Below are 132,996 nucleotides of genomic sequence, written 5' to 3'. Positions count from 1 at the left end.
GAAGTTTTGGGAGGGTTGAAACCTTAAATTGTGTTCATTGTTTCGAAAACGATGGCAGGAGGAGCTAAGTGTAGTTCATCATCTGAAGTATACACTGATATCTTCTATTTTCGGTTGGGGGTCCTTCCCTAATTATCGTATTTACAGTGGGGTGTTATCTCAACTGTTATGTGCAATTTTCGTTTTCAGGAAGTCATGTGTCAAATTTGTGAGATGAAGGCTCATGTAGCTCTAAATTGCCCTTTTCTTTACTCCGCATGTACGAAGAGAAATTGTGATGGCATTCGAAAAGTGATGGTGTCGAGTACTTCAAGAAACCCCGGAAGAAAGTATTTGAGATGCCAATACCTCAAATGTGAATCTTTTCAGTGGCTAGATGAAGCCATGCTTGAATATCAAACTCAACGTGTGAAACAACATCGAGTAGTGGGTTGCTATGGTTGTGGAGATCCAAGTCACTGGAAGAAAGATTGCCCGATGAATAAGAACCAAGGACAGAAGCAAAGTAACCATTCTCAAGCTCAAATAGTGATAACAACTACTCTTGAAGAGTTTTGTAACAAGTTTAACAATGTGAAACTTTGAAGTATGTAGGGTACCCAAGTATGTATGTATGAAGATGATATTGAATAAGTTAGAAGTTAAAGATTAGACATTTGTAGCAACTCACATTCAAAAGGTTTGAACTTTACAAAAAAATTAAGATTCAAAACATACCCAACTTTTATAGCTCCAAAAGTACATGTTACATAAACCTAACAAGACTTAACATAGTTCATGTTAGATACCTAACACATCTTCCTTAGTTTTCAAACCTACTGCTCTTCACAAAATGATCAACTATCTAAACATAACCATATTTCCACAAAAAAAGAGCAAAATCTATAAGTATGTTCTTCACAAAATGATCAAAATGATAAACCCAACCTAATTACTTCTTCCCTGCTTTTCTTGGTTGTAACTTAGAAGGCCTAAATACTTGGTTCATTGGTATTGTTGGTGACCTGCCAAAGAATGTCCTGCATCCTGGATTTGCTGTGGATGTTGATGGTTGGGTTGTGGATGTTGATGGTTGAGTGGTGGTGGACTGTTGTGTAGATGGTGTAGCACCATTCATTCCCCTAGGCAGAGTTGGTGGGGGTCTTTGTGGTTGTGATTGACCACCCTTGCAGGTCCTACTGTTGTGACCCACACCACCACATCTCTTGCACTTCTTTGGCTTCTTCTGGCTGGAAGGTCCTTCATCTACACCTCTCCTCCTTTGCTTCTTTGGCCTCCCAGCTGGCCTAACTATGATGGGTGGAAGCACTTCATACATTGACTACAAACACCACCAACACATCACATAAACAATCATTAGGACAAGATTAACCAAATAACAAAGTAATATTCATCAAAGAAAAAAGCAATCATTAGCAACACTTACTTCACCCCAGTCTTTGCTTTGCTTCATTGGAGTTATAAATCCACCATATGCAATTAGGTAAGTACTTACCTTGTGATAATCACTACAATATCTATCAATGAAGTTATAAGAAATGTTAAAAAGGTTTACACATGTTGTAATGTAATCTTAAACTACAAATGGTTAAAGAATTGTCAAAAAAGTTATCTCATGTTGTAATGTAATCCTCAGATGGTTAAAGAATTGTCGAAAATTGCACATAACAGTTGAGATAACACCCCACTGTAAATACGATAATTAGGGAAGGACCCCCAACCGAAAATAGAAGATATCAGTGTATACCTCAGATGATGAACTACACTTAGCTCCTCCTGCCATCGTTTTCGAAACAATGAACACAATTTAAGGTTTCAACCCTCCCAAAACTTCATCATCCATCGATTGAATCTCTTGCTTTTTATAAGCTTTTACGGTTGTTACCGTTGGGAGCTTATGGGGGTAGTTTTGGGAAACATAATTCAACAGCTATATTGAAATATTCAATGTGGACCGTTGATCGGGAGATGAGATGGTGACCGTTAGATTAGATGGAGGATGGTACGAGGGGCAGTTTGGTCACGACTCACGCGTGTGACTCACACACTGACCAGTTAACGTGTAAATGACGGAAAAAGAGCAATTGGGGGTTAACGCCTAAACAGTTTTGATTTTGGGGGTAAAGTCCTAATATCACATTATAAATGGGGGTCAATGTCAAATTAACCCAAAGAAATATATCAACTTGAATAAAAAGTTGCTTCAGCTAAACTTAGCTATTTGATTCCGAGTCTGTTTGGGTTTACCTACAAATCCTTTCCATTTCACTCTGAAAGCCATTTTCAGTGACAGAAATAAACAATAGATAGATAAATTTAATTTACAGACAGTACTCATTTATCGTACTATTCGAAACAAGCGTGCTGCTAGTGGTATTTTCGTTCAAGATCATCGGCATAAAAGCCACAGAAAAACAAGAACAAGAAAATTTCCATGGTCTTCAGTCTCTTGAATCCAATGCCAAAAGTATTTTCTTCCTTGGTCCCTGAAACAGACGCAAATAGGAAGATTTAAGATCTATCTTACCTGATTTTGATCTCCATAATATACATGTTATATATGGAAAGATTTCCAGTTACAGCAACTACTAAACAGATATTGTACACCAAACCTACCCTAGTTATAGATGCTACAAAATCCCTAAAAGATGCCCCACTTTACGGGGTTGGTAGTTGGCCTCATGGGTAGTTAGCCAGAGTCGAGCTTGAGTAAGAAAGATGTAGTCGAGATATGATTTTACTTGATTAAAGTAGACTAACTTTGAAGCTTCTGAGTTATGAGAACGGGTTTACATCAGTATATGGTTAGCAGACTCTTTGGTCTGACTCACTCGCCTGGGCCAGCTAATGAGCATTTATTCTACCTAAACACATATTGATTGGCCGGGTTAAACTTGTAAAAAAAATTAAGAGATTGAGTGTACCATGGGCACCCCTAGAGCCTTGAGATCATCGTCAGTCATGTGCAAAAGAGCAGTCATGTCTATCTGCACAAACAGTAGGAATGTTAAATCGGGCAAATTTGCTGGAGTAATTTAACCAAAAGAAATCAAAGATTTCATACTTCTTCTGCTCGAAATGTAATCTGATACTTTTCTAGACCCAAAGACTGAAGAAATCCATCCACGGTAGCACCCTGCATGTAAAACAGTAAAACTCTGACTTAGAACGATTATTAAGTTGAAATCCCAGAACTCCATAACCTGAAAATCAAACAGAGAGTTATAACAAGAGTCGTTTCAGAAGCTTCAAAATTTGTCACCCCCTAATATGCCACTAATAAACATAGAAGAAAGGTGGGCAACTTATTCAAGGGTTTGAATGAAATACACTAGCTCCATATAGGCCCGACAGATAGTATTAGTACAAGTAAGAACAGGAAAGAAGCATGAGCTAACTTGAAAGTACTAGTCTGCTAAACTAGAAATCAGCAAATGGTCATCAGAGTACTAGATTTTGGACCCTCAGCTTGGGGTTCATCTGTTTGTGCACCAACAAGCTCATTAAGAGAACTAAGAATATTGAAAAATAGTTCTTGTCTTCTCCTACTGCAGCAAACCGAGTTAAACTGGTGTACTGAGAACCCAACTAACTGATCTTCCTACTTCGCGCCTTTACACTGATAACCAATAAAATTGAGACAAAAGAAGACTAAAAATGTAAGAACTTTCTCCTACCTTTTTCTGCAATTTCTTCCTTGAAGGAGCTATACTGAAATCTGTTTTGGTCTCTGGTGGAACCACTTCACCTTGAACACTTCTTCTAGTAACATTAGACACCTCCTTAACCGGCTTTGCCTTCGGAAGATCAGAGTTAGCTGGCTGTGGATGCATGATGCCAGATAGTTTATCGCGTAGATCTTGGCTTCCACCTCCAAGTGAGCGCTTTCCATTTCGAATAGTTTGCTGCCGACCCTTTTTCTGGAGCTTTAGTCGAAGATCTCCACTACCAACTCTGGGTTCCCGTTCTTCACATGTGATCGATAGAGAAAATTAGATCATGATATGGAACATAAAAATTAAACTAAGATTGTCATTATCAATCTAATGAATGGCCTTGAAACTATTCCATACTTGAAATTTGAGGTTTTTCATCATCCTCATAAAGATCATGTTTCCATTTGCTGTCATTTTGCCGCTGCCTGCAAAAGATGAAAATACATGCATAAGCATTGGCTTGAAGTCCTAAACTTAAGCAATTGATTTCAAGGTTTCCGACCTACTCTTCAGTGAACCAGACCGACCTTCCAATAGAAATTCGTTCAAAGTTGAAACAGTACATGACCTCTACAAACACATTCTAATACAACCAAAATCTTTTCTTACCAAAATGCAAAACCAACAAGCATTTGAAGTTGAAGGAAGTAAGTAGGAGAAACAATGCCAGGATGCTAATATTAGCATTTGCTTCTCTACAATATACAGCTTTATTGACCATGACTAGAATGACGTCTTGTAAAAATGTCCTAGCAATGAAGACAAAGACGCAATCTCAGTCAAGCAATGCTATTCTAGGTTGAGCAAGGACAACGATAGGGTAACCTCGAGTTTTGATTTTAAGTCTATTTGGTCTAGCCGTATCCCTCCCAGAATCAGTTTCATTATTTGGGCTGCAATCTTGGGTAAGTTGCCCACGATTGATAATCTTCAGAAGAGAGGGATGTTGATCCCAAATTGGTGTTCTAGATGCAAGAAGTGCGAGGAATCTATTCCCCACCTATTTTTGCATTGTGAGGAGGCTTCGAAGCTGTGGACTTTCTTCCTTCAATCCCGTAACTTCTTTGGGTGTCTACCTTACTCCTTAGCACAGCTCTTGGAGCAATGGGGGAAGGTACCAGTTAAGAAAACTAAGAGAGATCTATGGAATCTGGTTCTCTATGCCATATGTTGGTCTATTTGGAAAGCAAGGAATGATGGCATTTTTAGAGATTCAAGTTCGTTGGCTAGGGTGGAAAAGGAAGACGTGCTTGGCGTCCTCTTTTCGTGGAGTAGAAACATAGGATGGGCTACATCGTTCTCTTATTTAGATTTTGTCTCTAGTTGGGGGGATATCCTTAGATGATGTAACTCTCAAGAGCCCCCTCTTTTTTCTTTCTTCCTTTGGCTATTCTTTTTCCTCTGTAACCCCCCTTTTCTTTCTTCAATATTAATTCAAAGTTTTCAAAAAAAAAAATGTCCTAGCAAGTTAAAATTTGATTAATAAATACAAGACATAATAATTTGGGTTTTTAAGACCACTATGGACTACTATAATGGTACCACTATAGCTAGTTAGCAACTATATTAGTTTACTAATCTTTATCTAATTAATAGCAGATAGATGTGTCAAGAGCCGATATATAAAAGTTCTACAAACACAATACGCGTAAGCATGTTATTAAAATAACTAATATGCTGTTTTATTTCAAGAACATTTAATAGTCTGGGGCCCTGGATAGCAAATATAAGGTAAAACTTTGAATTTGAAAACTATGAATACTTATGACACGGCTTACGACTAGTTAACTATCCATACAAATTCCTTTTGACTTAAAAACTGCCCAGGTATCTTCATCGTATACACGATTTTAGCTCACCAACCAGTTCAAACCTCCACTTATGTCAGACAGCCAGGACAGACCCTACGACATTCATACAGTATACGAGAACATTTTGGCAACAAATAACATCATGACAAAAGTACAAGAACAAAAAATTTCAAGCTTCAAGGCAGTTTGCATTGCTAAGGGAAAAAGTTAACATTGGGGCAACACCATGGCGTTCAGCGCATTTAAGGCTCAAAACAAAACCTAAATACCTAATTACAATTTCTCACACCTTTATATACTCCTAGGTTTAGTTTAATGATGTTAAAACCGAATACCACTTAGGAACAACAACAAACAGTTAATAATTAAATAGAGAAAGTACTTCCGCTTTCGAAAATAATTCATTACTGAAATACTTAAGAGTTGGTATCAATGTGTCAAGTGAAAAATAGTACTTAACCAAGCCTTATAGCGTAACAAAACCATTTTTAGTTACAACAAATGTAGGAAGTTAGCCTGCAAATTTGATGATTTCTTCAACTATAGGCAAGATTAAGTAAGAAGAAGACTAATAAAGACCATTAAGGGCATTCATTCAAACACATAAATTTCAAGCTAATCCTACTTCCTACCCACAATAGTTATTTGATGCTGAATTAAATATATCATGATCTGGTCTCCACCAAATATCAATTCTCTCCAAAAAGTTTCACTTAATCAATTATCTACCCCTTTACCGAAAATTCGAAACCACAAAGTTCAAATTCAAGAAATATTAACATTATTGTTGATAAATCATAAAACAATGAAATCTACCAAACCCTTAAGAAGAAGAGATAATAAAGAAAAGTTAAACAGTAAAAGGGAAGTAGAATTAAAAAAAAGGGCAAACCTTTTGTTATTGTTTTGCCTAGTTCTACCATCTTCAGACTCACCATTAAGACGTTCCCTTAGAGATCTTTTGTTACTCGATGCTACCTGATCAGCATACATTATGAATACTCAGGTGTGGGGTAGAAACACCTCTTGTAAGGGGGAAAGATAGAAAACCCTAACTAGGGTTTTGTCCAAACTCAGGAGTGAATTCGATGTTGAAATTAGGAGAGAAATTCGAAGAGGGAAAAAGAGGAACGACTCGGGAAGGGTATTCAAGGATGGAGGAATTCAGAGAGGAGTTTATAACCGAAGAAAGAGGCGCCACATTATTTGCGTTGGAAAAAATCTAAAGGCGCCCCACACAGTTGATTTAGGCGCTCCCAATACACATAAGGGTGCGGCTAAAAACACCCGTCCAAACTGTTGTGCGCCCCCGGCCGAAGCACAAACTATGAGATGTCCCATGTGCAATCCGGGTGCCTACAACATTTTGGCCAGGGGCCTTTAGCCCTCCCTACACATAAAGGGCCCTTGGGTTTTTACCTTCAGAGTTTGTGGCGCGTAGCTCGCCAGGCTCATAATAGAGGCCCAACCGGCCCTAGGACAAAACTCGGGTTGACATGGCTTGTTTCTCTTTGGGCCTGTATTGACAGCGTTGATCCCACGGTGGAGCAGGCTTAGGGGTGGGAAAAAGATCCGGAAGACCGCTATCTGACCCGTTCGACCGAGATAAAAAGTGTCCATGAACACCCGATGGTCATAACGGTCAGTGTCCGACCGGTCTGAAAGAATTGGCGAACGGTCACGATCAAAATTCTATGTCGAAGGACCGATCGCTAACCGACCGACCAATATAGACCGTCTAAATAACCGATCGGTACGAATGACCGAATAGGTTGACTGACTAAACTGTCCTCATTTTTAGAGGTTGCCCGTTGAACTTTTATAGACATATGAATATATGATGGTTGTTGGCTATAGTCATATAGTCTTCTGGAAGACCAAATATTAGTACATGGCTTAATTATATCTTGTCAAATGATGATCAACTGTGTTTTTTTTCTTTTTTATATTTACTTTTGATTTCTTGATTAAACATCTTCATTTGTAAGTAATTTTGTTTGTGGTAATAAAAATAAAGTTCTGAATTTAAGTAAATTTTATTGGAAAGTCCGGACCGAGACCGTCCGGTGTCCGACTGGCCCGGTAAAATAAACGGTCTTGGACGGTCAATGGGCAAAGAATTCTTGAGAGTGACAGTCTGAGTCCGCCCGAGTAAATAGGTGGTCACCAACAGTTTATGTCTGAGTCGACCGGTTCGATGAAGTTAGAGTCTGGTACCGACCGGTCCGGACCGATTCCCACCCCTTCCGCAGGCTGATCCGATAAACACCGCTAGCTTTAATTATCCAACAAGGGGGTACCTGCTCCGCTTTTATACTTAGGACCGCTTTTTCTCTTGGCACTCCCCCTGACTAGGCAAGTCCGATGAAACTCGGATTTTACTTAACGTGTGTTGGATTTGAACTTTGCTCCGGGTATTAAACTCTAAAAAATGGCATATTACATCTGTCATTTTGCAGACGCGAGCCCCTCCTCGAGCGGATTCCTCCTTTTGCTCCTCAGCCTATATACAGGGTATTAACAACCGTTTCCAGCTGTTGTTCCCCTCCCAAAGACAGGTTCTTACGCGTTACTCACCCGTCCGCACTAGAAACACCACTTTCCGTCGGACTTGCATGTGTTAAGCATGCCGTCAGCGTTCATCCTGAGCCAGGATCGAACTCTCCATGAGATTCATAGTTGCATTACTTATAGCTTCCTTATTCGTAGACATTCTGACCAATTGTCAAAATTTTAGTTTTTAACCTTATATAAAAGAGTTTTATACGAGAAAAATGAAAAATGTGATCTTGTAGCTTGGTAATGTAACAGGGCCGCCATCTTAAGAGTGTATTATTGTATAGCTTTAGCCTTTATGTGGTTAACTTAAAGTATCGATATTATTATATAGAAAGTAACCCAATAAGTATAATTATATTATCAAAAATCGGAGAAGATCTCTTGTAAAAAAACACGCAAGTATATCCCATATTGTTTATGTGATACATCACCATCATCGTAACAAACATGCCGACGAATGGAATAACTCTATCATTTATTATTCCATAATTTATCATAAACTAATATATATATATATTAAGTACAACAGCAAGAATAGAATACATTATCATCAACTCTCATGCAATGTCCCTCCTTGAACTTCCTGGCTATACAGTCTTTGTTACAATGTTGAGTGCATCCACGAGTGCAGTTAGGATGCTCACCAATATATTCCGGAGAAGTTGATGACTTCACTTGTGGCTCCCTAGCTGATCATCCCAAAATCCAATATCAAACTTAATCAAATACTATCATTCACCTTATATTATTCAACTAAAAAATAAGATAGTTCAACGAAAAAAAAAAACTAAAAAATAAGATTTATAATGGTAGCGTGTGCATTTATTTATTTTAATCTATTAATCTATTAAAATCTAGTTACTACCTAGTGAAATCCGGCGAAAGATGTCATAGAGTATGTAATTGGGGACTTGGGGCACGGAAATAAATAAATTAATAAACTTGAATCATATAGTACAAACCTGCAAATGAGATGGTAGAAATGAAGAGAACAACAAAAAATACTAGAACTGCAATATTTTGAGACTTAGCCATTACTCAACTTTGTTGTTATTCTTCTAATGCAGTTGAAATATGATTGGGGTGGAATTGAAAAATATAGACCTCATATTTATAGGACAATTAATAATATTTTTCTATAATTGGACTATACATTTATAGATTTAGAAGAAATTGTGAATCATCGTTTTCTATATAGACCTATGCATTTCGAGAATATAGACGGTAACAAATCAATTATAAATACATTTTCTTCTATATGGTATAAATATATAAGGTATAACTTCAAACACCGTATCCATCATATTAAGTGCACATATTCATGGACCATACTAAGAATCCTAAGACACATTCTAAGCGGATTTGTTTGTAATATGACGTTAATTTAGAAGATTTCTCAGAATTATTATTTCATCTCTGAGTATTACCATTATCATATCTCATAGACTCATACACCTTATTAGATTCTTAAATTCTTAAATTAAATAATTTTATATTCTAATTTTTTAAGCTTAAAGTGGCCACCATATATTTTAATTTTTTAATGGCCTTTTTTTAATTTTTGGAAGTTAAGAAAGTAAACAATACTCTCCAACTTGTAACAAAAGAAAGTGTTTATTTTTTAAATAACCCCTAGTTTATGATTAGGTTCCTACGTAGTCTCCATTTATCAAAAATACTCAGATGACCTTCTTTTTGTCGTTAACGTCAAAAGACTGTAGTGTTTGACATTAGAATTTGAAAAAGTGTACCATGACAGTTGGAGGGGTAATTGTGGAAGAGACTCTATAAAGGTAGCCGTCTTTTGACGTTAACGGTAAAAAGAGGATCATCTGGGTATTTTTGATAAACTAAGAGGCTACTTGGGAAGCTGGTCATAAACTAGGGAGCTATTTGGGAAATAACCCAAAAAAATAAGGCTCTCCAAGTTGTCACTAGAGGCTCCATTGTACTTGCCCAACTCCCTATATCTGAAGTTATGAGGACCCTATTGAACCTGCCAACACAATAGTTTCTTTTCCTATCTCCTAGAATTTCTGGATGAGACAGTGACAGAGTGACTGCTTAGAGAGAGAAAGAGAAGAGAAGAGAAGAGAAGAGAGAGAGAGAGAGAGAGAGAGAGAGAGAGAGAGAGAGAGACCCACAACCCAAAAACCAACTAGTTCAATTAGTAGAGAAATAGTACAGTAGAGAGGGCTGAAAAGGATTTGATTAAGAGAGAGAGAGAGGTATTACCGGTGGCGCCAGTTAATGGTGATGGAGATCTTTTTCTCTCTCTAGGTTGTTTGGATCTGTAAAGATTAGATCTTTTGAGAGATGAACTGTTGAAGTAGTTGATATCAATAAAGAAAGGAAAACAAAAACCAAAGGTCGGATCTTTTTTGCTATTTCTACAAGGGTTTTGCTTCATTTCTTATTCTATTTTTGCTCAACAAACTACTATATGGCAGTGAGTTTCACCTTTTTTTTTCCTTTTTCTGTCACTATTCTTTCTCCTCTTTAAATTTAGGGTTAGTTGAAGTATAAGTGATGAAATCTCTGTTAATTTACTTTTGTTCATTTCTTAAGTTGTGGGTTTTTTTCCTTTTTGATGATGGGTGACTCTTTGTTGGTTATCTTTTATTTTTGGGTATTATCTGTTGATTGTGATAGTCTTTATTTGTTCTAAATAAGGAAGCTGATTTCAAACATTTATTATGTTATTAGAAGCTATATGGGTTCTTCTACTTCTCTAGGTAAACATGAAATTTAGTTTAGGGGTTTTTCACATATATTCAAAAGGTTGAGACTTGAGAAATTGAGAGTTTGGGTTTCTATAGTTATGATTTCGAAGTTGGACGTTGAAGTTTTTAGTTGAAATTTACAATCTAAGCTTCTTCATAAGGTTGGTTCTATCTAATTCTCACATAAAGAAAATGATAGTTTCCATTTTATAGGTATAGTAAAATTGATTAGTCTATGATTCTGTTATATGCTAACATGATGATATATAATAAGTTGTGAAAGTTAAAACGAGTCCGAATATGAGGTTGATGTGGATACATGCTCTGATTTTGTTTGGAATGAATTACATGAGCTAGATTAAGGTAATGAAATCTCAAATTTATTGCTTTTCAGATGTCGATTACATAATTCAAAGCCAATGATGAACTTTCTTTTTCCGAAATTACTTTTTGACTTATGTCACATAAAGAGATACTCGAAATAAATGAGCATTGCTTGTTTGGGTAAAAAGCTAGTTATTCGATTCAAATCTGCACGAACATATTATGGGTTGGGTCAAGCTCCATCTTTCTAGACCCAGATCCTTATTTACTTAATGATGCCAAATCGCCAGTGCTCCGTCGATCTATTGTTATCTTGAGGTGTTATATTTGTGAGATTCTCTATGCGTTGTAGTACAGAAGGTGTTGGAATGGGTAAATGTATAGGTTGAGTATGATTAAGTTGGTAGAATCTATGAAATGCTTTTTGTCTTTCACCTTTTGCCAGTAAGTTTGGAGAAGAAACAGCGTCTTGTATTTATTCATCTCACAAAAAAAAGGACTAACATTCATTGTTGATGATATCTTTAGTTCACCCATTTGTGTCTGAAAACATGATTGATACTCCATTTCTAGCGGTTTGGGTCTGTATGTGTCCTCTAACTGTTGCACGAGAAGAATAAAGTCAACATTTATTAGTCGTTTGTGAGATAATTTATGTAGTGGGAGCTAGGGTAATACAGTTTGAGAGGTGAGGTACGTAAGTGCGAAGACTGCTAGGGAAGGTGGAATAATTTAGTTTTCTGAAGTAATGGGACGAAGAACCTTTTGGAAACATTCACAAACTTTTAGATCATGTAAAGATTGTGCGATACCTTTCTTTTCCTTCATTTCCCCTAACTTTTCTTCTGTTTCTTACTATCTGAGACATACTCTGAGAAACGAACCCATACTATTGGCTACGCCTGTGGTAACAAACCCACCACTCATAGGTTTTTGTTTCCCGTGGACGACACTATTATTTTGGTTATCAAATCTCAAATTAGCGAGAAGAACATGGAACAAGACTATAGAGGCGAAACGAAAAGCAAGATATGTATACCACTTCATGTATATATATATATATATATATATATATATATATATATATGAACGTTCTTATGTAGTTTGGCCTACTTCCATGAATGACCTTTCACTAATTTCTCTATTTTGGAGCAGTGAAAATCATGCTTTGTACACCACCTCATGTGTATATTAGACGTGTTAATGCTTTATATTTCAGTAGTACTAATAAAGTCTTAATGTGTTGGGTAAAAGAATAGTAAACCCTCAGTGTGGCTAATCGAAAATGATTTCTATTTGTAGTTAGTGAACATTCAAAGAGTACATACTTCGGAAAATTTTCACCCCATTTAGTTAGACGAACACCACTATTATAAGTTCGAAAACCAGTATATTTTGAAACATAGCTTAAACAAACGTGATATTGTGCTTCACGATATGAGCCTTTGCCACAAACTTTGCGCTTGTCAAGGGCATGGAAAAAAAATCTCAGTGTATGCGGTTTTATTTCTTAAGCTATTCAATTTTTTACCTTATCTCTATGAATGTTTTGTTAAGTTATAACTTTAGTAACCGGGTTAGTCAAATTAAATGATTAGCGGTAGACTTTCTTTGGTTATCTGCGACTAATATTTACTTGTAAAGACTATACACTGGATATTTTCATGAAAATGATGGAGTGCTCTGGATAAAGTGGAAATGCAATATTGGTCCTTATACGGATTGGTAATGAAGCTTAACCAGTTTCTTATTGAATATTGCAGCAAAATTCGCAGGTACCCAAGTTTGGTAACTGGGAAGGTGAAGAGAATTACACGGATTATTTTGAAAAAGCGCGGAAGGGAAGAAAGATGAGTAACCCAAATGATCCTAAACAGAATTCTGAATTAGTCTCTGATGATGCATCTCCAATAATGGCTACACCTCTGAGAATTAGTGTTGAACCAGAGAAACCAGTAGAGCCTAGGGCTGCAAAACCTAAGCATGAGCGCCGCTCAAGCAGGGACGATAGAGAGCTCAGACAAGTAAGCCATGAAAATCTTGGTCGAAAAGCTGATATCGACTCATCTGAACAACAAACTGGTGAAGTTGGAGCAAGTCCTGGGGATAAAAAGGGTAGCCGAACCAGTGGTAGTTTTGACCGAAATGTTGAAAGATCTCCTCTTCACCCTCATCATCAAGCAAAGGCTGGAGGGAGAGGTGGTGGTAGTGGAACTGGCAGTTCAAGGTCTTCTCCTTCATGGGAAAGAAAACCATCTGAAGGTAGCCAGGCTCCAAGTACTCCTGGAAGATCTAGACTAAGAACTTTTACTCGTGGCGATGAAACTGTAATTGTCTTCTCAATTCTCTATATTCTTCAATTACTTCCATTTAGTAAAGTTTAGAATCCTATCTGGTTAAAATCACTTAATGCACAAAAAATAAGTGATTTTGTTCTTAGTAATATTTTAGCAGCACCAAAATCGCGTATTGACGGGATTATTACTATGGCAGCCTGATACAAGTGCACCTGTACCAAAATTTGGTGACTGGGACGAGAGCGATCCTGCAGCAGCTGATGGATTTACTGGTATCTTCGAAAAAGTTAGGGAAGAGAAAGAAGGAGGAGGAGCAAGGGTACCTTCCATGCCGAACGATTCGTCTTATTCTAATGGTCGGAGGCAAGCTAATGCCGATAATTCCACGGTTAGTTTTCACTATTTTGATAAGTCTTGATCATTATGGGCTATGCAGCATGGAAACAGGGTATGTATCAGACACCAATACGAGTTGTCAGATAATACGATAAACTAAGAAAACCCGACCCGTCAAAACGACCAGATTTATTGATATCCTTTTCCCATCTATTTTGTTAGGTCATCTTACCTATGTTTTACTGTCGTTTGAGAATTACACGATAATGACATTAGCCTTTGAGCTCTATTTGATTATTGTTTTCCTGTCTGTTTTCATTTAGATGTGGGGATGTCTCTCATGGTGCAGAAAATGAAACCGGTACCTGCGAAATAACGAAAGGTATACCGTAAATATAGCTCAGACTGTCTGTCTATATGTAACTCATTTACGACATGTATTCTTTATGTCTTCCAATGTCTCAAAAAAGATGCTAAAAACCAGGTTTTGTTGTGAAAACATGTCTTTGTTTTCTTTACTTTTATCATGTGAAAGCTTATTAGATTCTAATTGAGAGAAGGAACCTCTTGTTAAGCCCATGAGATTCACATTCTTCTGCTTTATCTTTCTTCAATATATGCTTATTCTTCAAGTTTTATTTCTTTCTTATTCTTCCGGATATTCATTTGATATTCATTTAATATGATTGAAGTTGCCTCTGGTTGTGAACTGTTTCTCATCTTCAATTATGTCATCAGATGAAAATTGTAATGCTGAAAATGGTATTACTAATTGATAATTTGCCCCTTCAAAGTTCAGGATTTGGCCTATACATCTTGCTTATAGCCAAACTTGGCCCCATCCACGAGTTCTGCCTCATCGATTGTTCGGGCTAGCCGAGGAGACAGGGGAGCCGTTGGAATGATTTCGCCCGGAATGTCCGTCTCTAGATGGGTCGGGCGAAATCCATCCGTCCTGATATGTCTCCGTCTGGGTGGGTCAGGAAGGGTCGGACAAAATTCAGGCGTCCACATAAGATTTAGGCCAGAGTGAGTCGGACTCACTTTTTAGGGCATCCTATTAAACTCCATAGCCACCAAAAGTGTAAAAGATCATGAAAGCATTATTTTGATTCATTTAGTAGATTGGTCTACAAGTTATTTAAACTCCCAAATTTACACTGGCTCAGATTCATAACACAAAACTTAGGTATCTTCCTACCTTATCAGTCCTTACCCTTTTTAACAAAATTACTCTCTCTCTCTCTCTCTCTCTCTCTCTCTCTCTCTCTCTCTCTCTCTCTCTCTCTCTCTCTCTAGATTACAGTAGTATGGGTTAGTTGATGGAAGGAGAGAAGTTGACAAGTTGTTTAGATTGTTTCCAAGGTTTAACCAAAACAACTGCATCAAATTTCTTCTCAATCCCATTACCCTTTTCAGCTGAAATCTTCAAGTAATACTTGAGACCTGAAACTACTTGTCTCTTAGCTTCAACAACTTCATAAAAACTCAAACTTTCTTCACCACCAGTACCACCACCAACTTTACTTAACCCATTTTCATCGCATTTTTTGTTGAATTCTTCCACTGAAAATTTCCCAAGTTCTTGAACTCTTTTATTCATTTTCACATCTTTGATTTCAACCTTCTCACCAACTTTAATTCCTTCTTCTTTTCCAAACCCATTAACAACACTAAATATAGATGAAGATGAACAAAGGGTAGTAGTAGTTGTTAATACTAGTAAGAATAACAACATCAAGAGAACTGAAAATGATGATGACGACGAAGAAGAAGATGCCATTAATGTTAGAGAGAGAGAAAGAGGAGAGAAGAGTGAATTATGAATGTGAGTGGATGAGTGAGTAAGGGTATAAGAAGAGGGTTGAAGAGGTATGGTTTTAGGACACGTAAAATGAGGGTAGCAACCACGGCGTGCCGCGTCTTGTATTAAGAGGTTAGGGATAAAGACAGGCAGAGTTTTTGGATTTATGTATTGGTTGTTGTCTTTTATAAGCTTTATCTGTTTCAAAGTTGAAGATAGCTGCTCTTCCTTGTCTTGGCACGTGATGTTCACGTGATACCAATATAAACCAAGACAAATGATATTTGGGTGCCTCCCGCCCTTATCTTGGCACTCCCCTTTCCCCAGATTGATCTAAGTTCGTGTTATTTAAGCCCAACAAAGATTAGGGCCAGTACTCTCGAACTAGTTTCCAAAACAAAAAACTACTCTCGGGCTGTCGTAGTCCGTGGGGATGCTAAGAGTGAAGGTGGGCCAAAAGCAATTTGGCGAAGCCACCTACCAAATGATATGTTGTCTGCCTGCACAAAGAGAGAGAAAGAGTCTCGATATACTTCTTTCTCTAAGTCACAGTTGTTCATGTCTAAGTGTAAGCCTAAAATTTGGATGACAATCAAGTAGAGTATTATAATTGATTATTCAGTAATTTAGAGCAAATATTTTTATCTCGTTTGATTACAGTATGGTACGGGCTAGGTCTTGCATCCACACACATGCACACACAGATCCTCAGCAAAGCTATCAGGGGATCGATCCTAACCCCAATATTTTTATCTGTTCTTTTAGCTTGAATATCCAACTAAAAAATCTCCCCTCATTCGCATCAAGTAGCCATTTAAGTTACATGGAGAAAAAATGATAAGAAATCATTAGAGATTTTCCTTGTATTTTTTTGTTGAAAATAGAGATTTTCCTTGTTTTGTTTTTTTTTTATGAGAAAGAGATTTTCCTTGTGGTCTTGTGGATAGGCGTGGGAATCGGTCCGGTCCGGACGACCGCGGGCCTTAACTTCATCGGTCGGGCACTCAAAATCAATGTTCGCCTATTTACTCGGTCGGTCCGGTCCGGTCAAAACCAACATTTCCATTGACCAAATCCCGCTTGTGACCGAGAGACCGGTCGGGACTCACCGGTATCGGTCGGACGGTATCGGGGAAAACCACCAAATTTACAATTAAATAATAAGTAAATGAAAAGTTAAAATTAGATTTCATTAACTATTCTTATACTTTTAAATACCACTTAGACTTAGACTTTGTCACTTACAATTTACATGTAAGATTACAATACTTTCAAGTTTCAACAAAAAAAAAAGTAACATTACAATATTGGGGGTATTTAAATTAACAAAAGGGAAAAGTGAGATATTAGTATATTAGTTACAAAAAATTCACTTGTAGACTGAAGTTGTAGAGTTAAGTTAGCTTTCCAACCTCCCCATATTCAAAACTCAAAAGACTTGAATTTCCATTAACCCATTAGGCCATTACTGATTACCTTCAAGAAAGAGATTGAGTCTGTTGACTCTGTTGGGACCCAATTGGATTGGTCTCGTCACAAACTTCGGGTAAGAAATCGGTTAGAGGATCAAAATGAACAAAACCTTCTTTAAGTTGGCTTTGCCACCAGTCTTTGAGGCAAACAGTACACTCTAACATTTCAGGAGTTAGACTACTCCTATAATCACCAAGAATTCTTTTATCTATAGAAAATGCGGCTTCGGAGGCAACAGTAGACACAGGTACCGTCAAAACATCACGGGCAATTTGAGACAAAACTGGATAGCGTTTCTCATTCTCCTTCCACCATCCAAGAACATCAAAGGACTCCATTTCATCTTCAATAGGATCAGGCTCCGAGTTAAAGCGAGCTATCTCCTCTGATGCAGAAGCCAAAGGATCTCTTCGAGTCTGACTAATCCTTTTCCACAAGGCACCCCTGCTAGAAGACCCTACTGAAATGGAAGTAGCTGACCCTGAAGACCCAACCAAACTAGTAGTAGCCGAAGAAGAAGAAGAGGCTAATGCAGCAGCAGTTGTATATTCAGAAAACATATCACTCAACTTACTTAAAATAGTTGTGGACTGAATAGAAGAACACTGAAAAACAGAATTTGACGAATCAAAGCAAGCTTCAAGCTCATTCAAAACTAACCCAACCTTGTTCTTGATCCTTGGATCAATAGCACAAGCAATCCCAAATAAAAGGGGAGTCTGACCCCAATACTTAATAAATTTCACCTCCATCGAAGAAATGATATCAGAAAATAACTCATCATGTCTATGTTCTTTAAAGACCAAGCATATATCAAGCAAGTATTCTAAAACAGTGTTGGTTGTAATATAGTTCACACCAGAAAAGTGGTTAGTTGCTTCATAGAAAGTCCCAAGAAACTTGCATAACAACTCGGCATGTTTCCAATCAGATTCTGAAATAAGACTAGGGGCAGCTCGATCTGCTAAAAAAGAAGTAAGAACATGTCTATATGGAATAGTCGAACTCAACATCAAGTAAGTCGAGTTCCACCTGTGTTTCACATCAAGTTGAAGTTTCTTTGGAGGCAACCCATTAGCCTCACACAAAGCCCTGAATTGAGCATTTATAGTCTCACTAACCCTAATGAATTCAATGTTTGACTTGAGATGATCAAGCATTTGTTGAAATTGAGGAACTTTCAAACCATCCTGAACTACAAGATTGAGTATGTGACAACAACAACGAACATGAAACAAAGATCCACTAAGAGGTAAATTTGGCAACAACTGAATCAACTTACCAACAGAAACAGTATTGGCACTTGCATTATCCATTGACAGACAAAAATTTTTATCAGAAATTTGCCACTCAACAAGTCTGTCATAAAGAGCCTGTGCAATGTTATCCCCAGTATGACTCTTGTCCATCAAAGAGTAAGATATAATTTTTTTTTGAATAGACCAATTTTTATCAATGAAGTGGGCAGTAAGTGACAAATAACTTAACCTCTGATTTGAAGACCACAAATCAGAAGTCAAACTAATTTTACCTGGAGCATTTACAAGAGCCAATTTCAGAGACTCCTTCTCTTCTTTAAAATATTTCAACATATCATTTCGAGCCGTAGCTCTTGAAAATGATCTAAAAGTTGGATGAAAACTATCATTGATATAAAACTCGAAGTACGGGTCCTCGACAAATTGAAACGGTAGCTCTCTTAAAACCAACAACTTGATTGTGTTCTTTCTGGCCCTAGCTTGGCTAAATGTAAAAGAAGCCATGTTTCCAAGTCTGTTCACAACAACCTTAGACTGGTTGAGATCAATTTTATGTCCCTTTGCACAAGATTGGGTGTGCCTTTTGAAACCAGTAGTACCAATGCTCGACTTAGATGGCTTAATTACCCCACACATCTTACATTTGGCCATTTATTTTTTTTGGCCAGGATTATCAGCATCAGGAATGTAAAGGAAGTCATAATTAAGCCAAACCTCAGAAGATCTATCTCTTTTGTGGGACTTTTTAGCTGTAGAAACCGCTTCAACTGCAGGAGCAGGAGCAATTACATTAGTTAAAGGGATGGAAGGTTCACCAGGATCTGCAGTCCCCACACTTGCAGGAACAACAGCAGGTGCACTACGAGATGGATCCATAACCTGAATCCAAACCATAAGAAATATTAGTTTGAATCAAAGTCCCACATCCATCATAATCGGATAGAGAAGAACTAACATCATTGGTTTAAGTGAACAGGTAAGGTTGATCGTTCACGTAGAAGTTACAGAACAGAACATTTCCTTCAACCTGAATTAAGAACATAGAAGATTCGATGAAAGCAAACAAACCAGCCTACATATTAGTTCACAAACAGAGGGCATAGCAGCAGGATCAATATCATTTAACCTTCATCTGTGGCAATAGACAGATCAAGGTTATTACCTAAATCCGAATCTATTTTCCCAACAGAGATGGCTATATATGATGATCAAGGCCATCACCTCAATTTGTTCGAAGAACTAAACAGAGGGGTTCGTCAAAGCTCCAAAGAAGCATTAGTATTGGATCTGTTTGATCAAACCATCAAATTATCAAACTATTTTAAATACAAAAGAAGAAAAACAGAAGTAAAGTGGAGATCAAGACAACATGTATTCAAGTCAAGTCACATAAAAATAGCACCTGAACATACTCATTTGATCAAACAGATTGTATGGTATCTATTTGTCAAACCATCAAACTATTTTAAATACAAAAGAAGAAAAACAGAAGTAAAGTGGAGATCAAGACATCATGTATTCAAGTCAAGTCACATAAAAATAGCACATGAACATACTCATTTGATCAAACAGATTGTATGGTATCTATTTGTCAAACCATCAAACTATTTTAAATACAAAAGAAGATAAACAGAAGTAAAGTGGAGATCAAGACATCATGTATTCAAGTCAAGTCACATAAAAATAGCACATGAACATACTACTTCGATCAAACAGATCGTATAGTCAGATCTGTTTAATCAAACAGATCAAGACATCAAGTTATCAGATCTAGTTGATCAAAGTAAATAACAGATCAAGACACCAAGTATTCAAGCCATCAAAAGATTTTATTTACAAGTACTTCGATCAAACAATCTAAAAACAGAAATATAATGGAATAATGGATAGAGATTTTACCTTTTAGTTACAACATACAAGTTATAACTTATAACAAGCCATCAAAGTCAGTTTAACTTATCATATGACATTCGAAAGTCGAGACACGTGATTATAGGATACCTCATTTAACAATCATTCCTGAAGAAACAAAATGAAAGACATAATACTTTGATCAAACACACTGCATGGCCAAATGACCAGATCTGTTTGATCAAACAGATCGAGTGGTAAGATCTGTTTGATCAAACAGATCACATGAAAGGGATATGTTTGATTAAACTATTATAGTCGAAAAAGAAAAAAAAAAGATGAAGAGAAGAAGAGTGAGTATCCAAACTAACTGAAAAAACAAATCAAAAAATGACGAGAGCAAGAGAGAAGTCTGAATACCTTCGTATTTCGTCTTCGTGCGATCCTATGCTCCAGACTCCAGAGAGGGAAGAAGAGAGTCGACGGATCAAAAGGGGAAGGCAAAGAGATGAAGTTGCTTACAACTTAGAGCAAAAGAAATGATGATTGGAATGAAGGATTAAGGTGCGGCAAAAGGAATGAAGGAGATGTTTAGAGGGATGATTCAAATGAAGCATTAAGCTGCGGCAGCAAAAGGAATGAAGGAGATGTTTAGAGGGTTTATATAGAGGAGGGTATGGACTCTAGGGTTTTAATCCAACGGTTGTGCATCATACTCGATTGGCCCCAAATATCAACCGTTGGATTAACCCTAATTTACTACGGGTAGCGGGCGGTCGGTCGGTAGGTTGTTAATTCGGTACAAAATTTTCGGGCCTATCGGTATTAACCATCGGTCTTTAATCGGACGGGTTAATCGGTCCGGTCACCCGGTCAAAGGGCTATGACCATTTCCCGCCTGCTAACTACCCGACTGACGGGCCGGGCTTTTCCCGTCACGGGTATCGGGTACCCGCGGTACCTAACGGACCCGGGCGGACCCAAGCGGACCCAAGCGGGTAGCGGGCCTCCGGGCCGTTATCCCACCCCTACTTGTGGATATCTAGAAATGGAATGCTATCACTTTTTTTTTGTTTTTTTGTTGAAAATCATTTTTTTTTTTTTGTTGAAGTAACAAGTAGAAAAGGAGAGAAAAAAAATCATATTGGGTGACCATAAATGTGAAGATGTCAAGTAGTGAAATAACAAATGAGGAGGAGGCAAGTAGGCCACGTTGCCCTAAAAATCCTAACCTAACAACCCTAAAACAAGTTAGACAACGGGCCCAAAGCCCCCGGTTCTTAACCCCTGACGAACTCTTTCCGCCCTCTCTTTTCCTCTATCTGGTATCTACCCTTCTTATAGGCTCTTAACCTCTACGAAGAGACAACAACTCCACTCACGGGTCACGGTCGTCTTTAGGTTTACAAAACCACGTGAATTAAAATGGAATAAACCCATGGCCCGCAGTATATGCTAACCGTGGGTTTCATCTTGCGCCCTATTTACTATTTTTATAGCATATCAAAATAAAAAAAATTATAACAAGAGGGGACAATGAAAATGACACAAGATTCACCCCAAATATGACAAAGTTTAATATTGGTAGTGTACACATATTTCTAATTTTGATTGTTTATCCATTTAAAATTTTGGGACGCCCTGAGCCTGAGTTGAATGATGAGGAGACAATTTTTCTTCGAAACGTCTTTTCATAAAACTAATTTTCATCATATGTAATGTTCTTTCCGGCATTTGTCTAGATTGAATTTCGGTCGAAGTATTTGTTCGCCCATGATTTAGAGAGACAATAAAGTATTTTTTGTTCGAGAATCCGTCCGACACATATCCACGACAGAACTCGATCAAGATAAGTGTTGGGCAAAGAGACATACCCAATTTACAATGAGTAGCTTAAATGTTTTAAATTACTAGACTTTTCATTGCCTTATATTTTAGATTTTGTTTAAATACAATTTACTGACTAAATTTTGTGCACCTCGAGATCTTTTTTTTTTTGTTGAAACTCCTCGAGATCGTTCTACAATAAAATAATGGCAAAGTTAATATTATATATTTACCCTAAATATGACTTCTTCATTATGTTGAAATGGCAAAATGGAATTTTGATGATCAAATATGTAAGAGAAGAATTTCAACACAAAAAAAAAAACCAAGAGAGAGAGAGAGAGAGATCCAACATGAAGAGAAGAAAGGGGGAGGGATCCTCAACAAAAAAAAAAAAAAAAAAGGGGGAGGGAGAGAGAGACACACACATTTTGCCTTTTGAAGAAGTTATTTGATTTTCAACCCAGCAAAAAGAGTGGAATGTGGAAATGAAATATGACACCCTTAGACTTTAGTCTTTTCCAAAAATTAAAGAATAATAGTCTATACTCACCACTGAAGAGTTATATTTTTAAAGCATTGAAGAGGCAAAGAATATTCATAGTTAATCAATCTCATATTCTCATGAATAATAACAAAATAAGGAAAGCCATTACCTACTTTTATGCTTTGTTAATATTCCCCCAAATTCTTACTCTAAATTAGACATCTCTCCATGAAAAATGTTAGAATGGCTGAAAATCCAAAGCCAGAATCCAATATGGATGGACATATATCACGGAAATTCTATCTATCTTAATTGATTGCGCGAAAATCGACGTTCTACGTGGGTTTCCTCTATCTCAGTTTTTCTAAAATTTCAAACACTTCGACTTATGCTCATATAGAAAAAAAAAATGATGTATTAAGCTAAGCTTGATCTCAATATGGCATGTTTCATCCGAAAGTAATGGTCGTTGGGTTTGACGTGATTTAACGATATACGAGACTCTTCTAATATAATTTGCAAATTTAGCGCAAGTTGAAGTTATCATGTTTGAATTCAAACTCATTATGCTAACGTATACTTCAAATTTAGAAGCTTGTTTAGAATCGTTTGTGTTTTTTCTCCAAAGTTTGACATCAAAATTAATCGAAGTCTAAATTGAATTGGGTCAGATTTTTTTATTTTTGTTCAATTTATAATGTTTGATTCGTCCGAATAACTAATTTTGAGATAGTCCAAGTCAAATGATTCAGATACAACTAAATCACGTTAAATTAATGAGAAAAGAAAACACAAGAATAATGTAAAAACAATTGTTCTCAAACTCCAATTTTTGGAATTAAGGGATTAAATTATAATTAATGATAAACTGAGGGGTTAATTAGGAGAAAGCTAGCCACTGGTCCACAAGCCCAAAATAGATTTTTCTATATAAACGACACAAAACCCCCCAACGAACACAAACTCAAAATCAGATTATTTGGCGGAAACCACTATGCACATTTCTGGTTTTCAGGCAATAGAAATGGCGGTTCCGATGAGAGTAAAGCGGGTTACTGACCCTTTGGACAACCAAGTAAGAGCTTCTATCTGCGGTAACGATCACCGGAAAACCACTAACCATTTCAAAATCGAAAATGACGATTCTGATCATATCTCTGAACTCATTCATCATTTCTTAGAAGAAGAAACTCCACAGGAGTTAGAATCATTAAACCCATCGTCAGATTCCGACGACCATTCCGAACCATCTTCCGATTCGATCAAAGATTTAATTCATGAATTGAACAACATCAACAAAACCCCAGACACATTTCGAACAAATCTTCAATCACAAGTAACAAAATCAATCGAAATCATTTCTTGTTTTAATTCAAACAAGTCGAATTTACAGAAAAATGTGATGATTTATTTGAGGAATTCCGGTTATAATGCCGGAATTTGCAATACAAAATGGGAAAATTCCGGTGGATTAAAAGAAGGTCATTACGAATTTATTGACGTAATTAGATCAAGTAATCAAGAAAGATACATAATTGATGTTAATTTTGTGGGAGAATTTAAAATAGCTAGGGCAACGAATAAGTACGAGAGATTATTAGAATTGTTGCCAAGAGTTTTTGTGGGTAAATGTGAAGAACTGAAGAAGATTGTGAAGATAATTTGTGAAGAATCGAAGAGATCCTATAAAATTAATGAACTTCTTTTACCTCCATGGAGAAAGAATCGGTATATGCAAATGAAATGGTTCGGTCGGTACAATCGGCGGGTAAGTGTGTGTCAGATTCCGGCAAGTTCGCCATCACCGTCGGCTGCTTGTAGGTGGGTTGGATTTAACACCGTTAGTGATGAAGTGGGTGGTAGTAGTAATTGTTGTTTCGTTGTAAAGTGAGTATAGAGAAAATGATGGGTTGACGGTTGATGTTATCTTATGTTAATAAATAAAAATTAGTAGAATAATTTAATTTGTTAACTATTTAATTATTATTATTATTATTATTATTAAGGTAGAATATTAGAAGGCATATACAGCGGCAAGCAGCGGCATACACCTAAAATAGTGAAATAGTGGGGTACCATTTACGTACAGGTTGACCTGAGAGAACGAACAAGTGGAGGTTCATTTATGTTAAACTTCGTTTATGATTAACTTAATTCACAAAGATATATGAACTAGCCAACACCAGCTATTGTGCATCTACTTCAAAATCCGGAGGTGGGTCACGTTCAATTCACTGAAGAAGTATACCCCATTTATTGTAGAAGTATACCCCATTTATTGTAAAGGTGGAATTAGGTTTTCGTGTCCCTAAAATGGTCTCACGAGTTTTTTAGGCAACCACTTTGGGACATAAGGAAAAATCTCCGAAGAATACGAATTTAGTCAATCAAGTTTGACTTAGGAAACATATTTGTTTTAGTACAAAAATTCACAAGATTGAACTTTGCCCTTTAATCTTCATCTCTTCTTTCCTCTCCTCTTCTATCTCCTTATCTAACTTTCTTGCTCGTTCGAAAACATCTAGCTACACAACTGTGCCCCCTAATCTTCACATGATTGACTTAGGTGAGTCTCTCCATCTAGCTAGAGAACCTACGGAATCCAACCTCTCATACTACTCTTGGGATACATCTTTCCCATCCCAATGGCTGCAAAATATTAGGGTTTCTAAGGAAAAAAAAAAAAAACAACAAATAAAACTCCATTAGATCTGTGGTAATGGATGTACTGCCCTAGAAATCTTTGGTACTGAGGGTTTTTCAAATAAGGCTCCTTGGATCATTAGGTTATTAGAGGACTCTTATTAGGTTGATGCTTTTGTTTATGCTTAAGTTATTAAACATAAAGCTTTTTGTTTCTTTCATTACTAGGTTATTAGGAGGATTTGACTCTTCAAGGAACCATAACTCCACCCTTATTAATCTGACAGTCAGCAAGAGCATGACTCTTCCAACTTATACATCCTATTTTGTGAATTGTTCAACCACAGATCCATTTTGAGTCATCTTCTTGTTTCCCATATATCAGGAATACAGGATCAAACATTTGTTCTGACCCTTCTTGTTTCCCATATATCAAGAATTCACTAGGATCAAACATTTGTTCTGACCCTTCTTGTTTCCCATATATCAAGAATTCACTAGGATCAAACATTTCTTCTGACCTTTGCTCTCTTCTTGTGTTTACCATAACGATGTAATGCGCAATTGTATTAATTAATCGAACATGAAAAATTACAATGTACACCTATCACTGATTTTCAGCATCCCAAATATAGGTGTTACTCATCTTTCATCCTGAATGCGAAGAAGATAGTTTGAAATAAGTTGCTAATTTAGATATTTAGTGAAGAGATGAAGATTATGGAGCAAAGTTCAATCATGTAAATTTTTGAACTAAAAAATAAACACGACCCTTAAGTAAATCTTGATTGACTAAGTCTTTATGCCCCTTAGACTTTTCTTTATTCCCCAAAGCCACAGCCTTTTTATACGGCCTTTAGGGTCCGCGATATCTTTGATTTATACAAGTAGAAAACGAGAACAATGGTGGTAGTGTAATCTGGTAGTTTGTTACGGACCTCTAGGGTTTCTATAACCAACAACCAAATCCCAAGTGAACTTAGTTGGAGATCAAGGTGAACACAATATGACAAAGATCCTCAATAAATGAAATTCATACTAAACCATTTCAGCCTCAGAATATAATTTGTCTTCAGAAACCAAATCGAGAAGAGAACAGTCTCTCTTCCTTGTATCTACCATAAAACAAAGTCGAAAAAATTATCTCTACCAATAAGTCAAATTAGAAGATCACGAAACCAAGGACAAAAATACATCCTCTAGAGACTAAGCTAAAGGATACTCGCACGGTACTAGCATTTAGAACTTAACGGTTAGCCTTGGCAACACGTTCAATCTCATCCTTCTTCTTTATCGCGTAACTGTCAATGAACACAAGTATGTCTTAGCTATGAATGTAAACGGTGACGATGTACTGATATAAGGAGCGACATAACTAAAACTCATAAAAAATAAAGGTTTTTGCCATTAAAGTTCATGGGCAAACTAGAATAGTGAAAGGATATTGTACCTGTTCGAAGAACCCTTAGCTGCGTTGATAAGCTCGTCGGCAAGGCACTCGGCAATTGTTTTGACGTTTCTGAAAGCACTCTCCCTAGCCCCAGTTGTGAGGAGGTAGATAGCTTGGTTTACTCTTCTCAATGGAGAGATATCAACAGCTTGACGTCTTACAACACCAGCTGAACCAATTCTCGTAGCATCTTCCCTTGGTCCACTATTATAAAGATAACCAATAGAAAAAATATTTACCTCAACAAAACCGAGATAAAATGGGCAACTAAGCTAGTACCTAGTTCAACCACTTAATTAATAACCACTTATGATGTAAATATCCGCTGTTATCATATCAAATGTTTGACAAGTGATCTACCTGTTTATGACTGCATCAACAATGACTTGGATCGGGTTTTGATCAGAGAGAAGATGAATGATGTCCATAGCGTGCTTGACAATCCGAACTGCCATAAGCTTCTTTCCGTTATTCCTCCCATGCATCATGAGTGAGTTTGTCAATCTCTCGACAATGGGGCATTGGGCTTTGCGGAACCTTTTGACAGAGTACCTTCCAGCTGTGTGAGGGACATATGTAGCATGCTTGGCTGGGTTGGCAGCAATGTAATCTGCCAATGATATGTCGCTGATCTGAAAGAGAAACAAACAGATGTAATCAAATATAAGAATTGTGTAGTTTTGCAATATAGTTTCATTTGATTAGTGAAATGGTGGCCAGAAAATCATTATTCAGTGTTAATAGTTTGCTCATAAAGGATTTTCGAATACCAAAACATATGATCAACAACAAACAGTAAACAATTATATGGGCTCCTTTTTCTTACATCATTATCAGAAGATAAAACCCTATTATACACTTCATTTTAGGGCTAGAAATGCAGATGATCAAAGGGATGGTTTTCTTCATATGGTAGATCTTCTCATCACATAGATAAGATCATCTTCACAATAGAAACATGGGGATTAGGGTTTAGTACACAAATAGGTCTCTTACCCAAACTAGACCTAACAAATTACATATCCTAAGGATTAATTTTCTTCAATCTCTCGTCATTTCTCACTCATTTCATAAAAATCATAATGCCCGACGATATATTTTCAGCAGGTAGCAGACGGATATCATCGTTATACTGGTAAAAGTCAAAAAAGAAGAAGATTGAGATGAAACAGACCTCGACATCATCGAAAGACCACTTGTTGAAAAGCTTGACATCTAGGTTTGCGACCTTAACCTCTTGTTCTTGTGCTGAACCCTCCATTGATGCAGTTCAGGAGAGGAGATTACCGCCGCGAAGTTACAAAAAACCCTAGTTTTTCAGTTAGAATGAGGGGGAAATTGATGCTTGGATTTTATAGTATTAAACATTTTTATGGGCTTAAACGGGTCGGGTATTTACCTTTCTCAAGGCCTTCAACGGGTCTATTATGAGGACGACCCAACCCAACCCAACCCTGATTGGGACAAATAGAGGGAGGCCACGTTGACACGAATTAGGCGGGAATTGTTCACCGCGGGAGAAGAAAATGGAATTCATTTCCAGCGTCCCATTTTGCGCATGTCTAATTTATCTCTTCTTCTCCGAACAAATACCTCCGTCGTCAGATTTGTGAATCCTCCTCAATTATATGCATACTTTAGAGGCCGATCGCATTCGCGTCGGCCTTTCTCTCTCTACCTTTGCATTTTAATCTCTCTCTCTCTCTCTCTAGGGTTTCTGAAGATCAATATTGTTTTTGACAATGGCGTCATTTAAAGCTAATTCTCTTAGCGTTCTAACTCATTTCTTCCTTGTCGTCGTCGTCGTTGTTTTTGTTTTTGGTTTTACATCTTTTGCGGTTGCTGCTAATAACGATTCCGTTCCGAATTCTTCTAATTGCCATAACGATTTCCAATCTGTAAGTTAATACCGATCCATTGATCATCCGTCTTAATTTATTTGATTTGTATTGTTATTTTACTGCCACAATTATCTTTGTTTGCTTTTTTCTTTTCTTTTCTTGTGAACTTTGTGACAATTTCTACATTGAATTTACTTTTACAGGTATTAGTGAAGAACTGGGTGGATGATGTTGCAGGTGAAAGCTTTGAGGGATTAAGTGCTGGATTTGGTTGGTCTCTGCCAAGTGATGAAATCAAAGCTTCTCGGTTACCTGCTGTATTTTCGGAGCCCATAACTGGCTGTACCCGTTCTTCCTCCAAGGTCAATCTTTATCCCATTTTCGTAACTAAACTTCAAGTCACAATTGTATTAATTAATCGAACATGAAAAATTACAATGTACACCTATCACTGATTTTCAGCATCCCAAATATAGGTGTTACTAATCTTTTATCCAGAGTTCGAAGAATATAGTTCGAAATAAGTTGCTAATTCCGATATTTAGTGAAGAGATGCGTTCTGCTTATTGCATCAAATAAGTCGAACGATTCAAGTAAATAATGGACTGAATTCTTTCTTTCCTCTAAAGAATCCATGAATGTAGGATGAGAAGGATAGAAAATTATATCAACTGGCCCTGTTTGGCAAACAATTGTTACAAAAACTCTTTTCTATCTAAACCCCCTCTTGTAACTTGTTTTTCCCCTCACTGCTTGTTCTGTTTGGTTTGGTGATCTTTTTATTTGGTTATTGCCAGTAGTTCATCTTTCAACTAATCTGTCTATTTACCAGTTATCAAATTCGATTGCCCTGTCTGCACGTGGAGATTGCGATTTCACAACTAAGGCACAAATTGCAGAATCAGGAGGCGCAGCTGGCTTGCTGGTGATAAACGATGAGGAAGGTAGTAACTTATGGTTTACGTTTATACATGAATGTCAGATAAGAACATGATGTTAAATAGAACCTTTTGATCTCTAAGCAAATTGTTATATGATACACGTTTTAACTTGTGTATGTTAGTCATTGTCTAATTGAATTGTTTCTCGAATCTTGTTTACTTTTAGATGTCTTCGAAATGGTATGTTCTCAGAAAGATATAAAGATTACAATTCCTGTTGTGATGATCCCAAAGTCAGGTGGAGAGATGATGAAGAAAGCATTGTCATCTGCACAGAAAGGTGAATCTTTCTGTTAATTTTTTAATTTTGTGACCCCTTTCTTAATTTCCTTTGGGGTAAGCATAGGATATTGGAAAATGGAAATCATGCTTTTAGTAAGATCTTATGTCGTTGAATATTCTAATTGTGCTGATTTCATGTACTTCTTTATTTATGTCATTTGATAGCCACAGGCCTTGTTAATTCGTACCACTTTAGTTTAAAAGAACTATGTAGTTGGTCTCGGCCGAGACGGCCGAGAATCTCGGGTCTCGTCTCGGTCCTCTCCCGAGACGAGACTCGACCGAGACCCCGAGTTAGGGTTTGGCCGAGTTTCGCGGCTATCTCGGCCGACACAGACCGAGACCCGAGACACCAACTTCTAATTTTTTCGAAACACCGAAGTGGGGCCAATATATAATTTGAAGATGATGGAAGTGAATTTGAGGATGATAGCGTCTAAGCGAAGCAACATAGCTATAGTACTACTAAAATAAAACTTATTAGTTATTGAGTACTTATAAAGTATGAACTTCGTTATTTACTTATTTAGTGAACTATAGAAGTGAACTATGATGGGATTTTGTTTATGATGAATGATTTGAGTAATTTTATGTTTATAGTCTGAAGAATTATGAGGTAATGAAGAGCCATGGAATTAAATTATGCATGTTGTCTTGGCCGAGAATCTCGGTCCGTCTTGGTCTCGTCTCAGTCTCGGCCTTCAACCGGACCGAGACCGAGACCAACTACATAGTAAAAGAATCCAAATTTCAAAATTCCAGTGAAGTTCTCTTGCCAAGGTCTCAAGCTAACAACTTATTAGCTTTTCCTATAAACCGAATGTGTACAAAAACTTGATCGTCTCTCTGCAATGAACTTTATTTTTGAAGCTAAGTAAATATAACGTTAATCAACTCAAATTCTAGCATAAAGTGACACCAAAGGTTTACAACAAACTTTTTTCTGCAACATTTTTCTATACCGAACTTATCCTCACACATGTATCTATGTAGTATCTAGTAAATTTCAAGTTACTCGGATACCGGCTCAGGCTTTGAGAAAGTTTAGTTTCTCCTTGGTCGATCTCTTAGTTTTGAATCACCTGAGTGGCCAATTGACTACTTACTGAGTTAAGAAGTGCTGGTCTAAGTCTAACTCCCTTAAAGAAACATGTCAGGTTTTGCCAATGGAAGAAACATAGAGACAAAGATAGAAACAGTGGAGAAGAGAGAGGGAGAGAGACAGTGGCCATGGAAAAACAAGTTCCTCTTCTAGAGTCCAGATCCGCCCAATCAGTTAATTTAGATCTATGTATATTATAATTATACATATGTAATAAAAGTACATATCTATTAAAATTAATAATTCACAGAAAATACTTCACCAAAAGTGTTATCTGAATTTCATTTTATGGTCACAGATTACCTTTATGTTGTTGATTTTCTACTGCATATGCTCTCCTTATTGGCATCTCGATACACAATTCTGCCATTCCATGACTATTTTTCAAATATGCATATGGTATATATATGTTTCTGATTTCCGTTCTTATTTTCATAATTCTTTGGATTGTTATCAAGAAATGAATTAATATCTAGTTTTGCATGTAGTGGAGTTGCTTTTGTACGCTCCAATCAGTCCTATTGTAGATTACTCGGTCGTCTTCTTATGGCTGATTGCTGTCGGAACTGTCATATGTGCTTCTATTTGGTCGGAAGTGATTGCTTGTGAGCCACGTGTGGAGCCTTATGACGACGTAACACCAAAGGTACAATCCATACTTCACAAACTTGAGGTCTTCGCACATGCTTCATATGGGTCTTCTGAGATCTGACTTAATTTACCAAAAGATTCTTTTTTTCCTTTTCATTTTTCTGTGGATTTGTGACAAGACATACATTTTAAGTTTTGGATATTTCAATCATAAGATATGGCGTCACACCGTCACTTGATATTTTCCCCCTTTCTCCTTCTAAGCTCTAAATGTGGTTAAAAAAGAGAGCATATGCATAAGCACGAGTTTTATTGAGCAAGAGAGTTGCTTTGGAGAGCTAACAAGCGTTTAGGATCATTTCGATTACATTATGCAAAAGTTTATTTAAAGAATCGTTTTTTGTGCAGTCGTTGTTAAACCAGAATCTTAGCTGAAACTCAAGATCCGACCAAGAACCATGGTCCAAGATCTTGTGCGGTTACGGAGAAACTTAACAAGTCCAGGATCCAACAGTTGCCAGATGTTTTAACTTTTAACCAAGTCAAATCAAGTTAGTTGAAAATTAACTCAAATAATCCTGGAAAATATATAAGAACACCCGAAGCACTCAGCGTAACTTAAAACAGGTTAAGGAATCATGTTAGATTGTCAGTAAGCAAAAGTTCAAGTCGTAGCTTAATGTGGATATTTGAGAAGTTGGTTCAAGGTCAATGAGTATGCACATCCCAGAAAGAGCACTCCAAAGCTAGCACTCATAAAATTATATCTAACTGTTACTTGCTGATCTCATTTTATAGATTAGTATAGAAGTATAGACTAGCAAGTAAAAGGTTGCTGAGATTCAGCATGAAACAGAAAGAAGAGAGGAAAGGACCCCACTTATTCACTACATAAATAATGTATTTTAAGCATTGTAACATTTTCCACGTAAAAGTAGCATTGTTACTATTTTGTTCAGGAAAAAGTTGAAAATGCATCTAAACTATAAATGCAACTGCCAATGGTTTAATACAACTTGTAATACATATTTTGTACTTGTGCTTATTATAACTTGTCCTTGCTTTTCTTTCCCATATTCTAAAGTAATCTTTTCACCTTCGCCACATTCCGTAACTTTTCTTTTTATCATTATAGATATTAGATGTATTTCTGAATGACTTTTAATTTTCTGTCATATAGGGCTCTATTGGTGCTGGAACAGTCATAGATGATTCTGAGAAAGATGTGATAGACATTAATATAAAGGGTGCTGTATTTTTTGTCGTTGCAGCATCCACGTTTCTGCTGATACTATTCTTCTTTATGTCATCTATGTTCATTTGGCTGCTGATCACATTCTTTTGCATCGGTGGCACTCAGGTACATAGTCTTATCACTCTTATTTTCAATATTATCGAATTGTTGTGACATGTGACTGATACAAGTAAGTACGAGCAATGGTTAGTTTTATTGCAAAATGGAACATAACCCATAAGTATTCTATTGTGTGTGAAATGGATACACTTGATGTCAAAAAGGGTTATGTTTGCTACTAGGTAAAGTTTTTCAATGTAAACACGTCTGCATCTTTTTAGATAATTGGCGACCGCCCCTTGTTTCAGCTAAACTTTCTTTGATGACAACTCCTTAGTTTGCTACGTAGATTTCTTAATTGTGTACGTTTTTAAACATTTATTACATGCTTTTGGTTTGTTTTTTAGAGACCAGAGAAAAACTGTCTCATAGGTGTACAATTATTTAGTTTACCAAGCCTACCAGTTGGTAGTAGAGTATCACTAGTCGAAGTTTCGTGGTTTTGTCGAAGTCTTTTAATTTAAATTGATTTTTTTTCTAGATTTTTATTTTCTTTTTATGGTAATCTGTAAATTGAATCAACACTTGAATGTTATGAAAACACTAATTAAGTCTATGTTATAGTCCCACATCTCTTGGGGGATACTCTGGAGCATGCACTATAGTTGTAAGCTCAAACTTAGCAAGTGTCGAAGCCATTTGTGTGGGCTTGTGAGCCTTTGCCAAAAACAAAACGCTATACCCATTGGGCTTGGATCTAGATGTCAAAAGCGGGGACAATATTGATAATTGCTAAGGCTTGGGGCGTCACAGGTGATATCAGAGCCCATGAATGTGCGTCTGATAGGGTGGGGGATGCTGATAGTCCCACATTGCTAAGGGAAGCGTCTGAAGACTGTATTATATGTGCGTGCTCAATCTTAGTTAGTGTCGAGGCCTTTTTGTGGTGTCTCAGAGCCTTCGCCAGAAACAAAACCCCGTACTCATGGACTTGAGGGTGGGTGTACAGCGGGGACAATAATGATAACTGCTAAGGCTTGGGGCGTTACACATGGTATAAAATATCTCCAATCCAACACTTATCTTAGAAACTCTGAGCGCCACATGAGATTTTAACTTTCAAAACACAATTTGGATCTCTAAGATGATGTGACAGTAGTTAAATAGAGGTATCTCAAGAGGACACTCTACTTGAGATATCTCTAATTGTCCAACTAATCATTTTTAATATTTAGACCAATAGAAAACAATACTTCATATATCTTTAGAATAACTAACTTGTTTTGTACAAAAATAATCATGTCACATAATTAAACATAACGACTTTAGAGATTTGCTGACACAAGAACGGGAGGATCTCTATTTGGCCACCTAGGGCTGAGAAACTCAATTGAGACTTGACACATAGGACCAATGGAGATTTTCTTTTTTGAGTTTTCCACTGGAGATGCTCTTAGGAGAAGGTTGTTGGTAGGGTCTCCAGTCTTTACCAAGCAAAGATGTCCTCATTCTGGCAATCCTACTTCAGTGTGATTCAAAAAATGTAAATTGAGAAAAATAATTAAAACTTGAACAGTTTATGGTGTCAAATGTCAACTAATTTAGTGCATCAGTCAAGCTCCTGCATCATTATGACTCAAATTATATAGATGTTGAATGTGGAATTCGTTTATATTTGATCATTTCCATTTCTGGTGAGATCTCATTGATTTATGTGTTCATTTATCATTAAGCTCTAATTTTTTCTTCAAGGTATTTTACTTTCTAGTTTTTAATGATTTTAGTGTCAATGGAGTATCCAGACTCATTAGACTTACTGTGGTTCTAAAAGCTAAATGGGACAATATCACGACTAAGTTGAAATATCTATTAAACTTGTACTTCTGACTTGTTTTCATTCAAGTTTGGCCATTTTTCAGGGAATGCATGCTGTCATAGTACCACTGGTTTTAAGGTAGTTAAATAATTGGTCTTAAGATTATGTTAGCATGATGTTATTATTGTGTTTGTCTTAATTTATTCGCTGATTATTTTCCTTCATTTGTTCTATTTTTGTTCTGCTGTTATCAGAATATGCAAAAATTGTGGGCACAAAAATATAAATCTACCCATTCTCGGGAAGGTTACTGTAATATCTTTTGTGGTGTTCCTCTTCTGTTTGGCAGTTGCCATTTTCTGGGTTGCTACTCGGCATGCATCATATTCGTGGCTCCTTCAAGATGTTCTTGTAAGTTTCAGCTGCTATACCTGTGTTTCTCAATATGCAGTTTCTCCACTTCACAATGAATGATTATATGCTGCTGCTAATTATTCACCTTTCCATCCATGACTTTATCATTCTTTAGCCAGGTTTACCCCTTGGATAGAGTCTTGGTGAGTTTTTTTTTCTGCTGGAATGAAAACATGTGACTATGTGAGGATATTTTTTTCTGCTGGAATGAAAACATGTAATAATAACATAAGAAAAAAAATTACATGTTTTTCCTTAATATCTAAAATATATATGTCTTACATCCAGATAATTCCACGCTTATGTGTAATGACCTCTTAATGAAATCTTTGTTCACTGAGTTAGTAAGTTAGTTATTTAAATATAAAAACGTTGATTTCACTTTTTAATCCAATCTTTGTGTTAGTCGACTTTTGGCTTGCACTTTTTAGCTTACTAGTACAGCTATTGCAGGAGTGGCTGGGTGATGAAGTTCTTCACTTTTTCCTGTCTATGATGTTTAAAACTCGACTTCCTTATTGACAGGGTATCTGTTTGATGATAAATGTCCTGCAGCTGGCTCGCTTACCAAATATAAAGGTGACTAAAGGAATAATGTTAACAGTTAGTGATAGTGTGATACTATAATCTGCATGTTAACTTCTATCACCTATCGTAGGTCGCTGCGGTACTTCTTTGTTGTGCATTTGTGTACGATATATTCTGGGTCTTCATATCGCCACTTATCTTCCATGAAAGTGTTATGATCACGGTATGTCTAAACAATAACCTGTATTTATTTTCTATTGTACTATAATGCAAAGAAATCTAAGATTTGGAGTAGGCTCAACATGAAACTACTATATCTCTATGTGCAAACCTATATTTTAGCGTCATCAGTTACTTGGGGAACGTTCAGACATCCTTTTACGGTAGTCTCCTCATCCATTATCCGATAAATGGAACCTTTGTTCGCTTACGTAGCCATCTTCTAAATGCTAATGATTCTCCTTATATGATCCATCATAAGTCACAAAGTAGAATGTTGAAATAGCTACTTTTGTATTGCAGTCCCATCTTTGTGACTTTTCTAATGCATATGGTTATACCCGAAGGAATGATTAATTTTGTATTTTAAAATTACAAATCGTAGATTCTGGTCCTTTATCATTTCCTTAGAAATGAAATATATACCACATTGTTTCTTTTTGGTTGAAAGTAAGTTAGACATTCATGTTAATAACCTGATTTCTAGTTCTGTGTACATGTTTCCGCCAATTGATAGGTTGCTCGTGGCGGCAAGAATGAAGGAGAAACCATTCCTATGGTTTTGAGACTCCCTAAGCTGTTTGATCCCTGGGGTGGATATAACATGGTCGGGTTTGGAGATATTATCTTCCCGGGTTTGCTTGTGTCATTTGCTTTCAGGTACTGATTTTGACTCCCGTGAACTTCTTTAAAACTTCCCATCAAGAGGAGAGCTTCCGTAAGATGATGTACAGGGTCAAGATAATCTATTTAAATATATAGATATGAAGTTGTCCATACTGATGATACATGATTGTCATTACTAATATGATGCTTGTATTTGATTCTGAATTAGTTATCCATATGTTGTATTTCAATTTCTACAATTTGTAATTGATATGCACAAAAACTTGGGTGATGCAGATATGACAGAGCGACTATGAAGAGTTTCATAAATGGATATTTCCTTTGGTTGACGGTCGGCTATGGAACCGGTTGGTCCTTTCCCCTCGCTATGTTCTATTTTTTCTTGATTCAGTTCTATGTTTATGCTCACTCCTTTCTCTTTGTTTTTGATTTTCGGTTCTATGTTGCTGGTTTGCGGTTCGAAATATGACGAAGAATAAGGGGCAATTAGTTAGATAAACGTTTGTTTAGTTCTCTACTGAAACGAGTTCTTCCACTACTTGCAGGCCTCTTTCTTACATATCTTGGCCTATACCTCATGAACGGGCATGGTCAACCTGCACTTCTATACCTGGTTCCATGTACATTAGGTGAGTATGGGTATCAATCATAATTCATTTTCCTTGTCCTGATAGTTTTTGCATTTTCCCACATTAATTCATGTTGGAATCTAAGTATCTAACGTTTGTCATTTAATAATCCATTCCCATATACATATTATACAAGTCATACTAGCACCAATCATTTCCCATGTTCTTCGTGATTACTATTTTAGCCAATTGTTAATTTTTATCGAAATAACCTTGAGTTTGTTATTCAGGAACTACTGTGGTATTGGCAAAAGTGAGAGGTGAACTAAGACAAATGTGGGACTATGGAACAGATGCCCCATCTTCCAGTGGACCTTCTGGAGTTGCTTGAGAAGAAGATTCATTGCTTCTCTAAAGCACAGAGGCGCATGATCTTGGGTTTTATAAGACCTGCTCTGCCCTTTTCATGCGGAGTGCAGAATGACATAGACATCGAATCAAGAACAGAAGATCCGCAGAATTGAGGTAATCCATCGCTTACTGTATTCCTTATATCTCAGCCCGTGTATTCTTCTTTTTCATCACCTCTCTAGCAATATTTGGTTTCTTGCTTCGGGGAATCACCAGTTTCGCTACTACCATTTCTGTCACAATTTTTATTATCTACACTGAATCGAGTAAATATCGCAACAATATCATTTTATGTAAACATTCTAGTGATATTTATTCTAGTGATATTTGTACAAAAAAGTACTCAGGAACCATGATTTGGGTACCATAATTTTATACAATATATATACATCTCTATGAAAGTTATATGATAGTTTTGATTCCGACAAGTTCATTAGAAACCATCAATGGAGTGCTTCTATCAGGAATGACTGATTCAATAAATCAGATGACCCCTTCTGAACCCCACTGGACTCTAGAGAAAACCCTAGAGGAAACAAGATCAAAGGCCCATATTTACTTACATATTTGATGAGGTATTATCCACGTTAGTCATATGTCACTTGTTGAAATATGATTTTCAAAGGTGTCTTTTTCAAAGATTTTGGTGCTTGGTGGATCCAAATTTCCCTTGTAGTCCACTAATTTTCTAAATATCTATGACTTGACAACTCTTGTTCTGAAAGTGATATAATATGTTGTTATATATAATCAGTCCTACAAATGTGTATGATATGTGTCTGAAAGATAGTGAGAAAAGTAAAAAACCAAGATTCGTTGAGCCCGACATACTTTAAGATCAGAAATTCCATCACTCCCTCCATTTGTTCCCTCTCCTAGTCCTTCAACTGATCTGAGGGGACGTCGCATTTGAACGTGGAGCAAATTAAGTGAGAATATGGTCATGTAAGACGTCGCCACATCAACTTAGAGGACTCGGGGAGGGAAGAATATAATTTTTGTAAATCTAATGCAAATTTTCACATGATGTATGAAATTTTCTTGCACCTATCTGAATTATGTTACGTTGTATTACCTACAACAATCCTCATAATTTTGGAGGCATTTAGTATTTGTCTATTAGTACCCTTTGGCGATAATACAGATAGTATAAGATTCTTTTTATTGGTCTCTTTCCACTCCACATGTGCAGCCAGCCAACTTCTTTTTATTACTACACAACTTGGTCACATAGTTCGGCCAATTCATTGCACAAGGACAAAAGTCCTCTTGGAATTACTTGGGTGGAACATAAAAGAACCCTTAAAATAATGAGATGAAAATTGAAAATCATACTTTCAACAAACATCCTTCAAATCCCTAAACCTAAGTTTATGTGCATGTTAAAATGGTGAGATACTATGATAATACTTTTATAATTAATTATTTGTTAGTTGATATTAAGTCGATACAAATATTTTGAGTGCATTTGACACGAACACACTTATCGATTTTAATTTTTTTATTTATATATATTTTGCCCATATTTTCACTTCACATTACCAAAGCAATAAAACACAACCGTCCATAACAATAGTTCTTTTCCAATCAAATTTAAAAAAAAATTTGTTCATAAAAAAAAAACCAAAGTTATAAAATGAAAAGAAAAAGGCAACTACCCACTAAAGATTAGAAATCAAAATATCCCACCACTCTTTCATCAGAAAAAAAAAATCCCACCACTACTAAAAGGTTGTTTCCTTACTCTACTACTACTTCATCAAACAAGAGAGAGAAAGAAGAAGAAGAGAGAGAAACCAATCATGGCCTTCATCTCTCAAATCTCTGCAATTTTACTAATCTTATTACTTGTTCTCCAACAAACCCATGTCTCAGTTTCTCTCACATGTTCATCTAAAAAATTCAAAGAGAACAGAGTATTTCAACACTGTTCTGATCTACCCAAATTGAATTCTTACCTTCATTGGACTTATGATTCCTCAAAATCATCACTAAATATAGCTTTTATAGCTCAACCACCTCAGTCTGATGGATGGATAGCATGGGCAATTAATCCCACATCAACAGGAATGGAAGGATCTCAAGCTCTAGTTGCTTACAAACAACCAGATGGAACCCCAACTGTGAAAACTTATAATGTTAGTTCATATAAAATCATTCAAGAAGGCAAAATTGATTTTGAGGTTACAAATACAAAAGCTGAAATTGAGAATGGGGTTATTAGTATGTATGCAACTATTGCTTTACCAAAGAGTTTGGGGAAGATGGTGAATCAAGTTTGGCAAGTTGGACCTTCTGGGATCTCTAATGGGATGTTAAGTATGCATGCTTTTAAACCTGATAATTTGAATTCTAAGGGGAAGCTTGATTTGATGAGTGGTGGTAGTATTTCAAGTGGAGATGGTGGGGATTCTATTTTGAAAAAGAAAAATGTAAGTTCTTCACTTCTTTCTTAATTGATTTTTTTTCTTTAGTTTTCTTCTTTATTGAAATAAGAGTAATGCTAGGGAACAAGAAAAACTAGGCAGAGTCGGGTAGAAATCTTACTTGGTCAGGGGTGATTCCTGATTGAATGGATTAGAATCATCTATAGCACGAATCAAAACGAGCCACACAAGATTTCTGCTTAGATTCGGCCTAGTTTTTCATGTTCCCTAGCATTTTTCTAGAAATAAATCTAAAGGGCATGATTATTTTTTAGTAGATTATTGTGTAAATTTTAGGAAAAAAAACTTTTGAGGGTCTAATTTGTAGGTTTATCTTCTTGGGTATTTTTTAAGTGTAAGAATCTAAGAATAGGGAAGCTAAAAAGGTAATAACTTTGGATTTGTCTAGTTGTTCTAGTATGAAAGGTTGAAATTATGGTCACACTCAGTTTTTTCTTAGATAGGGGAGGTAGAGGTTTTTTTTTTTTGATGAAGGTTGAAATTATTAATATTTTGTTTGAATATGTGACAGAATATTATATTAAAAAAATTCAACAATTTTTTTTTAATATATGTGAACACCGGCTTGAATGAAAAACTAAATTTAGAATTAGTATATGAAAGTTGGGTATATGTTTTTGGAGGATTTATGATGACTATAACTTCGAAGCAGATAGTAGTAGCATTATCCCACGTCGCCCAGCATTAGGCTTTGCTAAGTATATAAGCTTTTGGGCATCCTTTTCTTGTAAGCCAATTTTCAAAGAGAGTTAGACCCAATGGTTTCTAACATGGTATCAGAGCTAGTGTCTTAGGGATGTTTCGGGACTTAGTAACCTTAGCCATGTGTTGAGGAGAAGTGTGGAGTGACTCCAACAATGGCGTTGAGGGGAGGTACTAGCAATATCCCACATTGCCTAGTCATTAGCACTTGCGAGTATATTAGTCTTGGTGGCAATCCTTTCCGTGCGAGCCAGTTTTCAAGGGGAGTTAGACCCAACGGGATCTAACAATAGAATCATCAAATTGAACCTTTTCCCCATAAAAAAGCTTAAGCTTTTCAATTTTTATATGTATCAAGGTGTTCTAGCTGAGATGAATCTTTTCATTCCTATACTGAAAGCATGAATTTGATTTTTTAGATTCGAAACCAATTCACTAGTTGTCCTTTAGGTCGAAAAAAATTACTTACTCGGTTTACTTATTATGAAACTCTGAACTTACCAGATTCATGGAATTCTGAATGCTGTGAGTTGGGGAATCATGTTTCCTGTTGGAGCTATAATTGCGAGGTACGTTCGAACGTTCCCGTCAGCAGACCCACTCTGGTTTTATGTTCATGTTATATGCCAGTTTTCTGCTTATGTAATTGGAGTTGCTGGTTGGGGCACTGGTCTCAAACTCGGTAGCCAATCAAAGGGTTATGTAAACACTACTCATCGGGATCTTGGGATCGCTCTCTTCAGTTTTGCAACATTACAGGTAAGTTTTGCCTCCTTCCCATTTATTGCAAGTGCATATTGTGTGTTTGTGCGTGTATGTGTGTGTGTGTGTGTGTGTCAGTGTTTGTGTGCTAAGAACAATAACACAAGTAGTCCCTCCGCTGGCTAGGCACTGGGGTGTCTTGGACTCGACCCACCCGGCCAGACCCAAGTCCCGAGCCTGACTGCTTAGGTTTTGTTCAACTAGTGCTCTTTAAGGGTGATATTGGTCTATACATTGCTAGATGATATTGCGCTTCTTTTTTCTTTCTAGATTTTCGCGTTGTTTCTAAGGCCGAAGAAGGACCATAAATACCGATTTTACTGGAACATATACCACCACGGGTTAGGCTATGTCGTACTCGTCCTTGGAATCATCAATGTGTTTAAAGGTCTAGCCATATTAGAACCTGCCAAGAAATGGAAAAGAGCTTATATTGTCTTGCTTATTGTGCTGGGTGTGATTTCTGTCATTCTCGAAATCTTTACATGGATCATAGTTCGTATGAAAAAAGCGGCTGTCTCCTCCAAAAGCTACCCAAATGGCTCAAATGGAAATCACCAGCCATTGTCGATCTGAGCTCAAGAAATGGTTGATGGAAAAGAAGAAAGGGTTCCTCCTTCGTTATGCTTCAATTTGTGTACAGTTTAGTGAGTTGCCTTCGTTTCGTATATCTCAATAGATGGTTCTCGGAGTTATTTCTATCTATCTTTGTTTAGTCTGTCGCACATCTATATAGAAGCTACATATGGTTTTGAGAGTTATTTTTATGCATCGTTGACGAGGATTGTACTTATTCCATACTTTTTACATGTTCCAATATAGATCACTACTTCAGTTTTTTTTTTCAGCCAATTTACAATTAAATCATGTGTATTTTGCAATAGATTTTTGGATATTTGTCGATTTCCGATCTCTCTTTTTCAAAACCCAACGATTTGGATATATTTTGCAAGTAACATATTGTCGAGTTGGAAACTGAGGTCTACCAATTTTTTTCCCATGTTAAAATCAGAGTCAGATGAATCAGACTTGTCTCTAAATCAGAGTCAGATGAATCAGACTTGTCTCTAAATCAGAGTCATCATCGTCTAAGTTGTTCGAGCATATATAATACTAATTTCAATAGATTTAGAAACTAATCTAAATTCACCACTAGGGTTTAAGTCTTCTTTTACTTTTTCAAAATTGACTCAAACCTCCATTATATGCCTTCAGGGTTGTAAAGTGACTTGTGAACTAACCCCAAAGTCTTGTTTTCCACATCCACTTTTTACCTTGCACATTATTATTCTAAGAATTGTTTCTTCTTCACTCAAACTTTTTAGTTGCCCTAAGAAAATGAAGAAACATGCAGATGAATGGTTAAATGCTAGAGAATATTAGTTGAGTTGTCAAACCAATCATATAAAGTACATAAAATGTCTAAAATCATGTACCATAATCATCATCATCACTTTGATGGCTCCCATATAAAAGTTGTGGTGCTATCATGCCAAAGTGTGCCCCATACTTTTGCCTAATTTGTACTGGTTTCTTTTCAAGGTAATAGATCATGTTCACAGACTATAGGAGAGGTTATAGCCCTTTTAGAGGGAGAAAACCAAAGAGATTAGAGAAAAAGAGGGTTAATCACTTTATGATCATTGTCCTCTAGATAAAATTAATGGACCACCCTATCCTATCTTGTTGGGTTGGTAGGTGAGTTATTGATTCTTATTTAAGGCCCTATAGAAGAAGTTATCATGATCCTGACTCTAGTGGATGTTCTATATTACTGTTTTGGGGCAGTTATATACTTTTTATTTGAAAGTTATTCTTGATTTTTCGATGGTGACTTACAAACGGATTTTCTTTTTGAAAGATCATTACATTATACTACTAGTTTGTCGTTTTATCCGATATGTCAAAAACATATCAACAAATCTAACAAACACATAAACTGTACATAAACAGAAACGCTGAATACCTCGAAGATAATCAATCCTATGACCATAATGAATTTTGCAATTTATCTAAGATCCCTTTAGCACTACATATATGAAATAGATGTGAAGTACTAGGAAGTGAATTGGTGATAAGACATAGTAGTGAGCACTTATAAAATGTCAAACTTCACTTTCTATGCAAGGTTGGGTAGTTTGTCAATATGTCCCAACAACCCCCATTAAGGCTTCACATGACTAAAGAATAGGTGAGTTTACAACTACCCAACTAGTACTGCTTTCTCTCTTTACATTCAATTGGTTTTTCAGAAAATTAATGCAACTTTCCTCATGGAGCTCAAGCAAGTCAAAAGAAACAATTACACCATGGTTGGTGGTGTTTTTCTTTTTAAAGAAAAAGTGAATTCGATGTGACTTTCCTTTGTATCCTATATATTTTCAGTTCTTGCATGCACTTATCTTTTGAATAAATAAAGATCTTAAAACAAATTCTTCTTTTCATATTCATATCACTGCCCCTCAGATGACAATTTGCCTACTCAGATAGGCCGGACCAGTAGAACACCACCCCTTAGTCCGCCATTGCCCGCTTATTCTCACGTGCTCGTCGGTCACCACGCAGGTTCTACTAGGGCAAAACGATAGTGTCCCTAAAAGTGTAAGCAACAGCCCAATGGACGCTGCCATACAAGAAGCACAATGGCCCTCGCCTTACGTGTGGAGCAAGTACTGAAACGCGAGAATCTGCCTTACTAATAGGTCGTCTGAGCTCAGATAACACGTAAATCCGTTGCTAGCTGACAGACACCATCGGTTCCATTCTCTCACGTAACTGCGGGCTTCTATCCCACCCTAAAAGAACTCAACTTACACTTTTGCTCAATTCAATCTTTTACTTGCTTTCTCCACCAACTCATACTAGCGTCCGACTTCATGATCCAAGTTCTTATTTACATTTCAAATAACAATCTTAGATATATTCCACTTGATACTGATAAGTTTTTCTTCATAAGATCTATATTCAGACAAAAGGAGAATAAACATAAAACATCACCACTATTAATTAACATGTAACAAGCATCCAATGGAAAGAACTCAAAATCAGAGTTATAGTTTAACTTTGCCTATTTAAATGACTGAACAAATAATTTTCTTCCGACAAAAAAAAACTACAGTACATGGATTATCGACTGATCAAGTATAAATACCAAAACTGCTTAAAATTTTTCATCTAAACCGAAATCGTAGATCATTCCTCCTCAAGTTCTGATGTTTTTACCTCATCGTCGTATGGTATTGGACCATAGAGGCAGATTCGTAGATCACCCTGGATCAATCGTTGTTGAAAGTGGGTTTTATACAAGTTCCAGAATTCGTCTCTGAGAAAAAGAACATCATTTAGCAGGGCCTAAATGTGGATGCTATGTTTCTAAGAACCAGAAACGATAAAAAGAGAGCTCGATGCAAGAGGGAGAGATCGAAAATGGTATATAGGTGGAGTTTGATAGTTATACCTGACTTCTGGAAGAGTGAACAAGGAGTAACCCTTGGCATCTGTGTGCATGTCAAGAACGAGAACTGATAATCGTGAAAGCCCCAAGGCGTCTATGTCAATCAACTTCTTAATCCTGAAGCATAATTAAGAAACAAACCTAAGGATATCTTCAGAATAAAGAATCCGGAAACATGAGGAACTAAGTGAGATTTGCCATAAAAATAAACGAGTATAGACAAGTCGAGAGACTTGCAATTTGGAAATGAGAACTTTCGTAATTGTATTCTCTGGGTAGTGCATACCATTTTCACCCCTTAAATAGGGTTTTCCTTATGGTTACGAAAGGACGACATACTACTTGCACATAAAAGATATCTACAATTATGTCTAACGCACGGCCAAGTTATATAAGTGTTTTTTCATTAATATCAATTGACAAAACATAGAAGAAAGATCCGACGATTGGATCAAGTTTCCTTCCCATATCCCTCTTCCGAATGCATCATTTTCAAACATCAATGCGACAGGCAATAGTGGCATAGAACGCCTTATCATTCACTTATGTAAGAACATGTGATCTTTATGACCAGTTCCAGTTATCTAGATGCAAATACAAATAGAATACTTGCAAAAAAAGTACCAACGCCAAGGAACCAACAATAAAGAGAATGAATTAATATCTGACCTGCTTGGAACCCCACTGCCAATATTGACACGGCTCTTTAACATAGTCACCTGCATCAGTGAAAACCAATAAATAGACATCAATTGGACCAAGAGAAGTAGCAAATATTTCAAGCGAACTAAGAACCAAATATTAGCCAAATCAGAACAAAAGAGCATCTTCCTGGAAAAATCAAAACAGAACTAGTAAAAGAGATCATACCCGTCACCGAAAAAGTAGGAGAAGAAAGAAATAGAAGTGGAGAGTGACTAAAAACTAAATAACTCGAATAAACTTGAATCCGTATGACCGTATATATTTTCTCTTTACCAGCTCAAGAAAAACGAGAAGTATACAAAAGCTATGAACTCTGTATATGATTTCCGGAAGAATATAAAATATGAAATAACGCATCACACTGTTATGTTCAAAATTCCAAATGCCATTCTTTCATAGAGCATTTTCCGAGAGACTTCTCTAGAACTGTGGCTCTAAGGTTACAGTAGAGGCAATTTGTGGATATACATAAGATAGCTCATATCATGAAGGCAAGGAAAATTGTTAATGGGTTCCTCTATTGACTATTGGGTTACCATTTACCGCCCCAAAGAACAGTCTGATCTTGAAAATTCTACTATGCAAATAGAGACATTCATGAATGGAAGGGAGCTTCTATTCAACTATCATTTTTTACAAGTTCGGGTTTCCATTCTTATTCATAAATTGATACAAGTGACTATTTATGCATCAAACATCCATGAACCCTTTCACGAAGTATGTGACCAGATAACCAACTTGATCTTGTTGCCCCCGGTAACAACCATCCATGAACCATTTCACGAAGTATGTGTGCGGCGAAATAATATTAGAATCTATTCAAACCCAATTCGTAATGTGTGTTTTATCCAACTAGTTACATATCGAACACCTACCATGTCTTAGCTCAATAAAAACTTAACCGAAAAATGATAACACTGGTGTTATTTTATTACAACATTCAACTCAGGAAAACATCATACCTGATCCTCAACCTTCATATGTTTTGCAAATAGCTTTGCAGGACGGCATTCTTTCGTTAATGCCCGCACACCCCTGATGACCATATAACAAATAACCACTCTTACTAATCAAATGCAACCATTTTATCACATATTACTGTAAGAAAAATTCAAATATAAGAAAGACAAAAACCTCAGAAGCTCCAAGGATCTTAGTGCAGATGTACTAATAACAAGAACAGCAGGACTCCCCGGATTAATATTTCCATCACAAATCGATCCTTCGCATAAAACTTCTTCCCATGATGTCCCAAAAGCAGCTTTCATATGTTTAAACAAAGAATCAGCATCTTGATTTAGGTCTTTAGGTGCTTCAATTATGCATGTATCTGCATATAACCAAAACAAAACAAAAAAACCCACCTCAGATTAAGTTAGATGAATATGGTATACCTCTTCAAACATTATACCATAGTAGTTTCTCTCTCTCTCTAAAACTTCAAACTTCAAAGCAAGTAATAGCTAAAATGGTAGTGTTGTAGAGTTAGATACCAAAATACTTCATGGGTTCATGGGCATTCCAAGTAGTTCTTCACTAATTCTTAGTTTCTAGGTTTACAAATTGAAACAAAAGATACCCACTAAAGAAATCGAAAAAAAAAACATAATATATATTGAAAAAAAGGAAGTACCTTTGAATGATTCTAACTCAAGAGAAGAAAGCTTGATATTATTGGAAGATTGATAACATTGGAGGAAGAAGGTAAGTTGTTGGGAGGCAGGAAGATTGGCAGAAGCTGCAACTTTAGGTTGTTTTTTGGGTTTGGATCCTTTAATGAGATGATCGTTTTCGTTTTTCTTCTTCTTTGTTTTGGTTCTGTTTGGGCCAAGAGGTATTTTGCTAGGGTTTTTGGAGGTTGAGGGTTTTCTATTCCCTTCATTGGGATTTTGTTTCCTCTTGGAAAAATTAGGTTTACCACTCGCCATTGTTGCAGTCTTCTGTTATTGTTAAGTTGCTGCTTGTTTGGTCTTAAGCGGGTCATTTTTTCTATTTGCACACCCCATTTTCACCAAGGCGGGCGCAAATGGGGAGAAGCAAAGAGCAATAACAAAAAAAGACACCCCATGGGGAGAGAAAAAAACATTTTCTTGGTTACAAATCTTTTGTAAAAAACATTTTCTTGTCTCTCTATGTATCGTCTTTTTCCCGGCAAAATTCTTGTAGGCAATTTCTCTCCTTCGACCAAGAAGGGGATTTTGGCGAAGAGAACCCTTCACTTCGCCAGACCAATAAACATTGACAGAGATAAGAAGTCAGAAGTTTTAAAGAGAGGGGATGATAGTGGTCAGAGGTGGTGGCTAGGAGATGAGAGGGGGTTTTGTTGTCTCAAAAATTTTGACAAAACTGTCGTTTTCTTTCTGTTTTAAATTTTGTACCTCAAAACTTTTTCTTTCTTTTCCCAATGATGATAAGGGGACTCTCTAGGCATACTCCCAGGTATACTCCCCCTCACAGCGACAAGGCCATTATGGTCTTTTTACAGTTTTTGTCAGACTGAAAAGACTAAAATGGCTTTGTCTTGGAAGTATGCCTTAGTCTTAGTGAGTCCCCAATTCATTTTTTTTTCCTTATTTTCCAAACCAGCAACATAGAAAAGGACAAGGTTTGATGTGCAGCAAGTTAAAAGACGAATTGTGCTTAAGGTTTTTAATTTTGATGCTTAAGGTTTTCCGGGCAACATCTCTCCGTGGAGGCCAAAATTTTTGACAGTTGATGTCCAAACTTGAACCCAAAGTCAACCGAGATTGTCTCGCTTGTTTATCATTTATGTAAGATGAAGGATTGATTGGGAATTCTCGATCCACCACTACCATTTATACTCTAACTACCACCATTTATAAAAGTCGTTGCCACCGTCAATGCCCCAACCACCACCATCGTTCGCTCCATAGAGAGGGAGGGAGAATGTTGGTCGAACAATTAGAGAGAGATGGTCGTTTGGTGTGTGTCTTTGTTAATAACAAATAAGCAAGTGTGTGGAATTGGTAAAAAATGGTTCTTGCAGCGTGGGTGAATCTGTGTGTGCTCCTTTAAAAAAATCTGTGTCTGCAATCCGTGTACATATAAGAAAAATTATAGCTGGTTGGTTTAGGAGCACCTTCCACATGGTGCTCCTACCTGGTTTAAGAAACTTCAGGGGAAATTTTATATACACTTGTGTTTTAGCCGATAAACTCATGATTGTTTAAACTCACACTTAAATCTATTTTTACCCTAAAACACTCATTTTTCCTATAAACACACATTTGAAGAGAATTTTGATAACTTTTCCTCTAGTAACGTAAGATTGATATGTTCAATAACTTTTCCTCTATAATTACACTTAAATAATAACATCACTTTCATTCAAAGATGAACTTAAAACAAAAATACATGGGTGTTTATATACTTTTTAATGCGTGATTTTTCTGTCCTTATAATTTTATTGGATTGAAATAAGAACGTGAAGTTTCTCCTTTTTCATGACTTTCACTACTAAAACACCAATAAGAAACTTCAATAATTTGAATATGATTTTAGAAGGAGATAATTGTTTCATTTCGGGATGATTTACAAAAAAAAAAAAATTAAGCAGTGGGGTAGTGGGTTGTTGTTAATGAAGGAACTGATCAAGGAGTTCTTGGGATGTAGGAGTGTTGGCATTTAGGTGGTTTGTTAATTAGCTTGCTATTTTGATATATATATTTTTTGAATATTGATGTGACAATGGTCATTACAAAGGCATCAATACATCAATGTGATGTGATAAGCATGATAACTGTCGAATAACTACTAGCCTAAAGTCCGTTCAAATTAAATGGTCTAAAACCCACACAAACTACTTTATTTATACCCAAATTCAATATTCCTAGATTTGCACTTCAATGAGATCGAACCTGAGACTTCCACATTGCGAAGTAGATCCACTGACCAACTAGACCACCAGTTGTCCAGTTGTTGGCAATTAGTTTTGATTTGGTAGTAAGTGTGTGTGAAATTTGACTCGGTTAAAACAAATTGACCATGTCAACACGAATGTGAGTGTGTAAGTAAAAAAATGGTGAGCACCTATAAAATTTCCCAAACTTCAAAGGCATCTTCAATTTATCTCCTTAATGGGAAATGTTATAGGCATCCCCTACTTGCTCAGGGCAACCCAGACACCCCTCACTATTCTTCTACTTCTTTAGACAAACTTGGAATACCATTAGAATTTAGAATTTCCTGTCTTCTCTGATCTTGAGACATGAAAATAGCAGTTTATTCTATTATTTGACTTGGGGCTCTATTCTTCTCGGGCAGTGGGTGCTTTTTGACTATAGCAACAATCGAGGGGGCTGATCCAATCCAAGGGTGTATTTATTGTTAAAGGAAATGGGATGCCCAGAGCCAGACATTGTCTTCTTAAGTAGGCAATTAGGGTTGCAGGGGATAGGAAGGTTTCTTTCCCTTGACCTATTGTGATTCAACTTCTTCTTCTTATATAGCCTTTGTGTCCACCTGATTTAGTTTTGATTATCTCATCATTTATCACTTTTCAGAATGAATGTCTTTTTGCAATTAATAATAATCATAAAGTTAGTATACTAGTAGTAATACAATTTGTTGTTAATATTGTCTAGTTGATGGGGGGGGTGTTACTCTGATTTGAAAATTGTATACCACCACAACCCATTAAAATGTTGGTCAATCAAAAGTGAATGCCTATTACTATATGGTCAGAGCAGAAAGGGCCGTTACAAGAAGTTTTAGGTTAATTGACCGAACAGTCACGTTACCTGTAAGTTTGTCACTGTAGGTTTTTCAGAGCAAATGTATTATTCTCGTTTATGTTGTAATAAAAACTAGTGTAGTTGAAACGGAGAACAACTTATTGTTTATGTTCTCTCAATTTTTAGTTATAGTAATACAAAATATTTAAAAATGACCGAACATATCCAAAAATTAATCTTTTAAATGTATTTTGAGATTTATATTAGCTAAGACCTAACAAGTCGCAACTTGTATTGATCAAAACATCATCTAAATATCAAATAATATCATATTTTGTACACGTCATGATATTCAACTTGATACATTTGATGCACATAGAAATGCCAACAAAGGGAGAATCATTGACGCTTCATATAAAGCCAACTAAGTAGTAGTAGTAATTATCATTAAAATGTATCATATTAGAAAGTTATTAATCTTGATTGAAACATAAATTAGTTCAATTTAGGAACTAATATTAGGTTATATAAAGTTGCCTACCTAGTCTCCTATATCAGCACTGCCACTACTACTGTTTCACTGTTTGATTATCAGCAGAATCGATGTTAAGATTTACTAGTCCTATTTCGGTGAAAGATGGACGGTCAAATATTTACGTTGGAAAAACCAACGGAGGATATTACTCGATTTAGTTATAATGTCATGTGATAACAGGAGTAAACAACAACTGTCATGTGACCTCGAGTTCCTCAACGATTGAAAATTTTTGCATAAAAGTGGAAAAAGGAGTTGAAATTTTCTGCAAGGGCAGCTCACCCTTTTTTGCCTGCCCAGTCTGTCTAAAATCTTCTTTTTCTTCTTGTTTGACTTTTACTTGACTTGGGCCACAATTTTCTCTTCTAATTTTCATGTGTGTCCCTAATTGTATTTGTGATAGGGTTGGTTAATGGGTAATGATCAATTCATTCAAATTAATTGCATCCACTTCATTATATTTTTGGTTTCTACCAGGAGAAATAACAAGCTACAAATGGAGACCAAGTCGTGCGAGACCCCAGTCCAACTGATGATAATCCTCGCCTGAGTCTTTGTCCAAAGCACATTGACCTCCATCCAATCTCAGCTCGCACGTCTAAACCGATAGCCACAAACAACTCGTGTGAACTATTTGCAAATCAATTGACTTCTACACTATCTCCTACCCAAGTCGACTGCTTCGAAGTAGTTGTGCAAACTTTTGTTTCGCATCTGCATTGTATCATACTATGGGAGAAGTTCGTACCTCATTTAAATATATAGAGCTACTAATGTATAGCTAGGACTACAACTAGGCCACTAGGGTGACAAACTAACATTTCCCCCTAATACAATGCAAGTTAAAATCCTAGCTCGGCTCCTTAACATGTGCAAATCACATGTTAACATCCAAAAAAAACACAATTTGGTGTTAATTAAATGCGAGTCAAGGATGAACAATGAAGTGTGGTTGACAATTTGAAGAATGAATGTTAGCGTGAGGATTAAGGAAGACTTAAAATATTTATTAATGGTGAGAAAAATTAGGTCGTATGCACAAAGCTCAAAGAGTAGTAGTAGTAGGTCAAAACAAAAGCTAGAAGGGTATTCCCATGATCCCATCTCTCTAGTTTCTCCTCCTCGATTAGTACCCACAAACATCTAAAATGTCAGCAGTACGTGGAGCCTAAGTTAAGGAGTTAAAGCTCTCCTCTCCTCTCCTGTTAATAATAATAACAAATAGTACTACTACTAGTATTACACTATTTGTACACCTCTCAAGTATGGTATGGGATCTTCCTTCTTTATCGCCCTAAAATGATATCAGACAAGATGCTATCTATACAGCTGAAAACACTTCTTTTCTCTTTCTCTCTCTAAAAAAAAAAACAAAGTCTCATCACTCACAAACAAAACCCCTTTTCCCTCTCTCTCTCTATATATCTCTACTCCCAATGATGGTTTCCCTTATTTAATTCCCTATGCACAAGTATGGACCTTTTTTACTTTTCATGCTCCTAATCCCAACTTTCTATCTCCTTTATATATATATTCTGATTTGATTTCACATTTTCACTCCTACCCACCATCAAAAAGATAAACAAACACCACCCCTTTTCTCTCTCTCTGTTACTATATCCTTCTCTTTATTTGTCTTCTTCAATGGATGTGAGTTGTTCATACATAATCTAAAGATATAAAGTTCATACTTTTCTCTGTTTTTTCACTCCTCTGTTTTGTTAATGATTGTGGGTTTCTTTTTGTTTTGTGAAATTTTAACAGGAATTCTATATGAATCAAATACCACCATTTGGTAACTGGGATTACTCAGATGGAATGCCAATCACACAATACTTTGAATCAGCAAGAGATTTGTATGGTGGTGATGAGTTACTTTACTGTGATCATCTTCCTCATCATGATCTCTATACCAAACCTACCATTACTGTTGTTTCTCACAGAAGGGTAAGTTTCTAACTTCTTCCATTTCTTCTTCTTTCTCAAGTTTTTAAGTTCTTAACTGCTAGTAGCAGGAAGAGTAATGGGGTTCCTCTGTTTTTCTCTCTCTCTCTCTGAATGTTTTATGAGAATCTATAAATGGGTATTTTTCTGTTGATTCAATTAATAGATTATCTTTATCATCAACTCTTGTCAATATTTTGACCAAAATTCTTTTTTATTTTCCATTTTTAGTGAGAAAATTTATATCTTCTCTTGTACCCTTCTTACTATTTATTCCCTAAAAAACAGAGTCAAAAGTTTCAAATTTTTTGGTTTAACTTGTTGAATGTGAGATTAGTAGGGATATAATGTTAATTAAATTGATTTTTAGGGGGTAAGTTCTAATTAGGGTTTGATTTTTTGCAGACAAAGGGAGCTGGAAGAGAGAAACGTCACCGCCAAGTTAGAAATAAGGAGCATAAAAAGCAAGGAAGGGTATATGACGTGACAGAACCGGCAAAACAACTACCTGATTATTCTAGTTCAGTCCCTAAAAAGTTAGTAATTTCACAACCACTCCCTCCAAGAAGAGCTCCTCAAGCTGTTGATGAAGATCTTTACAAAATACCCCCTGAACTCCTCCACAGAAACTCCAAAAGGGTAACTTAAACTTCATACTTTTCTTCATTTTGATTCTTCTTTCCTTTATGTTTTAAACATTTTAGTATCAACTAACACTCTCTTTACTCTCTCTGCTTTTCTCTCTCTTGGTGTTTGCAGAAGAGTAAGTTTGGTTTCTTGTCATGCCTAATACCCACTTGTGGTGCTTGAATTTGAAGAAGAAGAAGAAGAAGAATTAGAAAGAAAACCTTTTGAGTTTATACATTATAATGATATTAATATTTTGAAGTTTAAGTTTGAGAGCTTGTTAATGTGTTTCTTTATATCTTTTTGTGATCCAAGTAAGGATTGGATATTATGTCTTTGTTTAACAATTGGGAAAAGATCTTGTAATGCCCTCTTTTTGTTCTCCACTTTTAATTAGAAATGAATGACAAAGCTTTCTAACTTTATTATATAATCTATTTGATCTTCCTAAGTTCCTTGCTTGTCAAATCAATGAATGATGAGGCTTATTGCATTTTGGATGTCCCATCCTTTTGCTCTTTGGCCTGTCAAGGGGATACTTGGATTAGATTGAGTCTCTGTCATTCAAATCCAATACTAATTAAATTTAGATTAGATTGAGTATGTTGTTCAAATCCAATACTAATTACAAAAATGATGGTATACAATTCGAGGAGGTACTTGGACGACCATTATTTAGTGAGAGAAAGTGTCTTGTTTTAGTATCTTCGGATAGCTCAGTCCGTAAGGACGCTAAGATTGAAGACGGACCTGGAACAATTTGTTAGAACGCATCGAACCCTCTCGTGTATTTTATATGCAACTGCCAAATAAAACAAAAGAATGAGATACTAACTCAAAACCCAATTCCTTCATCGAAAAAAAACTCAAAACCCAATTATTTGTCCTTTAAACTAATTCTAGTGGCTTAGACTTAATCATTAGGTGAAGTTAACCTTTGTTTATTTACCTTGGTAAAATGTCTGATATTTAGGGAAAAGTTGTATAGTTTTAGCACTTCTAGAGCTGAAAGTTGTATAGTTCTAGAGCTGAAATAAGTTTTGATGAATACACATTTCGTCACAAATGGATTCATGTTACTACTTGTTCATAGGTAAATGAGATTTTAACCAAGGGGTCCTTCTAACATGTCCTAAACTAACAAGTGCCACTCATAATTTCAAATTTTGGAGTTCAATTTCTCTCACCAGTTTTATCGATTGCAAGATTTCCAATTTACACGTCTTAATATGTGCACATTTTAAGAGAACCCTTTAACTATATAATGACTCAACTAGAAGCTATCGGTTTGTTACGACAGTTCTCGTTCAACTGTGTTGTTTAAAGTATCTAAAATACTATATAATGAAGATATCATCATCATCATACCATTGCACATTTTCTGCATTTATTTTCATAAAAGCAAGCAACTTGTACTTCCACTCATAGTTCAAATCTTATGCCAGACCAAAATCCAAATTTCAAGTACTTAAAACATGGGTTTTTTTTTATCACTAGAAGATCCCGAATATAAGGATTAGGGTTCCCTGAAAAACAGGTTAAGTTGCTAATAATAACCTCTTTTTTCATTTCCTTAATTCCATATCACACCTTATTACATGTATGTACTGTCGAAAACTAACACAAACTTAAAATATTTTAAATGCCCATACCTTCTTGTTCTTCATTAATACATAAGATAAAGATCAATTATTAGTTAACAGTTTTCATTATTAGCATATATTTACTTCTAAACTATGTACTTAGAACTCACCATTGATGGAACTCAAAGTTAGAGCAATTAGTCTTGATATGAGACCTGTTCTTGTCAAATGATTTACAGGGGCTGAGGGCGAGTCTGAACAATGTAGATGTCTTCACCAACCACACATCCTTCCACATCCTGCGGGCATCCAAATTTCTGCTCGAGGAAGAATCCGACAGAACCGAGTCGTCGCCCTAGCTGCTTCCGGTAGATTGGGTTGACTGTTAAGGCCTTCTTACTGTAGTCAACCGTAGAATATACTACCTCCCCGTCTGCTGGTCCTGCATCAGTAACTAACATTTCTTCGCTGAAATTTGCAAATGCTAGAGTTTGTACTTGCCCGTCAAACTTTCCAATTGCAAGCCGCCAGGGAGTCCCTCGGGTACCTGAAGCTAATGTTTCGCCAAGCCCGGGAGCAATTTCCGCTTCGACGATGTTTGAGTCGTGGCTCGTTGGGCTGAAAGTGTGAAGCACGAACGATGAATCTGGTGATAACATTTCCTGCACCAGTACCGCCATTGTTGCGTTCTTCTGTGGAACTCTAGCAATTTGACGACTTAGGACTGCCCTTCGAGTATAAAGAGATGCCCATACTCGACTTATTGCTTTTTGAAAGACGGTAGGATTCGAAGTGCTGACATTTGGAATTGAGTCGTACAATCCAGCAGCTGACATTCCAGCTAAGTCCTCAACGTTGGCACTTGAACGGACAATCAAGCGAGAGTTGTCAGGGAAGATTTCTGATATTTTCTTAATGATCTCTTCAGAGGGTTGTTGGGCTGAAACAAGTTCTTGGAGTTGAGTGCAGACTTTATCGAGTTCGCCTCCTTCCATCTTGGATGTTTCAGTCCGCTCTAGAAGAAATCTGAATGCTTCGATGGATCCACTTTTCTCTAATGCCATCTCCATTGACCCAAAAGTTATAACAGCTCCGAGAGGGACACAGAAGGAAGACGAAACCCCTTGGTTATTATAAGCTGCCATTATCAATGAGTGAAAAATAAGGTTTTATAACGTAAGCAAACTTCTGTAATGAAGTAACTCTACTTAGTAGGTTCGCACGCCAGTGTTTATAGTCCTGTAGAGATTCTTTCGTGTATATACGAGATGAACTTTATAATACAGCAGATGAATTCTAATAACATAAGCTTCTTTGTTTTCTCCGATTCATCATCTGATTAGCAGAATGATTTGACGAAAGGATAAAACAAAGATTTGATTCACAGGGATCCGGATAGTGTTTAAGCATTGGATTTGAAGGAAAAGCAAGAAATGATTTTATGCCTCGAGACAATTTACCTTTCTTAGAAAATGCAGACAGAGAAGCTAAACGACCACAAGTAGCAGCCTTTGCACCAGAAATTACGGTATTGGCATCTGCAAGCTCTAGAACGCTCGCAGCAGCATCACTCTGAAATGCAAAAAATCAATACAGCAAATGCTCAAAAAGATTCAACTAGGTAGAGAGGGAATTGGCAATATAGCAAATTCTACCTGATGCCAGTAGGGTACTTGAACTTCATGGAATGAAGACGACTGAGGCTCTTGGGCTTCTGTTATACAGGAAATCTCGCTAATATCTATTACATGTAAAGCTTCTTTACTGCTACTTAAGGTAGATGGTGATAGATCAACCCTCGTCGAGGATGCCTCCAACCTAAAAGATGCCCATCCATTGAATTACAGGAGATAAATAACTAGTGAAATCTTGTTTTCAGATAAAAAGAGGTCACTGAAAATAACCTAACAATTTGACCATCAAGATTTCGGATGTGAACAATATTGTCATCATCTTCGCATGTTACAAACACTACCTTTTCCTGAAAATGTCATGAGATATTACGATATTAGGATTTTATGTCGATCGAGTGATTCACGAATACCCTAGAGAAGCACAGTATAAGACTTACTTGCCGAGCCCTAACACCAAGATGCGATAAATGAGGCAATTCCTGCAGGAGAACCACCCCAACAATGTTGGAGCCAGCAGCTGTTACCTGCAAAATGCAGAAAATATATATATTCAACTGATATTCGACTAAATATGAATATCTAGAGATACAGAAAATGAAGAGGGAGAGAGTTTGAACCTCCTCATCTCCATCAGCTTTGTTGACGACAAGAATAACAGGCTCTGTGACTGATGACGGCAACGACCCAGGAACAATACGATCTGCCTGAATAGCATAATAAACCGCGCTTTGTCTTCTCAAATAAATCAAACCAGAATCATGTAATCCTCCAAAAATTCACAAATTAGAAGAGGTATGTTTTAAAATATACCTGTACTAGAGTTCCAACAGCATCTCCTGGGACGAGAACGTCCCAACCTTGTGATCCTAGTGTTTGCCTTAGAGATTTTAAAAGAACTGTAGAAAGTTTTGAGACCTGAAAAATAACACTAGACATGGCAGTAGCAAGTATGAAGTAAGTTATTTACTTATCTACCAAATCTTGATAACGATAAAAGGAAGGTGTTTCTAGTGAAATATGGGATAACAAAGAAGAAAGTGTAATATCATACCCAGCACGTATCTCAGCTTCTGTATATGTCTTTACACTGTTTTCGGGTATCCCAAGAGCTTTTCCTAGAATCTGCAAGGTACAAGTAGCAGTTTTATTTAGTCAAATCCGAATCCAATAGTGACAACTACGACAACTTTCAAGGAGATTGTGGTTGTACCCTTGTAAGCTGTCTACCTAAAGATAATAAAGATAGAGATGTAAACCTGTACTCTATGGGGGAAAATACTAAGGAGTGCTTCAGAATATTCCTCGGTTAGCCTTCTCGATCTATGAAGAGTAGCCTTCAGCCTTAGTGCCCAAATAATTTTCCCATCCTCGCTGCCTGCTGAGGTATAAGTGTCCAACACAAAAATGAAAAGAGTAAAAGAAAATGCTAGAACACATCACTACGACTCACAGATAATCGAAGAACTTGCTCAAAACTCATGTAGCAACATGGAATAATAACAGAACATACCTTCTCTTTCAGATAGTCCTGTTTCTTTCCATGTAAGTAGTTCATTCTCAATAGAGATACATTCTTTTGGCTTGAAACCAGAAAGTCCCAATTGACGAATACCAACAATAAGAGCATCAAGCGGATAGTTCCAAGACTTCACATTCATTGATCCAGCATCCTCTGCAAGCTTAGCTGCCCCTCCTCTAGCCTCAAGTGCATTGAGGAACCTATCCAAGAGAAAATCCAGAATACTTTAGTCTCACACAGGACTAGTTGACTGATTAGTCGGATCTCTACGTGAGTGTGTCTATATATATATATATAGATCATTTCAAACTAAAAGAGAACTTTTTGGTGGAATATTCACATTATGTATAATATTCTGACTCTCAATAGTTACATACAGGTCTATATAACATAGAAAAGCAGGATGTCCATGACGTGTCCGTGTGGGATGAACAAAATCCTCATTGAATTTTATTTTTCCATTAGAAGGAGCTCGTGCATGTTCTGCAGTACCACCTGTGAATACCCCACCGGTGTGAAAAGTTCTTAACGTTAGTTGAGTCCCCGGTTCCCAATAGATTGACCCGCAATAATACCTACTGCTTCTTCTAATTTGACCAGGTCACACATATATATATATATATATATATATATATATATATATATATATATATATATATATATATATATATATAGAGAGAGAGAGAGAGAGAGAGAGAGAGAGAGAGAGAGAGACTTTCTCGATGTACCTGCTTAAGAGTACAAAACAGTAGTCTTCAAGACCAATCTCACAAAGACGCCACTGCGCAAAAGTAAGTTTTTTTAAGGAAAAATACCATCTCATTCTACTACCGCATTGTTACAGTATCAGTTTATTTTTAGTACCTTTTGACGAGTTCCTATTGTAGCATCATTGGCATCATACCTAAGGCCACCTTGTAGACATCTGATGAGTTCTTCTCTCAGACCCACTAGAGATTGCAAAACCTCCACAAAAAAATCAATGCCTCCATTTTTTATAAAGTTGCCTGATTCGTCCAACTTGTCCAAACTCTGAATACAATGGAGCAATTATTGTTATTATTTTTGTAAAATTAATTATTGTTATTATTATCTGATACTAATCCTGCAATCAAAGTTCAAACTCTCAGTGTACTATCTCCACAAGAAGTTCTATTCTTTTATAGTAAATTAGAAGATGACAAAATCTTGAAAGTGAAGAAAGAGATCACCGAAACATGAAACACTTACCTTCTTGCACTCTAGAAATGAATTAAGAACCGACAAGCTCTGTCCGTCTAATGATCCCCTGATTGATTCTAGCTGTTCGGAGAGGCTAAAACAGTAGGTAATAGTTAGCAAAGAAATATAACTATTTAGCAGGAGTGCAGGACTAATACAATTTGTTCTTCCTAATCGCGACATGAACGGCATTAGCTTATTTCATTAATTTTACTAGTTACGAACATAGAAAGCAGAATATAACATGGTGTTTACTTATTCAACCATTGTTAGACACTTCTTAAAACGGGCCACACTAGTTACAAACATAGAAAGCAGCATCTGAGCATGTCAGGATAGACACATTTTTGAAAAATGTCGTGTGCCCACCTTCCAGCATTGAAGAAATCCTTGAGTTCATGATGAAATATCTTGAATTGCTCCACAAAATCTTTGCTATATTCTCCAGGATTTTTGGTAATTCTTGCCAGCATTGCTTCTGTAGCAACCAGATCTTCTGGTCCGGCATTTCGGTGAAGCTTGTTCTGTATCGTGTGCTTAATTTCTTGCTGGAAATAGAAATCGAAGTACTCTTAACTCAAGCTGACAAAGATGATAACAATTTACAGTTAAGTAGCACAAAGATTACCTTGAGATCATGAGGAATATCATTCCTATGAGCAATATCTCTTATTCGAGTCAGAGGAACAGATGTAGTGAACTCAGATTTAAATGATGGCAAGCATGGGTGGATCTTTCGGATAACAAGTACTTCCTGCGGGGTTAGAATAAAAAGGATTTAGCCAAAAGACAAGGTAAATTGGAGGAAATATAGGCCACAATGGAAGAACAAAATATAGAAGCACAAACACCCGCTGATGTAAAGCTACGCAAAAGCACATAGGCTTTAATCTCATGAAGAAACCAGCAAGAGGATAAGAAATAGTTTTGACTACTTAGCCAAATAGGAGTTCAACTACATGAAGCTTTCAGAAAAGGAATTCCAGGCTCTCAAAATGGAATACAGATAAAGAAAACAATAATAAAACATATTCAACAAAACAATGAACAACCTGAGGAGATGTATCTTTCTCGTAAGAAATTTTTTCAAGTTCACGAAATATGAGCCTCGAAATCTCAGCATGTTTGTTTGGTCTGTAGTGACCTCCACCTTCAAAGCATGGTATTTGCCCAGTATTTATCCACTACACAGAAAACACAAACTTATAACTTTTACGGCCTTAAAATAACCAATCTAAAGAAAATCTTTTAATGGGGAAAGTTATGTTTAACTATTGAACCTTCAGGTAGATAGAAGAGTATACAAGAGCTTCTAACCGGTCCTCATGTTCGAGACTTCCTGTTAAAATTTCGCGCACAACTTCAAGCTGCATAAACATTAGCGTAAACAAGCAAGATCAAGTATCTAGTAGACTAGTACCATGAACCTGAAAATTGAGAAAATATAATATAAACTATACAAGTAACAGCAGATCATCGATACCTTTCTCCACCAATTCCTTGCACTTCTATCACCTTCTACTAATTTTAACACCAACCCTTTAAGTCCACTGGTGTCCCATTTTCTATCAACCTCTTTGTTGCCATGATCATTCGACCGCATAAAAGATGTAGCCTTCCCCTTCCATTTCCTGACAAACGGACTCGTGATGCTCCCTTCTATAACAGGATTAACAACACCCACTTCAGTTACATTACTACTTTTTCTCTCTACTGTCTTAGTACTATCTCCTCTATCCAACGTTACTAAATTCACAATCTCCCAAGTCTTGTTCCAATGACAAACCATCTCAAAATTACCTCCTTGGTCAGGAACCTTCAATTTTCGATTATCACCTCCTTCCCAAACAAAACTCTTCTTATTTTTCCCCACAATCACAAACTTAAACTCTACAAACTCACCAACTCTCATTTCAACTTCAGTTACCCACCCATCCTCAGTCCAATTCATCTCCAATTTTTTCTCCCAAAATCCAAATTCCTTTGAAGAACCTAAAATTGCTACATGCTCACCAAACCTCACTTGATGATTTAACCTAATATTTAACATTACTTTCCCAAGTTCAAACCTTGACATTTTTTTTCCCTCTTCTTTACTACTATAAGTTTATCAGTTTGTCAACTACTATAATTATATACAAAATCAAAGATGAATATAATACTAGAAATAGAACAAGAAGTAAAGTATATAAAGTGAATCAGAGAAAGGAATTGAAATGCAAAAAGAGAATTACTACCTTTCCAGGGATGAAACAATATTACAAGTAATTCCAAAACCAAGTTTGTGAGATGAGAATGAGATTCTAGGGTTGTGATAGGGTTTACTTCTGTTGCTGCTGCTGCTTGGAACCGGAAAAAATAAGATTTAGCCACTTCTAGCATTACTCTACTACAACTTACAAAAAGGAAAAATCTTCTCCATCAGTGGCTTAACAAGGTTCCGAGCAACACCAGCACCAAATGCAAACCATAACTACAAGTCACAGCCTACACCATACCTAATTGAAATCAAGAGTCCCCATTTTGAAATCAACATTCTTTCTCTCTTAATTCACTTTTTCACTCTCTGTTGATTCCTATTAGTTCTAGGTTCACTTTTATAGGTTTTTTTTTATTATTATTATTATTTTTTTTCTTCTTTAAAAAGAAAAAGGGTTTTGGTATAGGAAGAACATTTTTTTAGCAAAGACAGTGCATTAGATAGGGAGAGCACTCTTTTTAGAACAGGGAGGGATAAACATTTTTTTTTAAATATTCTAAATTTATACTTTGGTCCCTCCCGTCAAACTATTTTGGACCAAAAGAGAGAGAAGAGAGTATCCTCCTTTCGACTAAAAGCTTCCGAGAGATAAGAGAGAATCCTGCTCGACCTAAAACCTTCGATCAAATCAAAGAGAGAGAAGAGAGATGAACATCCTGAAAAGAAGAAAAGCCCTAAATCTGTTTGATTCTATCAAAAGAGAGATACAGAGATAGAAACCTAAACCCTAGATGACTAGCATAACACCCATCTCCATAGAGAGTTTGTAATTTTTGTTATTGCTTGATTTCCCATAGATTTTTAGGGTTTTAACACTAATTAAAGTAACTTTTGAAGATTTCCAGTATCAATATTGCAACGAAGAATACAAACAAGGATGTAACTCGAAAAATATATAATCGACATTTACATATAAGAAATTTCGCTTAGCATAAATAAAAATTCATGAATACAACCTGAAAATTTTAAAAAAATTCGGCCAAAGCGGTTGAAAAAAGAGACTAATTTCAGCCACCTCAGCCGAAATTTATTACTATTTTCAGCGGAACCGGCCGAAATCGTTATCTTTTTCAATCGACCCAACTGAAATTTGTCATCTTTTTAAGCCGTTATGACCAAAATTTGTTGTTTTTCCGTCGATCCAACCGAAAATTCTTTACGAAAAAAAGGACCTAAACCCTAAAACGTTTGTTCAACCATAGAGAAAGACAAGAAAATGATATTTCTTTACATGAGACATATTATCTTCATTATAAATGTCTTTGTTTAAGTCGATAACTTCGTTTAAGTCGATGTCCTTATTTAAGTCGATGGTTTCGTTTAAGTCGATGTCTACGTTTAAGTCAAAGGAATCTTCTTTCTTGATGTAGGTTGCCTCCTTCATTAACGGTGGTTCCTCATCCATGAGATCTTGAGGCACCATTAAAAACTCGAAACTAAGACTATAGTGATGGCAAACTTTGCAAGTTTTTTAATACTAATGGTGATGTTGACAGTAGTGACGATATTAGGGTTTTGGTTGTTTATGTGAGGGAAATTACAAGTGAATAAAATATTAGATTTATTATTAATTTTTATCTAAGTCCTTCTATTTTGGCACTATTTATTAAATGATCCTTATAACGCCCTCCTCAAACTAATTTGGTAAAGGAAGAGCAAATACATAAATTGACCTTTCTAACGCACTCCCTTTACTAAATAGTGCTCTTCCTATACCAAAAACCAAAAAAAAAATGTATTAGAAACCAAACCATAACTCGGTGGTAGGATCTCTTGTATTGGGCGTCCAAAGTTAGGGTCCAAATATCTTACAACACACTTCCACCTAGGGCTGGGAAAAAAGTCTGCCAACCCAAAACTCGTCACGGGTACCCAAGTCCGTTAGAGTCTGCGGGTACCCGAAACCCGAAGGCGGGTTTAGCCCGACCGATCTGATGAAATCAACGGGTCGGGTACAGGTTTTGAAGTGCTACCCGACATCCTGTCTGATAATCTTTACCCGACATAACCCGTTTAATAATGTCATCCATTTATACGATAATACATATGCACATTATATGCATGCTTGCTTGTATGTATTTATGCATGCATGTATAACATACATATAAATATATATATATATATATATATATATATATAGATATATAGATATATTTCTAAAGTATTTGAAGTGTATAATATAGATATATACATATATTGTTGTCCAAGTGCGGAGTGTCCTTGACACAACATTGTTAAAAGAAACTTAATTAAATTTTAGTTTCAATAGAAATTTCGGTACCATCGGAATAGAATATTTTGTTCATTTCGACCGAGATATTTTGAAACTTTAGTGAAAATCCGATATTCGACCGTTCGATACCCGAGAAACTCGAAAAGTTTGATGGACGGGTTTTGGACACTAGAATTTTTTAAATAACCCGCTCGATTAAACCCGGAAGCCCGAATGGACAGAGAGTTTCAAAACCCGACTGACTCGACCCGATGAATGACATGAACCTGACCGACCCGATCCAGACCGATTCCCACCCCTACTTCCACGGTTCCACCTTTTTTCCTCGTGTTTTCCGTTGTGTTATGACCCCTTCACATAAATGTTTGAACAACTTCCAAAATGACCCGTAAAATAATTTTTGTTATTTTTTTTTCATTTGATAGTGATTACATATAATTATAATACTGATTTTACTTTTATTTTTTTAATATTATGGAAGATAAAAAGTTATTGTGATGGAGAACGAAAGATTTAATTGATATATAGAAACTCGTTTATAGAGAGGAACTAGTTTTTCGTGGCGAGTCTCGTTTTCTTTTTCTCTCTTATCCTTCTTCAAACTACTTTTACTATATTCCAAGTAAAAAGAAGTACCAAGATTTGTATATATGTAAATAATAGTTTGTGAAATACGTACACACACACACATATATATATATATATATATATATATATATATATATATATATATATATATAAAATCTACATGTTTGAAGCTTGCCACGACTAGTTGAAAATACGGTTCTGCACCTGGATAGAGAAAGAGAGAGAAATAGGAAGAAGAAAGAAAAAAGAGTTTAGGCTGCTGTCTAGAATTTGTCTACCAACGACTTTCGGAGGAGAACAAGGAAGATGGACATTGCCTCTAACCATACTTGGTCAACTTGTTTTGACAAAGTCTTGGGAAAGAACACATTGCCTTTAACAAACACTATGCCTTTTAAACTTCACTAACCTATAGGAGTTTCATCAAGAGTGAAAAGATTCATCAAGAAAGATCAAGAGAGTTAGACTCCAAATGAAGACTAATGATGTTCTAAAACAAGTATTGACTTAACCTGTCTTATCTTGAATCTCGAGGTTTGGCCTTCCTGGCTAAGCTCAAGAACAAAGGAGGATTAGGTTTCAAAAATATTGCTCTCATTGATCAATCTCTGCTATTAATCCCAGAGCCCTTCCAAGTCAAGTTTTAAATCTTATAAATATTTGAAAATATTGAAAGACAGACTAATGTGATGTGTTTGTGGAGAGACCAATGTTCGAATCTTATTGTATGTAAAGAAAATACACAAGGCACATTAGAATTAAGATAAAAACAATCTTAGTGAATGACTTAAACAAGTAATACCGCTGTTCCCATATCTGATGATGAATAAAAAGCAAAATTTTGATTATCTTGCACCAAAATCTAGTCCATACACTATCCACCTAACCCTAGAAGATAAATAGCCTAAAAGGCCAACATCTTGATAACCAACAAGAAGCATAATTTTAAAACCTAGAGGATATGAATTTGCTTGTTGTTTAAGCAGCTCCAGCACTACCCTTGCCCTTCTTCTTCTGGAGTTTCTTCATGTAAAACTCAAGCTCCTTACCTTCTAAGATGTATCTGATAATCGAATAAAATATGACAAGCAAAAAAAACTCAGACCAAGAATTGAATTATAATCAACTGACAGAAGTAAAATGAACAGAAATGTGGTCTTAGTTTTACTTACCCATCAGCTCTGCCACATTGCCCAGGGCGAGATGAAATGCAAGCCAATAGCCTGCCTCCACTGAACTGCTCTTCAATGTGTGCGTCAAGTTTGTGATCCTGCTGACGCTTCTCGATTTTCCTCATAACATGGTTACTCTTTTTTGTTTCCTCCACAGCTGCGGCATCACCCTCTTGACTCTATCTCTAAATCTTGTTCGACCACATACCTCGGTCAGGATAGTGGTCTGGCTTACTACCAGTCTTGTTGAAACATATCCCAAACTAGTACGAGGAACAACTGAAAACTTTGGAAGTGACATGATTTTCTTTTCAACAAACAAAAAAAAGTGACATGATTTGCCTTATTATTGTCGTCGGGGGCATATATACACCAAATTTCGCGTCTGGTTGGCCCTGATGAAAATATATCGAACCTGATACAAAACAATTTGCCAAATGCATGCTAGCTAGAAGTGTTTAGTTTCTCTCTTAGTCAGATATCACCCTCAAGGTTTGACATTATACAAGACTAGAGTGATTTCAGAATATTGACTCGTGGCCCATTTTGATACAGTCGAGTTAGACAAGTCAAATTTAGACAATTGGGGAAAAAAATAGCACCTAACTATTTCCATAAATTATTTACTTAAACCTTAAGATCAAGCATCATAACCAACCCTAATTTCATTTACATTTTTCTTCATATAAATATAAACTTCCCTAAGACTGCCCCTGCATACATAGTGAACTACATAACCTCCTTCCTGACTGACTAACTATTTTTGTATGTAAAGATATGCCCCACTTCTGCTTCTCTTGATGTCAAATAGCCATTAGTTTAGTTTGTGAATCCTTCAATAGTAGGCCTAGTTTGTTGAGGAAAAAGAAGTCTCGGAAAATCTCTAATTCGGTAGCCGTTTCCCCATAATGAAGCAAGAGAGAGGCCCATGGTAGCCATTGTTACAACCGAACAAGCTGGTGGAACAGCATGGCTGCTACCAAGGAACTGCGACGCTAGAAGACCTGCTAGGGTTGAACTTTGCATACCTGTACATAATGAAATTGTCCTGCACACTCCCTCTTCTTGCCTGTTATACCAAGAAATGGTATTATCTAAGATTATTGGGCGTACCTAATAATTATTGGTATGACATTTAAGAGTTATACGCGTACCTAAATAATGGGATTTTTGATACCCAGTACCCAATTGTAAAGGCAACTGCATGAAACATCAATACTGGCAGAACCAATTGGAGACCCTCTGTCGATAAAATTTGATTTCGATTTAATGCGAGTGGGCTTCCTATAGTCAAGGAAGTACAAACCATGGCGACAAACGGCATCACAGGTTTGATCACTCTAACAACTGGTTTTGCAAAAGTATTAAGTACAAGACCAAGACTAATAGGAACGAGCACAACCTGCAAAATCCCATGAGAACTCATTGTGTGCAGCAACATGTTTAATACACAAGAAAGCTGAGCTTAGTAAGGCCGAGGCCTTTTGGGTGGGCTCGACGAGCAAACACTAGGAACAAAACCATGTACCCATTGGACTTGGCTGAATGGGGAAAACAAACACAATATCGATAACTGTCGGGGCTTGGATCCTTAATGTAATCGACAAGTGCATTATTGATGGAAAGGATTCTGTTTACCTGCAGTATTGATTTGGACATTGCAATTGCATCGACAGGAACAACAGACCCAATAGCTAATCGGGTAAGGAGAGGAGTAATGAAAACAGAAGCAATTGTAGTCGAGCTTGTTAGCAGAACACTTAAAGCGACATCTCCTTTGCTCAAGAAGCTCGCATAGCTCGAAAGCTGGGCTCCTGCTACACAACATGTGAGCATGAAACCTGCATAAAACATGGAAGGCATTCCAAATGCACTGGCAACCAATGTTCCAACTAGCGGTTTTAGGGCGTATTGGGCTATAAGTCCGACAGATAGTGGTAATGGCCTGTAAAACGCATTGACATTTATCACTTATAACCTTAAAAATATTACAATGCGGAAGACCGAAGATGCGAAGCATGAACCTAACCTCTTAAGCGCAAGAGCAAAATCATCAATGGATAGTTGGATTCCGATTGATAACATGATTCCACCAAGGGCAGGGGCATAGTAATCTTTTGAAATCCTAACATGATTAATTACCACTTTCATTAGAACTAAGCTGAGGTGTTAATAAAGATTATCATTACATTACTACATAATCAAACTGAAAATTTTAAATACTCATAAATTGGTTGATAATGAAATTATTACTCCTAACTTATGGATTATTATTACATTTATGGGTTCCTAACTAGAAACCAGTGGAAAGTCTTAAGTAATGTGTCTTTTCCCTCTAAGTCAGATCTGAAATCTGACTCGAGGTCTAAATGGTCTTCGCGTCGATTCCATTATCGGAATGTGGCCGGATTCTGTCCACATTTTCCGGCAATCCATCAGGGTTGTAAACTAATTAATGAAACCTAAAACAGAGAAATTGAAATTCTTACCAAGTAAATGTTGGAGGATGAACAAGAGCAAAAATAGCAGTACCAGCAACAATAAATGGAAGCATTGAAGACAAAACCTGAGAAGAACTTTTCTTTGTTTCTTCTTCTTTAACACTTACTGAACTTGAATCAACCGATACTGACAATGCTTCAACTTCTCTTCTTTGACCTTCAATCTTTCCAATAAACGAGGAATTCGAACATGCAAATATACCATTAAAGCCAATCTTCCTTACCTTCAAACTCGAACAATTCCGATTCCTGATCAGAGCAATAGAATTTGATGCCGATTTCAATTTTGATTTTAAATTTGAATCCGCATTGAGATTTGGATTCATGATTCTTGATAAACAAACATTTGAAATTGAAGCCATTGAAGACAAAGCAATAGAGTGATGAAGTTGATAGAGAGAGAAAGAGTTGAAGAAGTAAAAGATTCAGTCAAAATTACTTTCTCTCTCAAGAAATTGAGGTCTCTGCTGAAAATTTAAAGTAAAGAGAGAGAGAGATGAAAAACAGAGGAAGAAGAAGAAGAGTTTGTAGTGAGAGAAAGAGAGAGTGAGTCAAAATTAGCAAGTGTCTGGTCAATTGGGTTGAAACTCATTGACGGGTGTTAGATTATCTTCGGTTTCTTCTCCCTTTAAATGTAACTAACGCCTCTGTGGGTTCCATGGGGCTAACCAAGTGTTGGGTCAGTCGTGCGATACAACCACCAAAAATCCAGATTGAGTTGGGAGAGAAACTCGAATCAACTAATAGTGCGTTTGGATACATGATGATTTCGAAGTTGGATTCAATGGGATCGGTAGGAATCAAGATTCTTTAGTCTATTTAGCTACTAAAAATCTTAGGATTCGCCAATAATTAATAGTCCAATTGGTAAATGACCAAAGACTATATTTGTTCATAAAAGAGTCTTATCTTGAATCTCGAGGTTTGGCCTTCTCTGGCTAAGCTCAAGAAAAGTAGGATCAGGTTTCAAAAATATTGCACTCATTGATCAATCTCTGCTCTCACTGAACAAAGGTTAATCCCAGAGCCCTTCCAAGTCAAGTTTTAAATCTTATAAATATTTGAAAATATTTAAAGACAGACTAATGTGATGTGTTTGTGGAGAGACCGATGTTCGAATCTTATTGTATGTAAAGAAAATACACAAGGCACATTAGAATTAAGATAAAAACAATCTTAGTGAATGACTTAAACAAGTAATACCGCTGTTCCCATATCTGATGATGAATAAAAAGCAAAATTTTGATTATCTTGCACCAAAATCTAGTCCATACACTATCCACCTAACCCTAGAAGATAAATAGCCTAAAAGGCATCTTGATAACCAACAAGAAGCATAATTTTAAAACCTAGAGGATATGAATTTGCTTGTTGTTTAAGCAGCTCCAGCACTACCCTTGCCCTTCTTCTTCTGGAGTTTCTTCATGTAAAACTCAAGCTCCTTACCTTCCAAGATGTATCTGATAATCGAATAAAATATGACAAGCAAAAAAAACTCAGACCAAGAATTGAATTATAATCAACTGACAGAAGTAAAATGAACAGAAATGTGGTCTTAGTTTTACTTACCCATCAGCTCTGCCACATTGCCCAGGGCGAGATGAAATGCAAGCTAATAGCCTGCCTCCACTGAACTGCTCTTCAATGTGTGCGTCAAGTTTGTGATCCTGCTGACGCTTCTCGATTTTCCTCATAACATGGTTACTCTTTTTTGTTTCTTCCACAGCTGCGGCATCACCCTCTTGACCCTATCAGAAAAAGAAAATTGAACGACTTTCATTAGAGAGAGAGAGAGAGAGAGAGAGAGAGAGAGAGAGAGAGAGAGAGAGAGAGAGAGAGAACAATTCATACTGGTTGGCACTGAGCACCGAGACGTCAAAATATCTCTCACTAGAAAGAGAACACAAGCATCCTAAATGACAGAACATGCACAATTTACTTGCAAATGTACCGATATTGCTTCTTGATTATGATAAGATTATGTCCTACTATGATAGGATTGACAACTAGTGAACAAGGTAATAAAGAACAACATACATACTAATTTTAGATGTAGTACCTCAGCAGTTTCCTTCTTGGTGGTGGACTTCTTCTTCCTCCCAATCTCAACTCCATAGTGCTGGAGATACCATTGCTTGAAAGGGGCAGCATCAACTTGAACAATAGCGCTCTTCACCAATGTCTGTGTCCTGACAAGCTCATTGTTTGATGCATTATAAACAACATCAAGAATACGGGTCTTGCGAGTGACTGTCTCACTACCCCAAGAGTAATTCCCAGTATCCAATCTGAGGGCTCTCCATTTTACATTTCCACCCCTAACACGGACTCTCCTCACAGTTTTGTTGCTCGAGAGCTTGGTGTTTGCAGGCTGACGACCAAGCTCGTACCTGTAAAAACGCAACAAACATAAGCATAAACATGAAAAAATGCCCAAGGTAAGATCACACTAAACATCTAATTTTCTAGCATATCCTTCTCTTCCATGGGCAAGACGGAAATACATACCGCTATGCTTGGATATGAATCACAATCCAACAGCACCTGACTTACTGCATAAGTTTGCACTAATGGGTAGTCACGATTTTTGCTTAAATTGACAGTGACATAACGGTTCTCTCTAAAACGGCGAATGAATACATTAAAAGAATGACAAGGATACTATGACACAATAAAACCTAGTTAACTTCAAATCCTTAGTACAAATCATATGAACCTAACACTCCATAAACCTAACCCCTGATTGACCATCACAATTTTGATACGAAATTTCTACAAGGCAAAGATTCTTTCATCAAATATTGAGAGAAGGTACATATAAAATGGAAGTAAGATTACTATAATAGCTTCATCTAGTCTTTACCGAAATCCACACAAAAATTTCATTTTCCCAATTAACACGCTATTGAGCCATAATATATTTGTAAGAATCATATTGAAGTTTTCAGCAACAAATTCTAGTGAGATCTAACAATAAAAATATAACTATCAATTGGATCCTCTAAGAAATGATAGAATTATGACAAAAATCAAAAGCTTTATTGAGTTTAATATGGATCCAGAAAATGAAGGACTATATATTCAATTCAATTCAATAATAAAAAAAGACGAAAGAAAAGAATTTTACTTTCGCTTCTTCCTCCAAGCTTTCTTCTTTCCTCCAGTTGCCCGCCTCTTATGCATAGAATCTCGAGAGATACCTGTAAGTAACAGAGGGAAGATGATGCCATTGAAACACGAATAAGAACAAATACAGTAACAGACAAGGATTGAGAGAGCAAAGATATAAAAACCCTAAATTTCTAGGGTTTGTTAGTTCTTACCCATCTTGGCTGAACGGCTTGAACACTAACTACCTTCTTCCTTCTCCTCAGCGCCTCTGAAACTCTCTCTCAGAGCTTAAATTACTACTACTTGATATAAAACCCTAATACTGAAACCAACGATGCGGGTATTTTTGTCATTTGTGAAAAATGTAATCCTGTTATGGGCGGGCACAATTATTTCACACACTTCGAGCGTCCCTGACTAAAACCGGAACCATATTCTTCTATCTGAGTTCATCAAGTTGGAATGTTAGAAAAGAACCAGAACCAGAACCAGAACCAGACTAAACATTTACTACTGGGTTCTTTTTTATGTTACTCCTTGGATGTAATTAGCATGTGAAGTTACTCCAAAAGAGATTGATTATTGACTTCACACCCCTGAGATAAACAGATTCACTTCAAGCCTGTCTTTGCTCAAGTCAAGTAGAAATAGGATTGGCGAGGGAGGGTTGATCCATCATCCATCAACGGGACATCAAAAGTGTGATCGATTCCGATGCTCCACCGCCGTCCCCTGAGTGTTTACTAGACCCGAAAACAATCGAAAAGTTGAAGAGGCCAACCGAGTTATCCACGTGATTATAATATTGTGAAACCACGAGAGAGATTGTTTATCTATAAGAGAATATGCAAAATTGTTAAGAGTCATTCCGAACTTGAAGAGGTTTGTTGCTATACGACTTGATGGGCAATTAGGGAAGTGGAGGTGGAGCCATTGAAACATGGAAAATAGAACTTTGCGCGGTCACTATCCACTTGAATCTCGACCAAAGTATGTGGCGCATCTACTTTCTATCTCTAAATCTTGTTCGACTTGATGGGCATCTACTTTTTGTTGAAAGGAGAATATGCAAAATTGTTAAGAGTCATTCCGAACTTGAAGAGGTTTGTTGCTATACGACTTGATGGGCAATTAGGGAAGTGGAGGTGGAGCCATTGAAACATGGAAAATAGTACTTTGCGCGGTCACTATCCAGTTGAATCTCGACCAAAGTATGTGGTGTAGGGATTTACACCCTTCTACTAGTGTTTATAGCGGAAATATGACATCTAATGTCTACACTAGTATTCCCAGGATCACATGCAAAACTAGTAATTAATCTAATGGAGATAGTAGATTACCTTAATCGCTTTTCCCTCGAACTAGTTGAATTGATTGAAGAAGACCAAGAGCTTCAAGTGTAGCTCCTCTACTTGGGACACGAGCAATCAATTTGATCTCCCACCTTGTTGTATAGCTAGCACACCAATGGTGGTTGGAAAAGAAGAACACCTTCTTCTTTAACTAGATTGATAGTTAATGGGAATTAGCTCACTTTCTCCTCTCTACTTGATGTGGTAGAGTAAGAAAGCTTAGAGAGAAATTCCACACCTTATTCTCTGCCCTAAGAGTGTTTATATAGAACCCTAATAAGAATCCACCTCCTTTTAGGTTTCCTAAAACACCCTTTAGAATAAGATTTAGGGAAATAGTCGAAAATAGCAACTATTGGTATTTTCTCAATTCCCTAAGGAGGAGGTGTCCAAACACCACGAAAATTGGCAGATATAATGTTTATTATATCAGCAACTAACCCTCCAAAATTCAGCCCAATTCGAGTCCTAGAAGTACCCGAACCGGTCTAGGCCCAAAAACCCTGTTTTTGGCCTTTTTGTACTATCTTTGCCTAATTCCTTTTTAGGCCTATGAGATATGTTTATGGGACACTCCCATGATTATATCTCACTCCCACTAGTCATATCCTAGATTAATTTGTCACTCTTATGTGTAACCCGTTGTAGGATCCGATCGAAGTTAGCCGCGAATTACTTCGTAATTCGACGATCGTAGTTGGTCTCTAGCTACAACTCTACGATCCCTAAATCAATCGGACTTGATGATCTTCCACATCAATTGTCCTATCCGACAAATTGTTCGCATTGTCACCTTGGTCGAAGGACATCTCCTTCAACTCCTTCAGACTCCCACTTGGACTTAAAACAAGTGCAATGCCTCGATTCCCGTGTCAATTTAGTATCCCATCTGATACGTCACATCATTCAGACTTTCTTGATATCCGAGTACAACTGTAAAAGACAAACGATTAACTTTTAATCCGTTTGAGCGCGGCCACGCATTTTCAGTTGCTACTCATCAAGTGGCCTTGAGACACTTTGTACCTAATGTGATTAGGGTGACACAATCCATTCTTGCGCTCCCACTTAACTTCATGTCTATCCTGTCCTTCCCAGTATCCGTCTTTATAACCTCCTTTTACGGCGCGGCGTTTAACGGAACCAAAGTCGGGCATTCCTTACATAAGATGAGTGGAGCACTCATGTTTTGAGGAATCTCTCCAATTGTCTTTATGAGAAGTATTGACGTTCATCACGAATGATGTACTTCTCATTTGAGGGTTATCCAGTGTATAAACCTTTTATACACCCACGTAGTCGAATAGAATATACTATTCCTATAGCCCATGAAACTGCGCTAACCCATCGACTCCCGTGCTAGTCTTCGTGAGTCATTGTTGTCCATGCAATGACCTGGACCAGGGATTTTTGATAATAAATATTCCAAGTTCACTTAATAGGGTTTCATTCATCAGATCACGTATCTGACAAACCTATTCGGAACGTTTTATTATCGATGGACTGTCGTTTAAACACTAAACCAAGTTTAGACGACTGGTGAAATAATTCTTATTATTTCTGATAACGAGAGTTGTAAATCTGAGCCTCTTCCGTAAAACTCCTTTTACCCACTCAGTTTTACTTGTCGAGGTTTAAAATTTATACCTCATGCCTTAGACTGTGTATGAATCTCATACTATGTCTTAGGTGACAGTTTAGTTTGACTACCGTGGTAGTCGGTTTTAAACTTTGCTTATTATCAATTAATTTGAAGATTACTATCTTCAACCTTGATAATATCTAGTAATCTTTACTAGAGTTAAGGCCTTTAATTCTTTGTGTAGTATTTGCAACAGTTCCCGGCTTAAAACACTTTTAGCCTACTTTCCTTCCATGTCTGGAAGTTTGCTACGATGACATGTTCAACTTTGTACTACTTCATCCTTTAGCCTTCTAGGATGTACTAAGTAGTGTTTCGGTTTTCCAATCCGAATTCGGATGTTTAAATGCTAATCATGTCCAACATGATTGACTTTATGTTTTCGAACATAAATGTCTCTCTCATGCGTGCTAGCTCATCGGTGTCTTTTAGACTCCGAGTTTTGCAACGCCCTCTGTCATGAGTTTTTGGGTCGAAATTCTTTTAGACTTCCCGAGTCTTAGATTTTCTGTTTCGGATCTCAAGCATCTCAGCGTACTGAGTCTCTCTAATCCTATCATCCTTTTGATCTATGCTTATAGATCTTCAGATGCCCAAAATGGCATTTTATCCTTTTGTGTGTGGTCCTTTATTGAGTCAGTTCGTTACTGTTATACAACACCTTATGTCGTACTCAATCTTTTGTATGTACTCTGCATACGGACCCGGAAGGTTTGTTTACTCCCACTTACCTTCTTGAAACTCGTGATTCAAGATTTTCTTCATTCTCCAGAAATCAAATTTCTCTGATTGCCTTTTGAATCGAAGATTCTAACTCTTGCGTGCTTTTAATCCGTCGATAGATTTCTGAAGCATGCTTGTGGACATAACTTGATTGGAAGAATCTTTGTTCTTCTTGTCTCGTTTCGGGAAACACGAATGTTTCCATCCTTCTCAGTTTTCTATTTTGGAAAACCAATTTAGGTCTTTTGTTGACTTAAATTATCAAGCTTCATGTCTTGACGAGATATGGATTCCACGATGATTTTGGGTTCTAGCCAAAATCTAGAGTCAGTTTCCGTTTCTGCGCAGGTCTTTTATCTCTTCAGAAATAACCTTTATTTTCTGTGTCTTTGAGATTTGACCTTTTAGGGCTTTTGAACAACAATTTGGAATTTTCTCAATTACTTTAAGATATTCCTTTAGAGACACTTTCACTTGTTTTGAGAGTTCTCCGGCGAATGACATTCGCTTTTGTGCGATGGGTTTATAAGATCATGTCTTTAACCTTTCCTTTTCCGAGGAGCCGCAGTTTGTTGCTCTTGGTCGACTTTAATCGTCTTGTACAAGTTTCATGATTGTTCTTCATGACCCTCCATGATTTTTCTCATGATCGAATTAAATCGACTTGTACTTTTCTCCCACTTATTCTTGTAATAATTAGTGTTTTTCTCCGAGACGACCAGGTGTGCTAATTATTAGAAGAATACTATCATGAGCAACAAACACTTTGTTCTCTTGATTGGTTGTGGAAGAAGCCCAAATTTCTTTCAAAAAGAAATTGCGTCAGATATTAGCTAGTTTTTGTAACGCTGTTACAAGTTTTAGCCTTTAAACGGACTTTGGTAAGTATGAAAACGATCGTTTCTAGAATATGTCCAAAATTATTCGGAAGACTGGCTTAAACCCATCTTTGATCGAATTATGCATAGCAATGTTCGATTACTCCCACTGAATCCACCATCCCTCAGATGTGTTCCATGGAGCGAGTTGGGAAACGGTTTCTCAACTCCTTTGATGGTTATCAAGTATTTGACTCAAGTTTTTACCACTCCAATCTAATCGGATGACTTAAACTCTCTGGTCAAAATGATTCTTTTACTTCGGTATGTACTTTGTTTGAACCTTTCAAACATTCCGACTTATACTTTATGATTTGTACGTTTCCATACTTTATGAAGTTGTCAGAGTACGTATTTGAAGTTTCTCTCGTTAGCTTCTGCAAGTAAACTTATAAGTCTGCATAACACGGTATGAGTCCTAATAGATTACTAGTCTCTATGCCTTTTGAAAAGGGTGACTTTGTCAATTAGTCCTTAAGACCCAATTGACAATGCTGAAGTTTAATGAGTTTGAATCTCTCGATTTTAGCCATTATCAATGTTAACCTTCAGTTAATTTTACCACTGGTTTAAAACATCATATGTTTCTAGAAGAACAAAATAATCACTATTAAGTTCTAAGCTAGATCAGTGTCTAAAAGAAGACTTTGATCCCTTTCAGCATCCCTAGCATTACTGCTTCTGCTCCCTCTTGGATCTTTACTTCTTTTAGTCAAGTATGTGATTTCCTTGAGCTTCCACTGAGCCGCTCATCTGGTCTTAAATACCTGATGAAGGAATTTTACGATACTTGTTTTTAACTTTGTTAGCAAGGATACGGAACCGGAATTCCATTCCTTTTGTCCTCCAGGTGCTAAAGGTAGTTTCCTTTTAAATGGTCTAGCCATTGTTTTTAGAAACATTCACAGTAATGAGGAATACTCTTGATCATGTACTCGGCAACTGCTTTTCTTTGATCAAATGTTTGTCTCACTTGACTGATCCTTTTGCCCTTTTGAATCTCAAGATCTCTTTCTTAGATTCTTTGTACCAAATCTCAAGAACCTTTCTTAGACTGGATATTCCCGTATGTTCTGCTCAGTTTGTTTGTAACAACCTGAGTGACTCATCTAAGGTCTTTATTAATCTTTGTTCAATCGATATTGAATTGGGTGATAGATGTATTCTGTTGTCTTCCCTTAGGATGATTTTCAGATTGCCTTGGAGGTCTCGTACCTCCCCATTTATGACTTCTGTAGGAATTTCTTCCTTAGTTTGTCTCAATGGTTATGCTAGCATCCATTACTCTTCCAAAGAGAATGTTATACGATTGCTTGCAAAAGGCTTTGGACCTTCTCTTATATGAGTCAACATTGTGATTGGGTATTCTAGTGACCTTCCTTTTGAATCTGAGAACTATTCTCGGATTCATTCTTCCATTCTAGGAAGTGGATCAGCACCTCCCTTAGGTGTGATTTAATGTTGAAATCGTTTGTGTCATCTTAAAACTACATAAAGAAATGGCAAAGTTTTAAAACTCGTTATCGTTTTTGAAAAACATTAGTTTTCCCACATTATTCAATATAAAATTGTCCCCGATTGAATAAGTGATTCCAAGACCCCAGTTCTTCGAAGTAAAGCGGACGAAGGCCCTACCCTTTGACTCCGTCGTTCCGGGTGAGCGAACTACTTCACTGATCATACCTTATGACTCTTGGTTGATAGATTTCATTAATGAATGACTAATCTATCCTTTTGCCTCGAGTATCCAAGACTCTCTTGCTGATCTCGTTGAGTAGAACCATTTAGACGTGTAGGCCTCTTCTATAGACCTACCCGCATTGTCCCAAGGTAGAGGAGGTACTCTGCGAAGGCCGACCCACCTTCCTCGAACAAGGGCGCAACGAGTGTCTTAATCTGGATAGGCGATTACTCAAGATTACTTTTGGGGACTTTTACGCTAGTCTGGCGTTTGTTATAGTGAACTATTTAGCCTAACTAACATCCACGACATAAAGCGTAAATAAGTAAGTAAATGCGCGCGAGAAAGTAAATCAAGCAGACATGGATCCTAGTATGGCCCCTAACCTAGAAGATCTAATCACCCTTGGTTTTCTTCTTGTTTCGCCTTTTGGTTCGTCTTAGATCACCATCTTTGAACCTCCATTGATTTCTCCCACTCGCCTTTGGATTTCATCCTCGAGTTTCTTCAATGGACTCATAGACCCTAAACTCTAATTACAAGACTCTAACGATTCGCAGATCGTATAAACTTGAAATTAAAATTAATTACAAAGCATGCACCCATCCGTGCTTAAAACAAGAATAAAGAAATAAATCTATGGCCATACTAGTTTCCCGCATTCACATCACATGCAATCATATAATATATCAAGGCTAAGAATTATATATGCATGATTATCTTGGGAGATACTTTTGTTGACATCACATGTCACATTACGGACCTTAAGTCTAAATTCGAAGAATTCTACTAGTGGTGCTTTCCGGTTTTATCTTTTATGATTTCTAAAATCATCTTTAAGAAAAACTCCGTTTTGGGCTCGAGAAAGCCCGGGTCAATTTCGGAAAAAATATTGGTTCGATTCTTAATGATTTCATAAATCAATTTAAAGAGAAATCCGTTTTGGGCTATTGGATGTCCCGGATTGATTTTGGAATTATTTGGTTGGAATCGGAAAATTTTTTGGCAAAAACTCCCACTCGAATGATGGTCCCTTTTCGTGGTCCGAAAAGCCTCGAAAAAGCCCGAGACAAGTCCTAGACAAGTCCTAGACAAGTCCCGGCCCAAGCCCAAAAAGGGCTCGGACAAGGTCCGGACATAGCACGGCCCATAGGGCCGGCATGTCCTGGCCGAGGCCTATCAAGGCCTGGTCTCGTCCTGGCCGGAGCCAAGACGCTAGTCCATGTACCAGACGCGTCCTAGACGTGTCTGGTACTGGACCGGACCAGCACTAGGTGTCTCGGACTAGTCCGAGACACCCAGAACTTCCCAGACGCGTCTCCAAGACGCGTCTGGTCGAGTGCTCTGGACGCGTCCAGGAAGCTCCTTCGCAGTTGCTGGTCGCGTCTTCAAGACGCGTCCTTAGTAGCTGCTCTGGACGCGTCTCAAAGACGCGTCCAGAAGCTTCTGTCGCAGCTGCTGGTCGTGTCTTCAAGACGCGTCTCAGCAGCTGCTCTGGACGCGTCCAGAGGACGCATCCAGGAGCTTCTGGTCCGGCCAGGAAGCTTCCTGGCCGGACACTAGGGTTTTTCAAAACCCTAGTTTCCAAAAAGAAAAAAAAAATTTTCTTATGCAACTCTAAGTTGCTATTTTCCAATTTTAAAACTTTTCTTAAATTCTTTTTTGAAATTCCTTTTAGAACACTTCTAAAATTTTTTTTAAAACTTTTAGAAACTTTTAAATTTTTCCAAATTTGTTTTGAGAGCTTCCTAAAGTCAAAACTACTCTTTTTAGAACACTTCTAAAATTCTAAAATTCCAAAATTTTGTTTTTCAAAAGTTTTCAAAACTTTAAAACAACTCTTAATCAAACCAATTTTGGATCAAAATCTAGGTTTTTGAAATTTTTCAAAGAACAATTTTGAAATCAATTTTGAAAAATCTTTGAATCCAATTCAAAATTAATCAAATTTTATGTTTTAAAATCTTTTTAAACATAACTATCAATTTAATCAAGCATGGATTAGTTTGAAATTCAATCAAATTGAGACTTTTAAAACACTTTTAATCATCAATGTGATTCTCAATTTGAAAATTTATTGAATCCTATCAAATTATGAGTTAAAAATACCTTTTAAAACACCTTTTAAAATACTTTTATAAACTAAATTTTCAAACTATCAAGCATATTAATTAGTTCGATTCTTAGCAAAAACTAGTTAATGGCAAGAGGCTCTGACGCCACTGTAGGGATTTACACCCTTCTACTAGTGTTTATAGCGGAAATATGACATCTAATGTCTACACTAGTATTCCCAGGATCACATGCAAAACTAGTAATTAATCTAATGGAGATAGTAGATTACCTTAATCGCTTTTCCCTCGAACTAGTTGAATTGATTGAAGAAGACCAAGAGTTTCAAGTGTAGCTCCTCTACTTGGGACACGAGCAATCAATTTGATCTCCCACCTTGTTGTATAGCTAGCACACCAATGGTGGTTGGAAAAGAAGAACACCTTCTTCTTTGACTAGATTGATAGTTAATGGGAATTAGCTCACTTTCTCCTCTCTACTTGATGTGGTAGAGTAAGAAAGCTTAGAGAGAAATTACACACCTTATTCTCTGCCCTAAGAGTGTTTATATAGAACCCTAATAAGAATCCACCTCCTTTTAGGTTTCCTAAAACACCCTTTAGAATAAGATTTAGGAAAATAGTCGAAAGTAGCAACTATTGGTATTTTCTCAATTCCCTAAGGAGGAGGTATCCAAACACCACGAAATTGGCAGATATAATGTTTATTATATCAGCAACTAACCCTCCAAAATTCAGCCCAATCCGAGTCCTAGAAGTACCCGAACCGGTCTAGGCCCAAAAACCCTGTTTTTGGCCTTTTTGTACTATCTTTGCCTAATTCCTTTTTAGGCCTATGAGATATGTTTATGGGACACTCCCATGATTATATCTCACTCCCACTAGTCATATCCTAGATCAATTTGTCACTCTTATGTGTAACCCGTTGTAGGATCCGATCGAAGTTAGCCGCGAATTACTTCGTAATTCGACGATCGTAGTTGGTCTCTAGCTACAACTCTACGATCCCTAAATCAATCGGACTTGATGATCTTCCACATCAATTGTCCTATCCGACAAATTGTTCGCATTGTCACCTTGGTCGAAGGACATCTCCTTCAACTCCTTCATGTGGCGCATCTACTTTCTATCTATAAATCTTGTTCGACCACATTCCTCAGTCAGGATAGTGGTCTGGCTTACTACCAGTCTTGTTGAAACATATCCTAAACTAGTACGAGGAACAACTGAAAACTTTGGAAGTGACATGATTTTCTTTTCAACAAACAAAAAAAAGTGACATGATTTGCCTTATTATTGTCATCGGGGAAATATATGATAGAGATATCTGATCCTACAAATTAGGAATCAGTTAAGCTAAGATTGATATTTGAATTTTGAAATTCTGTTTTGGTTTATGTAATCTGTATATTGACTAAGTCATGTAACTACCAAAAGATAAATCAATATAAATCACTCTGAATCCCTTGTGGAAGGATACAGAGAATCATTTCTTTACATGGTATCACGAGCTTAGGTTTTTCTCCTCGACTTCAAACTCTGTTTCTAGTCTCTGACTTTAATGGCTTCAGCAACTAACTCCTCCTCCACCTCCACCACAACACCTTACCACTACCCTAGCCTCACAAATCTAGTTCCATTAGTTTCAATAAAGCTTGATAACACCAACTTCCTTACTTGGAAAAAGCAGGTTGTACCCATCATGAAATCTCAGGATCTTTTCAGCTATGTTGAACCATCTTCAACCCCACCTCCCTCTATGATTCATAATCCAGAAACTAATCTCGAAATCCCTAATCCAGCCTTTTTACAGTGGACTAGAATAGATCAAACCTTGATAAGTTGGCTTCATACCACCCTCACTCTATCAATCTTATGTCAGACTCCAGACTTCCAAACTTCTAAAGACCTGCTCTCCTACTTACAAGACACCTTTAGTGCTCAGAATACCGCTAGAAAATCGCAACTCATTCTTCAGCTACAAACTATTCAGAAGAACACATTATCAATGGCTGAATATATTGGTAAGATAAAAGAAATATCCGATGCCATTTCTGCGTCCCATGCTCCTGTTCCTGATATAGAGTTAGTTCTCCATACCCTTAGAGGTCTAGGTAATGAGTATTCAGCCTTTGTCACTGCCATAGAGACTAGAGAAAACCTTCCCTCCTTTAGTCAACTCCAACCCTTCCTTTATACACAGGAAATGAAACTCAGTCAGCAACAATCCCTCTCTAATGCATCTGTTTCCACTGCCTTGGTGGCAAAATCAGCTCAGCCATATCAATCTAAGTACTCAAACCAAAAATATCCTCGTCAATCTTATATATCGAGAGGTGGATACCGAGGAGGACGTTATGATTCGAGGGGTCGAGGAAGAGGTCGTTCCAACTATCAAAATCAGTCAAGTTCATCTCAAAATCAGTCAATTTAGCAGACAAAACCCTCCACAACTACATTTTTTTTCTCCTATTTCACAACTTTAAACTACTCTCTTCTTTCTATCTCTCCCTCTCTCTCTATAAACCACCCCCACTACAAACAAACATCTAAAATAACTTCATATTCCACTCTCTCAAAAAACAACCAGCTAGAATAACTCAAAACAGAGCACCGCATAGTTCAATCTCTGGTGAAAAATCCATCAATCTCCACACCACCTTCGACCACCATGGTCGATGTTGAAAGGAGAATGATGGGTTTCCTTACTGGCATGCCACCACTTCATCAAGGAATCAATTTCATGCCCTAATTGATTTACCCATTGCTTCAATTTCATTCCAAATCGCTTCTAATACTTTGTGGTTGAAATTTTGGGGACCCAAAACCATCAAACCCTGAAAAATGTTTACGAATTGCTAGGAAATCACTTAAAAATTGGTCTTTTTAGTTCCGCTCTCTAATCACTGTTATCCTGTCAATCCCTCTTTAGTTGGAACCCACATCTTCTTAGTCGATAGAAAATGAGTTTCTTGCAGTGGGTCTGATGTTTTTGATCTCTTCTAAAAAGAAGCTATTTGATGGAAAACAAGGTTAATGAGTAGAAGTGTATGATTTTCTAATAACAATACAGTAAAAAGCCAGAAAAGAAAGAATCTAGAGAGAGAAAATAATGGCATTTGAGAGTAAAAAAGAAAAAGAGTAATGGGAATCTAGAGAGAAAAATAATGCCATTAGAGAGAGAAGAAAATGGGTGATGGGTTTTTAGATTAGAAGATGATGGCGTAGTTGGTGGGTTTGTCGACCGGAATGATTTCACGACAAGAAACCATGAAAGAGAAAGCTTTTACTTCCTGTTTCCACTCTTTTGGTGATGATATAATGTTGTGGGAGATAGAATTAGTTGTAAGCTTTTGATTGAATTGAAAGATTTGCTATAACAAACAATTAAATTTGTTTCAACACGGTTGATTATGAGAAAGAATTCTCACCGTAGGATTAGATGGAGGGCAGTTTTGTCAAAATTCACGCGCGTACTTCGCACACATACCATTTGACGGGGTTTTGAGAAAAAAAAGCAATTGGGGTTAACGCCAGAACACTTTTGATTTTGGGTGTGAAGTCCTGTACCACTAAATAATTTGTTGGCAATGTCTAATTAACCCTTTTGTTTTCTCCGACTTTGGGGGTTTTGGGGGCATCTAGAAAATTGGCCTTTTATCAGCAAGAAAGAGGAGAGAGAGAGAGATTAGCGAATGAGTAATAAATCCCCACCACCTTCTCTTCTCTCTCTAACAATCGAATCGGCTGTCCGTAACATATCTCATATCCCCGATCTCTCACATATCCCCGATCCAATTCTATTCGACCTCTTCCTGGTTGGTACTCTCTCTTTCTCTATTTCAGTTTATGTTGTTAAATTTTCACTCTTTATTAGATTATTATGAACTTATCTTTTGATTAGGGTTTCGAATTTCTGTTCAAAATACTAGTAGGTCGGTCTCACTAAAGGTTTAAAGGAGATAACTTTAGGTTTTACCATAGTTATGCTTTGGATCAATATCCTAAGTTTTATGGTGTGTTTTTTTTTTACCCAGTTTGACCCAAATTCTAGGGTTTTCTGTTGTCTAACTTCCACCATAAGTAGAAATTTTGTAGATTATGTATGGTTTTAAAAACCCCAATTTGAACTGGATGAGGAGTTCTCCAAAACTCATATTTGGTACATGCAGTTTCTGGGTTCTAAGCTTGTATGGTAATGGAAGATTGATTTGCCTTGCTTCTTCATGAAAAATAAAGAAAATAAGAAAAAAGACTGCCTTTTGGTTGTGATTTTAGAACTCTTTGCTGAAAAATATAAGTACTACTGAAGTAGATTAATTCCTTGTTTGTCTTCCTCGATTTAATGCTTGTAGTTGCATAAGTCTTCACTGTCCGTTTGCTGAAAGGGTTCTTGAGATCTTAGACACAAGTTTCAAATGTATATAATTGAGACTTTTATAGTAATATTGTTGAAGTAATTGAGTGGTGATGTGTGAGTTCATCATTTGGATGATATGTTGAGAAAGCATAGAGGGGTATGGTATGATTTTGTTCGATTACGTTTATTTGGAAAATTTCTATTTGTCAGACACTTGGGATGAAAAAAATGCAGAATTGGTTTCTTATTTTGATCTTGGTATAGCCCTATGAACTACTTCGTGTTGAAAATCAGTACTAACCCCTTATTTCAGTATCTTAGATTGATATATATATATATATATATGCATGTTTCGAGATTTAAACGCAGAAAAGTGATTTTAGTTTAATAATAAAACTCGTGATGATTGAACGTTCTCTATGTAAAACTCAATTTAAAGCATCAAACACGAATAAAATTTAAAAATGGCAGAAGAATCGGATGTCCTCTCTTGCAGTTTCAGACCCTTAGCCTAATTTAAATTTTTTCTACTTGTCAATTGTAGAAAACATTGAGTGCAGGAAAGTTGACGGAAAAGGTTCTGCAAGTGTTCATTGCTACTGGTAACGATGATGTTATGTACGCAATAGATTTGTTTGGAATAAAGCACGTTGTCACACCTGTTTTACCTACCAGTAAGTCGTTAGACCACTGTTTGGCATGTCCACAACTTGTGTATATTATTTTTTTCCTTCCCTTTTCTGTGGAACACAGCTATTTAACCTGCAAATTTGCTCTTGACAGGATGCTCTGAAAAGTTTTAGGAGTGATTGGATTTGGTATTTGGTAGTTTCTGCAAATTCCGTTTTTGAACCCTAGCTTAGTTTCAGAGCTCGAAAAGGCAAAATGTCCAATACAGTGATTGAGGATAATGAGGTTGACATCGTAATTACGGCACTGCGGTCCAACCTTTCATCCTTCCTGGAACAATGGAAGCCATTCTTCTCAAGATTCCATTTGATAATAGTCAAAGATCCTGAACTTAAAGAAGATCTCCAAATACCAGAAGGCTTTAACTATGATGTTTATACCAAATCAGATATCGAAAAAGCTCTTGGTTCGACACAAACTAACATCATATTTTCTGGCTACTCATGTAGATACTTTGGCTATTTAATCTCCCGCAAAAAGTACATTATATCAATCGACGATGACTGCTTTCCTGCTAAAGATGATAAGGGATGCTTAGTGGATCCCGTGGCCCAACACATCACCAATCTCACAACTCCGGCGACACCATTCTTTTTCAACACACTTTACGACCCATACCGAACTGGGTCTGATTTTGTTCGCGGGTACCCATTTAGCCTACGAACCGGGGTGAATTGTGCTCTATCTTGTGGTCTTTGGCTCAATTTAGCAGATTATGATGCACCGACACAAGCCCTGAAGCCAAACCAGAAGAACACTCGCTACGTGGATGCTGTTATGACAGTGCCGAGACAATCAATGATGCCAGTTAGTGGGATCAATTTAGCTTTCGAGCGAGAGGTAATAGGACCAGCACTGTTCCCAGCTCTGAGACTAGCTGCTGAAGGAAAGCGAAGGTGGGACACAATGGAGGATATATGGTGTGGAATGTGTGCCAAAGTGGTCTGTGATCACTTGAATCTTGGTGCGAAAACTGGTCTGCCATATGTATGGAGAAAGGAAAGTGGTAATCCTTTTGAAAGCTTGAAAAAGGAATGGGAAGGAGTTAAATTGATGGAGGAGGTTGTTCCTTTCTTCCAGTCGGTAAAATTGTCAAATTCTGCAGTAACTTCAGAGGAGTGTGTTCTTGAGATTGCTCAAATGGTGAAAGAACAACTAGGCCCGTCAAGTCCTATCTTTGCTCGTGCAGCTGAAACCATGGTAGAGTGGGTTCAGCTCTGGAAGGCAGTCCGATCTTGAATGGCTTTTGTCTCGAGTAAGTGAGATATCATCCTTTTTATATGTACTTTATCGCACTTTCTTTATGGTTGAAAAATTGCAAGAAGATTGTTGAAGACACAAAACTAGACGTGTTTATTTACTCATATTTTCTGTTTTAATGAATATGACCTTTTATTCTGGTCTTATATTTGGCTAAATGGGCAAATATGATCAAGGTTTGCAAATTTGGTGCTAGGAAAAATCTGGGTTAGGACTGATCCACTGAACTTGGGTCCTCGGGCGACCTTGGAGCTCAGACTCTGTTCGCACTAGAGTCCCACCCCTATTGTTGGACCTCCACTTCACTAGTATGGTGAGCCGTTTGACTAGCTAATTGTTTTTTTTTGTTGAACTAGTTTGACTAGCTAATTGTTGGTACAAAAAATTATTAGTGGTATGTAAGAGTTCACCCTATTTGACCTTTTTTGTTTGTTGAAGACCCTATTTGACTTAATTGCTTCAAGAAGTTCAAGGAGAATTTAAGAAATCCATTTCTACACCAAGCGCATAAAAAAAAAATCAACAGAACGCTAATCAATCAACTTTTTTTGTTGAAACGCTAATCAATCAACTTGTTCTTAAGAAATGCCATACTTTCAATCCACATTTCTCATCTAAAATTAGGTTTTGAGCAATCTTGTAATAGTTTCAAGCCCGACCGTCATTTTTTGAGTTGGAATGAGTTTGTCATAGACCAGGCGTGGGTGAGATTTTTGAATGAGTTTGTCATAGACGGGCCGTGGGTGAGATTTCGGGAGGTCAGATGCCAAACTTTAATCCTCTTCTTGAATAAAATTTGAGGGGTTGGGCCATTGGTCCAAAAAGGGCCCCAAATGAAAATCCCACCTAAAGTTGCCTAAAAATGAAAGGGAGGTCCAATGTGTCAGTTTGGGGGTCAAAATTACGTAAAGGGCCCTTAGAAAATAAAGTATTTACCGTTCATGCCATCGAAAATTACAAAATTGCCATCGAAAATTCTCGGGAAACGATTTTTTTTCTGAAAAATAATCTGACAACCCGTCCATCAGAATCTGTACTGTTCGGAAAATTACGGAACTGCCACCGAAAAATTCCCGAGAAACGAAATTTTTTGTCGGGAAATTATTTTATTTACTGGAAATTTTTTTCTGTACTAGACATTAATGCTGGGCGGGAATTTGAAATTTCGTAAAAAAATTTGAAAATTTGGGAAATTTCGAAAAAAAAAAATGTGACCGGGAAATTATTTTATTTACTGGAAATTTTTTCTGTACTAGACACTTTTGCTGGGCGGGAATTTAAAAATTTGGCCGGGAATTTAAAAGTTCGTTTGAAAATTTGGAAATTTCAAAAATTTGGAAATTTCAAAAATTTCAAAATTTCGAAAAAAAGATTTCGTTCGAAAATTTGAAAATTGGAATTTTTTGTGTACGGGAAATTATTTTATTTACCGGGAAGAGATGGTTTGCTGGGCGGGAATTTGAAATTTCGTTTCAAAATTTCAAAAAATTTTAAACTTTGAATTTTTCGTGTACTGGTAAATTATTTTATTTACCAGTCAGTTTTTTTTTTTCCAGGAAAACGTCAGCATGTCCCGTCCAAGGGCAAGAGGGGCATAAAAAAAAACTGACATTTGGACCTGCAACTAATTTTTGGGCAAGTGTGGATTTTTTTTGGGTTTACCCCCTAGATTTTGGACTGTTGACTCAAAAATCCATAAAATTTCACACCAGATCTTTTTTTTCCTCAAGCAGACTGCTGGTGTAGGCAAAAGCCATATCATCAGTGGAAATCATTCCAAATCAGGTAAAAATCAAAATAATTGTGAAACCATGTAAAATTCTACAACCATAAGGGAAATAGAGAGAAGCAGGTAGAGAGAGAGAGAGAGAGAGAGAGAGAGAGAGAGAGAGAGAGAGAGAGAGAGAGAGAGAGAGAGAGAGGGAGAATCAGGTAGACCTCGGGCAGAAATGCAGTGTGGTTTATTGTGATTTGGGCTTCAATGGGATTGGAATCATTGAGATCTGTTCGACTGCTCCTAATTTTTCTTGGCATTTTATAAACAACAAAGAGAAAGAAAACAAAGCCCTTCTCACATGTCAAGTTGAATAAATGAATGCAACCTCAACCAGAAAAATCACCTGCACTTTCAATTTCAGGCCGATAGCGAAGCAGAACACACTGATCCACGATAGAATAGTTTTACGGAACCAGACTGAATGATATTGTTACTTTCCAAAAAATTCTTGTTGTAAATCCAAGAAGGACGGTCTATTTTTCTATGCAGTTCGTCGGTCAAACCAATGATTCTTTTCTCAAAGTAATAGAGTCTTTCTTTCTTGTAGTCACACTTCTATCAATGCAATGGAAAAACGGTTCCTTCCGGGCAAGCCCTTAGGCTTACTCTATTGGACGACTCGATAGCCTTCATCCCCCCTTGTGACGTAAAAGTAACATTGATTTTGATTGAACCCAGTGGGTAGCGTCCTACTTCCAAACTTGCCCGCGACCTCCTACACCACTACCCGAAAATTGATATGACCGACAACCATTAGTAGGGGTGTGTTTTTGTCCACATCCCCAGACCAATGAGAACGGGCCACATCAATTTTCTTGCCTTTTTCGTCTCCAGTTTCCGGCTCTAATAACATTGCTGATATTAATAAGGGCACTCTTAAAATGGAAAAGGAGGTGAGGGAGTAAGTCACCAACAAGAGGAGGTCTTGAAAAACCAACAACCCTTCCACTCGAACGGAACTTTTCACGTTTATTAGGTCACGTGTATCTCACGTGAGAATGAACTGTCTATTTTCTTTCTCTCTTTCCCCATCAACCTAACTAGTTTCGATCTGAGAGAAAGTCTGAATGAATTCATTCATAGAGATCCAGTATTCTCATCTCCACCTAAATTGATCTGAATCTCATTGATCATTATTAGGGTTTTGAGCCCTACCTCTAGCATCGTCCCAAGGTCTTCTCACACAATTTCGATCTACCTTCAACTGTAAGTCACATTATTTCACTTGATCTGTAAAGTTTTGATTCGGAAGAAATCTCTCTTTTGTATCACAAAAAATCCCTAACCAAAACAATCGATCAGATTATAATTGCATTTATCTGTTGGAATATCTCTAGGTTTCAATAAGTTGATCCCCTAAGTTTTGTTTAAATTACATCTATGTTATGTGATCAAAATGAAATTGATTATTAATTGTTGTTTTCTTTGAGCAATCTTGAGCAAAAATTGGGTTTAATTTTCTAGTTCTAGATACTAGGAGTAAAGTAGAAGAATAATTGCATGTAACAAGATTTCTAGTTTTCATGAAGTTAAATCATGGAAAAAACACTTTTTTTGATCTAAGGGTAGGTTTCTTCATGGATTTTCTAGTTAATGAAATGTGGGTCATTTGAAAATTTTGGTTTAGGACTTCATGGTTTAACATCTGTTCTCTTTTTATGTCGTAAATATGAGATTGATGTGTGGCTTCTTTTGTGCGTGTAGGTATTTTATGCATCATAAGGTTCCAAATTAGGACTTATTCATAGAAATGGTAAGAATTTGATCTTTACGAGCTTTTTGGTATTGGGTTTTGAAGGGCTTAGGTTGAAGGGTATACTAATGAATAATGGTTTTGTTTACTCAGAATTACCTTATTGGAGCTTTCAAGTCACCTTGTAAGATTTCAATTACATTTGCTGATGGAAGAACTCGTAAGCAGGTATCTAGTTCGTAATTTCATCTGCAGTGTACTCGATTATCAAGCAAATTCATGCTTCCATTGATAGCCAAACCACACTCTCTCCCAACACACATTGACACATATACACATGTAAAAGAGGGTCCAAAAGAGAATGAGAAAAAGACATACACTCCAAGAAACTAGCACTTAAAAGGGCACGCGTTAGATTTCGAAGTAAAGGAAAAAATGTCCCTTTTTTCGACTTTAAAGTAAGATTTCATTATAAATTGGCGACACTGTAAAAAGAGTTGCAGATGGGTAACCTTTTTTTCCCTTGTACAAATTGAAATGTTCCACCGCTACAGTGTGTCCTACTAATGCTGGTATTGTTGTCTAAGTGTCTAGTCTAATGATTCCACAGGTGCCATTAAAGAAAGAAAATGGTCAGACCGCAATGGTTCCTCTTTTTCGAAGTCAAGAGAACATCATTGGGGAGGTATCTTGCTTGTTTTTCTGGCTCTAGACATGGTTTAGTTTGAAGTTTACGCATAGTTATGTAAATAGTTTCAAGTCACTGAATGAATGTACAAATAACTCCTATCATGATTTTTTTTAACGATATGGTCTCACATACAGGTTTCGCTAGAACCAAATCAAGGGAAAAAAGTCGAACATAATGGCGTTAAAATTGAGCTCCTTGGCCAAATAGGTGAGTACCATTTTGTTGTAGTGTTAAGCTATGTAGCTTTCATTTTTCAGTACGATTGCCTAGCCTCGACAAAAATATGACTTTCTTCGGTTTTCTGTATTCCTAGATCTTTTGTCTGTAGAATGCTCCTCTGTGAATAGGTTGAACCTAGGGGTGCATTTTACCGCAATATGCTGACCAAATGATATGTTTGCCACTTTTGTTCTGCTCTACATTGTCAAATATTGACCTTGTGGCTTTCGTTCCTTCTGTGTTAACCCTCGTTTCTCCCTCCCTTTTTTCTCTTGAGACCAATTATTAGTTCGTGACTTTTGTCAGACAGTTTGTTCACCTGCTGTTTTTTGTTTTATGAATGAGTCAAGACTTACATCTTTCTTATCTGTCTGTCAACATTGTTATTATTTAAGTTTCACAATAGCTGAAAAAGAGGGTCTTGTCATTTCTTGTATTATGTTATTTTAACTATAAGTTTATTTCCTTTTGCAGAGTTGTACTTTGATAGAGGGAATTTTTATGATTTTACCTCCCTCGGTGAGTTTGCTTTTGGCATGACGCTCATTAACGTATGAAATCAATAGATTCTTTTGTTCATGGTATTCATAAATTTGAACATTTAAAATTTATACTTGTTTATTTCTTCCTCTGACTGAGCTTCCTTTGGTGTTTATGCTAATTGTCCATTTGTCAATCTTAAACTTAATCCAAAACCTAACCTATATGTTTCTCATCATTCTCCAGTAACTGTAGATGCTATTTCCACTCCTCTAATTGCATATAAGGGTCTAGCATTAAGTTGACCTAACTTTCTTATTATTCTCATGCAGTGCGTGAGTTGGACGTGCCTGGTGACCTATATGAAAGGAAAACCTACCCGTTTGAATTTTCTACTGTTGAAATGCCGTACGAGACATACAATGGCGTGAATGTAAGGCTTAGGTGAGGTATCTTCATTCTTTTGGTTACCTAGGCGATGCATAAGGATTATGGTATTGCCTGGTTGAGGGCATGACAACTTGAGACTTCTAGATCTAATACCATGCTAACCTGAGAAGCTTAAAATGATGCATGCTTTTTTTCTTCACACAGTAATTAACCCATTAGGAAACCAAATTTGGTTTGTTGCACAGTTTTTCCTATGACACTTGAATTTCTTATCTATGTTAAGATTTTTATCCTCATGGTCCAATATGGAGAACTGTAAATAGTAAATAATAAAATTAATTGACGCCTTGAGTCATTTGTTTATGCAAACCTACAGGTACATTTTGAAAGTGACGATCAGTCGTAACTATGTCAGCAACATTGTGGAATACCATGATTTTGTGGTAATCTATCCATCTTTACTAGTATATTACTTTGGTTGTGAATTTGAATGCACTATTTCTGCAATTAGTGCATCTCACATGTTCTCTGCCCTTTTTTTATTTTGAGTGGAACCTGAACCTGGTTTGTATTGATTTAAGCAAGGAAAGTGAGTATTTCTTATACTTAGGCAAAAAATTTGTAATATTTCATTAGTAATATCCAATTCATGTTATGCCACTATACTTTTGGATATAGGCTTGACTTAACATTTTACCACTAAATTGATGTATCAAACGAATGCAATTTTCGACCAAAGAAGGAAAAACATGGCATGTTAACACCCAATTCTACACAATGTAAAATTTGCTCCACATTTATCCTAATAAGATGATTCCATGTTTTAACCTCCACTTCTTTGTTTCGTATGGGTTGCCAAGAAACAGATGCCCGTGGGTCCAAATTAGAAGGTCAAAGGAATTCTAGTTGTATACATATTCTACTCTTTTCCTCGAGAACTTTTGTCTTGGGAATGTAGTAAGAAATGTATATCGTGTGAGACACTCTATATACTTATCAAGAAAAAGATTCGTTGAAGTAACATTTTTTTTTACTTGGCTAACAACTTCTGTTTTAACGTCTCTTTTTAACTGTTTTTTTTTCTAACTCAGGTGCGCAACTACACACCACTTCCATCAATCAACAACAGCATCAAGGTGGGTAGAAATGCTTTTGACTTCTGGAAAATCGCATAATTTACATCTTATAGACTCCAGCAGAAGACATTTTTGTCCAAGGAAGTTTATTACTGGGGTTTCTAATGTTATATTTTGTTAAGAATTTCATGATGAAGTTGGAGTTTTATATTTAAAGTTATACTGGTTGACCACAGTCTTTCTGTACTTCTGTCCTTAATTTTACATACGTAATAAGGTGTTTGTTGACCCACTTTCAACTTAAGAATTCCCAATTCAGAAAAAAACTTACGGTTCCGGTCAGTTCATACTTGTACATGTGCCTATGACTGTTTGATTTCTTTTGCCTTCTTAATATGGAACACTTGGTTCTGATCTCATCGTGTTCTTTTAAGAAATTGAATATCTTACGAACTTCTTGTTTAACCTCACCTTGCGTTCTCCCAATATTGATTTCTTGTGCAGATGGAGGTTGGAATTGAAGATTGCCTACACATCGAGTTCGAGTACAATAAAAGCAAGTAAGTTGCACCATTGCTAGAGTTCTTATTGCTTATACGTGACAGTATGACACTTAAATTCAGGTAGTAATGTCTGAGAAGATATGTTTTCTTACCAATTGAAGTGTGAACTTTCAGGTATCATCTGAAAGATGTTATCATTGGGAAAATATATTTTCTACTTGTAAGAATCAAGATAAAAAATATGGAGCTTGAGATTAGACGTCGTGAGTCAACAGGATCAGGGCCCAATACATATGTTGAAACAGAGACCCTGGCAAAATTTGAACTAATGGATGGTGCTCCAGTTAGAGGTACTTCCATCTGCTTACTTTCACTTCTTACAATATCTCCGCACCGTAGATTGTATTTAGAATTTTTTAAAACTTTAAAATCTGGTTTTGAAGTCTCTTAATCAGCGGAACTATATCAATATACTAGTCTAAGAAAATGCATAACAAAGGGTCACCTGAAAACCAAAAAAAGTCGGATAGATATGGTTCACCTATGGATATTTCGGGGTTTCCTATATCGTATATGATGCTTTTTTTTTTTTCTTCATTTGGGTTTGAGTCAACATCTTTTAATCTCCAAAGTAGCAACTTCTGACAGGCAACATTTTGTGCTATGTCTTTATCTTTCAGGGGAGTCGATTCCAGTGAGACTGTTTCTGAGTCCATACGAACTGACACCAACATACAGAAATACTAACAACAAGTTCAGCGTCAAATATTATTTGAATCTTGTCCTTGTTGATGAAGAAGACAGACGGTATTTCAAGCAGCAAGAAATCACAGTATACCGCCTCCTTGAAACATCTTGATTGCTCACCGTCTGCCTTGCACGTTTTGATTCTCCTGAAAAGTTTCAGGTCCTTGCTTCCTTGGTTCATCTTTCTTAGTAAAGTTATGTCATTTAGGTGATTACGATTACTCATCTTCCTGAGGTGAATCTTAGAAGTGACTCCATCAGAGGGCTATCTCACTGCTGCATTATGTACACAAAGAAGTTGCGGGCTTAGGGTTTTTGATTGTTATTTGACTGAACGGATGGTTGAGACAATTTGTTTAGTTTTTCCGCTGCACTCATTTTGTTGGTTTTTTTTGGCTTTGTAAATCGATGTTGTACGGACATAGATTGATTTCACTCATCTAAATGAATTGATCCCAAGTTTGTTGTCCCTTCACAGAACCATGTGAAGCTTTCATGGCGCTTGTTAACTCAGTCAATATTTGCAGATATAGTCTTAGACATCGTCGCAATTCGTAGCATTTGGTCATTAAACACACAAAAATAAACCTTTCTCTTTCGTTTCCCTTCAAATCTATTCCCATTTCCATGACTCAACCCACAACACTTTTGAGTATGTCCATATGTCAGTAATCATTAGGACCAATCCCTCGAATCTATCGTTCAGCTATGGAGCTGTTTTTGGATATCAATATTTTCGTATGCTGTATAGGACTTGGACAAGGAACTCGACGAGGACCTTACTGTACCCTGAAACTTTCTTTTACAAAAAAAGGATTGAAAAGAAAGGGGAAAATGTGAGATTTGTAAACCAGCAACCTCAACAACAGTGCACATGATATACAGTTCATCTGACAGCTGAATAGGTACCAAGTGTGTACTTAGCCCCATGCCCAAAATGAGTGCACAAGATACGTCCCGAAAATTTACAGATGAAACTAAAGTATGGCAGAGTCTATCGAACCTGTCAAACCAGTAATATCTATCAATAAACATACATTCTCATTTGAAACACAACAGAAGCTAAACCACTTAAAGAAACCAACACTACTCCAAGTTGAAGAGCAGAGTACCCCGGTACCACCTAACAAAGAAGAGCCCTGCCAAGGTTTATATATGAAAAGGAAAAACAAGATACAGACATGAGCAAATGGAGCAGATGAATATGACGTAGTATTCGAGCAAAACCAATCATATCTTATAACGAAATCCGGGTTTATCGTAAAAATAATAAAATCCCACTTAAAAATCAAGGATTCATAGAAATTAATATACTAGGATTCTTGGTCACAGCTGCCAGAATTTCAGTATAACCTATTACTCCAACCAACACATTATCATCCTCGCCATTGGAATCTGTCACCCATACATGTGTTGCTCTGTGAGAAAGCATCTGAGCCATGACTGCAGCTAACGAGCTCGTAAGCTTACATGTTATCTCTGCGCTTCTTCCTCTATACATATTCCGCCCAAAACCAGTGTTTGGGCCTGTTGAGCTACTGAAGAACTCGATACTCCTGCTACGGAACTTCCTTGGCCTCACTGATCCAAGCTCACCATTTCCATTACCTTCACCAATAACTTTACTCAAATACGGATCAGGAGCATCATTTGGAAAAACATTGTCTTGAACCCCCGTTACAAACTGACCAGCGGATAGGTTTGCCAGAGCCCAGGCAGCAGCTAAGTAATCACATTTCCACAGTTTGGAATCTGAGATCTCCCCAATGATCCGTTTTTGGCCGTCCAAGAACTCTACTACTGCCACTGCACTTGGGTCTTGGGGGAGTTCACGGACTGCTTCAATGGCCCGCGAAGAAGCTTCAATGTAGATGAAATGTGGGTTGATAGCTCTGAGGGAAGAGATGGAGGAGAGAGGAACAGGAGCTAAAGCCCCGAGGCACCCGATGAGAAAACGGATCACATCTTCTCTTGATAGACAACAGAACTTGGTCTCACGAAAAGTAGGAGATGAAGATGGGAAATTATTGATGTTTGAACTGTTGCTCGCTAAGGATGAGCCATGGTTTTTGAGCCATTTGCCATTGTAGAGAATCGAGAAACGCTTGCTCATACCTCTCCAAGCTACACTCTTAGCTACAAGGAGACGTCTTACTCCTTGTGTCATCATCTCCAATGCATCTATCAATCTGACAAGAACTCAACAAGATTCAGTTTGATAATAATAATAATAATAATATAATAAAAAAGTTCAAACAGAACCAAACCCACGTAAAATACCAAACTTCCAAATGGAATATCGAAGCGCAACTTGGATGTACTAGAACTTCATTTTCCTCTCTCTAAGTTGGGAAGATATATGACATCAGGATTGCAACATTCGTATGCCTTCTCGTGTGTTTTAACTTTTAAGTACTATCATGTATTTTACGGATCCGTTGTTTTTCCTAGAAGAGTAAGTATAACAGTCTTTTTACTCTTAAAATGCTTTGATGTGCTTATGACAACAAAATAGCTCAATCGAAGCTTAAATAATTCAAGGCCCGCAAGATTAACAACTAACCACAATAATGCAGTTCAATAATGAGGTTTCATTATAGAAGTGACCCCATTTGTGATATATAATCATAAGCTTTAGATATATTAAACCCCACAAGAAAGAAGAAAATGATGTACATATATACATATATCATCATATTCAGCCGACAGAAATTGTGTAGATATGTTTGAAACCGAATAGTTAGATTCAAACGAAACTAAAACCCTCAAAACATGATTAAGATACCAATGGGTTTCTATGGAACTATAGAACCAACCCACGATAGAATGCGGTTTCCATTATGCAGGATGATCAAACAAGTTGAACTTCTAAACTATAATTTAGATTCAAGGACTACCCAACCTTCAAAACTAGACAAAACATAATCAGTTGGCAAAGATCACATATAATATCAATTCAATCAAACAATTATAAGACCAATCAAAGTATACAAAAAAAAAAACTCATTATGAATGAATTTATCTTACCTAGTTCCAGGATCTACCTCCTTCAAGAGTGATTTATTAGGAACAACAAATTCAGAAACAGGAGTTTTCATACCCATTTCTTGATTCTTCAAACATTCTTCTCTTGCCAAAAATGAAACAATATCAAGAGAATTAATAATACCCACAAATCTTTGTTGTCTCATTTCTGAATTCTCAATTAAACCCATTTGTGTTTTCTTCTTCCAAACAGGAATCCCACCTTCTGTACACGTCCCAATTGCCAAAATTGCAGATTCAACAGTTTCATTCTCTAAAAACTCAATCATCTCTGGTTTACCCACAGTTAGATCTCCAATAACATGATATACAAAAACAGATGCCATTGTTATTAACCCCTAGAGTTTAGAGAAAGAAAAAATAGTAGAAAGTCTTGATTGATTGTTATAAGAGAGAATGAAGAAAAATGAGTAATAAGAGAAACCCACCTATGGGTTTAGGAGGATCAATGAAATAAGTAATGGGTTTGAATTTGAAAGATAGGTTTCGAGAAGTAGCAATTAGTTTGAGAAGAGGGCTGAGAATACCACCAGCCATGGAGAAGAAGAAGAAGAAATTAGAGTAATGCCCATGAAAAGTTTCTTCTTCCCTTCCCCTCTCTCTCTCTCTCTCTCTCTCTCTCTCTCTCTCTGCCTCTCCCTCTCCTATGAGTGCTGATTTAAGATTGGGATGAATGAGAAAGGAGAAGATTGGGATGGATGAGAAAGGAGGTAAATTTGGAAATACCACAGAAAGGAGGCAAATTGGGAAATAGAAAGAAGATAAAATGGAAGACTTTGACCTTAATAGATTGGCAGAAGATAAAAATCAACGATTTTGCCAAATAGACCCCTAAATCAAGACTGGTAGATCTTCTGCTCCTTCATTTTTAACAGTTTTGTTACCACGGTGTTAGGGGGATTTCACCTTCCAATTTTGCCATGACACTTTTTTTTTTTTTTCCGCTTTCTTGTCTCTTTGTTTTTTTTTTCTCTAATTTGTATCTGTGGCTTGAGGAATGAAAGCTCGTAGACAAAGCGAGTTGGACTTTTCTCAAGAAAATTGCAGTTTTTCCATTCTTTTTATCAACAAGTAACGGGCAAAAATATTTCCTCGAAATTTAAACTGAATGTACCTGCTTTATATCCATTTGTAGAAGAAAGACGTCAAGTTTAGTTCTAGGCATTTCCCACATCCCCCATGAGCGAATTGAGGGAGTTGTTCGATGTCATGTCAGTTTAACAGTGTCGTGGGACTCGCACAAACTCGTAATGAGGAAAAAGGGTAGAGTATACCAATTATTATATCTTTTCCGTCCCTCCCTCCATTTAGTGGTTCTGCCCCACCAAGTCATATTTTCCCATCAAGGGGTTGGTCGGGTTGGTGCAAAAACAATTGTTTCAGTCACTCCCGGTCTCTAGAAGAAACTGTTGGGTGTTAACCAACTAACTGCTTTTTGGTCTTTGTTGTCTCATTTTCTAAACACAACGGACGTGTATATATTTTACATTTCATAAGAAACGTGCGTGATTTGATTATACCAAAAAGTCCATCTGAATTTTATGCTCTTCTTCTAATTTGGTACTTTTTACAATTTTACATTATGTATATGCTATTGAGTAATGCCCATGAAGTTGTTGGGAGAAGTTATTATAAATTAGCTTCCTGGCCCGTTTCCCACCCTCAGCCCTCAGGTAAGGGAATTTTGGATGAAGGCCAAGCCGGCCTATTAACTATAAGCGGGCGGGACGTGCATTGACCATGTCGGTCTTCGCGCTAAACATTTCCCCACCATTTTTGGATCGGGGTTCGGGCTTCCGGGCCAAATTCCCACCTAAGAAAATTGCCCCTTGTCCTATTAAAGGTCCACTGTGGTGAGGCGGACTAGTAGAGTAGAAGGCAACAGTTTGTTACCGGGAAGATTTGAACTGCCCTTAGAATTCAACCCGCGAAAATGAGAAACCAAATCTTTCCCCAACTAACAAAACCTTTTTCTTCTCTCTCTACAAAAAAATCTAGATGGAATTCAAATAGTCAGCTCATAATCACCAACCCAATTCTTTTAATAATGGAATCCTGCAACTCCATGACCGAATTAAAGCAAATTCAAGCTCATATGACTCGTACTGGTCTCATTTCTCACCGTTTTCCTGTAAGTCGTCTCTTATCTTTTTGTGCCCTTTCTGATTCTGGCAATATAAATCATGCCCATCTCATTTTTACTCAAATTTCAGAACCCAATGTTTATATTTATAATACTATGATTAGAGGTTACTCTAAATTTAGGTTACCCAAGTTGTCATTCTTGTTGTTTCGTTCAATGGTAAGTGAAAGAATCGAAATTGATAATAGAACTTTTGTCTTTGCACTCAAAGGGTGTGAGAATTTTCATGGAGTTTGTGAGGGGGAAATGATTCATTGTCAAATCTATAAAATGGGTTTTGATTTGGACTTGTTAGTTATAAATGGGTTGATTCATTTTTATACGAAAAATGGGTCTTTGGTTTCTGCACGTTACGTGTTCGAGAGAAGCTCTGTGAGAGATGTTGTTTCATGGACAACTATGATTGATTGTTATGTGCAGAAGAATTTTCCTGATGAGGCTATAAAACTCTTTCGTTTAATGCTATCGAGCAATGTCGAACCCAATGAAGTTACTATGATTACGGTTCTCTCAGCCTGCTCTGTGATTGGGAATTTGAGAATTGGAAGATCGATTCATGAATATATCGAGAAGAATAATGTTAATCGAAGCCTTAATTTGGTTAATGCATTGGTTGATATGTATGTCAAATGTGGCTGCTTAACGACCGCAAAAGAAGTTTTTGACAAAATGGAATCTAAGGATGTTTACTCTTGGACTAGTATGATCAATGGATATGCCAAAGATGGAGATCTAGAGCGTGCGAGAATGTTTTTTGATGAGATGCCTGAAAAGAATGTTGTCTCTTGGAATGCTATGATAGCAGGTTATTCACAGAAGAATCAACCTGAAGAAGCTTTGAAACTCTTCTATGAAATGCACGATAGAGGTATTTCGCCTATAGAGGCCACTCTTGTATGTGTTCTGTCTGCCTGCTCTCAATTGGGTTGTCTAGATCTTGGTCGATGGATACACCAGTACTATATCGATCTCAAGAAAGTTCAACTTAGCGTTACTTTGGCTAATGCATTTATCGACATGTACGCTAAATGTGGAAGTATTGGAGAAGCTTCACATCTGTTCCATACGATGCAAAATAAAGATTTGGTATCTTGGAATACCATGATAGTTGGAAATGCAGCTCACGGATATGCAGAAGAGTCTCTTAACATATTTGAGCAAATGCTGAGTGTGGGATTGCAGCCCGATGATATCTCGTTCGTGGGTGTCATGTCAGCATGCAGCCATGGTGGACTAGTTACCCAAGGTCGTAAATATTTCAAAAAAATGAGAGAACTATTCGGTTTAGAGCCCAAGGCAGAACACTACGCTTGCATGATTGATCTACTTGGTCGTGTTGGGCACCTGACAGAGGCCCATGAGTTGATAAACCTAATGCCCATGAAGCCCGACGAAGCTGCTTGGGGAGCACTTCTTAATGCATGTAGAATGCACAGAAATGTCGAGTTAGGTAAGCTTGCTGCAGGTAAACTTCTAGAGTTGAATCCTAAGGATAGCGGAATTTATTCACTTTTGGCAAATATATATGCTACTGGAAGAAGATGGGACGATGTACGAATTGTTAGAAGCATGATGAGAGCTCGAGGTGTGAAAAAAACTCCTGGGTGTAGCTCAATCGAGGTTGACGGTGAGTCATATGAGTTCTTAGTTGCAGATAAGTCGCACCCTCAATCCGAGGAAATTTATCAAGTATTAGATGATATGTTATTATTTTTGAAGTTGGAAGGTTACGTACCCGACACATCACAGTATATGAGATTGCAGGGACCTATTGATATTGTCTGTTCAACCAAATGAACATTATTAGCTATCCATGACATTATGAAATCACCAGAATGATGCAACAAACCGAGATAGAGGAAGAAGTTCGCCCTTCAAGTCTGGCTTAAATCACAAAATTCGATTTCCCCTCCTCCGTATTATCAAGCTGCTTTGCTCAGCGACGTACGGGATAGTTACTTCGAATCAAATCTCTTTTTTTCGTTCCGTATCAAGCTTTGAATAAAAAAAACTGAAGGAGGTGTGAAATATTAGGCAACCCATATTGAGCAATAAGAAGAGAAATTGATGAGTAAAAGTTGGGGTTGACATGACTAGTTTATATTGAAGCTTCAACCCGAATCAGCTGAAGGTAAAGTCCCACGGAGTGATATTGTCATATCAATGTAATGAAGAGCTTACTACCTTTATTCTTTCTCAATTTGGTTAAGAGATCTAACCCACAATGATGATTCTTTTTATGCAGAAATATGAAGGGGTAGAGCGAGCACAAAGACCCTTTGCTTCAAGAAAACTCTCGGTAGACATTGTGGCTTTAGAGCAAATAGATGTACTTCTTCAGTCCTACAAGCATTCCAGGGTTGGTGCTCTTCCTGTCAAACACCAAGTAAGTGTTGACATTTTACTTTCTTTAGATGTCAGTTAGGCCATTTTGAACTCGTCTTCGAGATTTATCTATTGACTTACAACATTCTTCCAGACTATATAAGAACAAACACATGATATAAATGTTAAAAGACACATGAAAATGATGAAATATTGGTAATTTGCTTTATATGAAATTAGTAGAACAAGGTTGATGAATTAGATAAAGCTCTTGCCTTCGTTGTTGTGACTCATTTATCTCTCATCTCTCTGTGTGATCCAATTTGAGTGGAAAGATAAGTTTCTAAAAGTGTTCGAAAAACAAATTACCGAAAATAATGAAATATCTTCCAAAAATAAGACATGAGAAAGAAAAAAATATAATACAGAATATAACAATTAATATAGTAGATGAATATATTATGAAACAAGTATTAATTAAGTGGAAGATTTGAGACTAATAATTAGCTAAGTTGCTGTTTAGAGAGAGATGAGGAAGAGAAAAGAGCTCATGAGGAGGATGATCAATATTCAGGAGGAGGTCATTGGTGTTGTTGTCAAAAGTGCATCCCTTCATGATAATGGTGGTGGCTTTACCACCACCATTCTCACTTTCTTCCCATCCAATTTGTGCTACATGCTTCACATCTGTTGGCAACCCTATTTCCATCTCCATCTCATCCTCCTCCAACATTTCTTCTTTGTACACTACAAAATGTGTCATATATATTAAAAGAAAAAAAAAAAAATAGTTTTCTTTAATGAATTAAAACATTAATTTGTTATTAGAATAATAAAGGAGGATCGATTTTATAGTCGTCTAGCCTAGTAATAATGGTTCTTTATACGAGGCCTAATAGGTTTGTATGTGCCAACAACCCTTGGCTAGAGAGGTCACCAACTTGGTTTCCGCTCTCTAAGTCTTCTGTTAGAGGCGTTTCGGGTTCATATTACCTTAATAATAGTAATACAGATTCGAATTTAATCGACTATATAGGCATGCTTTGAATTCGAACATATTCAAATTGTTTCTCTTTTTTATGGATTAGAGAAAAATGGATTAGTGATTAGGATATCAAAAAGAGTTACCAAACAATTGAGACAAACTCTTGAAGTTCTTCATCATTTTGTGTAGGCTGGTGGAGATAATTGGTTTTGGAACATCTAGGTGATCTTCTTCTCCTCCTTCTCCTTGACAAGAATAAATACAAAAAACAACATAAGACCCACATTACAATATACTGTGACAATATCATTTAGAGAGAGAAATCTAGAGAGAGAAAGAGAGACTTGATGCAGTAGAAGAAGAGTTGGATTGTGATTTTGATAACTTGGGAGAATTGTTCTCACAAACAGCAACACTAGATTGAGAAATGCAACCAATGGAGAAGGGAAGGATGATTAGTCTCTCAATTCGATTTCTCATCCTTATGGAATTCTATTTGGCAATCAAAAACCCAAGTATAGATCACCAAAAAGAATCAATAAACACAATCAAAGAAAAATTGATGAAAATGTATAATACAATGGTAGTAGTTAAGGTTATCACATCATCAAGGTCATATATACTTCTTATGAACACTTTGGCTTTATTAGCAAGATTGAATGATTCATCTTGAAAAGTCACAAGTAATAGCTACCCAAGTTTGTTAGAGAGAAGACAGATCTAGAGAGGGAGAAAGAAGTAATGTGAAGTGGGTTGTGTCACTTTCAAGTTAAGTTGGGTGAAACAGCAAACCACAACCTAACTTCACTTTGATTCTACTCAATTTATAGCAGTATACTTTTTCTTTGGAAATAGATCATTTAGTGGAGGAAAACCAAAATGGCCAAAAGGGACGGTTAAGTTAAGGGTCATGTCAACAGTTGGTAGCCCAAGTGGTTCCAAAGTGTTGACATAAACTCCAGAAATCTCTAGAGGTCTCAGGTTCGAATCCCAGAGAAGGTGGAATCTTTGGTTATTTGATTTGGAGCTATAGGCCCGGTTCTTGTTTCAGTTTGAGTGGGCAGTTATTGAGCGTATCACATCTTTGATGTATCAATGTCAGAAAGAAAAAAAAAAAAAAAAAAAAAAAAAAAAAAGTCAAGGGTAATAATGGATTACCCTTTAGGCCTTTACAAAAGTAACTTGTTTTCCTTATTCAAATAGAAAAAGGTAAAAAAAAAAAGATTAGTTTCAAAACAACAAAATTTGTCATTAACAAAAAAATTTAGTTTAGGAACATAAAAACTTTCCACTAAACTATGGTAAGACCCTCTTAATTTTTTTTTATTGAGAGTCTGATGCAAAGACGAATTCTCTTTCTCCTAAACTTAGATCAAATTTAAAAAAGAGATAATAATGTAGAAACTAATTTAGAGAGCCCTAATTGCTCAAAGATCATTTACCATTTAAGACAACTTCCATTTTTTGCTATGTTATTAGAAACATGTATATGGTCACAAAACTGTTTTGATTTGGTTATCCAATTGTTGGAGTTCCCATCAACAACTTCATTTGGGGTTCCTCAACATTTTATGAAGAAATTTGCATGTTAGCGAGGAAACAAACAATTTCAATGGATGGGAGGTTAAACCACATAAAACTTGTTAACTTTGCTCAATAGAACTCTTCAAGAGAGAAGCTAGTTGATCTGTAATGGATGCATTCTGTTCGGCTTAAGGATAACGGTCGTGAACGTCACAGAGAGCCCATCAGATAAGTGGCAGAGAGAGCACCTGTGGAAAAGCGACGAAGAGACCGCCACAAAAAGTGGGGAGATACCGCCATATAAGTCGCGGAGGGACATCTGCGAAAAGGCAAAGGAGAGACCGCCGCCGGAAGTCACAGAAAGGCCACAGCGAAAAGTCATAGAGAGACTACTGCGAACAGTCAACAAGAGACCACAACCAAATTGATGGAGAGGCCGCCACAGAAGGGCTGGAGAGACAGTTGTAAAAGTGATGAAGAGAGCTGCGAAAGTGTAAGTGGAACTGTCACAAAGAGTTAAGGCGGCACCACGGCAAAAAAATTGGGGTGCCACTACCGCAAAAGGTGACGACGGAAAGTTACAGCAACAATCGGCATAACCATCAACAAAATAATGTTCTTCAATTAAAACAATGTTGCGAAAGAACTAAAATCATTAAATACGTAGAGAAACAAAATAATCTATTACTATTTTGAAAGGGAAAATGTCAGAGATATCAAAAGATGAAATATTAGGCTCAAACGATACTGAATCTTTGATCATCAATCAAGACCGTCAACAAACAAAATTTGTGTGCATTTCAAGTACTACCACATTATACTGTTCCCAACTCTCTGTAGCAAAAAAGAACAAAAGAACGACTTACAATTAATGCAACAAAGGTGTTACTACTTTTGGTTCAACCCATATCTCTCCCAAACTTCACCTTCTCTAGTCCCTGCTGCCCCATATTCGAAGGGGTTGGATCGGCTGCCTTCTCCAACAGAAGCTGACGAGAATAAACATTCATGATAAATAAACATAATTCAAGGTTATCTTCAAGAATTCGGACAAACTAATGAATAAGGTTTGATTGTATGGGTCGATGAAAGCAAAAAAGCTAGATCAAATATTGAAGCACAAATATGATGTCATTATGTCTAATTCGCCCACAAATAGAACTGAAAATCAAGCTAAGTTTATCCAAATGTGGGGCATAAACTATTTACGAAATTGATAGCAGTGATGTTCATTTCATAGTTGATACAGTTTCAAACTAGAAAGGATTTCAATATCAGACATAGGTAGGATAGATGCAAATATTAAGATAAGGATATTTCTTCAAGAAAACGTAAATAAAATCTTCTTTCTACTTTTCACGGAAGTAGTTTTTCTTGTATCACATTGAAATTCGCACGTCTAGGGAACTAATCTATCCGGTTTTATTTCTAACAAAATGAGTTAATGCACTCATTCTTCTATTTCCTGACTTTGCATCTCAATAAAACAAGCCTCCCTAAGGGTATCCCGATATATTATAGAACCGAAGTAACACAATTATTGAATAAATACTAGCTAGACAGACATTCTTAGTCACGGCCAAAGTAATATTGACTAAAGCCTACGACGACCAATAGTCCGGGAAGAGAACCGCCACAGTATTTATCACTGCAACATTAATATCCATTAAAGTTGGAACTTTTGATATCCATTAGTACCACTATAGTGTTTTCGTGCTACTAAAGTTTGGCTTGATTAGACTCTTCATTTTTGCCTTCATGCTAGTTAGCTTCACAAAATGAGGTGAAACTGTTCGAAAAGATGGCAAAACGACAAAGAAGCAACAAAAACATGAAATCTTGTATACACCTATAAATTTCTATTGATGGATTAGGATTTGTTCTGACGAAAAGAAAACCAAAAAGAGCAATTATGAAAGTAAACAATCACATATAACACGAGATTTACATGGTTTAGTTGATGAGACATACATCAGGACGAACAACGACGCGATGATTTTCACTACGAGTGAAGAACAAAATTACAAAAATATCTCAAGGATTTCAGCATTTGTAGCTCACTAAAACCCTACTCTCCCCCTCCACTACTCTCTAAAATCCGAAAAAAAAATACCCCCTACATTGATAAGCTTCCTTTATAATACTATGCTATGGCAAACATAAGTAAACGGGTAGTGCCAAGATATGTATGTCAATTGTTTAATTGATTGGTGTGGGTAGAAAGGAAATGCACATAAGAATTAAGATGAAGTATACAAATAATTGAAGATAATCGAAAAAAGGAAGCAAATTGACTCAATTCTCAAATAAAATAAAGGGAAATGAAAAGTTCAGGTGAATTGACAAAAATGTATAACCTAGGAACCCTCGCCGTCATCCAAGATTATTGATTCAGTTGGATTATTAGACATGGGTTGTTCTTGTTCTTGTTGTTGATGTTGTTGTTGTTGTTCATCGGCGTTGATGATCTGCTCCATGTCTCTTATTCTCGTCTTCACAACACTCGTAACAAGAACTAGTGACAGAAAATGGATTTACAAAATGAGGGTTTATATGATGATGATGGTGGATGTGAAAACAAATCATGATCTAGACTGTGGAGAGAGAGAGAGAGAGAGAGAGAGAGAGAGATTACCAGCAGCAGTGCCGAAGGTCCATAGCCAGAGAATCTTCAAACCAGGGCTCTTGTCCTTGAACATCTTCAGAAAAAAAAAAAAATCCCAATTTACACCCAAACTGCGGCTATTTACAACACAATTTACAGTAAAACTGTCGGTTATCTGAACCCGACAAGTCTATTTTGCTTAGGCTAAGTGGGGGTTATTCGTTCAGATCTTTTAACAGATCTTCAAAGTTCTTAAGACTTTTGAAGTTTGGCGTTATTGGTTTCGGCCTTTTTTTAAGAGCTTCGAAGTTTTGTGTTATTGGTTCAGACCTTTATTTAAGAACTTTAAAGTTTCGTGTTATTGGTTCAGATCTTTGTTTAAGAATTTTAAAAGAACGCGTTATTCATTTTTTATGAAAAATTAAGAACCTTTAATCAAAGATCTGGCCCAAGGACTGAAATGAGGGATACAAACATGAAGAAACAAATATAATATTTGTTTAGAAAAAATAACATTTTTTTGTTTAGAAAAATAACATGAACATTACAACACTGAAATGAGGGATACAAACATGAAGAAACAAATATAATATTTGTAATTGAAACGATTTTCTCCATTCTGTGTCATCGGCATCTGACATCCTTCTCCGCAATAGTAGGTGACTAAGTGTAAAAGAGAAGTACATCAAAGACGATCATACATGATCATAACCAACGACACTCAACCATCTTCCAACAAAAGGCCCAGATTGAAATCCCCTCGAACAATGATCGCCACTTGGGTACCAGGTTTAACGCAAAACACACCCGAAGAACCAAATGAAAAAAGAAATTCATAGCTTCAAAAAAACCACACAATTTGTTAAAGGTGGGATCAAAATATTCCAGGATTATCCCCTAGTATTCTCTCGATAGAGAAATCATGTCCCACCACAATCCGAATAGATCACAATCGAACATCTGGTAAATAGGGTCGCTAACTAAGTTTGAGTCGAAAGACACAACGAAGCCAGCAAAATCATGCAGACAAGCTGCAAATGGTGAAAGGTGAAATAGAGAACCATAACTAGTGAGAAATATAGTCATAATTGAGACCACAGTTGCAGTGTTAATCAAGATATGAGGAGCCCTGGACCATAACAAGTACGAAGTTAAACCTATTGTAGCGTCAGAGAAAGATGAAAGCCCAAAATGAGTTTGAGAACTAAACCTTAACCATTTCACCCGGGTCAAAAGGTTTACCAAACATATAGAGAACCCATGCCCTACTTATTTTCCTGTATCGAATGACTGACCCAAATAGTGGTAAAAGCAAGTCCAACTATAAAAGATGGTTTTGGGCCACCCAACTACCACAAGGCCCACTAAATAGAGTGACCCATCAACTAAACTAGAAAGTTCACACGTGTAGCCCCCAAGCTAGTAATTGCATTGCAAGTGACATGCGCACTTCTTCTTCCACCAAGTTGAGGTGATTCCGACATCGGAGGTGGTGAGCTCGCCGGTCATCAGGTAGTGAAAATCAATCCGGGATGATTGTTCCATTTATGGGCAATAAGAACTCCAGTGAAGAAAACAAAGAAAACTAATTGACAAGTTGGACCTTACCAAATAATTTATACTTGAGAGGAGGAGGATCTTACTTGAGATATGTAGTAATAACAATACAATAAGTTCATTAGTGAAGTATAAGTAACCAAGAAATCACAAGCAGATAGAGATTTAAGTCATTTGAAGGCATGACTTGCCATTGCTTCAGACTGAACGAAGCAGGAAATCGAATGAAGTAGAAAACACCAAGATCTGATGTCCCTCGGCTCGAGTTGAAATAGTGGGTGACAGTTGAGACCGGAAAAAACCCCAACAACAAACAGGATCGAAGTCGATTTTGGTACCATGTGATGCTAGATTAACTTTCTCTCTCTAGAAGTTAGAGAGAGAAGCTCTGTGTTGTGGCGGTTGAAATCAAAATCAAATGTCTTCCTCGAACTCCAGATTTAAAGAGTAGAAATCAACTTCGAGTCAACATTTAGTTGCTTAAGTGATGAGCAGTATTGACATAATTCCAAACCTCTAAGGTTCGATTTTCAGAAGAGGTAGATTCCATGATTTATTGAACTTGAGTTATTAAAGGTATAAATAAAGTAGTTTAGTTGGACCTAAAACCCGTAATTCAGTTGGCTTTAGGTCGTTGTTTAGTTGGGACCTAAGGCCCATAGTTCAGTTGCCTTTAGGTCGTTGTTTTGTTAGGCTTTAGGCATATTTCTGTAAGAGTTTAAATGACCAGTTGTTTAGTTGGGTTCCCACTTCCCAGGAGTATTTTAATGGTGGGTTTGGATCAAGGTTCTTTTTCTCTAACTCCTCATCATAGATCGAGGTTCATTTGAAATCAAAGTTCTTTCCATAATAGTTTCTCTCATTCTCTATCTAAAACAAGGTTCTTTATCTCTCTAATTCCTCATTGTTGATTGATGATGATGGATTTAAAAACAAAGTCGTTTTCATGGTAATGTGGTGATGATTTGAAGAAGGAGAAGAGACGAAAAAAGAGAAGAAGAACAAGAAAAAAAACTGGACAGGTGCCTCCCTAATAGGCACCCCGTACGTATCGAGTCCTACAGAACTCGATGGCTAACATCAATTTTAGCGAGTGCTGTTAGACGCTCCTGGTTCCATACCGTAACAAAATGTATGATGGTAGTTAGTTGCATGGTGGCAGACGATTTTTGTTGTGATGACGTGGTAGTGCGAGGTGGCAGTAATGAGATAATGTAAATGATGACGTGGTAATGAGAAATTGGCGACGGTGAGATGGTGCTAACAATCAATCAGTACTGTTGATGTGGAGGCGGATGGGGTAGTGAAATGACAGTAGTAGTGACGTGACAAACTGAGATTTTGTACGTGGAGACTCTGAAAGGATCTGCCGGTTACGATTCGAACATATCTAATTCCAACAGATAAACACGTGGACAATTATTATCCTTAAGATATATTTCTGTTACTAGTGGTTAATTAGTACTAATTACTATGCAATTAAGGTAAGGATGTAAGCGTGTAAGGATAAGAAAGTTTAAAAAAGGGTTAATTTATTTTTGCCCCCTATAAATGACTAACTCATCAAAATGCCTGTGAAGATCACCAAATATGTAATGACCATCTTTTCTAGTTTTGTCATATTTCTCATCTTCCTCATCTTCTTCTGCCTTCCTCCAAAATTCCACGCGAAGGATTCAAACCCTCGTCTAGGTTATCGCAGACGAGGGAGTCACATGGAGATAAAAAGGTATAGAGACAAAAGAAGACAAGAGATGGTGGCGGTGGTCATCTTGTGATGCTGATGGACGGAGGAGGTACGAAAAAAAAGAAGAAATAAAAATAAAATATCAGATGAAAGGTTGTTAGCGCTGGTATTGCCCGCGACCCCTTGACGTGAGGGAACTTATCTGAAAAGAATAGTGGAAAGGGTAACAAGATGTCAACTATAACAGTTGAGTAACGAAAAGTTCAGAAAATGGGTCATTTAGGAAGTTCATCATCTTTGGAGGCAATTTTGTGAGTAATCATAATCATGTATAAGAGGGGCAAAGTTTAATCAAACAGAAAAGAAGTATCTTCTCAACAAAAATCAATTTCCCTTTCAACAAAAAAAAAAAGAACAAAAATCCATTTCCATTTGTGGTATTAAATACCAAGTCAAGTCAAATATGTTTAGTGAGAGAGTAAACAGAGAGCAGAGAGACTAGAGAGAGAAAGAGGAAGAGATTTGTTCTTCTTGAGACACTCTCTCCCTCTTTAAGTTTTTTCATACTCCCATCATTACATTCTTCTTATGCTTACAGATCTAAATTTATCTTTCCCATTTGTTTGCCTTCAATTCTAGTTAATTTTGGTAAATTTATCACTTCCTCATTAATTTTTAGAATCAAAATCAATCATAGAGTAACAAGGTTCTCTTTAAGTTTATTTACTTGCTTATTGATTTTATAAATTTTTTTGTTTATGTTTTCATGATTGATTAATCTAGCTAGATTGATAGATTCTTGAGCAAATTTGAGAATTGGGTTTATCAATTAGAGAATTAGAAGAACCCATATAGTAGTTAATCTAGATTGTTTTTAATGGATTACTTGAGTTTTAAGTTTTGAAATATTAAATTTATTAGTTGTTTTGTTTGCTTCATTGAGATTTACTGTGAAAGGCAAGGTATAAAATAGCATTGTTTCAAGTTTAAGTTCTTTCAAATTGTTGGCAAAGTAAAGCATTTTTCAATTTTCCCCCTTTCTTCATAGATTTCCTTTCAGCTTCTTAGGTTAAAAACCAATTAAAATTTCACCACATTAATCATTACCCAAGTTTCAATTTCATTGAAAAATGAAGTCTAAGAGTTCAAAGTTATCTCCTTTTGTTTCTCTTCTTCATTTGGTCTGGATGCCATTACTAGCTTCATTTTAGAGAGAGATAGAGCTTCATTTTAGGTAGAGAAAGATATATATAGAGAGAGAGAGGGTTTAATCATTTGGTTGTTCTGGAGTGTTTAATTAATATAATCAGGGCCCTGAAAATGGGTTCCTGTTTATCAACTGATTGGGGGAATTCAATCCCCAATTCTCCAACTTCTGCTTCATTAGATAACCAAAATCAAGGAAAGAACTTGAACAAGAATAATAAGAGGGAAGATCAATTACATAGAATTCCAGGAAGGGTGTGCTTGAATGGGTCTACTGACATTGCTTCTCTATTTACTCAACAAGGCAAGAAAGGAACAAATCAGGATGCCATGATTGTTTGGGAGGTTTGTTCTTCTTCCCCTTTCTAAACTTAATCTTGATTTGGTGTTGGCAATGGCTGGAGATGACCCTTTCCCACATGGGACTATTCTCATCCCCACAGGTTTTTAGGTCTTTGTCTCATGCCTTTTTGGCTGACATGGAGCACGTCACGCTTGAACTAACTCTTGATACCATGTTGTTTTGTGGTCATCCAATTCAAAACCAATTGGCCTCAAGTCTAGAGGACCTAGACAACATTATTGATTACTAGTGTATCGTTTTCTCATGTGGGACTATTCTTACCGTTACTACCATCCGCACATTAAGCTAGATTATGAGATTCTTTCATGAACTAAAAATTGGGTTTGATGAAATGCAGAATTTTGGTTCAAGAACAGATACAATATTTTGTGGGGTTTTCGACGGGCATGGTCCATTTGGTCATATAGTTGCTAAGAGAGTAAGAGACTCTCTTCCAGTAAGATTCAACACTCAACTGGAAGCAAGTATAAGTCGTAAAGATATGTTAAAAGATAGCGATAGTGCGAAAGAAAGCATGAATTCTGATGACACTTCTTCATTATGCACCGAGGAAGAACCCAGTGACTTCTTCAACATTGAAGACAAGGAAAAACTTCAACATATTTCGACTATAAAAGAGTCGTTTTTGAAGGCTTTCAAGGTCATGGATAAGGAATTGAGATTGCACCCAAGTGTAAATTGCATTTGTAGTGGAACAACAGCAGTCACATTGATCAAACAAGTAATAATAACATGATTCAGTAATAAGATTACGAGAACTTCATTCTTTTTCGTGTTTGATTTTAAACATGGGTAGTTTTTGTACAGGGTCAGGATATTGTCATTGGTAATATCGGTGATTCAAGAGCGATATTGGGGACAAGAGACAAAGATGGTTCTCTTATTGCAGTTCAGTTAACTATAGACCTGAAACCGGATCTCCCAAGTATGTATCCTTTTTAAAAAATGCATCTGATAACAAGTTTCATACATGGGAGTTATGGGATTAGGAATAAGAGAAGCAGAGTTTGTGCTAAGGTTTTTTTTCGGGTTCGTTGTTCTAGGGGAAGCAGAGAGAATCAGACGATGTAAAGGACGGGTTTTTTCTGTTCAAGGTGAACCAGATGTTGCACGAGTTTGGATGCCGACTATCAATGCCCCTGGCTTGGCAATGGCTCGTGCTTTTGGAGATTTTTGTCTCAAGAGATATGGTGTTATTTCAGTTCCTGATGTTTCTTATCGACATCTCACCGATAAGGATGAATTCATAGTCATGGCTACGGATGGGGTAAGAGAAAAATTCAGCAGTCTGAAACTTTTAATCTCATCGATTATGGTCGAACGGCATTTAGTCCCACATTCCTCCTTAATTGTTTTAGTTATTTCGACAGGTATGGGATGTACTCTCGAACAAAGAAGTGGTAGAAATAGTGAATTCAGCTCCTACACGATCTTCTGCAGCTCGAACATTGGTTGAGTCAGCTGTGAAATCATGGAAGACCAAGTTTCCAACCTCGAAGATAGACGACTGTGCTGTCGTTTGCCTCTATCTCAATCCCTTAACCTCCACCATTTCCTCCTTTTCCCTTTCAAAGTCCAAGATACAGCCAGAGCCATCGGAGCAAGTTGACAACGAAGAGGATTCATCAGCTGTCCTCTCAGGGTTAGACCGCTCGGGTACAATAGTAATAGCAACATGTCCTGATGATGGTCAACGCGAACTGGTCAGGCAAGAAGAGGAAAAGGAGTAATCCTTGAAGCACCAACCTAAGTGAAATTAGGAAGTAATGGGAGAGAAATGGTGAATCCATAAAGGTTGGATCTTGATAAAACAAGATGAGATGATATCTGCTGGAGAAAGGGCTCTAAGATAAAGGGACCAAGTCTCTGTTTTGGCCTGGGTTTGTTGTTGTTTTGTGATATTTTTATTAGTGTGATGAACTTTTTTCTTTCTCTGCTATATTGTATATTTATCAAGTCCCATCGATTGTTGTACTTACAATGTCACTTATAATTTGACTTAAAAGTTGATAAGACATCATCCACCATACATCTTAATCAACTTTTAATGAATTTCAAATTCTTTGGGGAAAACAATTTGTCATATCTATGGAGTCCAACTTCTAAGTGTTCCCAAGTGCTATGAAAACCCTTGTAAGGATAAAGTCACTTTTTTTTTGAGTTAATTCCTATATGGCCCCCTACTTTGTGACCAGCTTCCTTTATGTCCCCCTTTTTTTCGTAAATTCAAATATGGCCCCCTATTTTCATGGAAATGTCCTAACTACCCTTCCTTTAAATCTTTTTTCAAAATAAAATAAAAAAAACAAACATAATTCCACCTCACTTCCCTCTCCACCACTTATCTCTCTTTCCAAATCATCATTCTCTCTCTCCAACTCACCTTTTTCTCTCTCCACCTCACCTCTCTCTCTCTCTCCACCTCACACTATCTTCTCCGATGAAGGTCGCCGGCCGGAAAATTTTCCGGCCGGCGACCTTCAACCTAAAAAAAAAAAAAAAAATTTTTTTTTTTAACTCTCATCTCCCTATCTCTCTAAAAACTCCGGCGAAGGGGGGTTCCCTTCGCCGGAGTTCGGGTCTGTTGAAGAACAGACCCGATCCGGTCTGTTGAAGAACAGACCAGTTCCGGTCTGTTGAAGAACAGACCGATCTGGTCTGTTTTTCAACAGACCAGATCGGGTCTGTTCTTCAACAGACCCGTACTCCGGCGAAGGGAACCCCCCTTCGCCGGAGTTTTTAGAGAGAGAGGGAGATGAGAGTTAAAAAAAAAAAAAATTTTTTTTTTTTAGGTTGAAGGTCGCCGGCCGGAAAATTTTCCGGCCGGCGACCTTCATCGGAGAAGATAGTGTGAGGTGGAGAGAGAGAGAGGTGAGGTGGAGAGAGAAAAAGGTGAGTTGGAGAGAGAGAAAGATGATTTGGAAAGAGAGGTGAGGTGGAGAGAGATAAGTGGTGGAGAGGGAAGTGAGGTGGAATTATGTTTGTTCTTTTTATTTTATTTTGAAAAAAGATTTAAAGGAAGGGTAGTTAGGACATTTCCATGAAAATAGGGGGCCATATTTGAATTTACGAAAAAAAAGGGGGCCATAAAAGAAGCTGGTCACAAAGTAGGGGGCCGTATAGGAATTAACTCCTTTTTTTTTCTTACTTTAGTTTTGTTAAAACTTAAGGCGGGTTTACACAGTAATGCTGGAACAAGAAAAATTAGATATATTTTGAACATAATTCGAGATTTCCGTGATTCGATTTATTAGAGTTTCTGGAATGATTTTTGAATTCCTAGTATAAAAATCTACACCTAAACACACATTTAATCCACCCTAATATTAATATAGGATTTTAAGCCAAATAATAATTATAATGAATATTTAGTCCAAATTGACCTATCTCCATAGAAAAACAGATCTCTATCATTTTTATTTAATCATAATACCCATTATAATCTTTTATATAAGAAAAAACTAATTTTTGAAAATCAATCCCCAAAATTTTTTTTTTTCTCAAATTTTTTCGATTGATTTTAAACTTACTATCTGTTTCGCAATATACACGTTATTTAGTATTAATTACGTATATTTCTACAACAAAACACATTTAGTATAGTTAACGTATGTCTAGATGTCAAAGTTACAATGTTTTTCTGTTTATTGATTCTTATTTTGTTTTATAAATAACTACTTTATTTGATTTTTTTTGTATGTGTCATACATAACACATTATGTATCAACAATGTTTCTTCCACTTCATAAAAAAACAATGTTTATTCCAAGAGGGAAAATGACTAAAATCCTATTTTCTGGGAAGATTTGACCTTAATCCCTTGTTGAATTTTATTTTGGGCTTAAAACTCGTGGACCCTTTCTGGAAATACAGATCACGACAAACTATGAAAAATTTCAGACTCGACAACCTATCGTTTTTTATTCCTTAACATTTTTCCAGTTTAAATGCACTTTCGATTGTCATAAAAAGATGTGTATTTCGCATAGCAGATTGTACATCAAACCTACTCGTTGATTAAGATCCACCTAGATAAATGACTAGACGGAAAGTAATTATAAGCCAAAACCTTTTTTTTCTTACGTGTTTAGGATATGAAATTCTAGAAACATAATATTAAATTGAAGAAATATTAAAAAGGGTCTACGGGTTTTAGACCCAAAATAAAATTCAAAAAGGGATTAAGGTCCAAGCTTCCCAGTAAGTAGGATTTTAGTCTTTTTCTCTTTTGGAAGAAACATTGTTGATGCATAATGTCTTATGTATTCCAAATATAAAAAAATTAAAATAAAGTAAGAAACTTTAACAATAGATAACACGTTATTTATAAAACAAAACAAGAATCAATAAATAGAAAAACACTGTAACTTTGACATCTAGGCATACTTTAACTATACTAAATGTGTTTTTTTTTGTAGAAATATACGTAATTGATACTAAATAACATGTATATTGCAAAACAGATAGTAAGTTTCAAATCAATCGAAAAAATCTGAGAAAAAAAGAAAGAAAGAGAATTTTGGGGATTAGTTTTCAAAAGTAGGTTTTTTCTTATATAAAAAGTTATAATGGGTATTATGATTAAATAGAGATGGGTCAATTTGGACTAAATATCCATTATAATTATTATTTTGGCTTAAAATCAAATATTAATATTATGGTGGACTAAATGTGTGTTTAGGTGTAGTCTTTTAGACTAGGAACCCAAAAATTATATGAGATATGTTCTTTTTCTTTAGATAACAATTCGATATTCAATCTAGTGTTTTCGTTTGGGCTTGATTAGACTCTTACTTTTGCCTTCATTCGATTAAGCTAACACAAAATGAAGTAAAATTGTTAAAAAAAATGTTCAAAAGACAAAGAAGCAACAAAAGTATGAAGTCTTGTATATCCATACTAAATTTCTCTTGATGGATCGGATTTGCTATGACGAAAGAGAAACCAAGAAAAATGATATGAAACTAAACAATCACACAAACTACAAGAGATTTATGTGGTTCACTTGGTGATACATACTCTACATAGAACAACAACGCAATGATTTTCCCAATTATGAGAAGATCGAACAAAGAAATTTTTTTCTTTATTGCCACTTTTACTCAATTTTTTTTGCTACAAATGCATCGATCAACTAAATCTATAGATGTGACGCCCCGTATCCCAAAATAGACACGACCATCCCCCGACAATTCACAGACGAGACAGAAATCCGTCAGAGTCTCCTCTATAAATCGAATCGGTCGCACCTGCAAAACCTACCATGCAAACCATACATTCGCATAAACAAAAATTAACTATAGAGCGGAAGCTAAACAAACTCAACATAACTTCGGGTCGGAACCCGAATCACAAAAAGAACTACAAAAGCCTCTTACACATTGATACAACTTATAAGCAACTCTAAGTATTATATATATATACATATTCGAGTTCGGTGTTGCAATAGCTACATAACTTTAAAATAACGGAAAATAAATAAACGCCAACCAAGGAAAACTACGCAACGCCACTAGCCTCGTCAGACAACCGGCTGGAATACACACTCCGCTTCGAGGCTACGACGACGCACCTGCACACTAACAACTAGTAGGGGGTCAGAATACTCACCGACACGAGTTATTCAGGTAGAAGACCAATCCAAAACCCATCACGTTTTCAAAAGTTCATTTAATAAGTTGTAAACATCATGACAAAACGAGTTATCAAACCAGTTACCATATATACTATATACAAAACCATTTTCCTTAATCTAGCAAGCAAGAACAGTGATTAGCTGCCCACCCATGGTGCACTCCCAATTAAGAGGAGAGTTCCTCAGGAGAGCCTAGAGTGCGTTAGATAGTACCATCCTATTCAGGCACTAGTTAATGCACTAACGTCTCCTCGAGAAAGAGACTTACCCCTAGCCGGTAAGCCCCTCTCCCACTAAGGGACTCTGGAATTATTGAAGAGTTTACCTCATGATACATATATACCTTAAGTATCTAAATATGTTTTAGATCACCGAGTTCGAATAAGAGAGCCATCCCCCAATTACCATGGAAGGACCTGAACCTCATTCTCTTCCGTACCCTGTCATACATCTAATGCGATCTTTCAAAATCAGTTTTATTCATTTATCAAAATCCATATTCTCATTCATATCATTATCTTATCGAACACGGAAATGGAACAACCAATAGTCATATCACACACAAAGCAGTGGGATTCCCAATCAATGTCACCTCCAAGGCGAATGGTCAGGTGTACGTTCCTGAGCCTCGAGCTGGAGGCACGAGCACCAATGACGAGCAAGTGAAACACTTTACTCCCACGGGTCTTATGACTAGTGTCGCCCACCTCACCGGTCTCACACGGGTCACAACCGTGTCTACATGTCATCCTACCCTCAATGGCTACGTGCCCGTAGGTTGACATAATCCGCAGTCGGGTACATACAAGAAAATCCCAAGTAGTTCGCAATCACAGTAAAAACAGTTCGAAAGTATTTTTCATATCGCAGTAAAACCATTTAACCATATTTCAGTTCATCACATAAATCGAGTTTCATGCTACCTAAACTCTAGTTATAATGACGCATATATAACTATAGAATCTAGCATATTCATTATCAATAAAACCATGCTGGATAAAAGATTTAGAACCCCTACCTAGCGGTACAAGAACTAGTCTTTAAAAAAATAAAACAATAAAACTTAACAAAAACACAAAAAAAACCCGTAATTTGGAAGACTTCGGCTTAATCGAATTTCGATCGATCTTCTATCTTTCATACCATGTCCACTTAGGGTCAACCAATCAGTGTTTCAACTTACTTATGTCCTTAACCTTTAGTTATTTAATGTATTCCCCAAAGTCCAAGTGAACCGCCTTTGAAATTTGTAAAATACGAACAACAACAAAACAGAATTTTCCTAACTGCGCATTGTTCGTTAAAACAACCATAACTCTCTCGCCTGAGATCGAAACGACTTGTACGATACCTTTATGGAATCGTCACAAGACGAGCTAAAATATTCAAGAATACTCAAACAACATTCGATATCTCGATGACCAGCTAAAACAGTAAGAATATTTCATGTTTGCTGAATAGCGCGCTGTTTGGTAAAACAGTCGTAACTCTCTCTTCCGATTTCGAAACGACTTGTACCATACCATTCTGGAAAGCTAACATCCTAAGCCACGACTCTCGTGTTTCGAGAAAACACATCCGAGTACTTTACAAGACCCAGATTATCTGACAACAATAGACTGAATTTCAGTCCTCCGAATCGTTGTTCGATCGATAAATTATATCAAATAATCTCTCTAAAGTTGCTTATATACCAAAATTACTTAATTCCCATCAACATAAACCCTAGGATTTCATGAAGTACGAAAATCCCCAAATTTCACAATCATAAACCCTAGAATTTAGAACAAGTTAATTAAATCATCAAAATCGTTGAATTTCTTACCTTGATTTAGATGTTTGGCTTCTCCAATGATGAAACCCATTCCAATTTCTCTAAATTCGAAAGAAAAGACTCTATTAAAACCAATTACATATGAAATTCGTTCTAGAGAAAGAAACCAAAATTTCTTACAAAATAAATACCAAAAGAAAGATAAAAACTTTCAATGACACTTAATAAAGAAACCGAATTCCCCTTTGAAATCAACTTAAAATTGTCCATTTGGTCGAATTTGGTTCTCTCAAAAAACCCTAACCCCAATTTCTGTCGAGCAAAAGAGAGAAAGAAACTCTGATTTTCTTTCTTATCCTAAATCACCCAAAATTACACTTTGGCCCCTGAATTTGGCCTGGTTACAAAATACCCCCTAAATTGTCCTCTTTGCTGATTTGGCCCCTCTTTGGACTTGACCCAATTGTCAAATAGTTCCTCAACTAACCTTAAAAACATGGGATGTTACAATAAATACCCAAAAAGAATTTAGTCAATAACCATCGAAAACATTTATAGAATTAGCTTAATAATTTATGAAAAGCTTAATTTATATATTATTGATTTTGAAAACAATTTTCTTAATAATTAAGTTTAATCTTTAATATATAAAGATTATTAAGTTTTTTAAATATATATTAAGAAAGTTATTTAAAAAAAACTTAATAATCTTTACATATTAAACATTAAACTTAACTATTATGAAAATTGTTTTTAAAATCAACAATATATAAATTAAGTTTTTTATAAAAAAGTTATTTGAAAGTTCTTTAATGTATATAAAACAATTAATGTTTTTTTAAATGGTTAATAAAATAAGTAATTAACTAACTAGAAGAGTTAATGAGCTAATTATATTAATTATAAATTATTAAGAAAATTAGATGTCCAAACGGCTTATGCACGACCAGTCTTCTATTAGATATGGTCTGATTATGAAAATGAGATGTTGGCATAGAGGACCACCCGAGGTTCGTAAATCTCGATGTGTAAACGGATTCAACAGGAAAAGGACATCCGAAACTCGAGGTTACTTGATCTAGGTGAAATTTCTGCGATGAAAGAGTGGATGATAGAAATAATATTCATCTCTGGCTCTACGTAATCAATCTTCCCGACGAGTATTTTTTGTGCATGTGGTGCGATTACATCCAGATCGAAGAAAATACGGTAAGAAAAGATAGCTTTAGGTTTACTTGGGATGAGATTGATATGTTGATTTTAAAAAACATTTATATAATTATGTTTAATTTTTAATATATAAGATTATTAAGTTTTGTAAATATCTATTAAGAAAACTTATTAAAAAAAACTTAATAATCTTTATATATTAAACATTAAAATTAACTATTAAGAAAATTGTTTTGAATATGAACCATATAAAAATTAAGTTTTATATAGAAAAGTTCTTTAATATATATAAAAAAAATTAATATTTTTTAAATGGTTAACAAAATAAATAATTAACTAATTAGAAGAGTTATTGAGCTAATTATATTAATTGTAAATTATTAAGAAAATTGGACGCCCAAACGGCTTATACACGACCAACCCGACTCTTCTACTTGATATGGTCTGGTTTTGAACATTAGAGGTTCGTATAAAGGACCGCCCTAGTCTCATACCTTAATAGCGGGGAGAAAATGACCCAGCTGAAGTGATTCGGTATTATTATGGGCAGTTGTACCAACCCGACTCCCACCCCTAAATTTGTAACATAATTTGTGATTGCTTTGTTTCTAGTGGAGATCAATTTCTTTGTCCCGGTGCTTTCTTGGTTCTTAGTTTACTTGATGTTCTAAGTATCCTGGTTCTTAATCTATTTCTTTGACCTCCCTGGCCATGGATAGTTTGTATACTACTTCCCTCTTCCTCATCTTTAGCCATGAGGTAAAATCTCAGCTAACTTGGCTAAGGTGTTTCTATATTAGTGTGTTGCCTTTTGATCCGGGTGAGTGTTATAGATCTAACATGTTTCACACTAATCTCCTCTGGCACCATATCTCTGTGCAAGAATTTGTCGCTGGAAAACCGCCATATCCAGCCGACAATCCTTTTCTGGAATGGTGCTTGGTCCAGCCTATTCACAATAGAGAGACACTTGGACTCTCTCTTTTTACATGTGGTGAATCTAGACTCATTCTCTCCCTTGAGTTGGCAACCTTTATGGGCCTGTCATTTAATTGGTCCATTCTTCATTGAGCACAGTTTCTTAGTGGTTTGATTCTTTACATCTTATCTGGTTGGGCAGGGGCGGACACACGTAGGGCCCCATGGGGGCACGTGCCCCCACGAGTCCCAAAAGTATTAAGGATGCATGAGTTAGTGTAGTAGTGTTAGGAAGAAATATGCGCACATCAGCTCTCGTGTTCGACTCCTGTCACTTACCTTCTCTTTTTAGTTTTTTCAATTGGGTAAATTCATATATGCCCTCGAGTTTTTAGTTACCTATCAGTTTAGTCCTATATTTCTACATTTTGACCCCTTATTTACAGATTAGTTCTGTTAGTCTTTTTTCTTTGTAACTTCAATATTGACTCCCGTTAATGTACTTAGAGATTTTTTCCATGTCATTCTAATGCCTTATTTTTATTTGGGTTATTTCCCTAATGGCCCCCTACTTTGTGACCAGCTTCCTGCCTGGCCCCCTACTTTACAAGAAATACCCATATGGCCCCCTTCCGTTATAACACCGTTACTCTCTCTCTTCCATTTCTTTTCTCTCTCCTCCAGCATGTTTTCTCTCTCTGCCACCTCGTTAAACCAGCCACATCATCGTCTTCACCGGCAGGGTCGCCGGCCGGCCAAATTTCCGGCCGGCGACCTTCAAACTTTTTTTTTCTCTCTCTTCTCTCTCTCTCTCTAAAAAAAAAAAAAATTTTATTAAAAAATTCTCTCACCTCTCTCTCTCTCTAAACTCCGGCGAAGGGAAACCTTCGCCGGAGCTAGGTCTGTTCATCACGAACAGACCAGATCAGGGTCTGTTCGTGATGAACAGACCCAGATCTGGGTCTGTCCGTGATGAACAGACCAGATCTGGTCTGTTCGTGATGAACAGACATCTGTTCATCACGAACAGACCAGATCGTGGTCTGTTCGTGATGAGCAGACCTCTGTTCATCACGAACAGACCACGATCTGGTCTGTTCGTGATGAACAGACCTAACTCCGGCGAAGGTTTCCCTTCGCCGGAGTTTAGAGAGAGAGAGGTGAGAGAATTTAAAAAAAAAAAAGTTTTTTTTTAGAGAGAGAGAGAGAAGAGAGAGAAAAAAAAAGGTTTGAAGGTCGCCGGCGGGAAATTTGACCGGCCGGCGACCCTGCCGGTGAAGACGATGATGTGGCTGGTTTAACGAGGTGGCAGAGAGAGAAAACATGCTGGAGGAGAGAGAAAAGAAATGGAAGAGAGAGAGAGAGAGAGAGTAACGGTGTTATAACGGAAGGGGGCCATATGGGTATTTCTTGTAAAGTAGGGGGTCAGGCAGGAAGCTGGTCACAAAGTAGGGGGCCATTAGGGAAATAACCCTTTTTATTTCATTTTGATATATATAATTTATAAATACATATATGCGTGGTTGCATGTAGGGGTGTACTCGAGTCGAGCCGAGTAGTAAGATGTTCAAGCTCGGTTCGTGTATTTGACTGTCGAGCTCGAGCTCGTTCGAGTAATTGTCCACTTGTTCAAGCTCGGTTCGTATAAGTTTGAAAGAAAATTATCAAAATACTTCAATGATCATTTGTCACATATAATAATAATGATTAATTATTCATATTCCGATAATTTTTTAATGGTTGATATTTCATGTACAAGATTCAATACTAACACGTAATTATGTACTACAATATTATAAGAGTATGTTAAACGAGCTGTTCACGAGTAGCTCGTGATACACTAAAGAATGATCAAGCTCGCTCGTTTATATAAACGAGCATGATTTTGGGCTCGTGTTAAGCTCGTGCTCGTTAATATTCGAGTCGAGCACGAGCAATAGTCGAGCCGAGCTCGAGCAGCTCGTTAACTTCTTTAAGTAATTCGAATGTGTATAAGACTACTTATTCATAGTGATTACAATCAACACAACTCATAAGTCTAAGTAGTTGAGTTCGCTTAGAATGTAACTGTAATGTATACAAATTACTCGGTTGGAAGTCACGTCAACATTTTTGGATGATTTTCAATGTCTTATTATAACTAAAGTGCCCCCACAAAGAAATTTTTCTAGGTCCCCCATTGTGGTTGGGTCCAATCATATTACCTTAAGGGTACTCCTTTTGATCCAAGAGAACACATTGGGGCTCCGCCTCTAACTCTGTTGAACCGGTCTTATAACTCGGATAAAAACAGTTTCGACGCTTTTTGAAATGCTTTGGGCTTCGACTCATGTTAGCACCTCTAATTCGACCCCAACCTTCCCCGTACTTTTAACCGATCTTAGTTCTTTCTCTCACCTCTCACCACTCGCAGTTTATCTGCACCTTCTTACTGGCTTTGTCGAGCTTTTCAGCTTGGGCTTCGTCAGCATCCCATGTTCCCAGGTGTTTCGTTACGATCTCTTTAGATTGTGCCGGGGCATTCTTTCTCCTTCGAGAGAATATTGGTGGGGTATCCTGGAATTTTCAGGTTCCGCTCTCAAGAAACTACTCAGCTTCCTTGAAGTTATGTGTTTCTTTTTCCATAGACTTCTACTGGTGTGGTTCTAACCATTTCAGGTTTTTAAGTGTTGGATTCGGTTGAAGTTGTGTTTTAGTGGATGCTCATCAATAGACTTCCCTGTTTCTTTCGAGCGATCCTGGATTTGGTCTCAAGTTGGTTAGGAGACTACAGTTCTGAGAAGTTTTATGTGACGGTTTTGACTGCAACCGTCAAAGTTAAAAGATGGAGGATATGCTTAGAGTTTTATTTTTCTGTTATGCACTCTGATGTTGTAACTTTACTTCTCTTGCTTACATTGTTTTATAAATATTACGATGTTTACATAAAAAAAATAACCAGCGAGGCAGTGTAACCCTTATAATGAATCTGGTGATTAAGATTTGTTGAAATTTCTCGGAAAACGAATTCCAACAAATAAACACATGGACAATTATCTTTAGGGCACTGCTAGAAGCCTAGAAGCACCCGCCAAAGGCGGTCAATTTATTTTTGCCCTCCTAAATGACTAACTCATCAAGATGCCCCTGAAGATGACCAAATTTGAGATGATGCTAATAATCAATCACTATTGGTGAAAGAGGAAAAGATTTGTTCTTCTTGAGACACTCTCCCACTCTTGAGTTTTTTCATACTCCCTTCATTACATTCTTCTTTTACATACAAATCTAAATTTGTCTTTTCACCGTCATCCCCATTTGTCTGTCTTCAATTGTAATTAATTTTAGTAAGTTTATCACTTCCTCATCAATATTTAGAATCAATATCAGTCATAGAGTAACAAGGTTTTATTTAGTTGCTTATTGATTTGATCAATTTTTTTCTTTTATGTTTTCATGATTGATTAATCTAGCTAGATGGATATATTCTTGAGCAAATTGATGGATTTTATGTCAAAAATCACTTGATCAATGGGTTTAGAACCCAAAGATAATAATACCAAATAGAAAATAAATTCATTAGGAGTAATTTACATGTCTAACCTCTCTTTTCTTTACTCCTACCTAACTATCACATGTTAAATAAAATTATCCAGATTAGAAGATACAAATAGTCTTTTCAGTTTCATGAAAATAATTCCTCAATAAGAAGTTTTTATCTAACCTTACGAAAAGTTTTCTTTTCATTTTAAAGGAATGTTTCCTTAATCTTTTGACCCGAAGAAAATTGATCATAACTCTCTCTTCTTCCGTTCACTAAGAGAAAACTTAGAGAAAACTGATTCATACTTTTTATCCCTACTTAGAGAAACCCTACAAGAACATGAGTCAATGGATTAAAATTCTTCTTTTACTATATTCTCGTTTTTTCAACGATTGATTGTTGAACTGTGCATGATTTTGTTGTCCTTATTCTTAAAGTTGGGATATCAATCTTTTTCAAATACCCTTAAGATCTTGTCCCATTTTTTTCTCTCTACAATCTTGTTTTCTCTAGAAAAATTGCGGGAAATGTCGTCACTATGTTACCGCACACCCGAAACTTTTGGCGGAGAATGTCGTGACTATGTTTTCAGCCATTAGCTACGAACTGGGTATAGCAAGTGCCCGCAATTAGCTATGTTTAATGCACCATAGCAAAAAGGCGATTTCTAAACTTCAAAAAAAAAAAATGTGCGTGTGACCTAATAAAGACGAGCATAGGTGTAGCAACTGCGTGCGATGTATGTAGTTATTGGTCAATATTTACTACGACTACAGAATATCCATAGCAGATGTTGACCAACAACTACAATAAATGTAGTCCGTAGCAAAAAGGCACGTAGCTAAAACCCGTCTCTTTTGTATTGTTCACAATTTTTTTTGTATATTCTCATGGCATTTTCTTATTTCTAACAACATATTTATGTTTTGTAATTTTCTGAGTTACCCAGAAAATCATTTACGTTTTGTAATTTTGAATGAGCGAGTTCGTTTTGCAGCCCTCAAATTTCTTGACCCGACGTGGGTGAAAATTAGACCATACGCACATGCCTTAGTTATTTTCCATTCAAGGCAACAACCATAAGAATTTGCATCACTGAAATACATTTAGTGATTGATTATTTGCCCATAAAAATGTAAAAGCATTACTTTTCTGTAGTAAATTTAAAGAAAATTCCAGAAAATATTTAAAATGGCGTTCTCTTAATTTAAGTAATACAGGAGAACCAAGGGAATGCTAGAGAAATGTTATAAATTTGGTTAATATAATGTAAGTAAGTCAGAAGACATACGATACATCATTATTATGTTGTTACATCGATTCATCACCTAAGTTGTTTTAACAATTTAGAAGTAGTTTTTGGTGTAAGTATATAATTATGTTTTTAAAATCAATAAAATGCTATAATTTTTTTTCAAAATTTACATCTTAGAATGGTGTTAGTATTAAGAAGAAGTTAGATAAAAAATCAAACTTTTATTCGCCTACTCTAACTAATTCATAAAATATGTTACACATATTATGCTAATAGAATCAATAAATGTTAGAAAAATACTAAAAATGTCAGCATAATAAATATTAGTTTAGATTATGTGTGATGGAAAATTCAACTTCTTTCTTACGAAAAAAGTGATGAAAAGTGTTACATTTAAGTATGTTGTTATAATTAAATAAATATTTTAAGAAGTTTCAAAATTTAATTAATATATATATAATTTTCATAATGATTTTCAACAAAAATAGTTTGTAAAGATAGAAACTTTGTAAGGACATAGAATATAAGGAGATCTCGTTTTTAGAGCAAGAACGTTAATTTGGTATATTGTTCATGGCAACTATAAATTTTGGAAATACATATTGAGAATAAATTTTGACCATAAATTTCTTCTCTTAAAATTTACAGAAAGAATATATTTATTTAATCAATTACAAAAACTTTTGGTTTACTTTAGGTTAAATTATATTTATAAAAGGGTAAATGGGAGAAAATAAATGGTTTGAAGCATAGGACCCACAAGAAAGTATATTGTTAGACTTATTTTCTATTTTGTTTTTTTTATTTTGGTCTTCTAGTGCTTATTGATTTTGGACTGAATATATCGCTAATTACTCCTTATATTTTTGGACCTTAGAGCATCTCCAATGCAAGACTCAATCTTAAAATCTTAAGTGCCACCTAGGACTTTAGAGTTTTTTTTTTTTTGAGAAAAAACCTCTCCAATGCAAAACTCAATTGAGATCTTAAGTTGATGTGGAAGCATTAAGTTTTAAGATGTCTCAACTAGAAACTCTATTTTTGAGATCTCTTTTGAGAGTCTTAAGTGTCCTAGTCATCAAATTTAATTTTTGAACCAATAGAAAGCTTTTCTTTCTCAACCACTTTTTCCTATTAAATGTATGTATGACATGTGTATCTATTAGAGTTTTTTAGAGTGTTGCATTGGAGAAGGACTTGAATTAGAGACACTCAAGTTAGCCACATAGGAAAGAGAATCTCAATTGAGACTCAACACATAAGCCAAATAGAGTTTTTTTTAAGTTTTGCATTGGAGATGCTCTTAGACTCAAAAATTCTTTGAGAAATTGGTTTATCAATTAGAGAATTAGAAAGACCCACATAGTAGTTAATCTAGATTATTTAATCGCTCCCTTGAGATTTAAGTTTGAAATATTAAATTTGTTAGTTGTTTTGTTTGCTTCATTGAGATTTACTGTACAATGCAAGGCATAAAATAGCATCGTTAAGGTTAAGTTCTTTCAAATATTGGCAAAGTAAAGCATTTCTCAATTGGAAAATGATGCTCTGCCCGACACGAAACCCGACCGAATCCTGACCGGGTGACGTGTCGGGCTATAGAGAGAAAGTGAAATACTTTCTCTCTAGATCACAGCCTGACACGTCACCCCGTCGGGATTCGGCCCGGTTTCGTGTCGGGCTGTGTATCATCGTTGTTCTCAAATTTCCCCTTCTTTCGTGGATTTCCTTTTAAATGTCAAAAACCAATTAAAATTGAGTTATTTCTCAAATGACCCTTATTTTGTAACCAGTTTTCCGCGTGGTCCTGGCTTTGTCGAAAATACCTAGATGACTCCCTTTTGACCGCTAACATCAAATATGCGTGAACTTTAAATTTTTAGTCCCAACTTACCATTCCGTCAGATCATATCTTTTCAACTTTGACTAATTGACTCAAATCTTTTTTATCTTTCCGTGCAGACGTGGCTATAGTTTTTGGAGGGATCAAAAGTAGAGAAAGAGACGACCCTGAAAGACATAGGAAAATGAATGGGGGACTCCCCAGGGATACTCCCAAAGTGTACTCCCCTCACAAGACAAGGCCACTTTGATATTTTCACTCTGACAAAACTGTGAAAAGACTAAAATGACCTTGTCACTGTGAGGGGGAGTACACTTGGGTGTATCCCGAGGGAGTCCCCCTGTCATCATTGAAAGACACATCATTGAAAGACATATCATGTGATCTCTACTTGACTTCTCTCTCTAAAATTGTTTCCCACCATTTCCACCGCTTCTTTCTCTTCTTCCTCTACCAGTTAGTACTTACTACTATCCCTGCCTCTCTCTCTTCTTCTTCTTCTTCTTTAACAAGAGTTCCTCACCTTCTCTTTTAAAATTATCTTTCTGATTTCTGAATTTGTAACAATGTCTGGTTAGAAATGGTGTGCCTATTGAACAACGGGAGTGCTACATGTACAAAGTCCTTGACAAAATTCTTGACTTAATGACTCATTTTCACTAAAAGACAAAAGTAGATCAAAGTTTTTCAAAGTTTGACTTTGATCGGGACCGTTCACTTAGCATTTTGTCAAGAATCTTGTCAAAGATTCTTTGTACATTTAGCATTTCCCATTGAACAAAACCCATTCACACTCTCGAATTGCTTGATGGTGTGCCTAATTGAACAAAAGTCGGCGTCCTGATGATGAATTGGTGATGACCTAGAAGATTGAGCTAGGGTTTTGGATGATAACACAATGGGGATAAATGTATGATGATGATCTCTCATGGGTTGTTCGATTTTTTGCAGATAAACAAAAAGAAGGATTAGTCAGTGGGTAATCTTAAGACGATTCACATTAAGAGAACTCATGAAGATCTCTCATGAGTTGTCGTTGTTGATGATGATACAGGCCATGATGTTGTAGTTGTTGGCATGGCTGTTGATTTGTGAGTTTCCATCACTGGAAATTTTTTTTCATAGCTCATGAAGATTTGAAACTAACACAGGATTGAACTCATGAAGATCAATTGAACTTTCCCTCTCTAAAAACTCTGGAAATCAACATTAACTCATAAAGTTACAATTGGATTGCTAGAAACTTACTGAATCAATGTGTTTTTTAGTCATGCTAGCCCTAGCACCATTGTTCTTACTGATGATATATAAGTTTACTGAAGTCTCAACAGTTGGTAGCCCAAGTGGTTCCAAGGTGTAGAAAAAGTCTTACAAGGGCGAACATTATAAAGAACATAAAGATAGGTAGTAGAAAGGCATTAAAAGATTAGAGTGACTTCGAGTAACTTCGAGAATTGTTAATTGACTGGCTCATTGGACTCACAAACATAAACAAGTTAGAACCTGACAATCCAAAGTAACCTCTGTCCTTTTTGTGCAGTAAACATTTATCGAATAATTAAGGCCACGACTTTGGGGCATAAAGAAAAATCTCCAGGGCATAAATATAATGGTCAAAAAGGTCTGACGTAGGAAACATAAACTCCAAAAAGCCCTAGGTTCGAATCCTAAGAAGGTGGAATCTTTGGTTATTTGAATTGGGATTATTAGGGTATAAATAATGTAGTTGGGCTTTAAGGCATTGTCTAGTTCGGCTACAGGCCCGGTCTTGTTTGAGTGGGAGGTTATCGAGCTTATCACATCTATGATGTATCAATGCCAAATGTAACGACTAACGTAGATCGTAGTCGACTTCCATAAAAAAAGAGTTTACTGAAATGTTAGAGAGAGGAATTTATGTGGTTTTTGGTTTAGAGACAATATTTTGTGGGGTTTTCAACGGGCATGGTCCATTTGGTCATATAGTTGCTAAGAAGGTGAGAGACTCTCTCCCAATAAGATTCAATACTCAATGGGAAGCAAGTATAAGTCGTTAAAAGATAGCGATAGTGCGAAAGAAAACATGAATTCTGATGAAACTTCTTTGTTATCCAATGACGAAGAACCCAATGACTTCTTCGGCATTGAAGACAAGGAAAAACTTCAACATATTTTGAGTTTAGAGTATGTCAACTTTCCGAGTATTATCTATTAATTTTCTCAGGGACGTATCTACAGCCAGGCCAAGGGGGGCCATGGCCCCTTGGCTGCTGCAAGTTTTGTTTGCTATTAATGGCTCCCTAGAGATATATAAATAGTTTTGAAGTCAAAACTGAACATGTAACGAGCATTTGTGGTATGGTAGTGCTCTTGTTTAGAAAACCGGAAGGACGTTGGTTCAATCACTTTTTTGCTAACTTTGTTTTTTTATTTTGTCCTCCATCAAGGCATCAACATCCAACAAAAGCAATTTTCTTAATATACTAGGGTATAGCCCGTGCCTCCGGCACGGATGCTCTTGTAGAGCACTTTGTATGATGTAGCAACCCAAGATATTAGAAATTCACTTCTAGCCTGCGATTATTAATTTGAGTTTCACAATATAATCTGAAATGGAACCTACAGGTAAATGATATTGGACGATTTATTCTATTAAGGAATGTACAATTTTCTGATAAACCGATGCATATTCTACACAAAATTTACATCAAGTTCTGGAAAACTGTATTTCTTTTACATAAAATTGAACAAAAGGATATCGTCAACTGACATCCTTTTCCGACTCCTACGTTCTAACTAACTAAGTACACAAAAATAACAGACTCACCCAATGGCAGAGAAATTATATCACTAATCTCCGCCGATGTACCGAAAAACTAAACTCTTTTCATGTCTTCGTTGATTTAAAACTGGATTGCCTCCTTTGAAATAATTGAAATGGAGTAGTTGCAGAATCAGAGGGTGTCAGAGTTCTTTTTCTCTGTCGAGGCTTGGAAGCAAACATCTTCAAGATCTGAAATGGAAGCAAAAAAACCTTTTCAAATGATTTCATATCTTTTTAACATATTATACTGATTTAAACATAAAAAAAACTCTTTCATTGAATCCCAACAACCAACCTCTATTCCTTTCAACAAAAAAAAAAACAACCAACCTCTATTGGTGATTAAGTGGGATCAAATGTTACAAAGTGTATAGTACAGCCTGAGGGCGTAATTTCTTGTCTCGCAACCAAAAAAACTCTCTGGTTGAATCATATTCTCATGCGAACAGCCAGCCTCTATTGATGAGCAAATAAATATGAAATATCAAGTCTACGAAAGAAAGTCTAAACACTGGTCATTTGCTCGATTACAATGTGTGTGGTTGATCACTTAAACTTTAAACTCAAAATAGTGTAGCATCCAAGAACTCACATGACGAAACTCTATATAAGAGTAACAAACATTCATCTATCCTTAAACTAAGATAATGGTTAGCAAAAATTGCTTAACAATCTCTCCACAAATCCACCTGACTATACTATTTTCAATTCAACTACATTATAAGAGTAACAAACACCATAAACTCACTGAAGCAAGGTTTCTCAAAAGCAAAACATTAAAAGAAGTAAAAGTATTAACAACCAAAACGCATTGGAGACCAAATTTCATTAGATTACATTGATAAAGCAAAGAAATTGACAATTGTTCATGGAAATAATGTCAACGTGAAGTCTCACATGTTCTCCATAAAACAAAATTGAAAAAGATGAATGAAACCGATCTTATCGATTTTAAAAAGAAAATCCTAACCTTAAACACAATCAAAACTGACCAAGAACAGTAAAATCAATCAAAACTAAAATTGGATTTGGAAGATAAAATCTCACATGGATATAGAAATCAATGCACCTATATATTCATTTCTATCATTAATCCAATTTTAGAGAAATTGATTTGTAAGAGAATCCTGATCTTCCAAGCTAATTTTTCAATTTAAGTGTCATTCAGAAATATATGGTTTAGTGTTTTTTTCAGCAGAAAACACTAAATCGCATCACTCTGGACAGTTAAACCATTGTGCACTATTTTTATGGTTGAGTAAATGAACATAACAATCTAAACTGAAAGATTGAAAGTAAACAATCAGATGTAAATTTTGCTTCAATTCAGAGAAGAAAAGGTCACACATATAAGAACTCCGATCAAATCAGTTAGATTTTAAAAAGCTTGAAGAATTGGAAAGAGAAACACCTTTGATTAGGTAAGCAAAAAAATTTGAGATGGATAAAGAACACAAGGGTGATACGTGATACGATTTCTAGAAATTCTCATGGAGATGTGAAGCATTTTTCGATTCTACCCCAGTTAGTCATAAACCCTACACAAATATACAGAAATACAATATTATTGAAGCGATGAAGTAAAAACACAAGCGAAGAGCTAAATTTACATACTACATAGATGTATACTACAAAATCGTAAATGATAGAAACAAATGTGAGAAGATGGACTTCCTATTCGAAACCCTAAATTGATTAGTTACAAAATGAGGTAAGGAGGGACACATACCTGCCAGCAATGGTTCGGTTTTGAAGCCCTAAAATGATTAATCCATAACCCCAAATCAAAATCCTAAGTTCTTAAACATAGAGAAGATACAAACAGAGGTATATGTTATGGAAGATATAGACAGTTCATGAGAGAGACAACCATGGAGATACTTACGGGAAGTTTCTGATTCATGGTTGGTCAAAGCATTTCTCATCTCTTTCAACAAAAAAAAGGCATTTCTCATCTCAAACCTTAAATAAGGATTTTCAAGGGAGTGTTTGAAAGGAAAAGAAAAAAATGCGGTACTAACCTCTACGAGTATTTGTTCAAATGCAACAGCAAGGAGGTATTCATAAACCAAAAACTGACGTAAACTTAGAATAGAAGGTAAAGAAGGAGCGCGGATACTGTGACGAAAAACTCACATAAACTTACAATCTATTATACTAAATTAATGCGTTAATTACAGGGAGAATATAGCAAAAAAGAGTTAAATTGATTCATTACTTCAAGGAAATATATAGTAAAGACATATAAACGTAAATGCGGAACCAATGCATACGATTAAAAACTACAAAAATTTAATTATGAGTGCATCATCCACGACGCCGTTAAGATGCATCCGGAACTAAAATTGTTGTCAATAGGTAGATAAGTTTATTGGTATTGGCATGGACACCCAGGAGAGTGAATTTTCGGTTGAATGGTGCACAATAAAAGTTTCAACTCTTGAGTATATGGATACTAAATACCTAACCCTAAACCCTAATTCATCAACTGATCAAGTAAGCAAGCAAATCAAATCAAATCATAAAACGACCAATCTATGAACCGAAAACCTTATGGAAGTCCAAAATTTAGGTAGCAGAGAGCCAAAAATCAAAAAACAACAATTTTGTGGAGAACTTGATTGGAGGGACTAATTAATGAGAGAGCATGAAGGAATTTTTGCTTACAGATTGGATTTGTTCATCAAATATCTTGCCTGATAAATTACCCCCACATATTGAAGTTAAAGATTGATGGAAATTGGAGATATATTTACCCATATCTATAGAGAGGCAGACGAAAGATGGGGAGTAATTTCCTACCTTGAGAAGCTTGACTCTTTTGAGAGGTTATTTCTTGTGAAGATTTCTGTCATGAATATTTAGAAATTAAATTCTCTAAAACCCAAAGATTGAAGTTGAAGATTGAAAGAAACTGAGGAGTGATTTACCCAGATTTACGAAAAAGTGGTTTCTTCAGTGAAGATTTATGCAGAAATTTCAGCATCATTCTTTTATGCAGAAGATTTTGGAAAAAGCTTAAGATCTGAGAATTTTTTTCTTCTGCCATGAAGATTTGGAGATGGATGAAGATTTAGGGAAGGATGAAGAAGAAGAAATTGTTTTATGACCGGGATCCGAGAAGGTATGTCCGTTCAGAAGGAGAGGACACCCAATGATGTCTTTTGACCAGATGTGTCCCTTGAGAAGATGTGTCTCTTAATAGGAATCCAATGGTTTATAGCAATGAGTCACTCAATCCGGTGGTGGATGAGAGTGCTGACGTGGATTGAACGGCTGGATTTATCAAGGTGTTTGTCCCGGTCAGAACCCATCCACCTATTTTATTATATAGATGTTTTTGTTAACACCTTTTAATAGATGGAGTTAGTTAATTTTAGAGTTAATTCCTATATGACCCCCTACTTTGTGACCAGCTTCCTTTATGGCCCTTTTTTTTCGTAAATTCAAATATGACTCCCTATTTTCAAGTAAATGTCACTACTACCCTTCTTAATTCTAAATTTAAAACAT

General features: G+C 36.5%; 18 protein-coding genes, 2 long non-coding RNA genes and 1 pseudogene across 30 annotated transcripts; 10 read left to right on the top strand and 11 right to left on the bottom strand.

Annotated features, from left to right (window-relative positions):
• Window positions 1–2,170: 2,170 nt before the first annotated feature.
• Window positions 2,171–6,816, bottom strand: LOC147550872 (uncharacterized). The gene is made up of 6 exons (XM_086672344.1): window positions 6,420–6,816; window positions 4,074–4,141; window positions 3,678–3,967; window positions 3,065–3,136; window positions 2,925–2,987; window positions 2,171–2,486 (listed from the first exon to the last, which is right to left on the bottom strand). The coding sequence occupies exons 1-6, from the start codon at window positions 6,518–6,520 to the stop codon at window positions 2,442–2,444; spliced, it is 639 nt and encodes a 212-aa protein (XP_086528470.1). The 5' UTR covers window positions 6,521–6,816; the 3' UTR covers window positions 2,171–2,441.
• Window positions 6,817–10,084: 3,268 nt separating this feature from the next.
• LOC147550871 (RPM1-interacting protein 4-like) lies at window positions 10,085–14,398 on the top strand. 2 transcript variants are annotated; one of them, XM_086667571.1, is made up of 4 exons: window positions 10,085–10,455; window positions 12,897–13,460; window positions 13,627–13,818; window positions 14,090–14,398. In XM_086667571.1, exons 2-4 carry the CDS (start codon window positions 12,984–12,986, stop codon window positions 14,120–14,122), a joined length of 702 nt encoding a protein of 233 aa, XP_086523697.1. In that variant the 5' UTR covers window positions 10,085–10,455; window positions 12,897–12,983; the 3' UTR covers window positions 14,123–14,398. The 2 variants fall into 2 exon arrangements, with proteins under 2 accessions (XP_086523697.1, XP_086523696.1); XM_086667570.1 differs by having other exon boundaries at window positions 10,125–10,535.
• Window positions 14,399–23,431: 9,033 nt separating this feature from the next.
• On the top strand, window positions 23,432–24,454 carry LOC147550870 (uncharacterized). The gene has a single exon (XM_086670304.1). It carries the CDS (start codon window positions 23,462–23,464, stop codon window positions 24,356–24,358), a length of 897 nt encoding a protein of 298 aa, XP_086526430.1. The 5' UTR covers window positions 23,432–23,461; the 3' UTR covers window positions 24,359–24,454.
• A 1,663-nt stretch (window positions 24,455–26,117) lies between these two features.
• Window positions 26,118–27,916, bottom strand: LOC147550869 (small ribosomal subunit protein uS7-like). Its single transcript, XM_086669536.1, has 4 exons — window positions 27,735–27,916; window positions 26,921–27,192; window positions 26,561–26,764; window positions 26,118–26,411 (listed from the first exon to the last, which is right to left on the bottom strand). Exons 1-4 carry the CDS (start codon window positions 27,819–27,821, stop codon window positions 26,357–26,359), a joined length of 618 nt encoding a protein of 205 aa, XP_086525662.1. The 5' UTR covers window positions 27,822–27,916; the 3' UTR covers window positions 26,118–26,356.
• Window positions 27,888–37,479, top strand: LOC147550868 (signal peptide peptidase-like 5). Its single transcript, XM_086669533.1, has 14 exons — window positions 27,888–28,458; window positions 28,605–28,763; window positions 29,234–29,345; window positions 29,509–29,622; window positions 31,215–31,372; window positions 32,498–32,677; window positions 34,531–34,565; window positions 34,682–34,838; window positions 35,367–35,420; window positions 35,500–35,592; window positions 36,106–36,248; window positions 36,492–36,562; window positions 36,761–36,844; window positions 37,075–37,479. Exons 1-14 carry the CDS (start codon window positions 28,303–28,305, stop codon window positions 37,173–37,175), a joined length of 1,617 nt encoding a protein of 538 aa, XP_086525659.1. The 5' UTR covers window positions 27,888–28,302; the 3' UTR covers window positions 37,176–37,479.
• Window positions 37,480–38,730: 1,251 nt separating this feature from the next.
• On the top strand, window positions 38,731–41,953 carry LOC147550867 (cytochrome b561 and DOMON domain-containing protein At3g25290-like). Its single transcript, XM_086669534.1, has 3 exons — window positions 38,731–39,627; window positions 40,849–41,103; window positions 41,377–41,953. The coding sequence occupies exons 1-3, from the start codon at window positions 38,998–39,000 to the stop codon at window positions 41,680–41,682; spliced, it is 1,191 nt and encodes a 396-aa protein (XP_086525660.1). The 5' UTR covers window positions 38,731–38,997; the 3' UTR covers window positions 41,683–41,953.
• Window positions 41,954–44,086: 2,133 nt separating this feature from the next.
• Window positions 44,087–47,290, bottom strand: LOC147550866 (U3 containing 90S pre-ribosomal complex subunit). Its single transcript, XM_086671375.1, has 6 exons — window positions 46,899–47,290; window positions 46,400–46,595; window positions 46,228–46,300; window positions 45,230–45,279; window positions 44,564–44,677; window positions 44,087–44,428 (listed from the first exon to the last, which is right to left on the bottom strand). Exons 1-6 carry the CDS (start codon window positions 47,191–47,193, stop codon window positions 44,299–44,301), a joined length of 858 nt encoding a protein of 285 aa, XP_086527501.1. The 5' UTR covers window positions 47,194–47,290; the 3' UTR covers window positions 44,087–44,298.
• Window positions 47,291–51,929: 4,639 nt separating this feature from the next.
• On the top strand, window positions 51,930–53,495 carry LOC147550865 (uncharacterized). The gene is made up of 4 exons (XM_086669820.1): window positions 51,930–52,144; window positions 52,259–52,441; window positions 52,844–53,077; window positions 53,198–53,495. The coding sequence occupies exons 1-4, from the start codon at window positions 52,139–52,141 to the stop codon at window positions 53,246–53,248; spliced, it is 474 nt and encodes a 157-aa protein (XP_086525946.1). The 5' UTR covers window positions 51,930–52,138; the 3' UTR covers window positions 53,249–53,495.
• A 1,113-nt stretch (window positions 53,496–54,608) lies between these two features.
• On the bottom strand, window positions 54,609–61,638 carry LOC147550864 (phosphoglucan, water dikinase, chloroplastic-like). Of its 4 annotated transcripts, none has more exons than XM_086669531.1 (19): window positions 61,260–61,638; window positions 60,506–60,681; window positions 60,303–60,389; window positions 60,075–60,206; window positions 59,651–59,776; window positions 59,392–59,570; window positions 59,032–59,116; window positions 58,666–58,833; window positions 58,530–58,582; window positions 57,793–58,001; window positions 57,539–57,660; window positions 57,334–57,404; window positions 57,093–57,210; window positions 56,900–56,986; window positions 56,720–56,806; window positions 56,553–56,629; window positions 56,304–56,466; window positions 56,109–56,220; window positions 54,609–55,786 (listed from the first exon to the last, which is right to left on the bottom strand). In XM_086669531.1, the coding sequence occupies exons 1-19, from the start codon at window positions 61,402–61,404 to the stop codon at window positions 54,882–54,884; spliced, it is 3,102 nt and encodes a 1,033-aa protein (XP_086525657.1). In that variant the 5' UTR covers window positions 61,405–61,638; the 3' UTR covers window positions 54,609–54,881. The 4 variants fall into 4 exon arrangements, with proteins under 4 accessions (XP_086525657.1, XP_086525658.1, XP_086525655.1 ...); XM_086669532.1 differs by having other exon boundaries at window positions 57,539–57,657; XM_086669529.1 differs by lacking the exon at window positions 61,260–61,638 and having other exon boundaries at window positions 60,506–61,215.
• Window positions 61,639–65,863: 4,225 nt separating this feature from the next.
• LOC147550863 (putative sodium/metabolite cotransporter BASS3, chloroplastic) lies at window positions 65,864–68,422 on the bottom strand. Its single transcript, XM_086669527.1, has 5 exons — window positions 67,765–68,422; window positions 67,305–67,400; window positions 66,914–67,220; window positions 66,430–66,677; window positions 65,864–66,344 (listed from the first exon to the last, which is right to left on the bottom strand). The coding sequence occupies exons 1-5, from the start codon at window positions 68,136–68,138 to the stop codon at window positions 66,095–66,097; spliced, it is 1,275 nt and encodes a 424-aa protein (XP_086525653.1). The 5' UTR covers window positions 68,139–68,422; the 3' UTR covers window positions 65,864–66,094.
• A 513-nt stretch (window positions 68,423–68,935) lies between these two features.
• On the bottom strand, window positions 68,936–71,664 carry LOC147550862 (small ribosomal subunit protein eS8). Its single transcript, XM_086669528.1, has 5 exons — window positions 71,100–71,664; window positions 70,904–70,976; window positions 69,836–70,166; window positions 69,346–69,524; window positions 68,936–69,236 (listed from the first exon to the last, which is right to left on the bottom strand). The coding sequence occupies exons 1-5, from the start codon at window positions 71,101–71,103 to the stop codon at window positions 69,152–69,154; spliced, it is 672 nt and encodes a 223-aa protein (XP_086525654.1). The 5' UTR covers window positions 71,104–71,664; the 3' UTR covers window positions 68,936–69,151.
• An 11,200-nt stretch (window positions 71,665–82,864) lies between these two features.
• On the top strand, window positions 82,865–85,703 carry LOC147550861 (UDP-arabinopyranose mutase). Its single transcript, XM_086672343.1, has 3 exons — window positions 82,865–83,053; window positions 84,140–84,269; window positions 84,379–85,703. Exons 1-3 carry the CDS (start codon window positions 82,931–82,933, stop codon window positions 84,396–84,398), a joined length of 273 nt encoding a protein of 90 aa, XP_086528469.1. The 5' UTR covers window positions 82,865–82,930; the 3' UTR covers window positions 84,399–85,703.
• On the top strand, window positions 84,481–85,703 carry RGP5 (Alpha-1,4-glucan-protein synthase family protein). Its single transcript, XM_086672342.1, has one exon. It carries the CDS (start codon window positions 84,481–84,483, stop codon window positions 85,522–85,524), a length of 1,044 nt encoding a protein of 347 aa, XP_086528468.1. The 3' UTR covers window positions 85,525–85,703.
• A 2,508-nt stretch (window positions 85,704–88,211) lies between these two features.
• LOC147550859 (vacuolar protein sorting-associated protein 26B) lies at window positions 88,212–93,580 on the top strand. The gene is made up of 12 exons (XM_086672341.1): window positions 88,212–88,528; window positions 89,027–89,075; window positions 89,169–89,243; window positions 89,626–89,700; window positions 89,841–89,913; window positions 90,400–90,444; window positions 90,738–90,849; window positions 91,172–91,238; window positions 91,887–91,931; window positions 92,376–92,431; window positions 92,549–92,724; window positions 93,055–93,580. Exons 2-12 carry the CDS (start codon window positions 89,073–89,075, stop codon window positions 93,231–93,233), a joined length of 906 nt encoding a protein of 301 aa, XP_086528467.1. The 5' UTR covers window positions 88,212–88,528; window positions 89,027–89,072; the 3' UTR covers window positions 93,234–93,580.
• A 756-nt stretch (window positions 93,581–94,336) lies between these two features.
• On the bottom strand, window positions 94,337–97,117 carry LOC147550858 (CBS domain-containing protein CBSX6-like). The gene is made up of 2 exons (XM_086672340.1): window positions 96,149–97,117; window positions 94,337–95,310 (listed from the first exon to the last, which is right to left on the bottom strand). Exons 1-2 carry the CDS (start codon window positions 96,490–96,492, stop codon window positions 94,410–94,412), a joined length of 1,245 nt encoding a protein of 414 aa, XP_086528466.1. The 5' UTR covers window positions 96,493–97,117; the 3' UTR covers window positions 94,337–94,409.
• A 664-nt stretch (window positions 97,118–97,781) lies between these two features.
• On the top strand, window positions 97,782–102,449 carry LOC147550856 (pentatricopeptide repeat-containing protein At2g22410, mitochondrial pseudogene; annotated as a pseudogene). Of its 4 annotated transcripts, none has more exons than XR_015238815.1 (3): window positions 97,853–100,440; window positions 100,555–100,695; window positions 101,809–102,449. The product of XR_015238815.1 is annotated as a pentatricopeptide repeat-containing protein At2g22410, mitochondrial pseudogene, transcript variant X2 (transcript). The 4 variants fall into 4 exon arrangements; XR_015238818.1 differs by having other exon boundaries at window positions 98,035–100,474; window positions 101,809–102,310; XR_015238814.1 differs by lacking the exon at window positions 101,809–102,449 and having other exon boundaries at window positions 97,782–100,440; window positions 100,555–100,901.
• LOC147550857 (CRIB domain-containing protein RIC4-like) lies at window positions 101,038–102,112 on the bottom strand. The gene is made up of 3 exons (XM_086672339.1): window positions 101,964–102,112; window positions 101,763–101,864; window positions 101,038–101,381 (listed from the first exon to the last, which is right to left on the bottom strand). Exons 1-3 carry the CDS (start codon window positions 102,097–102,099, stop codon window positions 101,131–101,133), a joined length of 489 nt encoding a protein of 162 aa, XP_086528465.1. The 5' UTR covers window positions 102,100–102,112; the 3' UTR covers window positions 101,038–101,130.
• Window positions 102,450–103,807: 1,358 nt separating the features above from the next.
• Window positions 103,808–105,937, bottom strand: LOC147550855 (basic leucine zipper/W2 domain protein). Its single transcript, XM_086672338.1, has 3 exons — window positions 105,779–105,937; window positions 105,501–105,658; window positions 103,808–104,132 (listed from the first exon to the last, which is right to left on the bottom strand). Exons 1-2 carry the CDS (start codon window positions 105,840–105,842, stop codon window positions 105,501–105,503), a joined length of 222 nt encoding a protein of 73 aa, XP_086528464.1. The 5' UTR covers window positions 105,843–105,937; the 3' UTR covers window positions 103,808–104,132.
• A 3,415-nt stretch (window positions 105,938–109,352) lies between these two features.
• On the top strand, window positions 109,353–112,635 carry LOC147550854 (putative protein phosphatase 2C 33). The gene is made up of 5 exons (XM_086667568.1): window positions 109,353–110,543; window positions 110,900–111,283; window positions 111,370–111,487; window positions 111,606–111,829; window positions 111,933–112,635. The coding sequence occupies exons 1-5, from the start codon at window positions 110,313–110,315 to the stop codon at window positions 112,290–112,292; spliced, it is 1,317 nt and encodes a 438-aa protein (XP_086523694.1). The 5' UTR covers window positions 109,353–110,312; the 3' UTR covers window positions 112,293–112,635.
• A 3,289-nt stretch (window positions 112,636–115,924) lies between these two features.
• LOC147550853 (uncharacterized) lies at window positions 115,925–118,161 on the bottom strand. Its single transcript, XR_015237240.1, has 2 exons — window positions 118,023–118,161; window positions 115,925–116,148 (listed from the first exon to the last, which is right to left on the bottom strand). It is a non-coding gene; the product is annotated as an uncharacterized LOC147550853 (long non-coding RNA).
• An 11,165-nt stretch (window positions 118,162–129,326) lies between these two features.
• Window positions 129,327–132,657, bottom strand: LOC147550852 (uncharacterized). Of its 3 annotated transcripts, none has more exons than XR_015238781.1 (4): window positions 132,414–132,657; window positions 130,895–132,331; window positions 129,814–129,939; window positions 129,327–129,672 (listed from the first exon to the last, which is right to left on the bottom strand). It is a non-coding gene; the product is annotated as an uncharacterized LOC147550852 (long non-coding RNA). The 3 variants fall into 3 exon arrangements; XR_015238782.1 differs by having other exon boundaries at window positions 129,814–131,021; window positions 131,213–132,331; XR_015238780.1 differs by having other exon boundaries at window positions 129,814–132,331.
• Window positions 132,658–132,996: the final 339 nt, after the last annotated feature.

The sequence above is a fragment of the Eschscholzia californica genome, unplaced genomic scaffold, assembly GCF_041429995.1.
Source record: "Eschscholzia californica isolate CP2 unplaced genomic scaffold, dmEscCali1.0.p SCAF_3, whole genome shotgun sequence".
NCBI classification, from domain to species: Eukaryota; Viridiplantae; Streptophyta; class Magnoliopsida; order Ranunculales; family Papaveraceae; genus Eschscholzia; species Eschscholzia californica.
This window is presented reverse-complemented; position numbering and strand designations above follow the sequence as displayed.

Excerpts from the sequence above, each read along its gene's own strand:
- LOC147550872 (XM_086672344.1), bottom strand. The coding sequence starts at position 6,520 with ATGTATGCTGATCAGGTAGCATCGAGTAACAAAAGATCTCTAAGGGAA. Across the intron at positions 3,137-3,677 it reads GGAAGAAATTGCAGAAAAAG|GGTGCTACCGTGGATGGATT; the intron begins GTAGGAGAAAGT and ends TTTTACATGCAG. Across the intron at positions 2,487-2,924 it reads AGGCTCTAGGGGTGCCCATG|GGACCAAGGAAGAAAATACT; the intron begins GTACACTCAATC and ends CGTCTGTTTCAG.
- LOC147550871 (XM_086667570.1), top strand. Across the intron at positions 13,461-13,626 it reads TTACTCGTGGCGATGAAACT|CCTGATACAAGTGCACCTGT; the intron begins GTAATTGTCTTC and ends TTACTATGGCAG. Across the intron at positions 13,819-14,089 it reads CTAATGCCGATAATTCCACG|ATGTGGGGATGTCTCTCATG; the intron begins GTTAGTTTTCAC and ends GTTTTCATTTAG.
- LOC147550870 (XM_086670304.1), top strand. The coding sequence starts at position 23,462 with ATGCACATTTCTGGTTTTCAGGCAATAGAAATGGCGGTTCCGATGAGA.
- LOC147550869 (XM_086669536.1), bottom strand. The coding sequence starts at position 27,821 with ATGGAGGGTTCAGCACAAGAACAAGAGGTTAAGGTCGCAAACCTAGAT. Across the intron at positions 27,193-27,734 it reads GGTCTTTCGATGATGTCGAG|ATCAGCGACATATCATTGGC; the intron begins GTCTGTTTCATC and ends TTTCTCTTTCAG. Across the intron at positions 26,765-26,920 it reads GTTGATGCAGTCATAAACAG|TGGACCAAGGGAAGATGCTA; the intron begins GTAGATCACTTG and ends TCTTTATAATAG.
- LOC147550868 (XM_086669533.1), top strand. The coding sequence starts at position 28,303 with ATGGCGTCATTTAAAGCTAATTCTCTTAGCGTTCTAACTCATTTCTTC. Across the intron at positions 29,623-31,214 it reads ATTGTCATCTGCACAGAAAG|TGGAGTTGCTTTTGTACGCT; the intron begins GTGAATCTTTCT and ends TTTTGCATGTAG. Across the intron at positions 35,593-36,105 it reads ATGAAAGTGTTATGATCACG|GTTGCTCGTGGCGGCAAGAA; the intron begins GTATGTCTAAAC and ends GCCAATTGATAG.
- LOC147550867 (XM_086669534.1), top strand. The coding sequence starts at position 38,998 with ATGGCCTTCATCTCTCAAATCTCTGCAATTTTACTAATCTTATTACTT. Across the intron at positions 39,628-40,848 it reads CTATTTTGAAAAAGAAAAAT|ATTCATGGAATTCTGAATGC; the intron begins GTAAGTTCTTCA and ends TGAACTTACCAG. Across the intron at positions 41,104-41,376 it reads TCAGTTTTGCAACATTACAG|ATTTTCGCGTTGTTTCTAAG; the intron begins GTAAGTTTTGCC and ends TTTTCTTTCTAG.
- LOC147550866 (XM_086671375.1), bottom strand. The coding sequence starts at position 47,193 with ATGGCGAGTGGTAAACCTAATTTTTCCAAGAGGAAACAAAATCCCAAT. Across the intron at positions 45,280-46,227 it reads ATATGAAGGTTGAGGATCAG|GTGACTATGTTAAAGAGCCG; the intron begins GTATGATGTTTT and ends TCACTGATGCAG. Across the intron at positions 44,429-44,563 it reads TTCACTCTTCCAGAAGTCAG|AGACGAATTCTGGAACTTGT; the intron begins GTATAACTATCA and ends TCTTTTTCTCAG.
- LOC147550865 (XM_086669820.1), top strand. Across the intron at positions 52,442-52,843 it reads CTGTTGTTTCTCACAGAAGG|ACAAAGGGAGCTGGAAGAGA; the intron begins GTAAGTTTCTAA and ends GATTTTTTGCAG. Across the intron at positions 53,078-53,197 it reads TCCACAGAAACTCCAAAAGG|AAGAGTAAGTTTGGTTTCTT; the intron begins GTAACTTAAACT and ends TGGTGTTTGCAG.
- LOC147550864 (XM_086669529.1), bottom strand. The coding sequence starts at position 61,099 with ATGTCAAGGTTTGAACTTGGGAAAGTAATGTTAAATATTAGGTTAAAT. Across the intron at positions 60,390-60,505 it reads CAAGGAATTGGTGGAGAAAG|CTTGAAGTTGTGCGCGAAAT; the intron begins GTATCGATGATC and ends ATGTTTATGCAG. Across the intron at positions 60,207-60,302 it reads ACTCTTCTATCTACCTGAAG|TGGATAAATACTGGGCAAAT; the intron begins GTTCAATAGTTA and ends TTTTCTGTGTAG.
- LOC147550863 (XM_086669527.1), bottom strand. The coding sequence starts at position 68,138 with ATGGCTTCAATTTCAAATGTTTGTTTATCAAGAATCATGAATCCAAAT. Across the intron at positions 67,401-67,764 it reads CATCCTCCAACATTTACTTG|GATTTCAAAAGATTACTATG; the intron begins GTAAGAATTTCA and ends TAATCATGTTAG. Across the intron at positions 66,678-66,913 it reads TGTCCAAATCAATACTGCAG|GTTGTGCTCGTTCCTATTAG; the intron begins GTAAACAGAATC and ends GGGATTTTGCAG.
- LOC147550862 (XM_086669528.1), bottom strand. Across the intron at positions 70,167-70,903 it reads GCTTGGAGGAAGAAGCGAAA|GTACGAGCTTGGTCGTCAGC; the intron begins GTAAAATTCTTT and ends GCGTTTTTACAG. Across the intron at positions 69,237-69,345 it reads CAATGTGGCAGAGCTGATGG|ATACATCTTGGAAGGTAAGG; the intron begins GTAAGTAAAACT and ends TTCGATTATCAG.
- LOC147550861 (XM_086672343.1), top strand. The coding sequence starts at position 82,931 with ATGAGTAATAAATCCCCACCACCTTCTCTTCTCTCTCTAACAATCGAA. Across the intron at positions 83,054-84,139 it reads TTCTATTCGACCTCTTCCTG|AAAACATTGAGTGCAGGAAA; the intron begins GTTGGTACTCTC and ends TGTCAATTGTAG. Across the intron at positions 84,270-84,378 it reads CACACCTGTTTTACCTACCA|GATGCTCTGAAAAGTTTTAG; the intron begins GTAAGTCGTTAG and ends TGCTCTTGACAG.
- RGP5 (XM_086672342.1), top strand. The coding sequence starts at position 84,481 with ATGTCCAATACAGTGATTGAGGATAATGAGGTTGACATCGTAATTACG.
- LOC147550859 (XM_086672341.1), top strand. Across the intron at positions 89,244-89,625 it reads ATGGAAGAACTCGTAAGCAG|GTGCCATTAAAGAAAGAAAA; the intron begins GTATCTAGTTCG and ends ATGATTCCACAG. Across the intron at positions 92,432-92,548 it reads TTCGAGTACAATAAAAGCAA|GTATCATCTGAAAGATGTTA; the intron begins GTAAGTTGCACC and ends GTGAACTTTCAG.
- LOC147550858 (XM_086672340.1), bottom strand. The coding sequence starts at position 96,492 with ATGGCATCTGTTTTTGTATATCATGTTATTGGAGATCTAACTGTGGGT. Across the intron at positions 95,311-96,148 it reads GAGGTAGATCCTGGAACTAG|ATTGATAGATGCATTGGAGA; the intron begins GTAAGATAAATT and ends AGTTCTTGTCAG.
- LOC147550857 (XM_086672339.1), bottom strand. The coding sequence starts at position 102,099 with ATGAGAAATCGAATTGAGAGACTAATCATCCTTCCCTTCTCCATTGGT. Across the intron at positions 101,865-101,963 it reads CTCTTCTTCTACTGCATCAA|GAGAAGGAGGAGAAGAAGAT; the intron begins GTCTCTCTTTCT and ends ATTCTTGTCAAG. Across the intron at positions 101,382-101,762 it reads GAGTTTGTCTCAATTGTTTG|TGTACAAAGAAGAAATGTTG; the intron begins GTAACTCTTTTT and ends CACATTTTGTAG.
- LOC147550855 (XM_086672338.1), bottom strand. The coding sequence starts at position 105,842 with ATGTTCAAGGACAAGAGCCCTGGTTTGAAGATTCTCTGGCTATGGACC. Across the intron at positions 105,659-105,778 it reads GACCTTCGGCACTGCTGCTG|TTCTTGTTACGAGTGTTGTG; the intron begins GTAATCTCTCTC and ends TTCTGTCACTAG.
- LOC147550854 (XM_086667568.1), top strand. The coding sequence starts at position 110,313 with ATGGGTTCCTGTTTATCAACTGATTGGGGGAATTCAATCCCCAATTCT. Across the intron at positions 110,544-110,899 it reads ATGCCATGATTGTTTGGGAG|AATTTTGGTTCAAGAACAGA; the intron begins GTTTGTTCTTCT and ends GATGAAATGCAG. Across the intron at positions 111,488-111,605 it reads CCTGAAACCGGATCTCCCAA|GGGAAGCAGAGAGAATCAGA; the intron begins GTATGTATCCTT and ends TCGTTGTTCTAG.